At 36.1% G+C, this 144,179-nt stretch overlaps 3 protein-coding genes across 5 annotated transcripts in view; all 3 read left to right on the top strand.

Annotated features, from left to right (window-relative positions):
- lins1 (lines homolog 1) overlaps nt 1–11,424 on the top strand; it is an 11,809-nt gene extending 385 nt beyond the window's left edge. The window contains exons 2-7 of the mRNA XM_052561434.1: nt 408–695; nt 1,613–1,702; nt 1,810–1,954; nt 3,201–3,779; nt 5,379–5,565; nt 10,707–11,424. Coding sequence (XP_052417394.1) covers nt 417–695; nt 1,613–1,702; nt 1,810–1,954; nt 3,201–3,779; nt 5,379–5,565; nt 10,707–11,313 — 1,887 coding nt within the window. The 5' untranslated portion in view covers nt 408–416 and the 3' untranslated portion in view covers nt 11,314–11,424. The remainder of the gene's footprint in view (nt 1–407; nt 696–1,612; nt 1,703–1,809; nt 1,955–3,200; nt 3,780–5,378; nt 5,566–10,706) is intronic.
- A 144-nt stretch (nt 11,425–11,568) lies between these two features.
- Nucleotides 11,569–25,447, top strand: LOC127962031 (ceramide synthase 2-like). Of its 2 annotated transcripts, XM_052561435.1 has the most exons (11): nt 11,569–12,700; nt 15,846–16,026; nt 16,395–16,512; nt 17,200–17,318; nt 18,435–18,492; nt 19,320–19,370; nt 19,912–20,004; nt 20,262–20,390; nt 21,061–21,167; nt 21,279–21,432; nt 24,017–25,447. In XM_052561435.1, exons 2-11 carry the CDS (start codon nt 15,854–15,856, stop codon nt 24,146–24,148), a joined length of 1,134 nt encoding a protein of 377 aa, XP_052417395.1. In that variant the 5' UTR covers nt 11,569–12,700; nt 15,846–15,853; the 3' UTR covers nt 24,149–25,447. The 2 variants fall into 2 exon arrangements, with proteins under 2 accessions (XP_052417395.1, XP_052417396.1); XM_052561436.1 differs by lacking the exon at nt 11,569–12,700 and having other exon boundaries at nt 14,452–16,026.
- Nucleotides 25,448–30,854: 5,407 nt separating this feature from the next.
- Nucleotides 30,855–131,991, top strand: adamts17 (ADAM metallopeptidase with thrombospondin type 1 motif, 17). 2 transcript variants are annotated; one of them, XM_052559998.1, is made up of 24 exons: nt 30,880–31,031; nt 32,979–33,325; nt 41,453–41,621; nt 51,347–51,519; nt 57,200–57,283; nt 58,326–58,480; nt 66,932–66,975; nt 78,546–78,651; nt 81,784–81,924; nt 83,497–83,647; nt 85,290–85,391; nt 86,443–86,588; nt 87,800–87,969; nt 90,206–90,333; nt 96,647–96,767; nt 97,062–97,136; nt 100,754–100,834; nt 103,727–103,884; nt 109,752–109,908; nt 115,529–115,664; nt 117,571–117,775; nt 119,768–119,920; nt 127,251–127,428; nt 129,081–131,991. In XM_052559998.1, exons 1-24 carry the CDS (start codon nt 30,959–30,961, stop codon nt 129,230–129,232), a joined length of 3,405 nt encoding a protein of 1,134 aa, XP_052415958.1. In that variant the 5' UTR covers nt 30,880–30,958; the 3' UTR covers nt 129,233–131,991. The 2 variants fall into 2 exon arrangements, with proteins under 2 accessions (XP_052415959.1, XP_052415958.1); XM_052559999.1 differs by lacking the exon at nt 97,062–97,136 and having other exon boundaries at nt 30,855–31,031.
- The last annotated feature ends 12,188 nt before the right edge of the window (nt 131,992–144,179 follow it).

The raw sequence follows: 144,179 nt of genomic DNA, 5'->3' as shown, positions 1-144,179 counted from the left end.
TATTTTAATAATAACTTGTTTTATTTCTGTGGAAAAGCTCGAAATGTCCTTAATAAGTACTTTATACCAGTAATTGTGTGTGTTTGGTGTTGTATTGTGATTTTATTCGTTCGTGTTTTTATTAAATATATAACCATAATAACAAACGGCTGCTTATTTAAAGTAAACACATTCAGGACAGATTACAGGGTATGTGTTTAAGACAAACTGAATTTGGCATGACTTACAGAAATACATAGTCAAAATTTTGAATAGCAGGCATATCATTTCTTTGGAGGCTCCTAAAAAAGAGAGTCAGGAAATCATCTTCCCTTGTTCAGCCAATCAGAAACAATCCCTGCCTGTCAATCATTGACCATAATCAGGTTTGCTGATGTTGAGTTGTGTCTGGCCTTTTATTTTCACAGAGTCTCATCATGGATGCCTCAGGATTGGATCTCCAAGCTGTTTTTGGGCTGTTACGTGCAGGATCTGCTCCCAGCGTGAGCAGTGAAGAGCTGGCCAGGAGAGTCTCATCATGTTTTATGAGTCAAGCGCCGTCTGTCACACACACAGACCTCATGTGCTTGTGTCTCACTCTTACTGAGAGCATCATTAGCAGACTGATGGCACAGAGTCTGCCACAAGATGCCACAAAGTACTATGAAGATGTGATGAGACGGCTGTTTGGAGAAATGCATCTGATGGGAAAACTGGTAGGTAAAATCCAATTATATTATATTTTGATCAATAAAATATTGAAAGCACATTTCTTCCACTAAATTCTCATTACATCAATGTTATATTTATTTAGAAATATACCCTCTTTTTCTTTAATTTGATATATTATTTATATCTATATTTTATTTATAAATCAGTATACAGATATATATCCATGCTACTTTAAATTTATGCTGATTTAAATATATATTTTTAATGTATTTATATAAAAGTTATTCATATCAATGCCAGCCAAAAGTTTTTGGAACAGTTTTTGGACAGCAAGATTTGAATATATTTTAAAACGTAATTTATTTTTGTGATCAAAGCTGAATTTTTTGCATCATTCAGATGTCTTCAGTCACACATGATCCTTCAGAAATCATTTTGATATACTGATTTGCTGCTCAAGAAACATTTATTATTATTATGTTGAAAACAGCAAAATATATTATTATTATTATTATTATTATTATTTGGGTGGTGGGGGGGGGGGTTCTTTGATGAATAGACATTTCAGAAGAACAGCTTTTATCTGAAATAGAAATATATTTTTTTAAATTATAAATGTCATCGTCATCATTTTTTGATCAAATTAATGCACCCTTGCTATCTAAAAAGTACTAATTTCATAATAAATATATAATTATTTAAATATACTGAGTCCAAGCTTTTGAATGGTAGTGTATAATGTTAAAATAAATGATTATCTTTGGATCTTTCTTCATCAAAGTATTAATTAAAAAGAAAAAAAATTGACATATATACATACACATTGCACAAAAAAGTAAAATATTTAAATGAAATTATTAAAAAATATTTAGCTAATGTAATGTTCATTTTTTGTTATTTGATTTATATATTCATATTTGTCAGTGGAATATGTTTTGACTGGTTTGATGTCTTGATGCAGGTCTCTCTCCTCAGATCTGGAGACAAGCTGGTGTCTCATTTATCTGGAAAGTGCATGTCAGTCTATATCATCAATGACATTTGCATCTCTGTGAGTAATTGGGCTTCATATTAAGATAACTTCCAGCATCGGCAGCCATATCACCCTGCAGTCCGAGACCGGTCGCCCACTGAAGCTAAGCTGATTGTTGATTTCAGGGAGGCAGCAGCTGGATGTGGAGACACGCGTGTGCTGAAGTGTTTGAGAAATCAGTGTCCAGCGGTGAACTGGACTCCTGTCTGTGGTCCTTGACCGCTGTGATTAAAGCAGTGCTGAGAGGAGACACGGGCCCCAATCAGAGAGGTACTGAAGAGTCTTCACACACAGACACTTGCTTTATTATGCTTATCTGGATTGGATTCAAGTAGAAATTTATGCAAGGTTTAATCTGAGGTGGAGAGAGAGGCAGGACCTCAGGAGAAAATGTTCATAATTGACTGAAAATGTAAAACTGGTGGAAAAGAGGTGGAGTAATAACAATGTAAACAACTCTTCACTTACATCTGAACCTAAATCAGCTTGGAATTACTTATAAAAATTAATTGTTGAAGTGACGTGACATTCAGCCAAGTATAGTGACCCATACTCAGAATTCGTGCTCTGCATTTAACTCATCCAAAATGCACACACACACAGCAGTGTACACACACACACACACACACTGTGAACACACACCCGGAGCAGTGGGCAGCCATTTATGCTGTGGCCTTGCTGAAGGGCACCTCAGTTGTGATATTGCTGGCCCGAGACTCAAACCCACAACCCTAGGGTTAGGAGTCAAACTCTCTAACCACTAGGCCACGACTTCCCAAAAACAAGAAATGGTGATTAGCTGCTAGGTTAAATCTGGTTATATCTGTGTATATAGTCAGAATAACGTGTTTACCAAACATTTGATGACTTATGATAATAATAAAATAATAACTTCCAACATAAAAATAGAATGGTTTGAGAAAAGCTGGGTCATTATTTTTTATTAAATCACCTTATTCTCAAATAATTAAGTTACCTTAAACCCATTTTTTTATGTTGGACATTATCATTTTTATAATAATAAAACTGTTCAACGTCCAAAAATAATGAGTTTAAATTATTATTATCATTATTATGTCACCTTAAACCCATGTTTTCCATGTAGGACATTATCAATTGAATAATGATGATAATAATAAAATGGTACTCTTCAACATGAAAGAATAATGGCAATAAGGTGACATTATTATTGTTATTGATAACAATGATTATATATTAAATCATTATTTTTCATAATGGAAGTTATTGTTTTATTATTGACAATATTTTTTTAAATAGTAATAATATCATTTTTTTTCTTATTAATATTAGAATGGCAGTTAAACAACAGTACCAAATGAATTACAAAATATTGTAGTTATTTTTGAAGCAATATAATACTCATTTAGAACTGATAACTCTGGGTTTAATATATACTGTGTTACTTTAGACACAAAACGATTTAAATCCAATCTTTGGCTTCTCATATCAGAGGACGTGATTTCTTTTATTCCCAGCTGCTCGTTTTTCTCCACAGATGTTTTGACCAAGCTTCTTTCTGGATTGGATTCCTCCATCGCTTGCTTGTACACACACCTTCTGACTCCAGACACACAGGAACTTCACAAAAGAGAACCGCTGAGTCTCTCTAGAAGCATGTGTGAGTTCTTTGACCTCCTGGAGGTGCTCAGCGCTGCCCGGCTCAGATACGGAGTCTGTTCTTCAGCTCAGAGAATCATGTTCGTTGAGTCGCGAGCGCTGCTTCATGTCGTGAGAGCTGACGTGGAGTATCTGGTGAAGAAACGAGCGCTGCTGCTTCTGAAGAGAAGTCTTCTGCGGAGAGCCGGGGAGGACTGGGCTTCAGCTGAAGCTCAGTGTGAATCACGTGAAGATCCCGGCCTGACAGAGGACACGCTGATCATGGCAGATAAAGTGCTACAGGAAGTCACTGCAGGCTGGCTGAAGGAAGTCCCTGTGAAGGCTCAAGCCAGTTTCTTTGGAGGGAACTGTGAAGTGAGTCTCGGCAGGACACAGACGGACGATGTGATTCTGAGAGCCGTGAGCCTGATTCTGCTGAAGTCACTGGAAATACACATTCAGTCCCCTCCGAGGAAAGGTGACTGTCATACTAGAGTTCACTGGTTTTCACAGTATCTTACTAACAGCTAGAACATGACCATTTACATGCTGGCTTCACAAAGTCTCTACTAAAAGGATGTCTGAAAGTTTGAAAAAGAGTTTTTTATATGCTATATGGTTGCTAAGGTAGTGACTGCTCAGTGAATGCCACAGTGTTGATAAATAGTTGCTAAGGTGTCCTAAATGGTTACTAGGTATTAAAACACCCTTACAGCTTTTATAGAAAGCAAGTTAAATTAAAGCAATACGCCCCAAGAAGATGTGATTTACAGGTGAATTTATAACAGCTATGGGGTTAAGCTGGTCTAAATTCACTTTAAACCACGGCTTCACGGGGCTTATTGCTTTTATAAAATGGTTATTCGATATACATACTGTAGTAAGGTTTCACAGAATAAAACAAATAAAGTGTAATGGTATAAATAAAAACAGTATTCATCCACCAAACAATGTAGTTCCTCAGAATCAGTTGTGGTTGGAACAAAGTGGTTGCCGAGCAACACACCGGAGTAAACAAAGGTGAATGTTTGTAGTGTCATTTACAGCAGCTTTGAATGTGGCTCAGCCAATCAGAATCAAGGACCGAAACTCTCCACTTTATAATTTTTAAGGAATAAAAAGCATGTGCTTTTTATTAAAAAAAAACAAGTCTAGATATAATACTGCCTAATATTTGTGTAATAAAAAAAAAAAACAATTACATTTGTGATATTTCTGGAATGAGCAGTGCCATTTTGTGTTGTATTGTTACATAAAAACAAACAAAAAACAGTAAAAAAAAAAAAAAAAAGGAAAGGAAAAAATGTTTTGTTATTTTTGAAAAAGCTGAAAATAAAATTTTAATTTTAGATAACAAACTTTAGGGAACTGAAATACGTGAACAATACTTATTAAATACAAAATTATAAAACTATTTTTTTTCTTTTAATAAAAGCTGAATAGAAATAAAAAAAGAAGAATGATGAAAACATAAAAAGGACAAAATTTAAAACTGAAAAGACAAAAAAAAGCTATAATATATGCTATCAAAGTATACAAATAATACTAAAAATGCTAAATAATACTAAAACACTGGTGCCACCATAACATAAATGAATTGCATTTTTTGAATGATTTTGGATAAACTGATTCACAAAGCATTTGGAAATCACTTGACTGAAAGAATCTTTGGCCATGTCCAAAATCGCATACTCTTGACTAGGAACTTCTTTTGGACAAGTAATTAATTAGCAACCACTAAATTGTAAGTAAGTTATATATAAGTTCTTTACTGCAATTCGTAAATCTTCTCCAATGGGCTCATGAGTCCATCAGATGCACACTTTTCAATTTCGCCAGAAACAGTAGGTCACCCAGGACTTTTCGTCCATTGCTTTCAGAAACACTACTCTGCTCATTTACTGTTTTTCACCTAAGGGAAGTATGCAATTTCAGATGCAGCCTTTTTAGTTTATAATTGCTAGTATATTCATATTCATAATCATTGTCATATTTAATAACACATGCCATTTAATGAAGTTCACCAGCAGAGGGTGACGTATCCCTGCATAATGCGTGTCTTTCCTGTGTTTTTCAGGCTCTCAGAGAGACATTGACGTCTGTGGGTATTTAACTGAGCTCATGTCCTTCCTCCAGCGTCACGGGACTCTGGTGTCTCCAGACGCTCACAGCTGCTCCTGGGTGTCTGTAGTATTTGCTGAACAGGATGACGACATGATGGAATCAGCCAAGACTTTGATTGGATTGTATTTATATCAGAAAAGGTTTGGAATTGTTTTTATACATCCCGTTATAATGGAACTGTACAAAATTATGTGTTTCTTCCAACGGAAATTAGTAATTCTGAGGCCAGTGCTAATATCTAGATATATCTAGCACTGCTGAAAGTAGACTCAAATGTCGGAAAAAAAAAGTTTTCTCTGCTCACCAAGGGTGCATTTATTTGATCAGAAATACACCAAAAACAGTAAACAATTTAAAATAACTGTTTTGTATTTTAATATATTTTAAAATGTAATTTTTTCCTGTGTTCAAAGCTCAATTTGCAGCATCATTACTCCAGTCCGTATTTTCATTAACATTAATAGAGATTAAGTGTAATTTATTGTTCATGTTAGTTTAGTTCATTAACCCTAACCCTAATAATGTATCTATCTATAGTTTAAGAACCAATTCTCACTCTTAACTAGTTGCTTATTAACATACATAATACTAGCGGTTTATTAGTACTTATAAAGCTCATATTAATGCCTTATTTTGTGTGACCATATTCTCAAATCACTTAATCATACCCCATATCCAAACTTAACAACTACCCAACTAACTATTAACAAGCAGAAAATTTGAGGTGAATTGAAGAAAAACTCTTAATAGTAAATAAATATGTCCCCGTCTTAACAAATAAAACAAATTATTATTAAAGGTTTATATATATTTATAGAAAGAGAGAGAGAGAGCATGCATGTTAATAAGCAACAATATATAGGTGCTTCTCAATAAATTAGAATGTCGTGGAAAAGTTAATTTATTTCAGTAATTCAACTCAAATTGTGAAACTCATATTAAATAAATTCAATGCACACAGACTGAAGTAGTTGAAGTCTTTGGTTCTTTTAATTGTGATGGTTTTGGCTCACATTTAACAAAAACTCACCAATTCACTATCCTCACTATCTCAACAAATTAGAATACTTCATAAGACCAATAATAAAATACAATTGTGAATTGTTGGCCTTCTAGAAAGTGTTCATTTACTGTACATGTTCTCAATACTAGGTAGGGGCTCTTTTTGTTTTAATTACTGCTTCAATTTGGCGTGGCATGGAGGTGATCAGTTTGTTGCACTGCTGAGGTGGACAGGAAGCCCAGGTTTCTTTGACCGTGGCCTTCAGCTCATCTGCATTGTTTAGTCTATTGTTTCTCATCTTCCTCTTGACAATAGCCCAAAGATTCCCTATGGTGTTCAGGTCTGGTGAGTTTGCTGGCCAGTCAAGCACACCAACACCATGGTCATTTAACCAACTTTTGGTGATTTTGGCAGTGTGGCCTGGTGCCAAATCCTGCTGGAAAATGAAATCAGCATCTTCAAAAAGCTGGTCAACAGAAGTAAGCATGAAGTGCTCCAAGATTTCTTGGTATACGGGTGCAGATGACATTGTACCCCAAATCGTCACAGACTGTGGAAACTTAACACTGGACTTCAAGCAACTTGGGCTATGAGCTTCTCTACCCTTTCTCCAGACTCTATGACCTTGGTTTCCAAATGAAATACAAATCTTGCTCTCATCTGAAAAAAGGACTTTGGACCAATGGCAACAGTCCTTTTCTTCTTCTCCTTAGCCCAGGTAAGAAGCCGCTTTGTCTCTGGTACAGGAGTGGCTTAACAAGAGGAATATGACAACTGTAGCCAAAATACTTGCCACGTCTGTGTGTGGTGACCTCTTGATACCTTGTCCCCAATCCTTGTGAAGTTCTCTAAAATTCTTGAATCGATTTTGCTCTCTCAATCATCAAAAGGATGCGTTTCTCTCTGTTTGTTGTGCATCTTTTTCCTTCCACTCAACTTTCTGTAAACATGCTTGGATACAGCACTCTGTGAACAGCCAGCTTATTTGCAATTAATGTTTGTGACTTACACCTCTTGTGAAGGGTGTCAATGATTGTCAGAGACCATTTTGAAGGCTCCAGAAATCTTGGCAGGTGTTTTGAGTTGATTAGCCGATTGCCATGTCATATTCTAATTTGTTGATTGAGAATTGGTGGATTTTTATTAAATGTGAGCCAAAATCATCACAATTAAAAGTAAAAAATACTTCGACTACTTCAGTCTGTGTGCACTGAATTTAATACATGAATTTCACAATTTGAGTTGAATTACTGAAATAAATGAACTTTTCCTTGACATTCTAACTGATTGATAATCACCTGTGTGTGTCTTTTATATATATATATATATATATATATATATATATATATATATATATATGACAGTGCACAGCATAAATGAGTACACCCCCTCTAAATTTTAACAAATTTAGCAATTACTTTTTACTCAGAAGACATACTAAATAAATAAAAGTGTATAGGTTTAAGGCTATTTTTGATCAACAGGTAAGTATATTGAACTAAAACTTTTAAAGGCAAGTCATTTCCTGACAATTAAATATGTTATATAGCCCACTGAATCTTACACAGACTTAATGCTGGCAGTGGTGGAAGTACTTGGGAGAGAACTTCATGGAGACTTATTTCTTAGCATAAAATAGGACAATGGTACAAGAGGAATACCAAATTATTGTTTTAAGTGTAAAAATATAGCAGACGTAGCACCGACATTCAAAAACAATGGACTTCTGATAAGGCTCCTGAAATACTCAGGTCTTCACTTTAAGTTTTCATTTAGTGATGAGTGAATTTTTGCTAGAAAAAGAGCAGAAGAAATAACATGCAAGTGTCTCAGAGCCAGCAAAAGCTGTGAAAAGAATGACACTCTATCTCAAAGAGCCTGTAGAAGTGACATACATTGTTGTTGTGCGTTACTGTAGCCAAAGGAAAATAAACTCATTTAACCTCTTCCAGGTCCCATATTTACAAAATATTGACTTCTGGGGATCCATACTCTGGTCTCAAGAGACCAAGTCAATCATTTCGGATCCAAAAGCATCCAAAATGTTCTGGTATTACTAGAGGGAGGAGTACAGTGAGAAGTGCTTGGTACCCACAATGACGTTCAGTGGTAATAAAGCTTTTATATAGAGATGAATGAGTGCTAAAGGTGTGAGTTAATCAATGCTGGCATGAATTCACACACCTCTGTGTGATGTAAAACAAAAACTTGAAACAGAAGATACCCTCCCCTCATTCCCTGCATTATTGGGCATTTTATCAGCATGACCATGAATATATTCATTTTCCCAAGGTGAAAATCCTTCAGTGGACACGTGTTTCACTCAATCTTAACGCTCTTGAGCAGCTGTGGGGGATTCTGTAAAACTCCTCATTAAAGACCAGAGCATTTAAGGTCATCTGAGTTAAACAGCACAGATGTGAAAATTTGTCATGAACTTGTACACACAGTGACAAGAAGGGTCAGAGCAGTATACTTTAAGTTTTGGGGGACATACTAATTACTAGAGTATTATAAATTTTCTGAATTAAATCTAGGGTTTACTCATTTCTGCAATCCTTCATTTAAACATAATTGGCAAATTATAGAAAATACTGGGATATATTTTGTTGTTTTTAATGTTTAAATTGTGCCATCTTTCCATTAATTATATTAGTGATATTTAAGAAAATACATCTTTTATATTTATTCAGAGGGGGTGGACTCATGTATGCTGTGCACTGTATATACAGTGCCTTGCGAAAGTATTCATACCCCTTTATTTATTTCACATTTTATGTTGCAGCCTTTTTTTTTTTTTTTTTTTTTTTACATCAATCTACAGTACATACACCATAATGACAAAGCAAAAACTGTCACAAGTAGTACAACTAAAATATGTACATTGCATAAGTATCCTTAACTCAGTTCTTAGCTGAAGCACTTTTACAGCCTCAAGTATTTTTGTGTATGATGAGTCAAGATTTGTGCATTTGGCAATTATCTGCCATCCTGCTCCTCATCTCTTCACCTCTCAAGCTCTGTCAGGTGTGATGGGGGCAGATGCATATTTCAGGTTTCTCCAGAAACATTTCTCTGGGTTCAAGCTTAGGTTCTGGCTGGGCCACTCAAGGACGTTCACAGAGTTGTCTATAAGTCACTCTTGATGTCTGCTTATGGTCATTGTCCTGATAGAAGGTAAAGATTCTGCCCAGTCTGAGCTTCTAAATGCCCGGGACTAGATTAAAAAAATATATATTTTGGTGCATTGAGCTTTTCTTCTACTCTAGTTCCTCAGTCCCTGCTGCTGAAAAACAGCCCCACAGCATGAGGCTGCTACCAGCACACTTTACTCTTGGGATGGTACTCTGCAGGTGATGAGCGGAGCTGGCTTCCTTCAAACATGATGCTTGGAACTGAGGTTCATCAGACCAGATAATCTTTTTTTCTCAGATTCTGCTTTTTTATGTAAATTCTAAGTGTGTTTTCATGTGTCTTTACTGAAGAGAGGATTGAGTCTTGCCACACCTCCATAAAGCCCAGATTGGTGGAGTGTTGCAGTGATATTTATTCTCCTAACTCCACTTATGATCATGGAGCTCAACTAGTGTTACCATCAGGTTCTTGGTCACCACACTAACCGAAGCCCTTCTCCATCACCAGCTCTAGGAAGAGTGCTGATTGTTCTAAACGTCTTTCATTAATGGTAACTGACACTACATGCTTCTGTGACCCTTCAATGAAGCAGAATTCTTTCTGAACTCTTCCCCCGATGCAATCCTGTCTCTGAGCTCTATAGGTAGTTATTTTGACCTCAGGGATTGGTTTTTGCTCTGATATGTGTTTTCAGCTGTTAAGACAGGTGTTCAAAATCATTCAATTGAATTTGCCACAGGTTAACTTCACTTGAAGTGTAGTAACATCTACAAGCAATATGAATGTTCCTGAGCTAAAGTTCAACTGTCCAAAATAATGTTTTGTTTATTTGTAATAAAGATATTAAAAACCTGTGTTTTTCTTTGCAATTAAGGTGTATGGAGTTTAGAATGTTGTGGGGAAAAAAGCAATTTAACATAGCATCATAACAAAACATGAAAAAATTAAGGGGTATGAATAATTTCAAAAGGCTCTATCTATATATTTGTGTGTGGGTGTGTGTGTATATATATATATATATATATATATATATATATATATATATATTAGTTATTATTAAATATATAAGTTAAGAATATGTCTTAACATGTCTTAACACATAAACGTAAGTAAATGACAAATATTCCTTTGTTCTCTTCACAGTTTGAGCTGCTCAGACTCTGGGGTTTGTGTCTGGGGTTGTAACCCTCACTGTCATTTCATACTTCTGCTCCGCTCCCTCTCCTTCGACCACAGCGTGCTGCTTGACTTCCTCATCTCCTCTGAGACGTGTTTCCTGGAGTACTGCGTCCGCTACCTGAAGCTTCTCCGTGAGGAACAGACGTCCTTCTCTAGCTCTTGTCGTCATATTGAAGATTGTGATTGTGCTGGAAGAAGAACCGATCCCGCTATTCAGGCTCCTTCTGCTGTTTCAGAAATGCTGGATGTTGTTCCCTGCACTAGATCGTCAGCAGGTAATGATGTCCAACGACTGGTTGATTATGGGAGCTCAGACGAATCCGAGGAGGCAGAAGAGCGTGTTCCTGGCAGGAAGTCTGGGAATACTGAGGCAGATTCTGGTAGGACTCAATCTGGAATGGTGCAGACTGAACATGAATCTGATTCTCTGCTGGGTAAAGTGTTTGCGTGTCTTGTGGACTTGAGGACCGCTGTAACCAGACTACATAACAGGGGTCTCTTCCCCTACAACCCTAAATCACTTCTAAAACTGCTAAACAGCATTGAACCCCAGAGAGACATGCTTAGTTAGCTTTGACTTAAAGCTAATGAACAAGAACAGATTAAAACTGATAAGAAATGTCAACCTGTTATGACCTCCTCAATTAAAGCACTGAATAAACACGTCACTGAACCAAAAAAATCTTTTTTGCATCAAAATTATTGTAATGGAAGGATTTAATAGATTAATATTAAATAAATATATGATGGATAAAATAAAACATAGAATGTGCAATTTATATATATATATATATATATATATATATATATATATATATATATATATATATATATATATATAATACACACACACACACAATATGAAATATGGAATGTTCAAAAAATAAAATAATATTGAAATGTAAACATAAAGCATTAAATGCATTTATATTCTCATAAAATGGAAATGGAGCCTTATTTACGCTTACTGTACTTTTTAACTTTATTTGTCATGTTAAAAAAGGACATGAAATATGCTCTAAAATGTGTCAGCTCTCATGATGAAATATACTTTTCAGTTTTATTTATTGTCCTTTTATTTTTTTTTCCTCTGAAATAATTCCATGCCTCATTTATTTTTATTTATCATTGTATCTTTATTATTGCAACATTCCATGACATTTTAAATAATATCATATTTTTCCAATAATTAATTTAATATTCGACTTGGGTCCCTGATTCAGTTTTTGCTCAAAAGGTAAAACCTTTTTTGTTTTTTTACCTCAACTAAAAAAAAGTTTATGTCTGTAGTAAATAAACTGCAGGTTTATTCCACTGACTTGGAAACGGTATTTGGCTCATTAGCATTTAAATGACATCACCAGCTAATGAGAGCAAGTTAATTTCCATCAATTTATATTTAAATATCCAGAATCAACAACCATTCCTGTCGCCAACCGTTTTTTAGAAGGATAGGCATCAGTATAGTAGACCACACAGCTGTTGCCCATTTTAATGTCATGATCAGGCTTGTTCCATAATTAGACTCTCTTCACATTAAATGTTACTGAAGAACATTTAATTAGTTCAACTAATCAAGAATCCCAAAGGACAAACCTCTTGATGTTCAGTGTAAAATCTGTGTCCTGAAGTAACACTAGTTGAGATCAACTGTTATAAATAACTAAAGGTGTGTGAGTACAGTCGGCCTGTGCTTTGTCTTATCAGGCTGAGTGAACCGCTGATCTCGCAGCTCTTATCAGTTGCACAATGCAAATGAGGCGAGTCCTCAGGGTGCAGTTTTTGCCTGTTCACCTCAGGAAGGTGAGGAGGAGGGGAGGAAACAAGGCAGGGTGTGACCGCAAAGTATTTCAAACAGAGAGTGTTCCCATGGGCCTCCAGCGCAGCCGTGCTGTCATGTTACACACTTTCCCACCGTCAGCACCATTCACCTGCTCAACCGCTGACAGGAAGCAGAGGTAAGCGTGCCGCTTTACTTGACCTTGGGTGAAATAATGCAATGCCAGCGACTGACTTGGCCAATGCAATCTGAGTTTTAAACAAAACGGATGGAGAAAATAAGAAAGTTTCTCTACTGATAAGCAGAGCTTGTGGAAACCTGCTCTTTTGAGTTTTAAGAAAGGACAGTTCTATTAATTCAATGTTTTAGTTATTTTTTTAAATAGTTTTTTGGGCATTTTGGGAAACTGTCAGTATTAAATTGATTCTTCTTGTTAGTATGTTTGCAATGTGACTTGATACTCATTTTGCAGTCATTGTCTTGAGTTTTAAACAAGGCAAATGTAAAAAAAAAAAGAAAGATGTTTGGAAAGTTTCAATAATAAAAAAAGTAGAGCTTGTGGAAACTTGTCTTTTTTGAGTTTTATGACTCAATGGTGCTATTGATTCCAGATTTATGTTTTTGTGGGCGTTTTTAATTAACTTCATTCATTCATTCATTGATTTGAGTTTTAAAGAGGACTTTTATGTTCGGAAAGTGACTAATGAAAAATAAAGCAAGTGGAAACTTTTATTTTTCTAACTTTTGGATTGTCAGACGGGAACGTATATTACTTCTACAGGTTGTTTTTTTTTTTATAGGAAACTATAAGTATATTAACGTCTCTTTGCTTTGGTCTGTTGGTTTTTCTGATCTCTTAAACGGTTTCTTCTTGTTCAGTATGTTTGCAATGTGAATAACCTGTAGTAGTCATTTGTGAACCAGACGAATGGAGAAAATGAGGAGGACTTTTTATGCTTGGAAAGTAAAGCATGTTGGAAACTTTGAGATTTTGTTTGAGCTTTTGCATTTTAAGACTGGAAGATGCTGTCAATTTCAGGTTTTCATGTTGGTTTTTAGGCATTTGAGAAGCTTCAGGGTTTGTTTTGTCTTATAATTAATTAGTAGATAAACATCTCTTTACTTTAAACTCTATTGGTTATTCTAATCTTATTAAATGTTTAGGCTTGCAATGGACTACACCAATTCTGCAATCATTGTATTGAGTTTTAAACAAAACAATGGAGAAAGAAAATAGGACTTTTATAAAATATATATATTTTTTTTAGCATTTTTAGAGGCTTCAGGGTTCATTTTTCATATCATCGTTCATAAGTAGATTAATGCTTCTTTGCTTTGATCTTATAAATTTCTTTCTTCTTGCTGTTCCTGAAACTCAATCAAAATTTAATTACATTTTTTAAAATTTTTTGATAGTGTGAAAATGTAAGATATAGATTGCTTCTCAAAGTAGAAGAACTAGAGTAGCCACTGCCAAACATCATGTTCTCTCTGAGTCTTTAAGCGTTGAAATGAGCGTGTTGTATTTGTTGAAATGTGTCTTAGAAATTGCGACTTGTGTTGTAGTGCTAAGGTGAACATTTTTTTTATGTGCTAATGTTAATCAGTTCTTGAATTGGAACTATTGCGTTCAGCTATCCTATAGTTTCTTGTTATCAGAAATGGTTAAGAAAGAAGATAGTGTGGAGGTAATGAGGTTGAAGGGATGGGTGATGATAATTCTGTGTGATCTGTACACGTGGAGGCTTGTTCTTGTTCAAACAGACTATGAGCTCTTTGTAATGTTCAGTTGACATGGTGTTCTGGTGGTTCTCATTATGTGTGTGTGTGTTTGAGTTGAATTTACTGCCCTTTCATATTGCTATATATTTACGTTTATATATATATATGTGTGTGTGTGTGTGTGTGTGTGTGTATATATAATTTTTTTTTTGACATTAATGTTAATTTTAAATTTATTACAAAATTAAGTTGTTGGGGCAAAGAGATGCATCACACTACAAATCCTTGTATAACCTACTTGATTTCCTTTCAATTGGCCAAGTTCTGTGATGTCATTTGTCAGGTACATATGCAGATATTTTACTGCACAGTTTAATATCTCAAAACCTGCTTTGCAGGATAGATTAATAGCCCAGTTTAGACCGTGTGAAACTTGAACTAAGATAACCCAGGATTACGTTATTTTTCAGTCTGTGACATACCTTCGCTTGTGGTAATCTGACTAATAGTTCCATCTATAGAGAATTTGTTTCCTTGTATATGAAAGCTTATATTTGGATGGTACTTAACTTGGGTGTGGAGTGCTGTTAATGTGTAATTAACTAAATGGATCTGAAATCAACACAATAACATGTAGATTCACACCAGCTCTACTTGTATTCCCAGATCAGGTGTGTGCAGGTGCACAAGCTTGTGGTTTTGCCCCAGGTCAGCATCGCCCCTATCAAACACTGTTTTTAGTTACAGCAGAGCTGTTTAGTCATCAACACTCAACACATTTTGTGAATCATTTGTTAAGGCTCAGAAACGGATCATATAGCACAGCTACAGAATTAACTATTTACCTTATTTTTTTTATTTTTTATATCATTAAAATAGTACTTTCATTGAAGATTTGTTGAAGGTTTAAATGCAGGAGAATCCTTTAAAACATTAATGAAAGTTTTGGTTTTCAAATCCACAGCGCTGAGTAAGTCTTTTGTTTTATTTCACAAATGCTGACTCATTTAATTCTGCATTTAAATGACTTACAAATTCTCTGTTTAGTGCATAAATGTTTATCATACTTTTGCAATGAAAATATTGTATTTTATATTATGAGATTACAATAATTATACTACTATTACCCTCTTTGTTTGTTAGTGAAGTTGTTTTGTAAATCCATAATAAATATTTATAAGTTCCCTATAAACTTTAATACTGTTTAATGATGTATGCTACAGTGAAATGTTTAGTACTGTACATAACGGTATGTATAGGTTATCTATTATCTATTATTAAAAAAGATTAAGAAGACAAACAGATGCATCAATATACAACATTTTCTAATTCTCAGGCCATCCAAGATGAAGGTAGATGAGTTTATTTCTTCATCAGAACTGATTTGGAGAAATGTATCATTGCATTACTTCCACAGCAATGTAAAGTGAATGGGTGCCGTCACAATGAGAGTCCAAACAAGCTGATACAAACATCACAATAATCCACACCACTCCAGTCCATCAGTTAATGAACTTGTTAAGCAGAAAGCTGCATGTTTGTAATGTTTTTATCAGTTGTTTAGGCTCTCATTCTGACGGCACTGTGCCTGTGTTCACCAGATCACGTCATGATTGGGACGTTTAGTGAGTGGCTGTGGTGGGACCGGCTGTGGCTGCCGGGGAACCTCACGTGGGACGATCTCAAAGACGAGGAAGGGCTCGTCTACGCCAGGGCATCCCACCTCTACATTACTGTGCCATTCGCTTTGGTCTTTCTTGTAGTCAGATACATGTTTGAAAGGTGAGTCAGTTGAGGAATTTCTGTGACTATGTTTCAAGAAATGGAAATTTCATCAATTAGGCCAGCGTGAGAATTTGTTAAAGATCTTTTTTTGCAATAAATGTGATCAGTGTTGGAGAACTTTTCAAGCTACAAAGCTTATTTAAAATAAAATTACCCTTTTGATATATTTATGACATTTTAAATAAACATTACTGGAGTATTTTTTCGGTAAGATCCTCACAAAACCGATATATGAAATAAAATTTTGCTTCACACGATGGAGGGTGTAAACATTCTTAAGGGATGATTTATACTTGGAACTCAATGTAGAGAATTGCATATAATCAAAAATGTTAACAATCTAAATCTACCATCTGTCTTTTTAGGTTGATAGCAACACCGCTCGCAGCTTTGCTTGGTGTTACAGAGAAAACCAGATACAAAGCGGAGCACAATTATGTTCTTGAACATTATTTCATTACAAAATCAAAACATCCAGGACAGGTAACATCTTTTACTCTCACTCAACAATATCACAGATCCACATCATATTCAAAGTCATCTTTGGCTTGGTCACCGTTTTAGACATTAAAGTTAAATTATGGTTAATGAAAGGTTCATATTTTGGTTTTAGGAGTCCCCAACAACAGGTTGACAAGCATTCAATGTCAAAAAACATGCATTTATTTTTACCTTACTTGCTCAATGTTGAACGATTAGTTCAAAGATTCATTTTTCCAAACCTCTTTTTTGTGTGATGCTAATCTGCTGTGATTGGTCCGATTGGTCTCATTTTAATGTAATTTTGCCGGTAAAACCTGATAAAGCATCACTTATATATATATATATATATATATATATATATATATATATATATATATATATATATATATATATATATATATATATATATATTTAGCCTAAATATATTTGTAGATAATGAATTTTATTACTTGAATATTTATTCAATTGTGTACCCCCTTTGTAAATTTGAGACACTTGAAAATGTTTCAGTAAATCTGGCAAATCTAGGAATTTATTTATTGATTTATTTTGGTAACATTTGGTAAAATAAAACCAGAATTATAAAGCATAAACTGTTATACTAAAATCAAAGTGCTTCTTTTCTAACAAAAGATCATCTACAATATATCTCAACCTACTCTCCTGCTCTCTTTCATCTCTTATCAGGCAGATATTGATGGCCTGTGCAAAAAATGCAGCTGGTCCAGTAGACAAGTGGAGCGCTGGTTCAGAAGGAGACGAAACCAGGACCGACCTGGGGTTCTGAAAAAATTCAGAGAGGCCAGGTATGAAATATGCATGTAATATGACTTATTACAAGTCTGTCTAGAATTCTGATTGCTCAAATACTGCATTCTGTAGTCAGATATTATCAAATAATGATGATAGTGTTCTGTTAACTCGGCACAAACAGCATAGCTTTAGCGATGGCAAGCTCATGGAGCTCTAGTCACATATCCTTTATTTAGGGTTCAGTTGAAGAGTGGATTAATTAGTACTCAGATTTGTCAACACCAACTATCATTTTATCGTTTGTATCTTGTTTGCAATGTCTTTATTTGACTCTTTTGTTTTTAAGAGACTACTGCATGATTTGGTAAAATTTTCTAGTATGTATTTTTAATTCAGTTTTCTTTTAGGGTGATTTGTAACATCTTGTCCAGGGACTACGGATGAAAAATAGCCTTTGGCTAATTCTGGTACATTTACAGGAATGCTTTATTAATGTAGAATCTCGCTGTCAACTTACTAACTAAATAATAATAATAATAATAAAAATGGGTTTGGTTCTTAGGGAATGCATAAGTTTGTAAAATGTAAATGGTGGATGCAACGTTTTTTAATTAAATTGTCCAGTGCTAAATGCATAAACATTAGAAAGCAAAACAAACACATAAGCAAATCATTCATTTTATTTTATAATATTTATTATTTATATATTACATGTTATTTTATTTGTATTTTGTGTTTATTTTATGAAGCTGTAAAACACATTCCTTTGAATGCATTAACCACTACCATTAACCAACAGTGAAGCAAAAACATGTCTACACCGTTTATTGACCTTTGTTAATATTAGTTAATAGCAATGTTCATATTATTTCACAGTGCATTAACTACAGTTTATGATCTTACTAATGCAGTAGTAAATGTTAAGATTGACATTTAACCAAGATTATTCAGTTCTGCATAAATATTGTTCACTTTTTCATGTAATTAACAAATGTTTCATGTTTGCTATAAAACACTGTTATACATACTCACAACGCACTGCAGCAGTCATAATACCCAAGTGGTTTCTAACTTGTTGCTGTCTGCTTGTGCTGTGAAGACTAGTGTTGACTAGTTGTTTTGATCTGAATGTAATCCCTGATCACATCTCTGTTGGATTGTCTCTGTAGCTGGCGAATGGTGTTTTATCTGGCAGCGTTCATTGGTGGAATCATAGCCCTGTATGATGTGAGTTTATCCTCTTCTTTAACATATCCTTCTGCATGGCTGAAGTAAGACATATTTGAAAACGATGCCTGTTTTCCTGTTCTGATGATTGACATGATTTTGGCCACTGAAGCTGGTCTGTGATCGAAATCTGATGTATTTGTAACCTCTGACAGATGAGCACTGTGTGAAATACAGAGTGTTCTCAGTCTTTATGACTCTATTATCCATAATATCTGAAGGCCCCCTCGACCTAGTTTTAAAATGTACTCATTGTTTCTGTAAATCTAAAAAAAGTTATTTCAATTTTAATAATTAAAATAATTAAATGTCATAACTAAGCTCTTAAAACACTCTTAATTATCTCTTTAAGCTATGAATTTACATGACTTTTCCAGCCAATTTGATTTAAAGATAAGGGTATAAAACATATTTGTTCTTTCTATTTTTGTGTGTGTGTTTGACTTTGGACTTTTCCAGGTCTAAAAAAAATCACACTTTTAAAATGAGGTCTCCTCGGATATCCATTTTCAAAGACCGTAGGAACCCCGGTTCTTGTATATAAAAAATATAATATTTTTTATTTTAATTTAAGTTATCTTGAGGCCCCCTTGGAAATCTGCAGAGGCCCCTTTTTTGAGAACCACTGCATTATGGGATTTCCACAAGTGTTTAGAAGTCTTCGTGTTTGGATTGTGCCTGTGATGCCTTAAAACGACGCCGAAGTAGGCAGCATAGTAGGTTTTAGAACACAGCCACCTTGCAGATCCAAAAACTGTCATAAATAAGTAAAAAGCCAATGTTCTGTGTTCCATAAAGTTGAATATTGATTTGTCTGTTTATGACAGAAACCCTGGTTTTATAATTTGCGGGAGGTGTGGAATGGCTATCCCAGACAGGTATGTTCCAGTCTTCAGATCTTTCATTTGCTTGTATTTGTTCCAAGGGATATTTTATCGTTCCTATCATTTGCACTAATAAGAGCAGGCGAGATATTGTTCACTTTGACCCGGCGCCGATAAAGGGTTCACGCAACACTCAAATTTATGGCACGGCTAATAAATAAGGCCAATAATAAGGCTCACGCTATAGTTCCAAATCAAACATGGCCATATTTAGAAGAAAGATGTCTTTTTTTGGCCCAGCTGAAGGTTTATTTTGGAACCGTTCACACTCGTTATGTGCGTTCCAGGTTGCAATCAAAAGAACAGTGATGTCATTCAGATTGGCAGTCAAAACCTAAAATAATCACTCCAAAAAAAAGAGCCGTCTTCAAACTCCTGCCGCGTCAAAGAACAATGAATTGCATCAAATTCACATTGGGTTATAGCTCGGATCAATCAGAGTCTTTTACTTTTTCCATCATAAAAATGTAACGTGGTCATCTCTTGTTAATGTGCATGTCTCTGAGATCTTATTGCTGTGTTTTTGCTCCTGCAGTCCATGCTGGAGTCTCAGTACTGGTATTATATTTTGGAGATGGGCTTCTATTTGTCGCTAGTGTTCAGAATAACCTTCGACATCAAACGAAAGGTAAGGATCATGTGACATCACACCATCTTTTAACTACATGAAATCTTTTAAATTATATTTCAAACCGTTTCGTCTGAGCTTAACCATTTATCACAAGACCTGAAATAAACATCTGCTCATTATTTACACAATGAAAGCTATCGTTATCGATCATTTAAAACCAGATTTTTTAGTTTTTATCTCATCTACATTTTCTCTGTCACTGAGAATGAATGTGAAGACTTTCCGTGAATGTTTCTGGTATATATTTATTTCAGGACTTTAAAGAGCAGATCATCCATCATTGGGCCACACTGACACTGTTGGCTTTCTCCTGGTGCGGGAACTACATCCGGGTCGGGACCCTAGTCATGCTCATTCACGATTCCTCAGACATTCTTTTAGAGGTTAATTATACATTAAATATTTTATTTGTTACATTAAATATCATTCTTTATTATGTTTTTAACCATTTACACTTTTAAAAATAAAGGGGCTTCTAATGCTCCATCACATCAGTGCCACAGAAGAACCATTTTTGGTTCCACAAAAAAACTATTCAGTCTAAGGGTCTTTAAAGAACCATCTCTTTCTTACCTTTTTATATTTTGAAGAACCTTCTTTCGCCACAAAGAACCCTTTGTGAAATGTCAAAAACAGTGATGTCTCACCTTGCTCTCAGGCAAAATACAACTTTAGTATAAACATATGCTCTAGATGGAGAAATTATGAGAATGAGCTGCTGGTTATTTAAAAAGAGACAAATCTTCCAATATGTCACTCAAAAGAATTCAGTTTTCATTCAAAAATTTGGTTGAAATTATTTTATACTAGTTTTTGTTTGTTTTAAATATGGCTATATATTTATATTATTTCAATAGTATAAACATTTTAGGTTTAGTTTTAGTTATCGTAGTACATAGTTAAACTAAATCAAATGAGCTAAGATACAAAAAAAAAAGTTTATTTTATTTCTAATAATAAAAGATTATATATTTTTAGTTAACTGTAAAAACCCTGGTTGACACTGTATGAACTCCACCTGTTTTTTATTTTTTTTGTGTTATTTCTCCTCAGTCTGCTAAGATCTTCAACTACGCCAAATGGGAAAGCACATGCAATGGCATCTTTGTGGTATTTGCCGCTGTCTTCATAGTCACACGACTCATAATCTTTCCATTCTGGTGAGAATAATGTGTGTGACTATTATTTCCAAGCTCTGATAAAGAGTTTTACATAACGTGCATGCATTATTTGTTTAAAAACTGTGTCGGTCTCATGCATATTTATTCCAGGATCATTCACTGCACGTGGGTTTATCCTCCTGACTATTACCCGCCATTCTTTGGATATTACTTTTTTAACTTCATGCTTGTCATCCTGTTGATGCTGCACATATTCTGGGCATATCTTATTCTACGCATGGTGAAGATGTTCCTTTTTGGAAGTGTAAGTTCTTCTTTTATATTTGGGAATTACTTCATTTTTCTTTTTCAAATTGTCTTGTTCGAATGGTCTCACGTTACATTGGGTTAGCAAATAATTTTGGGTAGATTTCTCACTGTACATTTGTAAACCCTGGGTTAACTTTCTTTTTGCATATTTATGTTTAATAACATCGATTGGAGAAATAGGTGACTTGTGTTTTTGTTTGCCCGTTCATTTGCACATTTGAATGTGCAAATCTCATGAATATTTAATGAAGAAAGCAGTGAAGCAGTTGATGATCTCTTGTCTGTTTCTAAACTACTCACTGTAACATTCTCTATAATTGTATTTTTTTGGCAACACAGATCGTTGGAGTAGATCTTCATAACTGAGGGTTAAAAGCATTGCTAACAACTTATCAAATTATAAGTGTGAAACACTGCTTTACCCGAGGTTAAAAAGACATTAACCCAGGGTTATGCAATGTGTGAAAGGCCCTGAATACATTATGCAATCATTTATAAGATGGTTGCATTCGTAGTGAATCTGAATGACTCAAAAATAAGTGTAATGAAGTGCATTTATTCAGCCCGTAGGTCATATGTTACTAACAAATACCATTAATGCTGTTACCTTACCACCTCGGGCTAGTAATCAATCATATAAACAGACACAACCCACATTGTATGCTTTTAACAAGTCATAAAACTCTGGCAGTTGTGCAGTCGGAAAGTCCTGGATGAACTGAACTATTTCATTTTATGAATTTCTGACTAAAGCTGTTTTAAAGAAGCATAGTCTATTTGTTTACACTGTCTTGTGAGCCAGAAGAGTTTCAGTTATGGCACAGTTTTCATTTATTGTCACCCTTATATGCCCTACTTTTATTGGTCTAGTTAACCATCCCGTAATGCTGGTTATGCCAGTGTGGGTTGGTTGGTAAAGCACATGAACACATTTGTATTTAGGCTATAAATGCCTTGTATCTTGAACAAAAACTCATTTGCTTAAAAATAATATGATATAATATAAAGCTTAATCACCTTACAAATGGTTATCTAAAGCAAAAACAATTCATTTGAAACAATAAATGAGTTCTTGAGTCACATTTTCTTATTTCAGGAAGAAATTCCTGCATTCTGGTGTCATGAAATTTCATGGCTTTGACATGAAACATTAATGCAGTGATTCCTGAATCACAATTCAAGTGCATCATTAGGAAAATATATAGAATATATTTATTTTGATTAACAATTGTTATTGCTCAGTTAAAAGATATTTCAAAATATATACCTATATATATATATATATATATATATATATATATATATATATATATATATATATATATATATATATATATATATATATATATATATAAAATATATTTGAGATTCTTTCTTGAATAGAAAGTTCAGAGGAAGCATTCATATGAAATATGATTCTTTTTAAACATTATAAATATGTTTACTGTCACTTTCGATCAATTTAATACATACTTGTTGTATAAAAGTGTTAATGTTTTTGGTATGTGACAAATAGTGTTGTTATGGTTCAGATCAGAGCTCCCTATGGCAACAGCAGCAGACTCCTGTAGGAAACACTGGCTTGATTCATACAAAACACACTCAAACAAAGATGCATATAATATCAGTTATAGACAAAGCCACCCTGCGTGAATTATACTCTAAACTGAAACGACATCACAAGCTTGTAGCGGTGACCGAGTGATCCAGGTCTGTGCCGTTGTTCTGTTATTTCCAATTACACTGGCATTCTGATTAAAATAAGCCCTGCCAGCCTGTAGTTAGTGCTCTATTGTTTTCACTCCAGCTCGGTCTATTGAAATAGGTGAGTCATAATTTGAGAGTGATTGCACTGGCAGCGTACATGATCTCTCACAAATGCGCAGCGGATGAGGGATGCCAGATTCAATCGCTTCCCTGCTCCACGTACCTGCAGCCTGTTGCTCAAAGGGACCTAATTAGTCGTGATTTAGTGCACATCAGACTGTTCGGATTCATTTGCTATGCTATGATGGATTGTGTATCTGCGTGTCTGGTTTCTACAAATGGCTCGTTAGGTTAATGTTTCAAGGCCGGCCATATTTTCAGATGTCTTCGATTTTGGCTTTCTGAAGTACATCAGGTTCAAAGATTGGCGTGTTTATTGTTTGATTATTAAATGTTGTCTAAGCTAAGGGCCAGTAAACCTGCTGCTTGTATATGGATCATACTTTGGATTAGTGATATTAAACAAACTTGCTTTTGAAAACCACTCATCCATTTAGCAACCACACAGAAGCATAGTTTTGCATGGATAAACACCACTCAAATTCTTTCTTGAATTGTTTTAGCTGTTGTGCTGAATATGAATGGTTATTATTTTTTAACTCTGCCCTTTTATGAACTTAAATCGTCTGCTTGAATATTCACATCTGTAAGCAACTAATTTGGCGCATGTTTTAGGCTTCTCCAAAGGGATGATTTGCTTGGGTAAACACAATTTTTCATTCTCAGGTTTGTTTTAAAAATAAAAGAGCCTGTTTTAGCTATTGTGTTGTCTAAATACATTTTGAACTCTCTTTCCTAATTTTTTTTGATAGTTAACTAAAGATGAGAGAAGTGACAATGAGGAAGAGGACGGGGACGGGGAAACCAGTGTAACTGAGGACAATGACGGACATGGGAAAGTGACCAATGGCTGTGGAGGAGGAGGCGGGGCTAATCATCACTGACACCTCTTCTCTCAAACTGTAAAGGACTTTGAATCGCCCTCAGGGATGTGAGAAGCCAAAAACATATATTTGATTTATTGTCAGGCGGAGAATGTGCCAGAAACCTGTCAAAACAAATTGCATCTTTTAATAATGCTGAAAAAAAAAACCCTCGTTTTATTTCCCCACTCGGCTTCACTGGAGACGACTTGCTGTGTGTCTTGGCTGCATCAAAACCTTTCCCCCCCTTTCAACTAAAACTTTTTTTCGTTATGGCACAAGATCACATGGGTAATTATGAAGGAACACAGTGCAGAGAAAAAGAAACTCCTCGTAAGTTTTAATAGACTCCTCATTGTTTTTGAAGCTCAAAGATCACGTCACACTGGCTGCTCTCGCTGTCTGGCATCACCCATCGAGGCTTCATCCGCCATGCTGTTGAGATTTACATCAACCTCTGCTGTCCAGCTTAGCCTCTAGTGAGAACTAATAAGATGAGATTTCAAGTTTGTTTCATGCAAGAAATTTTGAAGCAGAACATCAACTTTTATATCACTTTAACCTCTCGCAGGCATCGTTTTCTTTTCTTTTTATGCCGTCTCTACACTGAACTTTGTTTCTTGAAAGAGTTCACACTGCATTTTCAGAAACTTTTGATGGCTGGAAGTCACTGAGTCTCTGTACTGCTGGTTTCTAGTATGCATTTCTATGCTTTCTTGGCATCTGCACCCAAAGAATGTTATTTCAAATCACCAGCTGTCATTGAAAATGAAGGACTTCCGGTCTATAGTCAGTGTTATTGTATCACATCCATGCATCTTGGCCTCAATTCAAATTGAATACAAGAATAGATATTTATTTTTTTTCAGCTGATGTTCAGAATAGTGCACAACCCTTTTTCAGCTGTTGCTCTATTAAGACAGAAGTTGAAGTAGAATGGTTTTGATACATCGCTCACATCCAGTGTAGACATGGTTTTATAGGATATTACAGTATGGATGTGACTTAAAACTACCTAAGTATATCTCAAGAACGGTGTTAAATAAGAGATTCTTTTGAATATGTCTTTAATATGTTTTAGGCTATTTAATTAGTATGAAATGAAATGTGTATGAGAGAATGATGAATGGATGAAAGCCAGGCCTTTGCAAATACATTTTTTATGACAAGTAATTTTTTTCTTGTCTGGGGTTATGCACAGACCCAGAGATCATCAGAGATAATTTTGAGAATGTTGTATGCACTGAAAATGTAAAGGAATTATTATTTTTTTTTAATGTTTCATTCTAATTTTATTGTAATAAAGATTTATATCCAATATTTCAGTATGCCAGTTTTCTAATGCTCTTCAGATCTTTAGTTAATGTTCATCTAAATAGTTAGGAATGTCATTTATTGTCATGTTTTACATGTTTCTACAGACTCCCAGGTTGAAAACTCAGAATCTGCGCAAATAGGTACTATCAACATATTACAATATTCTAGAGGTTTTTATTTTTCATCACATGTGATAATTGTTTGTGTGGATGTAATTTGCAAGTTGCTGTTGAATATTCAGTTCAGTGAAACTGTACTGAATATTGATATTGATATCAATTGGTATTCATAAAAGCAGCTCAAAAAGCAGTTGTTTACATCTTTCCACTTCTGTTCTAAACCTCATTAAACCTCATTTATAAGTTTTAAGCAACATGGCGGTGAGTAAACAACAACAGAAATGCGTATTTAATTTGTGGGTGAACAGTCTCTGTAAAATCAGTTTGTGTAAATGGCACTCAAGCATCTTAATGTCATAATGAAACAACAGACTGGCTCTTTAAACTCACTGGCACTGAGCAAGAGTTTTGTACTTCCTCTGTTGACTACTAGGGGGAGCAGTTGACCACACTCCTGTCTTGTGTAGGAAGCACAGAACTTGTTCTGCTCTACAGTGTCAAATCAAAATGAAACCTTCTAAATGGGCATCATTTTTGGTGTCACATTACGTTTTATGCTTGCTTTCATTATGGTGCTTCCAGTGTGGATCCAGGCCTCCTGGTGTTTTCATGCATTTAATATTTTATCGTGCTTTTACTGATGACCACCAGAACAAAGCCTCACCTCCTAAACACGATTAGGCTACCATTAGTGGTCTTTGCTGAAGTATACGCATCACCAATACTGTAGCTCATCCTCAGCTGTGTATCGACATAAATCTAATATTTTTGAGGCATGCAATTAACTTTCTAAACAATTATTTTTTCATGTTTTTTGAAAGGTAAAATTCGCACGCTTAAACTGAAAGAAGGACCGTGATATCAGAGACACCTGATGGTGGTCTCTTAAGACTTCTGCCCAGTTGTGGCTCATCTGAAAGGACAGATGGGGTAGGCCCAAACATAGATCTATAGAAACTGAATTAATAACTTTTTTTCATAAACAACAATTTTATATGATAAAGTGAGCAGGATATATTAAAATTTAAGGTATGGCTTCGGCAGGCATGTATTATAATCCTAAACAGGACAGACATAGCCTGATCCTTCCTGAGCTCTACAGCGCCCCTCGTTTTTCCATTGTAAACCTGTGGTGAGAAATGGAACTGCAGCGAGCTCTGATTTAGAACCATGGTTCAGATTTGAGACTCTCGCTTGTTTTCACTGTACGTTACGTAAACCTCGCTCTAGATCAAGACAATATCAGTCAGTTTAAACTGTGTTTATATTAGTCCGCATCAGGTCAGCAACTATAGTTTGCATGTCACGTCTTCCTATGTATAAAAGTGTATCAAATTAATAAAGAATAAATGGGTCATTCTACAGAAACGTCCACTTTTGGTATTTGGTATTTTTCTAAAATTTAAACTTAGGCCACATTATTAGATTACCTTTTGACTTTATGCATTAATGTAAATGACAGCTTAAATATTTTTCTGTTTAGCTTTTTTGTGCAATTATTTCAAGACCACGTGAACCATTTTTTTGTCACTGGTGTTACCTTTATCAATATAAAATAAAGATTTTTTCTTGATATTTTTTTCAGCACATGTAGTCAGAGTTACAGAAAAATAATGAAAATGCAAGAAATAAGGAGATTATGTTTTATTTATTTCATTCGAAAGGAATAAACACCAGTGACACAATGAATCACAAGTGACCTGATATACTGATCTTCACTGGTGTTACCCATAAGGAAGGTAACACCAGTGACAATTTTCATGAAAAAAGCATTTTACAAAATGTCTGCTGTAAGGTATCAAACCATATGCTGTCAATCATTGCATACGCACTAAATTAAGTAGTTTAATCCATTTTTATTATAGTTTTTTTTTTTTTTTTTTTTTTTTTTTTTACAATTCCCTAAGAATAAATAGGTCATAACAGTGACGTCAACTAAAAGCTTCATATGAAATCGTGAGTTAAATGAGAAAATTTATTATAATTGAAAAGAAGTCAAGTGATGTCATCAGTGTGATTTTTATTACACAATGACAGTTTTTTCCCAAACGGTAACACCAGTGACACAAATCCTGGGGACCACTGTTTTCACTAAATATTTTATAATATTTATTGAGCATTTTATTTTATTATTCCATTTATATCATATATTCGATAGTTATGAATACATTTTTGTAATTTAATTGGTAGAAAACCTTGATTTTGACTGCAAAATAAAGCACTTTCCCTGTGTACATGGCTGTGGGGACAAGCAGTTTTGTGGTTCTTGGGATTCTTTTTTAATTAATTAAAAACAAATATTGCCACATTTATGGTGCAAGAATGTTTAATTGCTTAAATAACACATTGTTTTGTTTTAAAATATCAAAAAATTGTAACCCTAATGTGTTTTTCAATTTTAATATTCCTGTAAAGGCTAGGGACAGAAAAATAGACGTTTCAGTATGACCCAAATCCTTTATGGTACCCTTTATATAGTTAGGCTGTGTTGTGTTCTATGTTTGTTCTGAGAATAGACATGACATTTGGAATTTCTCCACAACTTGTAGCAATCTTAATTAAAATTTCTGAGGCAATAAATACTAATTCTAAGATACATTCTGTGTATTCCATATGTTGTGTGTACTAATAGACTGTCAATCAACATTTTGTCAACAGCCTTTGCCAAAAGTTTTCTACGTGTCTTTATTAATTAGAATATAATGCCTACAAAATGTTTATCATAAACTAGTGACAAGACCCTAAATTTATGGTCAGGATCTGCTACTACTTGGGCCAGTAGGCAATTTTTGTAATTGTTATCATCCAGAAGAAACTGCTTTGCAGCATCCCAAAATACCCAAAACACCTAGGCAATCATTTAGACACAGACATATTTTTAATGCATTGCTATAGTGTAGCTAGAGAATAGAGTGTTTCGGGGTGATTCAGTGATTAGAAATCTCTGTGCAGTATTACTGCTAATAGTACACCCCCTTCAAATGAACCAGAGACTTATTTTGCTGTAATCTCTGTGCTCAGATATCATCATAGCGCCGCTATATCCAGCCTAGATAATTCTGCTATGGCCGTCACTCAATACGGGCCACTTGGCTATGCCTGCGGCCCCGCTATCCACGGGAAGCAGCAGTAACTCTTCTGTGGTGCTTTGGCAAAGAGGAATGAGAAATCAAAGCACTTGAAATAGGATTAAAGCCTCTGCTGACCTACTCTAATGAACTGTATCCACTCGCAAGAGCTCCGTTCTCAGGGTATGGACTGCTAATATATGAGTTCTGGTTGAAAGAGAATTCACAGAATTAATGCAATGTAGATTGTTCTTACACCAAAACATTGTTTAGCATAAAGTGCAATCCAGGACTCAACACCTGAGCAACTGCATGGCATAACTTTTAAAAAGTATCACAGAAAACATTATGCAATGCATTTTTGTTTTGTTTTTCTTATTGCATATTGCCACTTGGCTTATTGTGACAAATGCAAACGCCTATTTGTGTTAGACTGCATGAATTGCACCGAACTCACATAGTTTTTGGTCTTTTAATCACTGTATATTGGCTATTTATGGAAAATATTGGTCCTACTCTACAATATCACTGCTTTGTGTGCATTGACCAATATATATCTAACATTCAAAATGACCATTTATAGCTCAGTATTTTATAATAATCCAGTACTAAAAGCGATACTCAAACATAACGTTATCCAGGTCTACACATGCTCTACATTAGTAATAATGCATCACATCTGTTGTTTCTAAAACTGATGAGGCACAATTAAAGCAACCAGGCATTGCCAGCATACGCCATGGAGAAGGTATCCTGTCATATAAGAATTCACAATAAGTCTTCGCTTACGATAAAGCGATGGAAAATTGTCTTTGTCAGGTCTATGTTATTTGAATTTCTAGATCTAATTGATTTTGATTATTCAGATTCATGCTCAGTGAAGTCTTTAATATACAATAGCAAATAACATTAATGTCATTATTTTGACTGCAGGAGGTTTTAAATTACAGGTTAACCTTAAATTACATTAAGGTTTGGTGTGACTGTGTTTAAGTGATTTAAACATACTGGTTATAAAATTTATTAGACGTTTTATTAAAAAGGAACTGCACAGTCTATGAAAACACAAATTGCTTTGCTGGAGCTGTTATTACTATTCATAACAAAACTGAATATTATTTTTTAAGAATAATTTCATATTAAATGAAGGGGGGGGGGGTTGTTAGCTAACTTGTTAGCTGGTCTTGCGTGATGACGTCATTATGTAATCACGACGCAAAATGGTGTATGATATATATATATATATATATATATATATATATATATATATTTTATGCATGTTATTTTAGATTTTAGATTTGTTTGTCAAATAATATAAATGCATAATATAATATTAAAATATAAATAGCTATTTTTAAATACAACATTGGATTATTGAGTACTTACCCTAAATATTTTTTACTATTACAATTTAAGTTTATTATTATTATCATTAGCTTATAAACTAGTAAAACTATACATTCTAAACAATTACAGTTTTAAGCGGTGAATTTGTATTTAGTTAGTATGCTACAATCTAAAATTCTGTAAAAAAAAAATAAAAAATAAAAAATAGGGCACAGTCTACTATGTTAATACTCAATCTGAAAGCAATGTTAATGGAGAGGATTGATTCTGAATTGATTATTTACAGGTGTTTTCCTTGCAATTTAAATGTAGTGTTTTCAGGTTACATCAAATGATGTATAATGTCCTGGAAAATTACTAACTTTTCCATTTTTCTATATATTTTTTTACAGTGTACCAACAATCACAGGTACAATCTACTAACAAGGTGTCATAATGAAACATCATTTATTCAGTTGTTGTTTTTATTATTATTAAATTGAACAATTGCAAATAGCAATAACTTAATTCATGTGATATGTGTACTGCTAGTCATCTTTGTTTTCTCTTTTTGTGTAATTTAGATAAAAATAAAAAAGTGCCTTTTTATTGTTTAAGTCACTTATTAAAAATAGCTACATTTGTTGCTTGTTGCTTTTGGTAGAAAAGGTTGCATGGGTAGTATGAAAAGCAACAAAATTGCGAAGTTGGCAAAAGATCTGGGACCACGTGCACTGTTCCAGCCCTTTTACCAGACTGGCAGAATCAGTAACCAATGACGCTGCGAGGATCTATTTACTTAGATCTCATGGACCAATCCGAACGCGGATGGGGCGGGACGTCACTGTCAGGGGGCGGAGCTTCTGCCTGAATTTGAGTTCCCTGTCTGCTGTAATTAAACTTTCTGAAACTTCGCGTCAGTCCGCTGTTGCAGCTCCGCCAGCGCGCACTGCCTGTCCTCTTCACACAGACTGTTGCTCTACGATATATAACTCTTAATAATGCACGGCCATGACTCTCTACTGCTTTTCTTCTCTTTTATGCTCTTTCGCATCGGACTGAATGCAATATCAGGTAAGACTGCAGCACCTGCGATATTCCTGACAGAAATTCACCATGGTAAACAGTTTCAGGCAAATATACCAATATTGCTACAGTTATTGCTTCTGGGGTAAAAGAAAATAAATAAAATGACAGAAATAATATGAAAGCTTCTACACTGTTCCCGTGTTAAGGTATCATTGTTTTGCAGTAGTCTCGATATCTGCGGAAACTGTGGTTACCATGGTAATTTTTTTCGTCTGGACCATTTACTAACGGCGACTTTGTTCTCGACTTGATTATAGTATTTTAAAATGCATATTTTTTCCTGCTGCTTACAAAATAATTTTTAGCCATGTTGTTTCAATTAAGAATAAATTGTTTATGTAAGAGCCATATAGGGCTTACCACCCAGGTTAGGTTTCAAGATGTTGGCCATGTCTCAAAACCTAGACAGTTGCCTACCTAGACAGCTTTTGTCGGGCTTCATAGGCGGAAAGAAATGCTGTGACGTCACGTGCGCTCTCTTGGCAGAGTGCATGTTACATCACAGTGCTGAGAGAGCATGTGAGCTCATGCAACTGTATGATGCCCAAAACTGCTGTCTACTAGATAGGCATCTTACAAGAGTACAGGAGTAACATTCTCTTTGTAGTGAGCTTCCTAACTAGACAGCATTTAGGGCTTTTTAGACAACCTCGTGGCTGAGACTGCACATGAGCTCTTACAGCTGTATGATGCCCAAAATGCTGTCTAGATAGTCAGCTTACTAGAGTACAAAAGTAACATGATCTATGTAGCAAACTGCCAAACTAGACAATGTTTATAATCTTATTCGTTCTCTTTGTTAATAAGCTCATGCAATGGATTATGCCTAAAAATGCTGTCTTCTAGATAGTCATCTTACAAGAATGCAGAAGTCAAATTCTCTGTGTACTTGAGCTGCTTAACTAAACAGTTTTGGGAGGAATTTTAGGCACAGCTGAGACATTTAAGTGCATTCACTTGGCTGAGATTACATGTGAGCTTATGCAACTATATGATGCCCAAAATGCTGTCTAGATAGTCAGCTTACTAGGGTACAAACATCACATTCTGGCTGCGCTCTTTTAAGGTAGTCTTTTAGACATTCTCTTGGCTGACAGTGAATCTGAGCTCATGGAACTGCATGATGCCCAAATTTGCGGTCTAGTCAGCTTTTATTAGGGTACAGAAATCGCATTCTCTGCATAGTGAGCTGCCTAACAAGACAGACTTTTTTTGTGCATTTTTGATATAATTTGGTGATAGATATTATCTGTTGCCCAAGAGTGCATGTGAGTTCATGTAACTGTATTATGCCCAAAATACTGTCTTATTATGCAGCCAGATAGTGTGTCCCCTGTACTCTGGTGAGCTGCTTTCCTAGACAGCATTTTTAGGCATTATGGGTACAAAAGCACTCTTTTGGCAAAGAGCATATGTTACGTCACATTGAGCTAGAGAGCATGTGAGCTCATGCAACTGTGTGATGCACAAAAATGTGTACTGATTATGTTTCTGTACAGTTGGCTACTTACCAAGTCCACTTACATTTTATGAACTCTTCTGTACCGTCTCTATTTCCACATCTAATGTCTTAACAAGTGTTTCTCCTTACGTATATCTTTCTTTAACTGCAAGCAGACTTGTAAACTCAACTCTGACTTATAAAACTAGGAGTTGGGCATTTTTTTCCCACAGAACTTGGAAATATCAGGGAATTTGTAGGTGTGGAAAAGTCATGGAAATTATAAAAAATTATTAAAATCTTAAAAATTTGAAATGCTTCTGGTTATGCTTAGAGCTGAAAAATTTTATTGCATGAAATGGTTTGGTAAATTCTTCTCCAGTAATTCTGAATGGCTGGAAAGGTCATGGAAGCTGTTTTTGGGAACCAAGACGTGACTAACATACACTTTGCACTGTTATTCTAATTACAATGTGTTGCATGTCTCCTAGCGGAATCGTCCATGTACGAGACAGATGTGGTCATTCCACAGGAGCTGCGGCCAGATGAGGTGCACCTGCTCCAGGGAGCCTACAGGTGGAGCAGAGGTCGCAGACGACGCTCGGACCATCAGCAGGAGGATCACCTGTTTCTACGGCTGCCAGCTTTCGGAAAGGAGCTTTACTTACAGCTCCAGAGAGATGACTCCTTCCTTGCCGAGGGGTTTGTTACGGAGGAGAGGGGCGAGGAGGGCAGAGTTCAGCACGAGCCAGTTCTAAGGGTCAGACGGTGTTTCTTTACCGGAGCCGTTCTAAATCACACGGACTCTATCGCCTCATTGGACACTTGTGGTGGACTGGTGAGTGGAGTTCAGGTTGTTGGGAGATTATCACTGCTGGAAAGACATGATTTGTATGTTTATAATTGAAACCTGTCAAGAACATTTCTGGGATGTATTTCACCCCAAAATCAAAAAGCAGAATTAAGAAGAAATAAGATCTTGCATAGAGAAAATAAATGTTATTTATGTATTTATTTATGTGACATTCTTATTACCATGCTACAAAAAAAACACATCCTTATTATTTATATATTATTATATATTATATTATTTAAATTACATTTATTATTGTGTTTTAAATTAATTCTATTTATAAAGTTTAAAATTAATATTTTAAAAAGTGTGAGGCTAGTAAGACTTAAAAAAAAAAAAAATTAATACTTTTATTCAGCTAAGACACATTAAATTGACCAAAAGTGTCAGTAAAGACATTCATAATGTTGCAAAATAAGTATTTTTTTTTAATCTAAAATAAACTTTATATTCATCATTAATCCTGTAAAAAATGGTCATGGTCTCCACAAAAATATGAAGCAGCACAATTGGTTTCGATATTGCCAGCAATAAGAAATGTTTCTTGAGCAGTAAATCAGCATATTAGAATGGTTTATGAAGGATCATGTGACACTGAAGACTGAAGTAATGATGCTGAAAATTCAGCTTTGATCACAGATATAAATTACATTTAAAAAATATTAAATTAAGATTAAGATTAAATTGTAATAATATTGTTACAATATTACTGTTTTTACCGTAATTTTTGATATAATCAATCAAATAAATTTAGCCCTGGTGAGCAGAACAGACTTCTTTTAACAACCTCAAACTTTTGAATGGCAGTATATGCTGTCCTAAATAATCGGGTTAATTGCATTTTATTATTTGCATTGTTTTTTTTTTTTGTGACCCTTTTTTGTCACAACCGATAAGTTGAGAATCACCAATATAAGCAGTTTTTTTTTGTTAAGTTATTATGCTTTATTTTAGTAGTCATTTGAGTTCCTTTTATTTAAAGGGATACTCCACCCCAAAATGAAAATGTTGTCATTAATCACTTACCCCTATGTCGTTCCAAACCCGTAAAGGTAAACATATTATTCAAAGTATTCTTGTTGCTTCATAACATTACGGAGCTTTTGCGGGTTTGGAACGACATGGGGGTAAGTAATTAATGATACAAATTTCATTCTGGGGTGTAGTATCCCTTTAAGCTAATTTGAATAAACGGGTAACAGTATTTAAGGCCATGAGAACTTGCTTAAATGCCATTAAAATAATTAATCTTTTGATTTTGAGCTGAAATTTGACATTGACGTGTTCGTGAGATTCACCCGACCGCACTTTGAGTGTGTGCTGGTTATTTGACTTTGTGGTTGTGAGCATTCCAGGCCCACCCACGGGAGAGAGGCTGTGTTTGTTTGAGAAAGAGTTTCCCTGACTTTGGTCCCATTACGATCATTCCATCCTTCAAACTTTCTTTGAATGGCTGTGTTTAATGCCATCAATCAAACGGCTGATAGACAAATGGCCCTCCATTACCACAGGCGGTCAATTGCCTAATGCAGGTTTTATACGTCATCTGATTGGCCTTAGCCAAGGTTCGTGATCTTCGTTATGTTCTGCCCAACCTTATTGATAAACTCTACTAATTGGTTCTTCGGTTAGTAGACAACTAGTTGACCACCCTTACTCGTTGCTCTTTAGGCTGACTCTCTGGAAAATGAGCTCATCGTTATTGTAATTGTTCTATCCACATGTGGCAAGGACGGTTTTGACACTTAAAGTGAGACTGACAGCTAGCAGATGTGAGGCTCTGGACAGCTGTGCAGATGAGCTGAAGATCAGCTGGGTGTTTAATGTCTGTTACACACATGGTTCTATCTCCATGGGTCATTTGTAGGCGAGGAAATACGATTTTGGATGGCGGTTAACAGTGTCTTTAGTTAAGCCACCTTTATATCCATAGCACTTTATACAATACGTATTCTGTCAAAGCAGCTTCACTGTGATAAAAAGGAAAACAACAGAATCAATTATGGGAACTTGACTATGGAGACAATTCAGATTCTGCCCTAGTTTTATTCTTTAGCACAAGTTGGTTTTAGTGTTGATCAGTTCAGATCAATTTTGAAACGATTTCAATTTAGCGATAAGCAGCTCTACAAGAGACAGCAATGATGTTCATTATTCAACTCGAATCAGTTCAGCGTTGATTCAAATCAGTTCAATAACAGTGTCAATGATGCATGATATGATTCAAGTGCACTCATTCCTGTTTGTGTCATCAATCTGGCAACCTACATGTGTGTCAAGCGAGCGGCAACCTCCCGCTCTCTCTCGTGAGGCCAATAAGGAAGTGACTAAAACTGCAATTCATCGACTGGCCACTTGAGGCTGGCTGCAGAAGAGAGTCAGTCCCATAGACTCCCCATGTTAAAATGCCCATCTTTACAGCAGAAAAAAACATGTTTACAGCCTAGTTCAAAAAAAGATTTTGGTCTATATTGTTAATTTTGCCCTTCATGACAACTGTGAGGGGGGTGATTTTTTTTATAACTCATCCGTTTAAATTATATTAAGCCTTAAAGTTCTGCATAATTAAGGGCGTGGCCACTTGAGTGACAGGTGGATTGGCGCTGCTGACAATGCCGTCTCGCTAGGTGGGCGTGGCTTCAGCAATCAGCTCCCGCCTTTTTGACCATTTTCGATTATCCGGGAGAGTCGCGCGGTGACGTGCTGCCAAGATGGCGACGGCACGCTCTGCACACTTTAGGCTTCAAAACCGCTATTGAGGAGTCTATGGATGACGTCACGGACACTACGTCCATATTTTTTTACAGTCTATGGTGTCAAGTCTGAGGAGGGGTGGCTGGATGAAAAAACCCCTCTCCCAGGGCCGGATTAACCATACAGGCAACTGGGCAATTGCCCAGGGGCCCAAGACCTCTAAAGGGCCCAGGGCAGCAAGGGCACGAGCAAAATACTGTATCTGGTAATCTCCCGCTTTATATTAAACAAACTGTCAACACGGGCTTTTGCGCTGCACAGAAGAGACGCTGCGCTGCCTATGACTTTGAACGTGAGTTGAGAGCGGCTGAGAGTCAGTCTCATGCGGACTGACCAATGAAGAGAGGGCCTCAAGTTAAGACCCTCTCCTCATTGGTCAGTCCGCATGAGATGGGTCAAATGTTACGCCGAGCGGGTTATGTCAGGCGTTGCTACAACAGAAAAAAAATCTGACATGGAGAAGCTAAGTGGGAGCGCGAAGCAGAAATTAAAAAAGGAAAGGACATCAGAAACGCAGAAAATGTAAAGTATATACCTAAAATAGGCAATTCCTTCACTCCTGTTAATGTTGCTGACAGTTCTGTTAAGTCAGCTTCCGTCAACGACGAGGACAACTCAGCTAGCCAGGACTTTTCTACACCGCCAGCTTACGTTTACAACCCGGAGAGCGAAGAGCATTTCAAATTCAAACATGCACTTCGTCATTATTTAGGACTTAAATTGTGTGTTTTGCCAGATTATGTAGCATTTATTTCTGTCTTGTCTTCTTCAGAGAAATTGACAGATTTCTAAATTTTTATGTAGCACTAAAATGTTTAACTGGTTAATTGTGCTGTGATATGTTGTTGTTCTATTTTAAAACAAGTTAAAATTAGCTTTTTCCTTGCGGTGCCAGCTTCATTAAAATGCTGTAAATTGTGGAGGGATAACTGGCAGATTTCAAATTGTTTGTGTTGGACTAATAACTTGATTGCCTTGTTGAATTCTGAGGAAACAGGGTCACCCTGTCAGGGTGATTTCTGCTTAAAATGAGCTAAGGACCAAATTGTTTCTTGATGTGTTGTCTGTGGTCTTCTGTTATGGCTCTATCAATTCAATACATTTCTATTGGTGATAAATGTTGTTAAATAAACAATGCAAGTGGTTGCTTATTTATTCATTTTTGTGAAAATGGAGAATATTTCCCTCCCTCTCAATGTAGTGGGTCAATTTTACCAGATTATACAGATGCTGATGTGTTTTGTTTTCATAGCATCATATGTGAGTGAATGTATTTGATAGGGGACATAGTAGTGCATTTGTAGTTCAATGAGCATTTAAATATTTGTAAATCAAAATACACCTGATGACAGTTAGAATTTGAAGTATTGAGTATATTTACTGTATATTACAGTAATATATTCTGTATATGACCATATTATGGTGATCCTGGGGTCGTGATGATGGGGCCCTTGAATATTGTTGCCCAGGGTACAACAAAGTGTTAATCTGGCCCTGCCTCTCCAATATTTAGAATTTGGACTGCAATACCTATTTCAGCCCCTCAGTGTCAATCCTACATACAGCACCTTTAATTGATAATATATATTTTGAATTGAATTTAAAGGGGGAGGGGGGGGGGGGGTTGGGGTGAAATGCTATTTCATGCATACTGAGTTTTTTTACACTGAGTTGGATTCCCATGCTAAACATGGACAAAGTTTCAAAAATTAAGTTGTACGTTTGAAGGAGTATTTTTGTTCCAAAAATACCTCTTCCGGTTTGTCACAAGTTTCTGAAAGGTTTTTCCGAGTATGGGTCTGTGTGACGTTAGATGGAACGGAATTTCCTTATATGGGTCCTAAGGGCACTTCTGCCGGAAGAGCGCGCGCACCCGTAGAGCAGAGCACAGACATTCACTGATCAGAGCGAGAGCGAAATGTCACAAACGAAGTGTGTTTTTGGTTGCCAGGGCGAGACAACCCTGCACAGATTACCAAAAAAAAAAAACAGCATTAAGGGACCAGTGGATGGAGTTTATTTTTACAGAGCATCAACGGAGTTGTGCAAGTGTTTTTGTTTGTTCCCTGCATTTCGAAGATGCTTGTTTTACAAACAAGGCCCAGTTTGACGCCGGATTTGAACATTGTTTATTTCTTAAGGATAATGCACTCCCAACCAAAAAGGGTCATGATCGTGTGTTCGAACCGCGTGTGGTGAGTAAAACTGCTTCAAATATCTCTGTGTTGTTAACTTAGCTATCGGCGCGTAAGCACATCAAGTAAACAACATGCGATGTTGGCATAAAACTGCACTTTCCGAATGTACACAAAAAAAAAAGAAAAAAAAAAGACGACATAAAGTGGAGCTTAGTCATTTTCCAAAACCGCTAAGCAAATATATACAGTTTCAATACATACTACATAGAGACGTCGTTGCTGCTGCTGCTCTTGTTAAATTTCAGCCTCTGGATCTGATTCTGGATCATAAATAAACGCTGAATCTGACTGTTAGCCATGGTTTGTTTTGGATGTTTTTTTCCTCACGGTAATGTCACAGCTTCCAAACGCTCTCAACGCAAAAGCCTACTCACGCTCGTGATTTTTTAGCTCCGCCCACACATCACGCCTCCAGGTGCTCGTGTTTTTCCTCATCTTTCTCTTATAAATATAATAAAATTAAAGACTTTTTGGAGTTATGAAGGATGCAGTACTACTCTATAGGTACTCAAGATTAACAGGATATTGAGTGAAAACGAGCATTTCACCTCCCCCTTTAAGTATTTTTAGGGCCTTATGAAAACTTATGAATGAATTTTTTTTGTTATTCTATTTTCAGTTTTATAAATGCAATTATTTATGATAAATAAAATGTTAGTAACTAAAAAAAGTGTAATCAATTGAAATTGATTAACATCAATTTATTAAATATTTAACAAAAATGAAACTAAATCCACTTATTTTTTCATTTTTCCCAGTTTTCATTTTTTTTTTTGATTGATTACATTTTAATAATCCAAAACTGTTGACTAATCAATTGATTTCATAAAACTTCAACAATCTATTAAAATAGGGCCCAATGAAATGCTTTGAAGTGAACTGAAGTGACTCCCAGTACATCTCTGAAAATGAAGTTCTTGTGGAGTTTCCTCATGTAGTCAGATGGCCGATGCTGTAAACACCACAAATGTCTTGTGTGTTTGAGTTTGCTCGTTCACACAGATACACACAGAACATACCCTTTCGGTACCATTCTTACTGTGCTTTAATATCTGCAGACACGAGTTCCTTTGATTGATTGTACAGTCCTGCTTCTGATTTATTCATCCAAAATTCGCCAAATGCGACATTTTGCGTCAAACTGTAAATTCCACACTTAATGACTGGATTACGTGATTCTGTCCACATTTTTTGCATCATGGAAATCATATTTATAGTTACAAGTTACCAATTTTTATGAGTTTGTTGCAGTGCATTCATAGGATTGCGTTCTCTATGAAGAACGCATCTGAAGCTAATGTTGATTTTGTCTAAATGTGTGAGCTCAGTAGGTTTTGGGACAGCGCCCTTCAGACCAGCGAGGAGTCTAATTCCACTAACTCCTATTTAGTAAGCTGGTTCAAACAATGCTGAAGTTAGAGAGGACCAAAACAAGATCTTCCTGCCTGTTAATGTCATTTCAGACGTTTTTTATGGCTTGATCGTTCCTCAGAGTGTAGCCATATGTAACTGTACTTTGTTTAACCTGGTTCATGTGGGGGTTTGCCTGTACATGTTGTGATGAAAGCGTGTGTTTTACAGCCTCTGTGGGCAACGTCCTGTCAGCACTCCCATGTTCTCCTCCTCCTTCTTCTCCTCCACCCGCCCGGGGCTCCCTCACCTCCATCCATGTGTATTTTCCACTCTTTTCTCCACTGAAAGCCTCTGATGTGCAGCGTGGATGCAGCGTCAATCTAGACTCTCCTGCTTGACTGATTGCTGTCTTCGGATTTGATGCTGACTTGGTCGTTTTTCAGGCCTTGGCAACAAGATACATTATTCTCACATTTCATATCTTTGTGCCCTTGAAGCCACGAGGGGCATCACAGTCAGATGGAGGGGAACCAAGTATTTGTGAGATCCTCAGAGGGGCTCATGATGAATGATCCTTGGTGTGCTGTCAGAGAAAACACATCAGCTTCCTCCTGGAGCACATCATCTGAGATTCTGTTTAAAATCTTGAAGGAATAGTTTCACCCAAAATGATGCTGCTATTTACTGTACAGCAGCAGTTCAAAGTAATTACAAAACACCACAAAATTGCTCCATATGACTTTAGTTTTAGTCTGTTCCTAACACAGAGCTATCATGTGGCTTCAGAAGACTTGAAATATAGATTTATATGGACTATTCTTTTTTTCAAATTTTATAGTGCATGAAGATTATTTATAAATTCTTTTCTTTTTCTTTTAGAAATGTGGCTTTTTTGTCACTACAGATTTGATTTAAAATCCAAATCAGATGCATATCAAATCTTTTGAACTAACTGTCCACACTGTCATTTAGCGAGGTAATAACAGCCCTGTTTAGAGACGCTGCTGCAGAACACTGTTGAGGGAGTCACAGAGGTAGCCTAATTCACACAAGCTCTCTCTCTCTCTCTCTCTCTCTCTCTCTCTCTCTCTCTCTCTCTCTTGCTCTCTTTCTAATAACTTAATTTATAACTGCATTAGAATGCTATCAATGGCTCAATCCTCCATTACCAGCTTTAAAATTACTTTTATATATATAAATATAAGGTAACACTTTAGAATAAGGTTCCATTAGTTAATGTCAGTTAATGTATTAATTAACATGAACAAACAATGAATAATACATTTATTACTGTATTTATTCATCTTCGTTAATGTTAGTTAATGAAAATACAGTTATTCATTGTTAGTTCATGGTAATTCACAGTGCATTAACTAATGTTAACAAGCACAACTTTTGATTTAAATAATGCATTAGTAAATGCTGAAATTAACATGAACTAAGACTTATAAATGCTGTAGAAGGATTGTTCTTGCTTAGTTCATGTTAACGAAAGTAGTTAACTAACATTAACTAATGGAACCTTATTCTAAAGTGTTACCAAATATAAATATTTTACATGATAAACTTAACATGAAAAAATTATAAAATAATGAAAATATAGTTTTATTCTCTTTATTTTTATTTGTTCATTGAAAAACAAGATTTAAAGAAACATGGCTTTCTTTTTAATATCTTACTGGACAGTTCTGAGCATTCAGAACATTATTTCACAGATTGCCTAGCTCCAAAAGTTACAAATGCTATCCAGATAAAGGCTTTTTTATGTGCCGTCATTGATTGTTCCACCTCATGTGTTTTCTTGCAGACTGGCCTGGTTCAGACTGAAGAGGAAAGACTGTTCATTGAGCCAGTGGGCCAGGCCGCGGATTCCTTCTCGGGCTGGAAACACAGAGTGATCCGGGAAAAGCATTCTTCATCAGACGGACCTGCTACTGCAGAAGACAGAGGCCCGGAATTTTGCCAAACCATCCAAGGTGAGAGGATCTCTGCACTGAAATGTGGTGGGCTTAACCGTGTCAAGTGTGGCAAGCCCATTGATTTAGAGGTTACTTTATTTTGGTTCAGAGCTCTTTGGGATTTAATTTAGTCAAATCACAAGTGCAAGTGGGAAAAGTGGTCAATTTATGCAGTCAGTTATATATGCTGTGGAATAACTGCCCTGTGCGACCTCTATTTAATCAAGGGATCTTTTTCTCTGCACCACAATAGTGGTTCTCAAATGGTTTAACAAGACAGACACATTGTACATATGCTACAATCATAAACAAAACCTGTCCATGTGGGCATCGACCAAATGTGGGTGGCTTCTTCCAAGTGACAGATAAAAAATGTGCCAAAAAACTGTTTATGTAGAGTTTATAGATTGGAGTCTGTTATCATAATCTCACGCTCAGATTCTCACGTGTCCCCCATCTTCCTCTTTCCTCCAGGACCGCTTAAGATTCAAGAGTTGTCAAGTCTGTAAATCAAGTGTTTCATAGCAGCATTTATGACTCTGTGTAACTCTTTGATGTCTTGAACCTCTTAACAGCGCTGAAAGATGGTGGGAGAGAGAAAGCTCAGCTGCTCAGTTTTGCTCTTTAATGCCTTTATCGCGCTGGTAAGTGACGGTAAAATCCTGTTGGAGCGTGCTGCTTTGCTGTTGAAATACTACTAGAAAGAAAGCAAGAATTCTGTTGGCCTGCTCACGTACATTAATAATGCCGTGCATATTTTCCAGTCCCTTGGGCCTTTCTTTGCCAGGATTATGGATTTTTCTTGCCGAAAGGAATTCGCTTATTTGAAAGCAGCCTCGGAGGATCTGAGCGCCTCAAGCGCCTGCAGGTTTTCATATTCCGGGGCAGGAAATTTTGTCTAAGCATATTGCATTATTGGATTTGTAGTTTACCCTTTGAAATGAAGATGCAATTATCCAAAAATCCTGGTTTGTGTATCCATGTGTGTAGATATATACAATCCTACAGGCCAACCAAAACAATTTATGGTATTTCCAGTTGTACGCTACCCTAGTTTGTGGCTGATTGCAGACTCTGAGTCCCCTTGATCCCTTTGCTCCTTGTTTGAGTTCACTTTTTTTTTCTTTTGACTTTGTGCACTATGAATATATTACATAACCCGAAGATGAGAAGACCACCGGCACGCTTGACAAGTAGATTTTTTCCATATGCCAATATCTGGGAATTTAAGTAACCCAAACCACTTCTCAAAGAGGGGGGGTGGGGAAACAGGAATTGAAAACAAAAGAAAGGTTGGTGGGTATAGAGCTTGTGTGTTTCAGGCATGCGGTCAAACTCCAGCGATCTTGTCTCTGCCGTAAAAAAGCTCCAGGTGCATTAGCGATTCTGTTTCCCCCAGCACCTGGTGTCTGCGAGTCAGTCAGTCAGGCGAAGGACCAATAGGCGAAAAAAGTGCCAGATTTGGGGGAAAAATTCTTTCCTCTGCACTCACGTCTGTCAGAGGCCTTTCAGCGGGCCTGCCAGAATCTTCTCTCTTATTTCCCACCAGTGTTAGGGAAGCTGCTTTGAAACCTAAGCTTGCCAAGCTACAAGCTGCTCATAATTTAAAGTAGTTCAAATACAGTCATGCTGCCCTTTTGATAAAGTAGTCTGTTCCACCGACGGTGTGATTTTCGGTGAAATGCACTCTTATAGTGGTCTGAATCAAGATGATTTCATTCTTATGTGAGCAGGATTGAGGTTTGGCATTGCAAAGTATTTTTTATCTTGTGTTTTTGTGAAAGTGATTGAAAAATGCCTGTCAATTTTATGAGTGTCTGAAAATATTGTGGATGACCATAAATGATAAGGATGCTAGTAATATGCATATTAATAAGCAACTACTTAAAGGGGTCATATGATGTTTTTTTTAAAGATCATTATTTTGTGTATTTGGTGTAACAGAATTTGTTGACATGCTTTAATGTTCAAAAAACACAATATTTTCCAAATACTGTAAATTATTGTACCGCCTCACAATGAGCGCAACTTTAGCGTTAGATTTAGCAACTTTCAGACGCTTCTAGCTGCTTTTTTCCCATAGATTATATGTACTGACAAACCAACAAACTTTTTTGGATAAAAAATGTGATTTGGTTAGAAGATGTAGCTAATGCTGCCCGCGAGCGCTAGATCTGACTCTCCCGGTGCAGTGTCGTCTTTCTCGGTGTCTGCTCTGTGCAGTAAGCAGCAGAGAAGCATCGCTTTAAGCTGCCCCTACTGCAGCCACATCGTCAGTGAATGAGTACAAAACACTGACTGACTGTTTGGAATTATAAATATGTTCATAGTTTGTCTGTCAATATTTTGTAAGTTTCTTTGTTACTCAGAAACCGGTAGTACGCTGCATGAGACAAAAAAGTAATAGCTATAGCCAAAACCTTCGCATAGCCATAGAAAATGTGGTTTACATCTGGTCATGCATGGATTATTTTTATAAATACCGTCATATACCGTGAAACCGGTATAATTATGAAAAATACTGTTATATAAATTTTTGGTCATACCGCCCACCACTAATCTATGCCCCACCTCTCTCATCGTTTTCTACAAAGCCTCTCCTTCTGACAAGGGCAGTCTGCTCTGATTGGCCAACTGACCCAGTACATTGTGATTGGCCGAACTGGCAGTGTGTTTGCAGTACACAAGCCACTGACGGTTAAGACAGCTGACTCCGCTGTGTGACCCTCTCTCTCTCTCACACACACACACACATACACACAAACGCGACGCGCAAAACTCCCAATTTTAACATTCAATAGCAAATACTTACACTAATAACAAAACATACTTACAGTAGCTGATTCAGAAGCGCCAGATTGTCTTAGCAAAATCAGAATGACCTCCTCTCCTAGGTTCACGAAATGGTCGTCAATAAAATGCATTGCTGTTCTGTTGTAAGTAATCTTAAAGATTCCTAAATGCATCTACTTTCGGAAGACCAAATAAAGTGCTTTAGCTTTTTTCTAGATACACACAGCATCTCCCTGACATAGCTGCTTTAACACTAACTGCAGTTACTGAAACCTTCTTTCTTTGCGTGATAATTTGGGCGGCATTACGCATATATTCCCACATAGTGATGTAGACAGTGAGCTGTTTTAGGGAGGCGTGGCAGAGACTTAACTTTGATAAAGAATATCTCTTTGGATTTGAGACTTAATGCATCTTTGCTGAATGAAAGTATTAACTTCTTTAAAAAATCTAAATATCTTACTGACAGAACTGTATAACTGTATTTTGAAAACAGAAGTGCTGTTATGCAACTGAAAATGTACTTAAGCTAGTCACATCCTGATAGTTAGTCTCTCCCCAGTATTATAGTCCTCCACAGTCTCTTCCTGTTGAAAAGCTCAAAAAAGTTGAGTGAGAAAAGTTGAGCATTGCTTCCCCCAATAACTCCACCCCAAAAACCAAGCCATCCCTAGAGGAAGATGCTCACCGAGACAGACTTTAAATCCATTAAACTCCAAGTGCCCCTCTCGGGCACACATACACACGCACGCACACACACACATACACACACATGCACACACACACACATACGGTGTCTGGATGCATAAAACAGATCAGGTTGCACGGTGGTGGCAGCAGAAGTGTGGAAAAGCTGCTGGTTTTCCTCAGTGCTTCCTGCTCCGTCCCACTGAAATATGATCCGACGAAATGCACTTAGCACTTCTAATCGGCCCGTGAAATCTGTGGAGCAGTGCGTCCCTTGATCCGTTCTACCCACGCCAGCATGCCAGGAAGCTCAGGTTCGGCACAAACAGACGCTTCACTTCATTCTTCATGTCGTGACGTTCCTGTTGTGAGTGAGCTTGAAGAGGATCAAGTATCCAGATTGAGAGGAGGGTATGCCGGTCTGGGAGCAGACACAAAGACCGATCTAAGCCAAGAGGAAACAACGTGTGAAATTCACAGGTCTGATCCAAGAAGAGCACTTGATTGATGCGTACGGCACATTCACACTGAACTCTGGGAGTGGGATGACCCGGGAGGGGCTGCTTAGTGACTAGTTTGGTGTCTGGAGAGAACCAAATCTGCCCAAAATGATAATGACTGATTGTTATTTAGGCGGTGCGTGTATGTATTTGTTACAGGGAGAAGAACACTCTTGGATCAGCTCTTGCCCTTTTACTTAGCCAGATTGGTGGTTTAATTGTAGACTGATACTAAAACTACTAAAAATCTACTGAAAAAGATAAAATTAATGTGCGAGACGCTGTAAAAGACGCAGCAGTCATACACATCTGTCTAGTGTGTTTACACAGAAAAGCAATGAAAAAAGTAGCACATTCCAATGGAAAAATGCATTCTGTGAGAATGGCCTCTAAGAAGGGCATGAGGGTATGTAAATGATGACAAAATAATAACAAAATCTGTTCCTCTAGCAGTCCAGTTTCATACAACATCAATTTTAGGGTATTTTTAATTCTTGACCCTACAACTCGGCCTAGTCAAGTTCTGCTCAAAACAACATTGAACCTGAATTGTTGGGGTCACGTTCAGGTCACAGATGACAAATTCAGACATTAATTATTTATTATTTTGAAAAATATGAATAGAGAAGAAGAGCTATAAAGATAGCCTAGGTAGCATGCGCTATAATCAAATTAGGTGCTAAGAGTAAATATACATAATAGTTAAATATATATTTGAAGTTTATATATATTAAGATTTATTTTCCTCTTATATTAGGTACACAGTAATTGTCTCCTCTGGAGTTTCTGAGGAAACCTTAATAAAGTCTCTATCTATTCTCAGATTTGCAAATATCAAAGTATGGAAAATGGTCAGAGATTTCAATATGAAATCAACATTTCTTATCAGATTTTTCCAAGACCAAATTATCTGAGCTTTCATGTGGACTTATTTGATAACTCTATACTCTTATTTAATGTAATCTATTGGTTAATTTGTGTCAATTTATTTCTATTATGAGACATTTTAGGAGAAATGCCTGAGTCATAGTGGATACTTAACTCCATGGAGAACGCTGTTACGTCTAATGAACTGAGGAAGAGCACCCGCTGAGCAAATTTTGTAATTATTTTTAAAGAACGTCATCTTTTAGCTGCTCCGGTATAAAGAAAAAATAAATTTTTCTTCTACCTACCTATTTGATTGCCCTTGCACAGCATGTAAGAATGAACACACACACACACTGAGCAGGTGTGGGAAGTGGGTATGTGGTTTATGTTTCCCCTTCAGCACAGGAGTATTATTTATAGCCAACCACATCGTTTTCACCATTACGGCCCCTCACAAGGCTTCAGGGGCCTGACTGAGAGATTTATCTGCAGTTCAACATCAATATTAATTGAATTTTGGAAGGGACACATCAGCGTCATGACCTGAAATCAGGTTAAATGTTGTGGCCAGTTGAAGTGAGCAATTATAAACCAAAGCCAAGAGTAGCAATGATTCGATAGAGTTTTATAAAGACTAATGAATAACAAGATGATGTTATTAACAAATGGGACTGTTGAAGGAATGGTTCAGCCAAAAATCATTTACTCATCCTCATTCTGTTCCAAACACATATAAAGCCCTTTTAGTGGAATACTGTATAATAAGTCTAGTGGAATTTTTTAATCTCCTTTACATTCATGTATATTCCTAATATTGTGCTTGAAATTTTGTATGTAAAAAGTATAATACTGTTTAAATGTTTAATTTCTGTAAGATTTTTGAAAGAAGTCTTTTATGCTCACCAAGACTGCATTTAGCCTATTTGAGCAACAATACAGTAAAAAAACTATATATTTACATCATACATATTTCAATATTTTGAAACATAATTACATTTTAAAAGTAATTGTTGTCTGTGTGATTAGATAGTTACATATTTAGCATGATTACTCCAGTATTCAGTGTCACATGATCCTTCAGAAATCATTCTAATATCTAATAAAATCATTATTAATTTGGAAAACAGCTGTGCTGCTTCATATATATATATATATATATATATATATATATATATATATATATATATATATATATATATAATATTATATAATATAATATAAAATCAGGTTCTTTAATGAATAGGAAAAAATTACTTTTAAATTGTTTAAAATCTGTTGTAACAACATTGTATCTTTAATGTCACTTTTGATTAGTTTTATTCATCCTTGCTCAATAATCCCATCAGTTTCTTTTCACAAAAGATTGACTTTTAAAAAATGGTGTATCATGAGTCAAATATACAAACAAGTCATTATCCTGGCAATTTCATTGTTTTTCATTTTAATGTTTACAGTTTTTCATCTCCCCCACTAGCATTTCAAAAAATGTAATAATTGTAATATCGTTATTTAGTGAACCCATGGTTGTATTAAATGATCTATGTGAATAAATAATCTTTAGCACATGTGCAATTATTGCAGTGCCCAAGGAGTTTAGGCTCCCCTAGCTGCGTCTGGTTCTTCTCAGGGCTTTTCTCCCTCGACATCTAAACATCTTATGGAGGTTTTTCCTTTGGCTGCTCACTGAGACCTGTAGGGCTTAATGCATGATAAAAAGTGACTTGATATGGCTATTATAGAGTCCACAAGTCATTTGGACTGCATTTATGGTGCTGCTTTGTCATTTTTGGGCACTTGACTATATATATATATATATATATAACTTTATATAATATTAACTCTTTTAAACTCTGTTGTAGGGTGAGTAAATAATGATTGAATTCATTTTTGTGTGTACTGTTTCTTTAAGACATTTCTACATGACAGTTTTGTGATCACTTCCTGACCATTTATGATGTCTTTTTGTTACTCATTACTTGTTTTATAATTGTCTCTGTCTGCAGGAATTATTGCTGGTATCAGCACATTGCTAGAAAATGTGTGATTTTCAGTGTCATTTGTGGTGAAGCCCAAGGCACCATTAGTTTCCATTGTCTCCAGTCAGATGTGCCTGAAAACAGCTGAGAATGGAAAAAATCCTTGCACTGCAAAAAAGAGCGTGTCACATTAGGACCATATGTTGTGTTAGTCATTTATAAATGTGCGCACACTCACACAAACACATTTCCTAAACACCTGTAAACATACAGCAGAGACCCCCATCAGAGCCCTACTGAATTATGGGTGCAAAAAATTAGTCCACTCTCACTCAACTAAACAAATACATTTGCTTTGTAAGTTTCTTGCCTTCTTGCCAAATTGCCTTTTACTTCAGTACTGGTACATATTAGTGTTGTTTTAGAATTATTCAGATAATATTATTGTATATATTAATGGTTTGAATTTGTATATATATATATATATATATTTTAAATAAATACCTAGAAGAAGTGCAAAGGATGACAACACAACATCCTGTACATCTTTTACGCCATCTTTGAACATTTGGGGATCTTTTAAGGACAAATTGGAGGGTTTGTGCAACCCAGCAAACAAACCAAAACTGGACTCCAGATGGTGGAAAACTACCATTTGAAACAACATCCTAAACTTGATACTTCAGAAAACTTTCGCTAATTGACTTTTTGACTTGTGTTGTGGTAAACATTATTTGGTTTTTCCCAAGGTAATGGATCATCAAATCTCTGGGCATGTTTACAGGTGTCTTCAGTAAACACACACACACACACACACACACACACACACTCATCTTTGTGAGGAAATACACATGAAATCAGACTACAAACTGCTCAGATCAAGAAAGACCAAGAAGTTACAAAAACAAACATTTTACACTGCATTTAATTAGTGTCTTGTTTTCCATTACAAATATAAATAAAATCAGACATTTAAAATGCATTTACTTGAAAAGGAATATGATTTAAGATACTGAGTCTTGTTTTCAGGGAGTTTATACTTAAAACAAGAAAAAAAAAATCTGATCTGAAGAAAATTATCTTGCCTTTCCTTTGAATTAAGTGTATTTTTCTTTCTGTACCTTTTTCTAGTTTTAAGCATAAGCTTTATTTGGGCAGAAATCAGAAAATGAGTAAAAATATCTTTATTTGTTTATTTAAAATGGATATATATATATATATGTATATGAGTATATTTAATAAGCACCTTTAAATCAATCATTCAAACATGCATTCAAAATTAAATAGTGTGAACTTTGAATTCATGTTGGCTTTAATACCATTTTGGTTTAATTTCTGTCTTTGTTCTTCTGGTCAGGTCTTGCGCCTGGTGGACATAAGCTCCGACAAAGGTTTGGACTTGGTTACAGTAAAGCTGTTGCCTTTGTTATGATCAGGTCTAATTGTGCACACATACAACATGTGTGGTATAATTCTGAGGATGAAAAGCGTTTATTTAAGAGCCAAGATGTGTCCCCTGCCTAGAGCTGACAGCAGATGCAGTCAAATATCGTGCTTTATAAGCGTAATGTTTGAAGAGTTTCTCTCTGTTTGTTGTTGATTTGTTTATCTGCTCCAGGAACCGCTTGTCCTGTGTATCAATCTCAATGTGTTTGTATACATATGTATGTCTCTCTGAGTAACAAAGACCACATTTCCTGACATAATTGCAGGTTTGACGATAAGATATGACACATAACCTGAACACAGGCAGTTCTTACTGCGCAAGATCTCACACTTGTAATGTGTGGTTCAAGCATTCATGTGTGCATAAAATACACTATTGCTCAAAAGTTCAAAAATAATAATTTTATCTTTAGCGTTAGATTGATCAGAAGTAAAGACAGTAAAGAATATATTAATAGAGTTACAAAAGATTTATCATTTAATAAATGCTGTACTTTTGAACTTTATTTTATCAGAGAAGTTGGAAAAAATGTAACATGGTGAAATATTAAACGGCACTGTTTTTTAATAACAATGAGAAACGTTTCTTGAGCAGCATTTAGAATATTAGACTGATTTCTGAAGGATTGTGTGACACTGAAGTCTGGAATAATGATGCTGAATATTCTGTCACCGTTTTCACTAGGAATAAATGACTAGAACTACAAACAAAATAAAGACAAGACCGCAACTTTGCTGAAAACTAGAAAGAAAATAAAAGGACCAAATCAAAAAGGTTCAAGAACTAAAATAAAGAACTAAACCACAAAGACTGGAACTAGACTATGGACTAAACACGGGAACGAAAAAACTAGAATTAACAAGAGGGAATCTAGACTGGATGCAATATACTGAATAGCAAGCTCTACCAAGACTGAAGACACAAGCAAGGAGAACGCACACACAAAACAAACCATCAAAACACAAATATAAAGGGAGCAGAGCTCATGAGGATCAGGTGTACACAATTGTTTGGCAATGGACTGAATCCTTCGCCAAACCGCAATGGATTGTGGACAGTTTTAGCCATTAAAATGTGCATGAATCCACACTTCAAAAATCGACCTGAAATATTAGACCATCCGGGGACTTTTGGCATACTCTTTTCAACATACTATGCTTTGGGAAACAATACTAATCTTACATACTATTTAGGATGGATAGTATTGAGACGCATTGAGACGCAGGGAGACTCATTAAACGAGGACAGGACAGATAAGACTGTCAGGGAATTCTTGCCATTTTAAATTGCAAGAATATTTTATAATATTACTGTTCTTACTGCATTTTTGGTGAAATAAATGCAGCCTTGCTAAACATGAGAAAAAAAATCTTACCAACCCAAACTTTTGAACATCAGTGTACAATATTTCTCAGGCCTAGCATTTCTTATATGTACATTTGTGTATCTGTGTGTGTGTATGTTTGTTAGACAAGAAGAAGGAGAAAAGGGCAAAAGGAGCAGAGGAGGTGCGCAGCAAGAGGAACGCCATCAGGCTGAGCAGAGAGTACACGGTGGAGACGGTCGTGGTGGCTGACGCTAACATGGTGCAGTATCATGGAGCTGAGGCCGCCCAGCGCTTCCTGCTCACCGTCATGAACATGGTGAGTCTCATACCGTGGTAAAACTACACAGTCAAATGCCCAATTAATTTTTTCTCCATAAAGTCATTGGTTTTAAACAATATGTATATCCTTTCAAGACAGGCCACACACACACACACACACACAATCTATTCAAATGGTCCTCTACTAAGACTCTAATGAGAAGGTCCAGATGTTACAGAGACATTTTCAATAGTGCACAATACAGGGCTCCATCTTTAGTAAAAGGATCTCAGTGATCCTTTGGAAGCGTGTCTGATTTTTTCAAGGTGGAAGTATTGCAATACTGTACCTCTCATATCTAATCCTCATGTGATGGGGGAGAGGCATGTTTCCATTTAAGGAGGATGGCACTCCTAGCTAACAAAGTGGTAAAGGCAATGACGCAGCACACTGTGGATGATACAACTGAAGCTGGGGGAAGGCCAAACAGGACAGTCAATAGGTTAGGGGCAATCGTGGTGTTAAGGGCATGTGAAAGTGTTCTAAAAATGTCTGATAGATAAGTTTTGATTATATTGGCAGGGCTCCAGACTCATTCTTCCCACTGGCCGCTCTTTTGCCACTAACTTTCTCCGTTGGTTGCACCAGCACGTGATTTAGTTGCAATGTTTATTTATTTATTTTGTGCTACAACATGGGATTAATCAGTGCATGCTGATGAACTTATATCATAGTTTATATGGAAACGAACGTGGTTAACATTCAACAGTTCACAATCTTGTTGTAACATTTAACAAGAAAAGATGTTTACATCTACCTTTCACTTTTTAAGACTAAAACAAAATATGTATTCATTGTTATTCTTAATTAAAAAGCACAACAAAACACAATGACAAACTAGCTTAAAAAATGTTTATTAACAAAAACGAACAAGTTGAGGCATGCCATGCACCACATGGTGTATTATATAGGTTACCCAGTAATATCTTACAGAACGTTAAGCAAACACTGAGGAATCAAATAAAAAATAAAAATAAATGAGCCTCCATTGTGTAATGTGAGGTAAACAGCAAAGATAACAAGCTTTTCAAAATGAAAACAAAATGGAAAATAAAAACTTGTTGTTGGTGACAGTGCTGCATGTGTTTTCCCACAACAGTACCAGCATGTTCACTTTCTCCAGTTTAAAAAGTGGTCTTTTACTTAACTTAAGCATGAAAACCATCCATTGTTTCCTCACTATTCATATATTTTTTTCTGCGCACACCTTCATGCTTCCATTTGGTCGCAGTCTGGAGCCCTGTTTTAGCCTTAGAAATGTGGCTCACAGTTTAGTTTGAGGGCCAATTCTCACTATTAACTAATTATTAATTACGACTTTTGCCTCAGTAAACTTCTAATTTGCTGCTTAAAGGGATGTTTACCCAAAAATGAAAATTTGATGTTAATCTGCTTACCTCCAGGTAGTGTTGTCACAGTACTAAAATTTCTGCATCCGGTACCAATACCAGTAAAAAAATCCACAGTTCTTGATACCAATTTTAGTACCAAAGCAAAACACAATCCAAACTGTGTACATATTTAATTTAAATGGGCTTTTGAATTTTAAAGCCAAGAATAACAACTAAGTTAGCTTAAAAAAAAAAGCCCAGAACTGCTTTTCTGACTGATGTGACACAATGTTAACCATTTGTACATTCTCTAGCACGCATATTTTAGATTTACAGTTCATTTAAATGCCTCTGGTGTGTAAAAATAGTAAATATCAACATGTTTTTTACCATAATAAAAGTTCTAGTTGCATTAAATTGTTAATAAAGAAACTTCATTCTAATGCTCATTATATTAGCGTTAGCAGTGCTTATGCTAATGATTAACTACTCTAATAACAGTGTTGATTTCAGTCTGAAATTTAAATTAAAATATTTAATAATATTCATAACAGAACAGACTCTCACTCTATTTGCGGCGGCATATATATTCAGCAGGAAGTGCTTGTAGAGCGCGAGAGAGAGGTTTCCCCGGTAACGGCTGTATCAGATCATCACAAACGCTGCTCAAGCATTACAAGCAAGATGAAATGAAAATGAGATCCATAATTTTCTTAAGACCGTCGGTTTTCTTCAGAAATACAGTGATATAAAAACACCCACACCGGGTTTCGACTTCGACACGTACAGTGCTCATGTTTATTCAACGAAGTCAAAGCCTTTTGGAAAATCTATTTGTGGCGGTCAGTTTTGATATTGTGGCAGACCACCACAAATAAATCAATGTATGGGAAAAACAATGAAACTTACATTCTTGAACTCTTTCATTTGATCTTAGTTTGATGTTTCCTTATTTTAATGTCGCAACATCTCAGTGTTTTTATGAAGAGAGCGCATTTGCGCAGTTTTCGGGTAGCCCATCAAGAACCGGGTTGACCGGGTTCTCGGTACCACCAGTACTTAAAAAAAATCTGTGGCCATAACATTTTACATTTTTTAGTACCAACTTGGTACAGAAGTACCGGGTCTTTTGACAAGACTACCCACAGAGCATCTGAGATGTAGGTGACTTTGTTTCTTCAGTAGAACACAAACAAAGATTTTTAACTCAAACCGTTGCAGTTTGTAAGCAGATAAACATCAAATTTTCATTTTTGGGTGAACTAGTGAAACTCTCTTTAATAATAGTTATTAAGGTGGTTGTTAAGTTGAGGTGTTTGGTAAGATCAAGGTATCTAAAATAAGGTAACGGAAGAGTAAGACATTAATCAGTGTTTTATAGGTACTAATAAACAGCAAATATGCTAGTATACATGCTAATAAGCAACTAGATTATAGTGAGAATTGATCCCTAAACTAAAGTTTTACAGAAATCTGCATATCAAATATGATACAGTGGTCTTTACAGGGTTAAAACTGCATACGCCCAACAATATGACACTGGCTGAATAGGAAAATTGACCCTTTTGGTTTCCAAATGAATTTCGATGGTGTCATGCTCTCGACAGCCAATAATAAATAAACACATTGTGGTCATTAAAAATGTTTATTCATGCTGCATGTGTGAACCAATATTTAATTCAGTCTGGGCCGTGTTTTCTTTTACTTTGCGTCCGTGACTTTTACAGATGAGGGCATGTCAGGCAACCTGTCCATGTCGCCATCTGCCTAATTTGGCTTTTACTTAGTAACAGATGAATTTGTTATAAAATACTGCTGAGTTTGAGGCACAGACATCAGACAGCAAAAGATATTGGCAGAGTTTTATCAGCATTTTATTTAGCTGAATTAACTATCAACAATTACATGGTTAGTTGTGTATTATTTGCTTTCTGCTGTTTTTCTCTGCTGACTGTCAGAACAGTCATTTGAGAAGCGCTGGCCTAAGCTAGTGTATTTGCCGTGCATTTTGTTTATACTGACAAATGGTTTAAATATATGCCTACACTGCATATTTTGCATGTTTTGCATGTAACAGAGCATTTGGACATTGTAGGTCCTGGCAAGAAGAGAATGTGCTCATAAAACAGGACAGAGAAATAGATAGTAGTTGGGAGTGAGTGTGTGAACATAACATTTGCTCTGCTGACCGCAGCTGTGCTGTGTGTGGACACACATTCATGAGTCGGCAGCTCACACACACACACACACACACACCTATGTTTTTTTATTTCTTATACAACCTTGGCAAAGACCTTATTTGAAACCCCTTTTATTCCATAATTTGACATGTTTCTGAGCAAAACAAGATATTGAATTAATAAAATGTTGGACGAGACTCGATTTGATCCATCTGGGATTGAATGGACTGCAAGTGTTTGTGTCAGAGTCAAGTTGCTGGAGAGGTTGGAACAATAAAAAAAAATAAAAAGAGATTTGTAATATTAGAGAAATTGTATATAAATCCACGTTTTTATGTGAGTTAAAAGTAAAAGTGTTAAAAAATGTCTTTGTTAGTTGAAATAAAGGTGATATATATTTCGATTTTACATTCTGTTGACTTTACCTAACAACTTTGGTGATTGTTCAGATTTATGAGATTGTTTGTGTAGGTTTGAAAGGAAGGAAGAAAGAAAATGAATCTTCAGTTGTGTATTTCAGTCGTGTCCCAGAGTGAATGACCTCACTCTTATAAGTTGCTCATTTAGAACAGGTTCGTAAACACAGTGTTTGCTGCGAGCATCTGGAAGCAGGTCTGGGTAATAAAGTACAAACAAACTGAAAATTGATCTGTAAAACAGTCCACACAATAACACCTCGCTGCATCTGCTCCGGCGATGCAAAGCTCATCAACTCAAGAATAGCCCTTTCTACTGTATCTCTAATGACAATGGTGAGTCATATGAAGATTTGTGTAAAAATGAATGAATTGCCCAGATGTGTGAGATTCGTTAAGAAAGTACACCTCCTTTTATCCTCCCTGAGGTCCTTAGATTTACATTCCCCAGAAGCGAGTTCGACAACACTTTGGAAAATTGTGCTGTTATTCAAATCAGTCTCTGCGATTCCCCTCCAGACGCCGGTTACTCATCAATATCTGAATCCTCCCATCAGTTCAGCTCTATACTTCTTCATTAACTTCATCCCGCATGGAATTGTCATTGGTTTTTATTCTATAATAGCCAGTCATTTATTTTATGTTATTGTGAATCACACAGCTTACATCTCTGAGGATGATGAAAGCTCGAATATCTTTTTCTTTATTCTTTTGTCTTCTTTTATGTAGAGATAAAAAAAAAGATAATGTTATGTTTCAAAAGTTATTGTTTAGCGAGTTGGCTTTGCCAGTGTTTTTTTTTTTTCATTAACCATTGGTTTTGCTTCTACAGAATATTTACTCAAAATCGTTTTTTATTCACACAAGGTGTAAGCAGATATTAGAAATGTCTCAAAGACAAGCTTTTTCTGCTGAAAATTGGAATAAATAAAGAAATGAATATTTGTAATAAATGTTAAAAAAGTTATTGCTAATGTCCTTTCTTGATATTTTCTGCACAAAAATATAAAATTGTGATTATTACAAAAAATATTATTCAATGTTGAATAAAATACTGTCAAATTCTTGTTAAAACAACCCAGGCATTACAGTTTTTCATTTAAAGAAAAAACTCAAATATCACTAATTGTAACATTAGCTGCACCAAGCAGAATTTAAAATAAATAAATATTTGTAACATTATTTGTTGATATTTTCTGAGGAAATAAAAATAGAATATCAAACATAAAAATATATAGAAAATAAAATTACTGCATAAAGATTAATAAAATACTGTAAAATTCTACTTAAAACAACCCAAGCATATATTTCCAGTTATTCATTAAAATAAACCAAATAAACCGCGTTTTTTTATGATTCAAATGAATAATTGAATCAGTGTTTTGAATCGATTTATTTAAATAGACATTAAATCAAACTTAGAAAACTGTAATATCATTTTTGCATTAACACTCCTCTATATTTTCAAGTCACAAGATAAGAGTTGTGAAGCACACAGAAGAGTTTTCAACGTTTATTTTTAAATGGTACTGAATAGCTCAATATAGCAGCTAGGCCAAAAGAATCAGCTGATATTTTGATATCAACATCAGCTGATAACATGTGCTTTTGGCAATTAACACATTTTTGGTTGCCTTTTTGTCTAAAAATCTACTGAGATCCACTGAAACCCACTACTGATACTTCACGATTTCCATCCTAAAATATGTTGAGTCAAAGTTAATTCTCTTGTCTCGTTCTCTCTCTACAGGTGTACAACATGTTTCAACACCAGAATTTGGGTGTGAGGATCCATATCCGGGTCACCAAGTTGGTTCTCCTGCACACCCGTCCAGTAAGTGTACAAACATCTAGATCTATGTACATCATGACTCAACCTGCCATTTATCCATAGCCTTGCTGTTTTATTCCTGTCCTCAGGACCTGTGATTTTATCCTCACTGAGTGTGTGTGTGTGTGTGTGTGTGTGTGTGTGCGCGCGCTTATTTATGCTACTTTATGGGGACCAAATGTCCTCAAAAGCATAGTAAAACCTAATTTTTTGACATTGTGGGGACTGCAGACCAGGAGAAGAATGATTCAAAATAGTAAATGATGTTTATCTGAAAGTGTAACAATGCAAGCAGGTTTTCTTTAAGGGGTAGGTTTAGGGTTAGGGGAAAGAAAATATAGTTGGGTCAATATAAAAGTAATAGAAGTCTATGGAAAGTCCCCACAATTCACGGAAACAAACGTGTGTGTGTGTTTAACTACTGGTTTTCCCCTTCATTTTATTGCTGGATTTCATTCTCTCCGAAGGCTCCGGAGAGTCTGCCAGAAGGTTTTTTTGAGTGCTCACCTCTGAAATGATGTATGTCCGGATGTCACTGAATAGCCATTAGTGTGAATATGTAGTGATGCTTCAGGGCAAAGCCTTTGGACTCACAGTCTCTGATGTCTCACAGTCTTCACGTACAACGGCACTCCTCAAAACCCTGTTGATTTCATTGTGTGAACGATGAATCAACAATTCCCACTTCATGTCAGCGGGAGTCAAAGTGTCACATGATCTTTCAGAAATCATTCTAAAATGCTGAAACAGCAATGTTTCTTGCTGCTCAAGAAACATTTACTATCAACAAATATTTGTACAGTAAAACACTCTCTCTAATGACTAGCAAGTAGCAAAGTGATTCATGTAAACACTATCATCTAAAGGCTCATAAAACCCAAATTTTGATTTGGAATTGACTGACGTTTAGTGCTTTGATTGTGTTCAAATGACCACAGAAGAACATGTAACTACAGACCTTTTTACAAAAACAGTGAGAAGTGTCTAATTTACAGTTTTGCTGAAGTCTGTAAACCAGATTCTAATTGTCTAGTGTGTTTCTTAGGAAAAGCTGAAGGTGGGCCACCATGGAGAAAAAGCCCTGGAGAGCTTCTGTCACTGGCAGAATGAGGAATACGGCGCACGATACCTGAGAAACAATCACGTTCCTGGGAGCAGAGATGATCCTCCTCCTGTGGACGTGGCTGTGCTAGTCACCAGGTACTTATGAATCATGCTTTGATGAGTAAATATGGAACTCAAGTTCACACTCAAGTGACATTTACTAAAACTAGGACTTTTTCTTTATTAACCCTCTTGTTGTCAACATGATGTAAATGTTAAACAAATCACTTTTTAAATATCTTTGCAGAAAAGATGCATGAATTACAACTACATCTTGTACTATTTGTTCAGAATTAATACAAGGAAAATACTTTAAAAAATTTCAAGTCAAGGTAATTCAAATTCAAAATATATAACACCAGTAGATTATTATTAATGTTCTGTTAAAACAATGCAAACATAAAATATCAGAAATATAGTAGTAGTTCTTAACAGGTTTTTTAATTTATTATTTTTATTTTTTTTATGTAAACAACTCTTGCATAAAACGGCATTCTAAAAACGCAGCGCTCAAGTTATATAATTGTTCCTATTCCACTGCCCTCATCACTTCAATACAAAACTTGTCACAACACTTGTCAATACAAAAGTGAATTCTGTGTGAATGACAACTAGCGATATATTGTACTTCTGGTCCTTCGCAGAGTGTGTCACCCGTGAGTGGTTCATCACGTGTGCCGGCATGCGGTTGGGTCAATCTTTTCTCCTCATTGTTATCATTGGCATATTGTCAAAGTGGCTATTTCTAACATTTGGTAATATTAAAAAAATTGCTAAAACCAAACCAAAACACCAGTTGATTAACAGACACTAACCAACAACAATAAAAAAAAAGTTAGTTAAGAGACAAGATTGTGCAGAATTTAAAAGATATAGACAAAAACAGACAATTTACTTCTGTTTCCAAATACTGTTTTGGCCCATCACATCTGCACAGATTTTATTGCTCTTTTACGTCTTGCCGTTTTGTCACACACGTTCTTTTGAAGTTTGGTTTCTTTCAGCTCTTGGCTGCTTAAGACAGATTTAACCTTTTTTCATCCCTTTTATTGGGATCCAACACAATTTGAACCCGCCAGTATCGGAGCTGTGATAGAGCCTAATAATCCTTCTGTCAGCGAGACAGATTTGCTTCCGATCTTCATCTTTTCACTACAACAGATTACTCAAGGCAGCCAAAACACGGCATTCCCGGCACGGGATTAGGGTTTATTAGCGTACTGTAATTTTCAGTGTCCAAAAAAGTAAAGAAAAAGAAAATCCTTTTGTTAAAACGACTCATGTGAGCCTGTCAGATACTATCTGTCATCCCGGGCCCGAGGAGCTTGCAGGGAGAGTCAGCGCACACAGAGACGGCCTTTGTTCCCCCTGAGCCGGGTTAAATATGAGCTCCGCCGGTGTACAAAAGCAGCTCTCTGTAAGGATGCAGCGTACAGGAGCAACATCTGTCTCAGCTTGCATGCCAAGATGGCTCGGGGCAGCGGGAATGCATCAAAGAAAATTAAGGTTTGACAAGGTGTGCCTTGGTTTCCCCTCTCACAGCTTTGTTGGAGCTGTCAGTGCCTCGTCCCAGGTTCCCCCGGCACTTGCTGACTGAAGAAAGATTATCTTCTTAATGCTTCTATGGCCGCATTCACACCACGCTTTTCACTACTCTTTTGAGAACTTAAACTCATTCAGGCCTTCGCTGAGATCCGTCATAAAATCATTACTTACCAATCTATGTTTTATAAGAGTTGTTCTGGGTAGATCCCCAGCACTAGGGCTGGCATCACTCTGCCTGTGTACTGTACGGTAACATGCTGTGTAACATGCATGGTTGTAGTTTACAGCTGCGAGAAGTCATAGTGATTTTGTGATTAGCATTATGTCAAACACTGCTGTCTGTACGCATACAGATCTGTAACTTACAGACATTCACTTATGAATTCAAATGCGATTGTTGTGCGTCATTTTGAATTCAATTTAGAATGCTTGAATTTGGATTCAATTTGAATTGGGTTGACAAACAAAATGTAGAATCGAATTTGATGTGAATCCACAGTAGCTTTCAAGTTCAGGTTAGTAAGATATATATTTTTAAGAAATTACATTTTATTGATTAAAAGGATCACTAAGACATTTATAATGTTTAAAAATCTGTCTATTTACAATAAATGCTCTTTTGAACTTTTTAAAAACTGATTTCTGAAGGATCATGCGACCCTGAAGACTGGAGTAATAATGCTGAAAATTCAGCTTTGCATCCCAGGAATAAATACAATTTTACAATATGTTGAATTAGTAAGTGGCTTTTTTAAATAGTAATAATATTTCACAGTTTTACAGATTTTTCTGTATTTTTATTCAAATAAATGCAGCCTTGGTGAGCAGAAGAGACTTCTTTCAAAAACATTAAAACATTTTACCGACCACTTTTGAACAGTGGTGTATGGAGAATTATTATGAATTAAAAATCAAAGAAGTTCATATTCATATAAGAAGAAATTTGTTCATATTCTTTTACTGGAAAGTTTTTGACAAACATTGAATGCTGCTTGACAAATCCACGTTTAAAAGTAAAAAAAAATAATAATAATAATAATAATTTATGGGCCTTACAGATAGATAGATAGACAGATAGATAGATATTAGCTGGATTTTATTTAAGTACGTCTATAAACCACCAAATTACAATGGTTAAATAATGCCATGAAATGTATGATAGTCAACAGAGATGATCATTTACCATGTTTTACACAGCAGTCTCTGTGAGCGTTTACTAAACAGGTCTGACTATTATGTAATGTTGGCACCTCTAGATTTCCGCACGAGTTTCCAAATTGGAAGTCTGACTTTCTGTTGCACCTTTCCAAGTAGGAAGTTGGAAATTCTGACTTTCCGAGTCGAATAGAATGCAGCATTAGCTCCTATTATGCAGAATGATGTCAGAAATGCTTTCATTTGGACGGTTTTGCGACAGTTGGGACAGTGTGGCCGGTCATATCCTCCACACACGTCAGTGCTAATGGAAATCAGCGCTCCTAACTGTATCCCTTCCCAGCCGTTTGTTGCTGAACAGGATCTGTCTTCAGCACCCAGCTGTGTGTCACATTCACTTAAGCTGTAAAAGAACAAGAAGGAAAGCCAGAAGCCCACATCAAAAACCCTTTGGAATAGAGGGACATCAGACAGCCAACATGACACGTCACACAGCACGTATGGTGAAATGTTTGATGACTGCAGATTCACAACAAGAGACATTAATCTTAGCTGTCTGACATCTAGTAAACAGCAACGTCTTTGTTAATTCAAAAAGCCTATTATTTGATTCCTTTTTTCTTTTTCTGTCGAACCACCTCAAAGGTCCTATGATGTTTTAGTTTGTCATTTGTTGACCACCAATGTTGGGGAAACTACTTTTGGGGATGTACTTTGGACTTGGAACTACTTTGAAAATGTAGCTTTCCAATCTGCAACCTGCTTATAGTTTAAAGTACTGGTTCAACTTTTTCACGGTTCGATTTGTTTCATGGTTTTAGAGAACAGGTTCGGTAAAGTTCGGTATGTGCTATGTTTATGGAAAATCTATAAAAAGAATATTCCATCTACAAGCAATTGCACAAATAAATACAATAGAGGAAAGATACACATACAATAAACAATGATTTTTTATTTTATTTTATTTTATTTTTTTGATTATTTTTTAGGTACAGAAATTGAATAAAGTAATCAAATGTAAAACAACATTGCATATTGGACTGTACAAATTAAAGATGATTTTTTATTAAAGTTACAAAAGCTTTTCAATTAATAGCAGTGAGTGATTTCTTTGTTGTTGCTGTTCAATTAATATAAAGACTGTCACTTTAAGAGAATGGACTGATCCAGTGCACTACTACTTCAGTTACTTGGTAACATAAATTGCTAATCAGCCAATCACATGGCAGCAACTCAATTCATTCAATTAAATGCATCTAGATGTGGTGAAGATGACTTGCTGAAGTTTAAACAGAGCATCAGAATGGGGAAGAAAGGGGATTTAAGTGACTTTGAACGTGGAATGGTTGTTGGTGCCAGACAGGTCTGGTCTGGTCTGAGTATTTCACAAACTGCTGATCTACTGGGGTTTTCACATGCAACCATCTCTAGGGTTTATAGAGTCTTGGTCTGAAAAAGAGAAAATATCCAGTGAGCGGCAGTTGTGTGGATGAAAATGTCTTGTCGATATCAGAGGTCAGAGTGGTTAGAGATTATGGAACGGCAACAGTTACTCAAATAACCACTTGTTACAACCAAGGTATGCAGAATACCATCTCTGAATGTACAAGACATTGAACCCTGAAGCAGATGGACTTCAGCAGCTGAAGACCACACCGGGTGCCGCTCCTGTCAGCTAAGAACAGGAAAACAGGAAACAGGAAACAGAGGCTAATTCACACATGCTCACCAAAATTGGACAATAAAAGATTGGAAAAATGTTGCCTGGTCTGATGAGTCTCGATATCTTCTGCGATATTCAGATGATAGGGTCAGAATTTGGTGTAAAGAACATGAAAGCATTGATCCATCCTGTCTTGTCTCAACGGTTCAGGCTGCTGGTGGTGGTGTAATGGTGTGGGGGATATTTTCTTGGCACATTTTGGGAGCCTTAGTACCAACTGAGCATTGTCAGCATTGTCAATGCCACAGCCCACCTGAGTATTGTTGCTGACCCTGTCCATCCCTTTATGACTACGGTGTACTCATCTTCAGATGACTACTTCCAGCAGGATAATGCACCATGTCACAAAGCTCACATCATGTCAGACTGGATGCTTGAACATGACAATGAGTTCACTTCACTCAGATGGCCTCCACAGTCACCAGATCTCAATCCAGTAGAGCAGCTTTGGGATGTGGTGGAACGGGAGATTTGCATCATGGATGTGCATCCCAAAAATCTGCAGCAACTGCGTCAATCATGTCAATATGGATCAAAATCTCTGAGGAATGTCTTCAACACCTTGTTGAATCTAGGTCACAAAGAATTAAGGCAGTTCTGAAGGAAAAAAGGTCCAACCAGGTACTAGCAAGGTGTACCTAATAAAGTGGCCAGTTAGTGTAATTGTATGTGAGTGTTTATGTATGTACTGTATGTATGGGGTGGAACGATACATGTATTCATACAGAACCGTCACAGCACGGGCATATCTCTTCAGCGCATGAGGCCTTACAATGAATACAGGCAGTTCACCCCCAATCTGGAAGGTGGTGTCCGCAGCAATGGAGCTTTGTGAAATGGCAAAAATCCAAATTTGGATTCTCATTCGGCACAAATCCAAATATTCTATAATATTTTCGTATTTGCGATGTAACACATCTGAATGCTAAACTACTGTATTAATTATTATATAAATTATGAGCTGTGTACTTCAGTTTCAACTGTGACACAGAGGCGGGTATGCTGATGTTTTGTTTAATGTATTTTATTTTTATAAACTACCACCTGCGCTGTCAAGTTAGAAATGCTGTAACTGATGTTTTTTGTGTGTCAGCGCTATCACTTCAGTTTCCTTATACCAGCAGAATCAACCTTAAACACGTATTGACTTATTAATAATGCATCGATTTATAAGCTCAGCATTTTAAGATATATTTATATATTTAAATTATATATATAGTTGAGTTGAGTAATTTAGTAAAGTCAGTGATGTCGCTGCTTTTACTGAATTACTCCCCAACACGGAGTACCACAATCCCTGCTTGTTATTTGGTAACAATTTGGTGTTTAAAAGCATAGCAGAAGTATCTGGTATTCTGGCTCTTCTCCTCACCTGTTAGTTAGTCATTTTTTAAGCTAAAAAATGGTTTTGGTAAAGTCAAATTACAGGCTCTGAGGCTGCGGCCACTACCTCCCCAGAGTTCAGCCCTGCCAAAGACAATTACAAGAGGAAGCACAGCAGACATCTTTAACTCTTTGTTAGCAGATTTGAAGGCATTGGACGTGGTTGCTTTAAACTCAGGAATGCTTTTCAGTCTGCAATGTTGACTGCTAATTGAGGGATTCAGAGGTGCCTTCAGCATGATCTGACACTGACCCTGTGTGACGGGTTGTTTAATTGTGTTTTAGGGAACTACTTGCCTAGTTTGCTTGTTAGAATTTGTTGCAATTCTTATCGTGCTGAGAGATTTAAAATACAAAGTCTCTTAGATCTTCTTGGATGTCAGATGGGTTTCCTTTGGTGGCGGGGAGGAGATGTGCTTTCTACTTGTAATGTGGGGAAGAATCTGTTTGAATTCAGGCCAGTCGGGAAGTTGGGGAGGGGTGGGGGGGTGGGGGGTGGGGGGGGTTGGGTGCATGCGAATGCAAGCGAGTCTGGACAATATCCAGACATCAAGTATTGTTTGGTGTTTGCATTAGTCTCTTTCTGTTTCTCGTCGTCTCTTCTGTCTGTCTGCACTTCTCTGCAGACACCCTGAGCCCTGATATATGTGTCGTATAACTTCACATTGATCGTTCCTAGATGCTGACGTGAAGCTGTCAGCATCTTGCTCAGTCGTCAGATGGGTGCGTGGGAAAATGTCCTCTTCTGAAGCATCTGTTTGCCATTTCACACCCAGCTCTGGCCTTTAGACGTTCCCTGTTTGTTCCATAGGGCTCTGACATAATTCTTAGCACGCTCATGTTAACCTTGCTGTTGTGGCCAAACTCTATCACCACTGACCTGCCTAACAAATTCCAGAAAAAAAACATCAAATATCTGAAAAAAAAAAACCACCCAGAAGGCCACTGGTGAGAATACAATGCTGTGTGGTTGTGTGTATATATTTGGATAAAAAAAAACTTCTTACATTTATTTATGCATATTACTTTTTGGGGGGGATTTTTGAAGATATATATACAGGTGCATCTCAATACATTAGAATGTCATGGAAAAGTTAATTTATTTCAGTAATTCAACTCAAATTGTGAAACTAGTGTATTAAATAAATTCAGTGCACACAGACTGAAGTAGTTTAAATCTTTTTTTTTTTTTTTTTTTTTGATGATTTTGGCTCACATTTAACAAAAACCCACCAATTCACGATCTCAACAAATTAGAATATGGTGACATGCCAATCAGCTAATCGACTCAAAACATCTGCAAAGGTTTCCTGAGCCTTCAAAGTGGTCTCTCAGTTTGGTTCACTAGGCTTCACAATCATGGGGAATACTGCTGATCTGACAGTTGTCCAGAAGACATTCATTGACACCCTTCACAAGAAGTGTAAGCCACAAACATTCATTGCCAAAGAAGCTGGCTGTTCACAGAGTGCTGTATCCAAGCATGTTAACAGAAAGTTGAGTGGAAGGAAAAAGATGCACAACAAACAGAGAGAACCGCAGCCTTATGAGGATTGTCAAGCAAAATCGATTCAAGAATTTGAGTGAACTTCACAATGAATGGACTGAGGCTGGGGTTAAGGCATCAAGAGCCACCACACACAGACGTGTCAAGGAATTTGCTGAACCACAGACAAAGTCAGAGGCGTCTTACCTGGTCTAAGGAGAAGAAGAACTGGGCTGTTGCCCAGTGGTCCAAAGTCCTCTTTTCAGATGAGAGCAAGTTTTGTATTTCATTTGAAAACCAAGGTCCTAGTCTGGAGGAAGGGTGGAGAAGCTCATAGCCCAAATTGCTTGAAGTCCAGTGTTAAGTTTCCACAGTCTGTGATGATTTGGGGTATGTCATCTGCTGGTGTCATCTTTGCTGCCACAAACTGATCACCTCCATGCCACGCCAAATTGAAGCAGTATTTAAATCAAAAGGAGCCCCTACCAAGTATTGAGTACATGTACTGTAAAATTTACAAAAGTAAAATGCTATTTTCTTGAAATTTTTAAAAAGCCACAAATGTCACGATGTGGTTTTCCCACAATGCACTATTTAACCATCAGAGGTCAGGTTTAGTCAACTGGCATCCAAACAAACCAAAACATTTTCAGAAGGACCCCTTTGTTTCACAGATATATTGAAGCTTCCCAAGATATTATATATCAGCTTTTCATTCCTTGTTTACTAAAGATTATTTGCTGTTTTGCCTTTAATGTTTGCTTTTGTTGTCTTGAATCTGGTTAGTTTATTTCTCTGATAAATAAATAATACACAAGTGAATGAATATTTAATGAACTTCTCAGTTATGTTTCATATATCTGCCAACCTTGTGTCTAGTCCCAAAAATGATCTGCCAACCTTGAGATCAAGTGCCTTAGTAGAAATAAAAGACACAAATGAGTCATTAATCAACTTGCAGAAAGTCTATAGTTTGTTCATGGAAGGAAATTATGAGAAATGTTTGTTCATAGTGAGATCTCTGACTTGTGACTGCAAAATTTGGTGTCTAAACATTGTTTGAGACATTTTTGAGGTCTCTAAATCTCTTAGATGAAACCCATGTGAGTTTAACAGGAGAAAAATTAAAAAACGAGTCTCCTGCTCTCTTTTTAATCTCTTTTCTGTGTTGGAGAAACAATATAAATCTCATTTGATACACTTTTGTTATCTAACATTTGTTTCTGTTTCTCTCTTGTCTGTTTTCGCTCCCCAGAACAGATTTTTGTGTCCATAAAGATGAGCCTTGTGACACAGTTGGTGAGTCTTTTTTTGGTAAATTCTTTTCATAGTTACTTCATGGGAATTTATAACCACACACAAATACCTCAAAAATAAAATGGAATATCTTATGCAGTCTGTAAAAACCCACAAAATTGTATGATAAATCCTTGAAATATTTAAGTCTTGTTAAGCCACAAGAAGACATCTGTTATCATGATTTTAGCACAGCATAGCATCACCCTAATAACCACCCAGAATGTGCTACCATCATGCCAACAAGCTTAAGTAATACTTACACATATTAAAATAACCAGTCTATTATATGGGTATTCTTTTTAGGAACATAATTTTAGGTTCTAAAAATACTTTATTAATGCAATATTTATTTATTTATTTATTTTTTTACATTTTTATTATTTATTTTTTTAATGCAAATTTATTTACATTTTCCAGGTAAAATATTACCCTGACATAAAACAGATACCTGGAAAAGATCTTGCAATCTGAAAAAAAAGTACTTTAGTATTTATAGCTTTATTTTACAAATATTATTATATATATATTTTAGGAGCATATATTTAGGTTTTAATACTTTCCAAAATGCAATTTTTTTTCTTTTGTGGGTGAAGTTTTTGTTCATTCATTTATTTTATTTTAACTTTTTTTAAAACCTATTTTTAGGTTCTACATTTTTATTCACAATTTCTTTTGATTTATGATTTTTTTTTTGCAGTTTCTTCTGAAAAGCCACAAAATTGTATTATGAATCCTGGAAATAACTAAAAGTTTTATTGAGCCACAAGAGAACATCAGCTACAGTGATATGTCACCTTTGACCACAAAACCAGTCATAAGGGTACATTTTTCTAAATTGACATTTATACATAATCTGAAGAAAAAAAAAAACTTTTCATTGACGTATGGTTTGTTAGGAATGGACAATATGTGGCCGAGATACAACTATTTGAAAATCTGAGGGTACCAAATCTAAATACTGAAAAATCACCTTTAAAGTTGTCCAAATGAAGTTCTTAGCAATGCATATTACTAATCCAAAATTAAGTTTTGATATATTTAGAAATGTACAAAATATCTTCATGAAACATGATTTTTACTTAATATCCTAATGGTTTTTGGCACACAATTTCTTCAGAAAATAAAGTAAAAATGTAGTTAATGTGTTCAATCTCTTCAGGTCATCCTTATGCAGCCAGTTTCTTCTTCATAAATCTGTTGAACTTTTAGATATGGACCATTAAGTATTCTGACATTATCCCATCAGTATTCAGTCAATGATGGAGAAACACGAAACAAGAGTTGAATGTTTGCTGAATAATATAAACACGCCTTTGGGTCTTGAGAACGTCAGTCCATGATCTTTTTAATCCAGAGCGTTCGTCATCGAAACCTCGATTTCTTCCAAACTCACAACAGATCTCAGATCCTCTGGCGATCCGTGAGTCCTGGCCACCTGCCGCTTGTACATTTCTCTGTGTGGGGCATTTGAAAATAGTCCTGTCACTTCCCCTCTCCTGACCCCCTGGATTCCTGCCATTCAAGAGCGGAGCCAGGTGACTCATATTCACTCGTATCCCAGCAGACCTCAGGGAATAAACACTGAACTGTGACCTGCTCTTGAGCTGTGTTCCAAAAACTAGTCAGCTTTGTTTTTCTGCTCTCTAGAGAGGCAGCAGTCTAATAAGACAGCAACCTATTAGAAATGAAATCTCATTCACTACTGTTCAAAAGTTTGTGGTTAGTATATGATCCTTCAGAAATCATTCTAATATGTTTATTTGCTGTTCAAGAAACATTTCTGCCTATTATTAATGTTTAAAAAAACAGTTGCCGCTTCATATTTTTTGTGGAAACTGTGATACATTTTATTTTTCAGGATTCTTTGATGAACAGAAAGTTCAAAAGAACCACATTTTTTTAATAGAAATAGTTTTATCATTGTAAATGTCTTAACTTTCACTTTCAATCAATTCTTTGCATCCTTGCTGAATGCATTTTTTTATTTAATTTCAAGAATACATTTTTTAATTTATTTTTTTTGTTGGTGAAGCTTTTGTTCATTCATTTTTTTACTTTTTAAAAACCTATTTTTAGGTTCTGCATTTTTACATTTACATTTTATTTTTCAGGGTTTTTTGATGAACATAAAGTTCAAAAGAACCACGTTTTTTTCGAAATAGAAATAGTTTTTATCACTTGTATCACAAATGATCACTTTCAATCAATTCATTGCATCCTTGCTGAATAAAAGTATTAATTTAATTTCAAGAAGAAGAAAAAAACTCTTTCTGACCCCAGACTTTTGAGCGATAGTATACATAAGTGATTTGGGATAAAAAAAATAAATAGAGAGAAAGTTTGCTAATAGATGAAAAGTATTTAGTAGATTAGACAATTTTTTTTACTAATATATTTTTTTTTACATTAAATAAATTATAAGTATTTTACGTTTAACTCCAATTTTGTCAGAATTAAATTTCGCAGCATTAGAAGTAGTCATTTTCTGATTACACTTATTTACTCACATTGTTATATTTTATTCTCTATTTGTCAAGCTGTGTTAAAACACAAAAATTGTGAATTTTATAGACAAATTCACTAAATTGAGCATTAAAAGAAATTAGTGTTAAACATATTTAATTTATTGCATGTGTTAACTTTTAACATTCTACAGTAGCAATATAGAATTCTAACTAAATAAATATTTTTTGCAAGAAACTGTAAATTGTAAATATTGCATTTCTTCAGAGAGCTTGCATTATGAGATGTGTTCTCTGTGAAGAATGCCTGCAATACTGCCTGAATTTGGCCCAAAAAGATGATAACATCAGCAACAGCAGTTGCATTGGGAGTCCACTGAAGAGTATGAAGACAGCGCACTAGGTTTTGGAACAGAGCCTTGGAGTGAAAGTCACATGACATATCTCAAAGTTTTGACACTCCATGCTGTTGAGTCTAAGGTTTTGTTAAACACTTAAAGGTGAAAATTCCTCCATTACAGAGTTTCCAAACACCCTCAGCAGGGTCATGCTTTTCTTTAGCGTCTAGTCCGCCATCGCATCCGGAACGGATTGCAAGCGCAGAAGCCACCTCAGGACAGTTTGTTCAGTTCTAGACAATCAGAGTGGGCCGTAATTGTTCCGGCATGATGGAAATCATTTGGTCACAGTGCTGCTATTATGCAGCAACTGGGAATGGCATCCCTAGAATGATGAGTTTGAGCGGACGTCTGTCTGTTTGGGTGGCCCAGTTCCTTCAGGGGAACATTTACATCAACCGTGAAAAACCTGCAGTCTGTGGAGGCAGCCAAGCGAAGGCCTCCGTGTCAAGACATGTAAGATAAGCAGACTTTTTATTTCTGTTCCACATCTTTGTTTCGGATTTAACGCTCACATGATGCAATTCTATAGTTATTTGACTGTATATGGTCTTCAGTAGATTGGTAGTAGGGTTGGAGTAACCAAGTAAAGTCTGGTGAGTGTCCGTCAAATGAGAGTGTTTGGGATAATGGCGCCAGTGATGAAAGCAATGACCTCACTGATATCAACTTGCCCCACTCGCACGAGGAACACAGGAAATATGTTTAAAGCTATGTTTACAATATCGCAATGTTTCACATTTGCATTTTAAATGGTTTAGAACAAGAGCCAAAATTAACTTTAACAACATTAAACTTTTATCCCTGAGCTTTTTGCAGACTTTTCAACCATATCATCTTATTTTGTTCAATAATCAACAATAAAAACGCACAAATTAACACTTGTCTTGGCAGATGTCGTTTAAAACTTTTTTTTTTTTGTTGAAAAAATGCGAATTAATGTTATTTCTACGGTGGCCGAGAGAGCTCAACACATGCAAACTGAAAAAACACCAGTAAATGAAGAAAACATCTTCATTAGTTTGACAACATAAGTGTTGCAAATCATCATATAACGAAATGCGCTGCAAATCATCACAACACATGCATATAACGAAACGCGCTGCAAATAATCACAACACATGCATATAACGAAACGCGGTGCAAATAATCACAACACATGCATATAACGAAACGCGGTGCAAATAATCACAACACATGCATATAACGAAACGCGGTGCAAATAATCACAACACATGCATATAACGAAACGTGCTGCAAATAATCACAACACATGCATATAACGAAACGCGGTGCAAATAATCACAACACATGCATATAACGAAACGCGCTGCAAATAATCACAACACATGCATATAACGAAACGTGCTGCAAATAATCACAACACATGCATATAACGAAACGCGGTGCAAATAATCACAACACATGCATATAACGAAACGCGCTGCAAATAATCACAACACATGCATATAACGAAATGCGCTGCAAATCATCACAACACATGCATATAACGAAACGCGCTGCAAATCATCACAACACATGCACATTAAGAAACAATTAATGAAGAATTGCACATTTATTTTCATTAACCTTGAAATTATATTTAGCTGAAAATATTAAAGTTAGCCATCTTAAGTAACGTTTTACATTTAATCATGTAATTATTCAGCTTATTTAGGCTAATAATATCCAAAAGATAAAGGAATCATGCAATCAGGGTGTTTAAAAAAAAACAAAAAAACTCACCTTTCAGTTCACCAACAACTCCACTGACCAGAAGCTACTGCACGATAAGCAAATCCCAGCTGGGTCCGACATTTTTTGGGGTCTCCTTGAAACATTTCCATTGTGGCCAGTGCTATTTGCAGCAGGATTTGCAGCGTTTCTTAATTTGCATGTCTTGTGATGGATTTGCAGCACGTTTCGTTATATGCATGGGTTGTGAGATTTTGCAACGCGTTTCATTACATGCATTTGTTGTGATGCTTTCCAACACTTGTGTTGTCAAATTGATGAAGATGGTTTTTTTTTATTTGCTGGTGTTTTCTTAAATTGCAGCACGTTGACCTCTCGACCACCATATTTCATTGGATGAAACCTACTAACTTAGCTAAAAATGTCTAATTTTCTTTTTGGAAGTGAATGGTCTTAATCTGAATAGATCTTTAGTTTATGCACCGCTGATTTTGAATGAATAATGCCAAAATTATCCACAAATATTTTACTCGTAAACTGAGGTGTATGAGCTCTATAATATAAATAATAAATAATATAAATCATTGAGGACTATAATAAGTTCCAAAAAGTTATACAAAACCTTTGCTTACTAAATGAAAACAAGTTGATTAAAAGATTGAATGTGAAATTTGGTAATAATTTCATAATGAGAGATTTACAAGCAATTTTTAATAGGCTGGATATTTTTGAACTGGAACACCACATTACTGTAGGTAAAGGATTTTCAGCACAGCACAAGGCTTAAATCAAATGGTTAAGAAAAAATAGGTAAACCTCAAAAAATTCCTCCTGCCAGATTATGCAATACTGCAAATAACCCATTGCAAACTGTGATTTATTTGTTTAAACGCCAAAAACTCTACTTCTGATGCCAAAACAGCTCTGTTTTTTCCCCCATTTTGAAGGTCATTTTGAATTATTTACCAGTGTAAATGGGCCAAATGTGCTCATGAGATTACAGCAAAAGAAATATTTGCCTAAAAAGATGTGGAATAGTTTAATGAAAACACATGTTGCATTTCCTCTCATCCCATTGAAATGCACACCTAACTGTCTGGAATCACCCTCTGAACTGAGTTAAAGGTTGTAATTATTAAACAAGAAGAATTTCCCCATTCATTCAGGTAGGAGGAGCGGAGACGCCTCGTCTTGGAGATCATTCAGAGCAGAAGTCTTTGTTTGAATGGTGCTCCTCTCTTTTCAGATAATGTACAAGGATCCCTTTGAGATAGGATTTGATTGAGAAGGGATAAGCTCGTACCTCAGGCTTAACGTCTCCCATCTCAGATTCACTTCCTGGCTTTTGAAGTCTCTGTTTCTTTGAGTTCTTTGCCCTGAGCAACAGTCCACGACTCAAGTGAGATCTGATACGAGGGGTTTCACTTTTACAGCTGCCCCATAAGACTGATAGATATTGTCACGTTAGTTTTTTTCTGCTTAATACAAATAAACTTTAGAGGAGTTTTTATTGCTTTTTGTGCTTCATGCATCGCTAGACTATTGACAATAGACATGTTTTGTCCATAAAATCTCGACAAAATTTAACTAATTGTCCCGCATCTCTTGGCTTAGTGGTTTGTTCAAATCACTAAAACTAAATATGAGGCTGTGAGCAAAAGTTGGTCATTAAAACACAACAGTCCTCTGAGCAGAGGTCTCATAGTTTTAATAGTTGACCTCTTTCTATTACAAACAGTAAAACATGCCTCGGTGTTTTGGGATTTCCATCGTGTCCTGACTCGGATGTGGGATGTTTATTCATAATAAGCAACTCCTATTTCAACCACTTCACTGTGTTTATTGATATTTGCTGAGCTGAACTTTAAATCAGGGTCTAGCGCTACCATTAAAACATACATTCAACTGAAGGCCACAAAAACACCATGAAGAATCGTGAACATAAAAACCTCACGTCTTTTCATGTCTGTTGTTGAAGTTTTTGTAGTGTGGAAACGATCCTGATGTTCAGTTCTGTGGATCGTCTCCATGGTTTTATAAGCCCTCCTGCACAGTAGGTTCAACATGTCATTTCCTGTTTTCTGTGGGCCGTTTGAGGGCTTGAGAGGGACAGTCCAGTGTGGGACTGTAAAATTTAAGCTTTAAATGAAACGTAGCATGGAAAACAGTTCATTAAACTCAAGAAAATCCTAGACATAGTTTTCCTGCTCAGGTGAATTACTATTTATAATTTAAAGTAATATATAAAAGAAAAATAATTTATTATATTAAAATAATAATTTATTTAATTTAATATAAAAAAATATTAAATATATCAGTTTAAAAACAGTAATATTTCATTTAATCCCATTACTGTTTAGAAGAAACAATTGAAATATAATAGAAAAAGTGTTCTTTGTCACTAAGCTTTTGAGAAAAAAAGATTGATTATTAAAATAAAGTAATAAAAACAGTAAATAAAAATATATTACATGAAACTAGTATTAGTGATAGTAATGGTGATAAATGAATAAATCATTTTACGTAATAAAATGTTTTGCGAGTGTCATTTCTGTTGATTTCAGGTTGACAACCAAACTTGGAGATATTAAAAATCTAAATTAAACAATTGAGATATTAAAAAGATCTGTTTATCTATAGATCTTTTTGTATGTTTGTTGTTTCACATTCTTGCGTTTTAAATTAAAGCAGCTGAATGTCTCTCTGCTTGCTGTTGGAAACAGGAAATGAGGACAAACACAGTGAAAATTGAAAAACACTGTGACATAATGACGCCCTACTGCAGTATATATACTGTATATAATATATATACATATATCTATACAGATAGTTAAAAGACTGATCCAGCATGTGATTTGACATTGTTTGACACTGTTGCCATTTAAAGCAGTTGACTGAAAGCGCTCCTCACATCTAATAACAAAGCATTTGTCCGTGTTCAGCCAGGCCGCCCAGGTTGCTGAGCTGGTAGATTCGCTGTTCTTCTCTCGTCACGAAAGGGCTCAACTTGTGAATGCAAAGCACTCTACATGTGCTAACGGCAAATTAACCCCAAATAAGTAATCGGCAAAATATCTCCCAGCGCCATGTGTATTTAGGCCTGTCTTTCTGAGTCTGCCTGGCTGGACATGAGCTGTGGGGCCCGTGGCGAGCGCTGTGTCAAATTCAGTTGCTGATATCAGCGGCTTGCTATCTATCTATCTGTCTGTCTGTCTATCTGTCTGTCTGTCTGTCCGTCCGTCTGTCCATCCGTCCGTCCATCCGTCCATCTTGTCCGTTGTCTTAACAATTACAGCAAATTTAATTAAATTAATTTCTGTTAAATTCTGTTCTACTTCAGAATTTCTGTTATTTTTACCCCCCCCCCTCGTAAATTCATACATTTCTCATCAAATTCAGCAATGAAATTCAGTTAACTGAATTTAAAATTCAGTTCAATTTCGACCTCAGTTCAGTTCACTTTTCAATCCTGTATCATCATTACTCTCCCTCGTGTCATTCCAAACCCGATTGCTCTCACTTTTTCCATGGAATACAAAAGGTACCTTAAATAATTTGCTGAGCTCTCCTTTCCATTCATTTGCAGTGAAGGTGTTATTAAGCCTACCTGTCTGTCATGTGTAGTTCACCCATCCCAACAGTCATTACACATTATAGATTACATTCCATCAACTCACAGCAAGCTATAAAAATATCTGCACAGAAGGATTGCAGAGACTTGCTTACAGAAACTTGAACTCATCTGACCTCAGACTGTAAATCAGCTTGTGACAGATGTAGCAGATATAATTGCAGCACTTGTCTAAGTATGCATGGCTGTAAAAAAAAAAATAATAAAGAAAGAAAGAAAGAAAAAAGAAATGGAGTTTTAGAGGGGAAGTGGAGGAATTTAGGACAACATCTGTTTTCCAATCAACCTTCTGTTCTTTTTATATGGCATTCAGGGAAAATAATGTTTCCATCATACAGTTCCAGTCAGTGTAAAAATGGCACAGCCCATTATTTTCCGACATGTGTTTTAGACCTCAGCTTCATGTGTAAAGATCATCACGTCATCTGTATCGCTAATATGATATTACATCTTTGATGCTGTGCTAGTCGAATGATTTTTTTTTAATTTCAGCTTAGTCTCCATACATGGATTGACTAAGATGTGTTTTGTTTTCAGAGTATTTCTACATCGTAGATTGAAGAGTGATAAAGCACAGTTCATTTGTTTTTACTGCATGTTACAGTACATTGCAATTGTTTCCAGGATCAGTCATCAAGCACTGTGAGCAAATAACATAGAAACGTTGATTTATGAGCTACAGTGGAACATCCAAATGTCTCTTTTATTTTGTAATTGCAGGGTTTCTGTTTTTATTGCTCTAGAACAATATTTATTGAACCAATCTGTGAAACATGTAAGACCAGAAATTATTTCTAGTCTAGTTTTTTAATAAGATGTGTGTTACATGGTTGCATTTTTCTTTTTCTCACGGGCCTTTTAAGTCACACTGTTGTTGTTCAGTATTTTCATTGCGTCTTCTTGATAGTAAACAGCTGTTACTGTGCATAGGCTTTTTAATGCTTATTTATGTTCAAATATTCAATTATTCAAGTTGGTTAAAGTAATCATATACTTGTTTCAAAACCTATGGTAATGAGATGCCCATGTAATCAACATTTTAAGGCATTGTATTTATGCTCCCAAACAGAAGTTGCATTAACTTTTTTTTTTTGGACATTTACTAATTGAAAATTCAGATAAATAATTTTTTATGCCTGCATATGTACATTTTTAAGGATGTTTTGACCAGATTTGACCAGTTGAAGCCTTCTAAATATCGTATATTTCAATTCATACTTCATATAGTATTCTTTAACAATGCAGTGCTATAATTGCATGAGATGCATTTTGGAAAAATCGCACAAATTGAAAAATGTGACCTGTCATATGCACATACAATCAGAGCTCATTTCCTGTTGTTATTCCATGTAAAAGTACCTCTGCTAGACCAAACTGCTCTCTTGTCGTCCTAAACACAGTTTTGTGCCGTCTTTCCTTTTTTAACACAAGCATCTGGGCTGAATTTCATTCTCTGGTTATTGATTTCACTTACAGTGGTCAGAGGCTAAGTGGGGCTGTCTGGGTTTCATCCAGTGTCAGACACAAACCAGGTGCTTTCACAAGAACACTAGAAAGGTGATAGTCTGTGATGTGATGTAGACTTTCTGATGTGCCATCACTCAGGGACAGAGATTCTGACTCATATAGGACATGAGTTTGCTGTCAGTTTGTACAAAAAGCATTTGTGCTAACGTATAGAGTTTTATATTTTCTGAAGACATTCAGACTGTTGATTGTCTGTGCAAACTCACTGTCATGAAGTTACAGTGTTGTGGGTGGTTGCCAGTAGTGGTCGACCGATATAGTTTTTTTGACAGCCGATGCCGATCCTGATATCTTGGAAAGCAGGGGGCACGATAGCTGATATAAAGCCGATACATTTTTTTGATTACTATTCATCAGAGTATGAGCGCAGAGTGGATTGTTGAGGTTTTCCCTCGCTGCTGCAAGAATCACTAGTGCAGTTCATGCCAGTGACCTGTAATATAACTGCGTATTTAGCAGGAATTCATGTGTTAAACATATTTAGTTTAGCTTGATAGAGAAGGATCACTCAAATCAGAAAAAAAGGTAAAAGTCATGACATTTGCCAGGTATGGTTACCCATACTCGGAACTAGTGCTCTGCATTTAACCCTTCCAAGTGTACACACACAGCAGTGAGAAGTGAACACACTGTGAACACACACCTGGAGCAGTGGGCAGCTATAGATCCAGTGCCCGTAGAGCAACTGGGGGTTCAGTGCCTTGCTCAAGGGCACTTCAGCCATGGGTATTGAGGGTGGAAGAGAGCGCTGTTCATTCACTCCCTCCCACCTACAACTCCTGCCAGCACCGAGACTCGAAACCTGCAACCTTCGGGTATAGTTCCCAAGGAGTTTGTTGGTTCCTTCTAGATATAGATATTTTCATCAGAAAGCATGATTTAAACAAGTTCTACGACACTTATTCACACGCAATTGCTCTCTCAATAATGCATTCAAACAAATGTTCAAATGAGTAGAAATCTGTAAGAAAAGCATCAATCCATAAGTAAAATAACTGTAAACACTGTAACCAACAGGGCAATCAGTTTTCTGGGAAGTTTGTGTGCATTGGGATTCATATTTTTCAAATAAAGCAAGGGTAACACTCATTTTACATACAGCACACAGTGGAAATGATATGACTGGCAATGCTGACAGCAAAAAAAAAAAAGATGAATGTGAGCTCTGTGTGCTCAGGCGCTGCCGCTCTCAGTGTCATTATAATAAAAGTCCCATCTTGAACATATCGGTCAAACAGAAAAAGTTATCAGCTGATTCTGATATCTGAAAAATGTCAAATGTCGGCCGATAATTTTTTGTTTTTGTAATTGTTTGGTACTTTATTTTATAGAATTGCTTTGAGGATTTATTTATTTGTTTGTTTTTAAACTAACCAGATAACAAAAAAAGTATGATTAGAATATTATTTATAAATTATAATAATAAAAATATATTACACATAACATATAAAATATTATATAATATAGTCTTTAATTATTTAGGTTTTATGTTTAATATATTTTTTTTATATTTTAATGTTTTTTTTTTATTAATATATGTAGAGAGGAAGATGTTGAATATGAAATGAATGGCATAACTGTGTCCTTTTTGGCACTGCTTTTTCCTTTTAGAAAAATTTCTTGAAAGAAATCTGTTGTTAATCCTCAGTACAGGCGGGCAAAACTGGCATAAAAACACAACCACAATTACAAACCTCTCAGTTACGAGGAGGCCAAAAGTAAGCTAAAACTGACAGCGATTAGCAGCAACGACCAGTCTCCAGTCAGTGTGAATGAGCTTCAGGCATTAAAGTGTCAGATTTTGTGGTTTCCTGTCTATCCTTTATCTTCTCACTCTGTGCTTTGCTCTCTCCACAGGAATCGCTTATCTGGGCGGCACCTGTAGCTCCAAGAGGAAGTGTGTGCTGGCGGAGGACAACGGACTCAACTTGGCCTTCACCATCGCTCATGAGCTTGGCCACAAGTGAGTCCAAACACTATAGAAATCTGGCCCTTGTGATTGACAGGTTTGCTCCATCATCAGCTGTAATTGGCAATTAAATATGCAACTAGTTCACATGGGACAGGACATGTTTAGGTTAAGGCCCACAGCATTTGCCAATTTGGTCAGACATGTAGATGTATGCAATCTCAGCTTAGCTCACCAAAACCACCCAGGCACCCAATCAGATCTCCATCCAATATCAGACTCAACTTCAGACTTGTAAATATCTAGTTTGTAATCTAAATTTATTTTTATATTTTATTTATTTAAACCATGCATTGCATTCTGTAGATTTTTTTCTAAATACCCACCTCTACTCTTTTAACAACAGGTTACTTGCATATGTCCCTCTATATCAGGTTTCTCTCGTTAAATGAGTGATCGAGACCCTGAACACACTTCCATCCCCACCGTGTGCTTTGGAAAACCTAGAAGTACTTGAAAGAGAGCATGCTGTAAATGAAAATTTTGTGTTCACACATGAGTTATAGGATTGAACCGAATGCCACAACGACATATTACCTGCTCTGCCCGAACAAAAATATGCTTCTCACAATAGCTCCCCTTCATCTCCTCACTAGCATAAAGCCCTCTTTGATAGAACAATGATGGGTAGCCAACACCAAAATTTGTCTGGAAAAACGGCCAAGCTACATTAGCATAAGCGCCAGTCTTCAGAGGAGTTATCGCCGTACCTGCTCCAGTATAATGTGCCGCCATGGGCCAAATTTGGCTTTAATGCCCGGCAGTAATGAGCTGGCACCGATCACGCCTGACTGGTGCCGATACCGCTATCCCAGTCATCACACGCACACAGGGCTCCATTGTCTCCAGTCTGTAAAAACTCTATTAAAGTGAGTGCGTTATGGGTTTATGTGCACGTTTAGGTCTTTACAATATAAGCTGTAGCAAGATATGTCAATATGATTATTTTATAGAGTTGCTAGCGTTGAATATTTCTGTCAGCATGGCATTTACAGGCTCTAATAAACGCATGCAACAGCATTACAGTTTCTGATGGATTGAGATTTCTCTGAGTAGAGAGCGAAGTTTCTCATCTTTCATCTGCTCACGACCTTTTGATTTGGCGCACGGGCGTAACGAAGCTTAATGACTGTCTGGGAGTCTTGTTTTAGCACCGCTCCATTCGTCTCGCTTTATCAAGTGTAGACGTTGATCATTTTCCAATAATAACAGCTGAAGGAGCATGATCACGGCACTTGAGGAACATTGGCGTAACGCTAATGTGGGGTTTGCAACATGGATCGATTCATTCGAAATGAAAATATCCTCTGAATGGGAGCTGCCGGTCACGTCATATTTTAGTCCACCCACAATACCTCATTAGTGTCATCATTGCTTATGCGCTCATTAGTCAAAACACCTTTCAGAATAAGGATAAATGAGTGTCTGTTTAATGAATTGATAGAGTAATTGGTGCTTGCAGGTGAGATTGGAAAATTACACGTGTGAATTTGAATGACACGGTTCAAAAGTTTGGAGCTGGTAAGATTTTAAAAGAAGTCTCTTGTGCTCATTAAGCCTGCATTTATTTGATAAAAAATGCAGTATAGGCAGTAGTATTGTGAAAATGTGTCTAAAATAACTGCTTTCTATGTGAATATATATTTTAAAATGTGATTAAACATCATGACTCCAGTCTTCAGTGTCACATGATCCTTCAGAAATGATTCTCATATGCAGATTTGCTGCTCAAGAATTTTTTTAAATAATTTTTTTTCATTTAATATTTTTTGTCGATACTTTTTTATTTTCAGCATTCTATGATAAATAGAATAAAGAAGAGCTTTTTTTTATATATATATTATATTCTTTTGTAAAAGAAAATATTGTCCTTTAGAGTTGCAGATAAATCACTTTTTTAAACTTTTTACTTTTTACATCCAGTGTGCGATTGTTTTTGTTTCCATCATAGTTTAATTAGCCACTTAGGGCATGACTTACTAAACAGGGAAAATTAGTGTTAATGCGCAATTCCATAAAAGCGCAGATGGGAGGGGAAAATTCTGCACGTAATTTACAAACAATACAGTTGTTAATGTGTGCAATTTGAAAAAGTTTGGGTGTTTTTTGCTGTTACTTTTGATCATATGTAGAGTTAGAGGCATGAAACAGGATATTGACATTTGGTGAGTAGCTTGTACAGTTTATAGACATCAGAGATCCCTTTATTGTAGCCTAAGCAATTACATTTTCTAAGCAAATTTTGACTACTTTTTGTCAGTGAGAAAGTTTGAAGTTCATAGCAATATGCTGACAACACCTTGTTGGACCTTTAGATTACCAGCCCATATCTGTAAGTCTCTGCTGGTCATGCATGATGCCTTCCCTTCCAAGTCTTTTATGTCCAGTGCACGCTTGATAGGGTATTTGGCGTGTGAAAGCACTTGACCGTTATTAGCTTGGCAGCAAAACGTCCTGTTTTAATAAGGCCAATCGTGTTTTTTCTCCCTTAAACAAATTTAACACAACAGACATTTGGCACCCTTAAAACCTCCCATGATTGTTTGAGTGTGAGAGAGATTCTCATCTCAATCCACTTATTAACCAACTCACCCCGCTGACATTAAAAGCCACTCATCTGTGTAAGAGCTGAAAAGAAAGCGACAATGAAGCTGCTGTAGCATTCACATTCTTCTCCTTGTTCCTTTAGTTCTCCGCAGCGACTCCTTGAATTCTATTGTGTTAGTTGTGAGTTTTTTTACTTTTATTGCTTTGGTGTTTAGCAGGAGTCGAGACACAGCCTAGAAATCCACACTGCTCTCTTTATTAGTTCCTGAGCTCTCTGTCGCTGCTTTCAGTTTTCGGTTGTTGTTTTTAATTTGAGAAATGTAGGTCAGGGCTAAGGAGAAAGCACTGTTGCGGCCCACTCTGACTCAGGTTGCTTTGGTTTTCATGAGAACACATGCTCTGTTTCAGAGTAATATTGTATAATGCATTCAAGGGAAGCTTATTAAACAGTGTGTTAATGATTATGTTTAACAAGCACAATAACAATTTTTTGTGTTTGCCTGGGTGAGACTTCTATTTTGTTAGATCACTGCTGTTTCTTGTTAGTGTTTGTTGTTTCTGATGTTCTTGTCTCTCTAGCATGGGCATGAGCCATGATGACGATCACGCCAGCTGCACGGGCCACTCTCACATCATGTCCGGGGAATGGGTCAAAGGTCGTAACCCCAGTGACCTCTCCTGGTCTAGCTGCAGTCATGACGACCTGGAGAAGTTCCTCAGGTGAGATTGTGTGCCATAAGATATACAATCTTTAAGCTAGCCTTTGTTTTTAGGTGTTATCGGTAGCTTAGGTGATAGTAGGTGCTATTGCCTGTTGGTTTTCTATAACCAATAATGAATAATAAAAAGAGGGTTGTTTTACACTACCATTGAGAAATTTTAACCAGAGAATTATAGTTATAGACTCTCCATTAAGACCCTAAAGCAATGGTTACCGAACGTTTTCTTGGAGGGCAAGTGTCCTGCAGGGTTTAGCTCCAACCCGAATCAAACTCTGCAGGACACCGGCCCTCCAGGATGCAGATATATATATATATATGCATTTGAATAGAAGAGAGTTCATTCTGGAAGCCCAGGCTTACTAGTGTCTGCTGTGGCTCTACAAACAAAGAACTGGCTGGAGTCATCGATCCTCACGGATGTACTGCAGCCGATGACAGAATAAAGCGGCAGGATTCACTGTCTGCTGTGCCTGCTGCGCTTCTGACCTCAATTCAGGCTACAGAGTGTCACCATATCCAAGCAGATACCAGCACTATCCAAACTCTGCTGTTCAGCTTCTGAAAGCATTTTCATGCCAGATACAATCAGGCAGATTAGTGTTTTTTCCTGTAGAGTAAAGCTCTGTGCTACGATAACACGACAGCATGGCTCTGCTCCAAAACCTGGTGAGCTGTCTATGTAGGCGTCATACTGTAGGTGCACACTGCATGAAGGCTTTTCCAAAAGGTAAGCAGCAAAATTATGCTGCCTTATTTTGATCACGTTTAGGAGCAGTATCACATGTATTCATCCTGCAGAAGGCAATCCCATAATTATTGTGAATTCACACAATTTGCCAGTTGTTACTTGTACATAAACATACATAGACGTTTAGTGTGTAGCATGATTTTATTTAATTATGTGTTAATTTCTTTCATTTTAGTTTACATTTGTTACATTTTATTTTATCATGTGACTGTATAAACCATATTATACAGGCATTGTCAGTGTTTTTATTTCATTTTATTAAATTCCCATTGATTAATTTCCCCCTGTTTATTTTATTTTATTCAATTCAAATCAACAATTTCCTTTTGAATATGTTTATTTATTTATTAATTCATTTGCATACCTTACACACCATAACACTTTTTTATTTTTTTCTTAAGCGCATTGTTTTAAGCACATGCCTGCCTGATTATTTTAGGATGAGCTAAAATATTAAATATTTACAGAGAGCAGGCATGCTTGAAAATCCAGAAGTGTATGTGCTCATTAGGCTTTAAGGCATCAACGTCAGCCTTTTCTAAATATTTTTCCTTTGCACTCCTTGAATAGGAATTTGGGAGCCACTCTTGGTTTTGCAGAAGTCTGTCCTGCTACAGCTGTCTGTGTTTGTCTAATCTTACACTTACATGTATAGAAAGATGAGAAAGGGGAATTTTACTTTGAGCAAATGTATCAGCAATGGAAAGCCAGTATTAGAAGCACAGCAATTCCTAATTTCTTTTATAGAAAAGTCTGCAATTCCTCCAGTTGTGTGTGAAGATGTTATTCACATCATTTCTGTAACATCCTACTGTCTCCCAGATCGAAAGCAAGTGCCTGTTTGCTGCATACTGACCCACGTAACCGCTACCTCATCCGTCTGCCGGCCAAACTTCCCGGGATGCACTACAGCGCTGATGAACAGTGCCAGATCCTCTTCGGCACCAACGCTACGTTCTGCACTGACATGGAGGTGTGTGTATCTTTCAGCTGGGAATGCAGTGATATCAGTCTGTGTTCATGCACTACATGCTTCTATACCGTAAACGGACACAATGCAGCATACATGCACACAAATAAACACTGGCAACATGCAAATCAAACTTTCTGACCTAAACAAGCTCATACATGTTGCAGAATCCTGTTGCAGTTTCTTTATTGTTGTCTTGGTCCTGGGATCATTCTTATATGTAACTAGTTGAAGTGAATAATATAAAGGGTTTCACGCTTATCTGTACAAAGCCTCCTCCTAAATATTGCATAAAAAATATGAAATAAATTAATTTCTTTATGAAATAAATGTAAATGTATACATTTTAATGAATATTATAATAATACATATTATATGCTTAATTTAAATGGTACCTAAATAAAAGTAAGAAATTAAGATATAAAATATATACTTTAAAAAACGTGATTATTTTGATTTGGTCTTTGTAATATTGTCATAATATTAAATTACTTTTTATTCACATATTCACACGGCATGATTAAATCCACATTTTTCTTTTAAATTTGTGTGTTTATAAATTTGTATTTGTTATAAAATATATCCATTAATGAAATTAAATTTGATTATTTGATTAATTTAACTTCGTTATTTGATTTGATTCACATAACATCGCAATTAAATTCACTTTTTGCTATTAAATTAGAAAAATGTATTTTGTCTTTATCAATTCATTTTTCAAAATTAGTTTTATTTTAGTTTATTTTAGTTCAGTTCAGTGTTGTCTTGGGCCTAAGATCATTCCCATATGTAGCTAGTGGAAGTGTAAAATTATCCAGGCTACATTTGTAGCAGGCGAATAACATAAAAGAGTATCTGCACGTAATCATAAATCATGTTTGTCGATGCAAAGCCTCAGATCTCTGGATATTTCCGTCTGGAAGTTTCAGTTCTGAAGTTGCCAGAGTGAAAACATCAGAGCGGATGGCAGGTGCTGGTGTATCAGGTTTGATCTGATCAGTTCACAGTCAGTTCATGCTTTCCGGAGCGTGTAATCATCAGCTGTATCTGCAAACATTTCCACTTGCTGCCCGTCCATCATAACTGTATACCATCTACACATTGTGCAGTGCAACAGCAGATACCTAGATTCACATGAAAGATGAATAGTCTGTTGCTGGCAGGCAGAGAGGAGCTGACATAAGAGACATCTAAAACAAAGTGTAAATAAGGCAATTTAATGGCCGTCCTGCCACCATTAAAATGTTTCTCTCTGTGAGATTGAAAAATGTGATTGAGCACGAGAAGTAAAGGAGCGTGTCTGGCTAAAGTAAAAATACGAACTTGTCAGACAGACACAGAAAATACAGTCCATCTCAAGGGCTGTCTCTTTGTTAGAGGAGAGGAAAGAAAAGGCTGCGGTTACATGAAATTTACAAGCTTTTAGTTTAATTTAATTAAATTTTATGCCATTGAGATATTAATGGGTTTATTTTGGGTATTTCCTTTACTGTGAGATACTTCTGTATAGTGTTTGTTTTTCACTCAGGTAATGCATTTTTGGGTGCTAAATACTCTTTTATAACTATAAAATCAAATAAGAATGAAAAAATAATGATAACATTTGTTTTTATACTTTCCAAATGTAAACCGTCTCCATTTTCAGCACCTGATGTGTGCTGGTCTCTGGTGTTTGGTGGAAGGAGACACATCATGCAAAACCAAACTAGATCCACCGCTGGACGGCACAGAATGTGGAGCCGACAAGGTAACCAATTATGATTATGAATGTCAGGGCATGTTAAAACATGGGCCCCAAAACACCCCCCGACCCCAAAGGGTTAATATTAAAGAAATTATACCTTTAATTTAAAAACGGACAATACTAAGGTTAAATTCATTTTGACAGATGGGGAATAAAGCAGCTGACTTGGCGGTGGAGCAGATCAAAATATCAGACTGAAAGTGCTACTGAAAGTTCCATTTACTATAATGACAGAAACCTGCTGATTTGTATGGGGGGGTTAAAATGCAAAAAAGACTTTACACTTATTATTTTAAATATTAATGATGTTCTCTACCGTTCAAAAGTTTTTTTTTTTTACATATACTTTTAAATTAATAAATTATTTAATACTTTCATTCAGCAAAGACCCATTAAATTGAACAAAACTGACAGAAAACACATTTATAATGCTACAAAAGTATAAATTTCCATATAAATGTTTTTTTTTTTCTTATTATTATTTCTTTAAAGAATCCTGAAAAATAAAATGTATCATGGTTTCCACAAAATATATGAAGCAGCACAACAGTTTTAAAAATGTATAATAGTTTATGTTTCTTGAGCAGCAAATCAGCATATTATAATGTTTTCTGAAGAATCATGTGACACTGAAGACTGGAGTAATGATGCTGAAAATTCGGCTTTGCAACACAGGAATAAATGGCATTTTAACGTACAGTATATCCAAATAGAAAACTGTTATTTTAACTAATAATATTTCACAATATAACTGTTTTACTGAAATTTTGTCCAAATTCAGACTTGGTGAACAGAAGAGACTTCTTTTTTAAAAGCATAAAATTTTTTGGTGTAAATCAATGGGGGATTATCAACTTGGATTTCCTAACACATAAAATTCATAATTACAGCAGTTTAATAAATGAGGCCAGTGGTTGGGAACAAACCCTATAACACAGTATTTGCAGTCTCAATACAGCAGCACTGCCTGTACTCAACTTCATATAAAAGCAAAATAAATCAGTGGTTTGTCTTCATTTAGCTGGATTAACACTTATGTGTGTGTTTTTCTTAGTGGTGCAGGGCGGGTGAGTGTGTCAGTAAGACGCCCATCCCGCAGCATGTGGACGGAGACTGGAGTCCATGGAGCACGTGGAGCATGTGCAGCCGAACATGTGGCACAGGAGCGCGCTTCAGACAGAGGAAATGTGACAACCCCCCGTAAGCCTTTACATCTCTCACTTTCTCCATCCATGTCTCCGTAGACAACTAGTCGTTCAGAAAAGTAGTCAGCAGGTCAGTGTCAGTGATATCAATAACTCATCATTCGCCATCCAGTCTTACTTTCACAGATATAAGTGTCTGTTACTAACTAGTAGTCCTGCACCTCCTATACTGAACAAACAGGCTGTAGTCCAGAGATGATCGAAACTCAATGCAAACACAGTCACCATCCAAACCCACAATGCACCACAATAATCCTGTTTGTGTTTTGGCAGGAACAAGCTTTCCTCTCATTCTCCTCCTTCGTCTAATGACGCCGTTTCTCTCCGAGTGTAATTTCTCAACTCCTGACAGCCCGCCAGAGAGCTTGTGTGTGTGTGTGTGTGTGTTTAAAACATGATGTAATAATTCAAAGTTCTCAAGTTATTTCCAACGCAGAACATCGCGCAATTTGTAAACGATGGTGTAAGGTGTGCATTTTGTTTTGGACACACGTAACATCTCGTGCCGCGTCCTGGAGCTAATCGCTCTTTTGCGCGCGGCTCCACTGTGGATAATAAAACACATGGAGCTGCATCAAGCGAACCCGGAGTGCGAAAAGGAAGAAAAACAGGGCTGACATACAAGTCACGTTCTGTTTTTAAGCACAATTGTGGAAAAAGGGGAATGAAAGAGTGTGAGGAAGAAACTAGATTTGCATTTGTTGAAAGAAGAAAAATAGCAGTGCTTGCAAAAATAATGTTTAGGTTGTAGGTTTTGCATTCTTTATGTGAGACCAGTTTTAATTCAGAATGCAAATAAATGTAAAAAAAGGGGGCCAATTACATTTGATATGCAAATCTCTAATGAGGTCATCTGTGTCGGTTACATTTAGTGATTTTAAGAACATGAAGTCCGGTGCAAACGGTGCATTTCAAAAACTCCTTCTGTAATCTTTCCTCAAAATATAGCTTTTCATCTGACATCATTTTGGGCGTGCTGGCCATTCGATTATTTTAATCAATAGCCAAATAGCCGTTTTGGCATCATTTTAGCACTGAAGTCTGGCTTCATTCTGGTATGTAACACCACTTTTTGTGATCTAATCAATTCCTGATGCATTAAACGAAGGGGATTTCAGCTAGGATAATGATCTTCATGCTTTGTCTTCAGGTTTAGGTCATAGAGCATTATGTTTAACTGTATTTCTTGTTGTTGTGGCTCTCCAGACCCGGTCCAGGAGGAAAGTACTGTCAGAAGACCAGCGTGGAGCACAAAGTGTGTGAAGGGCCGCCGTGTTCGAAGGGTCTGCCCACATTTAGAGACCAGCAGTGTCAGACTCATGATCGGCAGGCCAGTAAGAAGAAAAGCCAGATGTGGACAGCTGTGATCAATGATGGTGAGACTAAAAATACAACTCTGTTTGCTGAATAAAGGCCAGTGTTTGTTTCATACTAATTTTGTTATGATGATTTCAGAAATAGTGCCTGTTTTGCGTAAGCATGTTACACTTTCACACAAAATATGATGCATTTTGTAGCTTTTTTGCTTTTGACAACCATTTATAAAATGAAGAAGTCTTGTATAATAGCTTAATCAGCAGAAAAACTGCCACAAAGACATGATTGTTGTTTCCTCTGAGCCAGATTACAGCTATGTGGGTTTCACATGTATGAATGATTTCAGAGTCTGAGATGTTCATACGTGTTTTTTCACATTCGTCATATTTGCAACATCCAAACTATAACTGAAAATTACAGTGTGTGGAAAAAAAAATTAATACTTCAGATTGAATACTTCTTATTGTCATTTAAATGTCTATCTATCTATCTATCTATCTATCTATCTGTCTGTCTGTCTGTCTGTCTGTCTGTCTGTCTGTCTGTCTGTCTGTCTGTCTGTCTGTCTGTCTGTCTGTCTGTCTGTCAGTCAGTCTATCTGTCTGTCTGTCTGTCTGTCTGTCTGTCTTTCTCTCTGTCTACTTATTTTCTACATATTGATTGTCATACTGAAACACTTGCATAATATATATATATATATATATATATATATATATATATATATATATATATATATATATATATATATATATATATATATATATATATATATATATATATATCTGTGTGTGTGTGTGTGTGTGTGTGTGTGTATGTACAGTACAGACCAAAAGTTTGGAAACATTACTATTTTTTATGTTTTTGAAAGAAGTTTCTTCTGCTCATCAAGCCTGCATTTATTTGATCAAAAATACAGAATTTTTTTTAATATTGTGATATATTATTACATTTAAAATAATTGTTTTTAAATGTATTATACTTTAAATTATCATTTATTTCTGTGATGCAAAGCTGAATTTTTAGGATCATTATCACATGATCCTTTAGAAATCATTCTAATATGATGATTCATTATCAAAGTTGGAAACAGTTCTGCTGCCTAATATTTTTTGTGTGATATTTTTTTTTTTTTTATGTGATACTTTTTTAAGATACTACGATGAATAAAAAGAAAAGAAAAAAAAAGCTATGTTTTTAAAATAGAATTATTTTGTAATAACAATATACCCTACTGGTCAGGAATTTGGAGGTAGGGTATTATTGTTAGTACAAAATAATTCTATTTTAAAAACATAGCTTTTTTTTTCTTTTCTTTTTATTCATCGTAGTATCTTAAAAAAGTATCACATAAAAAAAAAAAAATATCACAAAAAATATTAGGACAGCAGAACTGTTTCCAACACTCATAATAAATCCGAATATTAGAATGATTTCTAAATGATCATGTGATAGACTGGATGTTACATGTGACACTGAAGGCTGGAGTAATGATGCTGAAAATTCAGCTTTGCATCACAGGAATAAATTGAATTATTTTTTTAAATTATTTTTTTTTAAAGTATATTCAAATAGAAAACTATTATTTTAAGTTGTAATAATATTTCACAATATTACATTTTTTTTTTCTGTATTTTTGATCAAATAAATGCAGGCTTGATGAGCAGAAGAAATTTCTTTTAAAAACATTAAAAACAGTAATGTTTCCACACTTTTGGTCTGTACTGTATATATATATATATATATATATATATATATATATATATATATATATATATATATATATATATATATTATATTATATTTGCTATGAAATCGACTTATTTTCAGCAATTAGATGAACTAACATCCTCCTATGCACCTGAATGGCCTCCTCTGACGAAAGCGATGAAACCGCATCACTCAGAAGCTCTCTCTGTATTTTACCTCATGATGGCAGAAACACAGGCTCTCTAATCTCTGATCGCTCGAGAGTCACTTACAGACATTCATCCTATAAGGGAACTTTCATCTTCCGCAGACTAAAGGGGCACAAAGCCGCTCTTAAATCTCACATGCCACTCACAAACAGGCTTGTGATCTTCTTAAGTAGACGTAATACCATGAGTGCACTTCATGTTTTCTAACTGGAAGTACAGAAACTTGTGCCTCTTTCAGCCTCAAAGCTCAATCTGTAGAGAGTGGATCCAATAAAACTGATTTGTGGCAGAAATTTGTGAACAAATGGCTACATTCAAAATGATGCATGTACATGCTAAATGTAGCATTTATGTATGTGTGTGTGCTTCTATTTCCCAGAAAAGCCATGCGCTCTGTATTGTTCACCGATTGGCCATGATGAGCCGGTACTAGTTGCAGAGCGTGTGCTGGACGGAACGCCATGTGGACCTTACGAGAGTGACCTGTGTGTCAGTGGAAAATGTCAGGTGTGTATTTTCATACTACTGTTCAAACGTTTGGGGTCAGTACATTTTTTTTTTTCACTAAAGCTGCATTTATTTGATATTTATTTGATCAAAAATACAGTAAAATATTATTATAACTTAAAGTAGCTGTTTTCTATTTGAATGTATTTTAAAATGTAATTTATTCCTGTGGTCAAAGCTGAATTTTCAGCATCATTACTCCAGTCTTCAGTGTCACATGTTCTTTCAGAAATGTTTGATGTGCTCATGTGGAATAAAAGTATTAGTTACTTTCGTATTTCGTAAAACAATTGTATTTATCCCAAACTTTTGAAACACAGGGTCATCATACAACAATCTTATTGATTGCAGTTGTCTCTGAAATAAAACTGCAATATGAGAAGACTGATGTAAGATATGAGAGATTTTCAATTAAAATGACACACTTATTGAATTCAATGAAGATTAAGGTTAATAATCCTCCTGAAGTGCAGAACTTAGAACAGTTGAAAAGATTTGTCTACTGATTAAAGGTGAGCGTGAGATCATATTGTCCCGGTTAATTTTCTTCACTGATTTACAGTAAAACATTGCAAAAGGGTATTTTATTAAATGAGCTACATTTTAACTGTAAAAGCATTTTGTCAGAAAGGAAGACTGATGAATGAGTGTTAGGAAAGCGAAGAGAAGTGACTGAAGTACAGAGAGTCATATTATAGTTCAACAAAGAAAGACACGTTGCACACTTAATTTTGGCCGCTGTTCCTACAGTCAACCACACTGTTGCTCACTGGCCACTAGTAAGAGTGCAAGACTGAAAGGAGGTCACAGTCTGCAAGCCGCCTCCGCTAATAGAAAGCAGGACTGAAAAAAAGCAGGTCAAAATGTCTGGAAGTGATTTTACTCTGTGCACTATAACAAACACACATACACATGTGTGGTTACTGTATGCGAGTGAAGGGATTCATCTGCCCCCGAACATTGACTACATCCCTTCACTCTGTAATATAAACATGCTGCACCTGGGCAGCCTCACAGGAAGTGAGCAGATTCAGGGTCAGATCCTGTCCTGGTTTGTCCTGACCACAATCCCAGCATCACTGTTTTGGAGTTAGCACTCATATTCATGGTCTGAATGCAGCTCTTGTGTCAGGAACATCCAGAGGGAGAGAACTGATGCTCAGCGCCAGGATACATCAGTGAAAATACGATTTCTGTGACCTTTTACTGTTTACCATTCTGCTTTTACTTTCAAGCCAGCCTATTAAGAAAGAAATCACTGACAGAGATGACCAGGATTTAATGAAGGTGACAATAGGGAAGACATTACACACAAGATGCAAACAAGAAAATTCTTTCAGCGTAATTAGCGTTATCCCTAATTTTCAGATTTGTTTAATGTCTTTTTGTGTTTCTCAAAAACACATATTCATTGTTTTTCTGGTGAAAAGTGATTTAATTTGCTGAAAATATGTGCACCCTCAGGCCATCAAAGATGTACATAATTTTGTTTCTTTATTAGATTTGAAGAAATGTAGAATTATATAATTTGCTCATAAATGGATGCTCTGCAGTGAATGGGTGCCGTCAGAATGAAAGTCCAAACAGCTGATAAAAACATCATAGTAATCCGCAAGTAATGCACACCACTCCAGTCCATCAGTTAACATCTAGTGAAGTGAAAAGCTGCATGTTTGTAAGAAAACCAATCTATCATAAAGACATTTTTAACTTCAAACTATTTAACTTTTAACTTCTTCCCAAAATATTAATCCTCTATAATGCTTTCTTCAGTGATAAAAATGTTTTGTCTAATCTGAATCCGGAGAGAAATATGCCCAAATCAAGTACCTTTTACAAGCCAAAACAGTACATTGTAGTTCTAAGCAAATATGTAGGTGGATTTTGATGTGAGAGGACAATGGTGGATGGATTTTTTCGCTGGAGGAAACATTTAATGGATTATGGTCTTTTATTTTGTCCGGAAGCAATGTTTTGAAGTTAAAACGTCTTAATGGTGGATTTGTTTCTTACGAACATGCAGCTTTTCACTTCACAGGATGTTAACTGATGGACTGGTGTGGTGTGGATTACTTGTGAATTATTGTGATGTTTTTATCAGCTGTTTGTATTTTTGGTTGAAATATTCCTTTAACCAGACAGGATTCCAATTTGTCTACACCAAATGTGAAAAATGGGGCCTGACGTGACTCATTCGATCATAAAGTACAACTAATCAGAATTATTCTGTTTCCACGCTCTTTCGCCCTTATAATGCACTGAAACTAATCATCTTTGAACATTCCTGAAATGAAATGAGGAATGACTTCCTGTTCATCCAGATAATTCATCAACTTAACCAGCGGCAATTTCAACAGAACATTTACTAATGCCATTTTACTTGAGGTTTTTTAAATCATTTGTAAAGATTTACTTGATAAGGCCTCACTTTCAGGAGTGATTTTGTTGCATTTGAAGTTATGCAACCATTTGATCCATTATACTTTATGTGACTTGATGTTTTGCCAAAGAAATCAGAATTATATTATGGCTCAACATGATGATTTGTTATCAACAGTGGGCAACAGCTTGCTTGGAGTGTTCTTGAATTATTTTTATTGAATGAAGAAATAAAGGAAATAAAGTGCTCCACTTCAGGAGCTTGAGTTTCGTTTAAACACTATGGGAACGCCTTCAGTGTGACCATGCTCTGAATCACGTGTGTAATCAGTCCAACGAATGGGTGAGATGTCATGGGCAGTGTGACCTAGAGACCAGGAAGCTTAAAAGCATGTGCAGTTGATAAAACGGCAGCTTACTGTCATTCAGCAAGCGCTTTGTGTGTCTCAGGCTTATTTATTGTTGTCTGTCCAAAGCGCTCATTATCATACCAAAAGCGAGTCAGAAAACCAAACATTTAGGGCAAGAGCAAATATACCGCTATAGATTGTGTGTTCTTCCCTGTCCTCGCTGTATCACGGATGGGGATACACATAGTTTATAGTTTGTTTGGGAGTGAAGCATGCTGAGTCAGCCCTTGTGGGGTCTGACTGTCTGCACTGCGAGAAATGTGGACACTTCGCTCCTGGAAGGCTCACTTTGAAGAGGGAGCCTTTGCCAGCATTCCCCAAAGCTCTGGTCCCACGTCTGTTGTGGCAGCACATCATTTGCAGTTGTGGGGTTAGCAGATGGATCTGGTGGAGGCAATGGAGATGGGCGAGTCCCTTTCTTCTTCCTCACCAACCAGATCCAGTGCCCCCTCTCAGGGATCTGAAGCCCACACAATGGTTTTCTCCCCCTGGGGATAGGGCTCAACACTCAGCCTCTCTTCCTCCGAGGTGGTCGATGTTGAGTCTGTGAATGAGGCAGGGGACTCACCCCTCTGGTTTCCCCAGTATGATGAGCTGTTGGAGGTAGTACCTTGTGCTATGGCTAAGTTAAACATTGATTGGCCCACTGAGAAACAGGTTGAACTGCAGAAAAGTAAGCTGGATGAATGCTTTTTGCATACTAAGCAGTTACCTCCACACGGAGGCTTGCGATTTTTTTCCCCAATCTCCACACTGAGGTGTGGAGATTGTGGTCTAAGCCTTACTTGGCCTGCATCTTTAGCCCTGTGTTCAGTAACTATGCAAACATGGGGCAGTTGAATGAGAGTGGTTACAGGGCGGTGCCTCGGGTTGAACAGACGGTTGCAAGCTATCTGTAGCCTGGTTCGGTATCATCCTTGGAAGACCAGACACTGCCCTCCAAGCCTGTGCATACTATATCTTGCTTAGTGGGCAAAGTATACACGGCAGCGTGTCAGGCTGTTGTGTGTTTGCACACTATGGCAGTGTGACAAGCGTACCAAGCCAACCTCCTGAAGTAGCTAGATGAGGGTGAGGAGATTAAGTCAGAGGATATCATCGATCTCCGCAGAACCACTGATTTGTCTCTCCTCAGTGCCTTCAAGAGATCCGTCTGCCAACCCTTCTACCCATGGTGCTTCAGGGCGCAGTGGTCTCACTTCTCTCAGTCTCCGCTCTGAAACGTAGTGGCTCTGGGAGGCTTGCTACCTCTTCGGAGGAATTTAGAAGCACCGAGATTGAACCCCTAAGGACACCAGTGGTCAGTCTCGAGTGACTGATTACCTTAGAAAACTATTTGGCAGCTTGGAAACTTCTGCCAAATGTGCCTCAATGGGTCCTGCACTATGTAGTAAGAGGTTACCGAATCCAGTTCAGCTCTCCATTACCTCGTTTCAACGGGGTCATTCCAACTTTTGTGCCAAGAGCAGTCTGGTAGCAGAACAACGTTCGGCCTTGCAGTTTCACCCTGCAACTTCACGAAGTGTGTGGATGCTTCTCTGGCTCCACTGGGACTCCACATACTGAATTATATCGACGATTGGTTGATATTAGCTCAGTTGGAGCAGATGGGGGTTCGGCATTGAGATATCATTCTCACTTACATGAAAGAGTTGGGGTTAAGACTAAACTCCAAGAAAAGTGTGCTTTCTCCACTACAGAGGACCTCTTATATGGGCCTTTAGTGGGATGCAGGCATGTCTGTCTCCTGCTCAGTTTGAGTCTATTCTCACTCCAGTCATGAGAGTGAAAGAAGGCTGGTCACTCACTGTCAAGCAGTTTTAAAAACTGCTGGGTTTGATGCCAGCTACGTTCAACATGATACCTTTGGCCTGCTGTACACGAGACCCCTGCAGTGGTGGCTCAAGACTAAGGGGTTTTCCCTGAGGGCATCTCAATATGGGTGTAAACATCCTGTCGAGGCAGGGGCCAATGCCTGGGGAATGAAGGCTTCACCTCTGAGTTGGTGAAGCAGATTTGGAGAGTTTTGGTCAGGCTCAGGTGGATCTGTTTGTGGCTCAGGAGACATCACACTGTCCCTTTTGGTTCTCTGTTGACTCATCCAGCTCCTCTCAGACTGGATGCTATGTTAGAAACGTGGCTGTCCACCGATCAGAGTTCTGGAGATAGTACGCCAGGACAGAGTCTGTCTACTGCTAATGGCCACGTTCTGGCCGGGCTAACTATGATTCACAGTGCTGGAGTTCCTGCAGGACCGATTCCCTGCAAGGTTGACCTACTCAATTTTGAAGGTTTACGTGGTGGCCATTGCGGCCTACCACGCCCCTCTTGGTGGTCAGTCAGTGGGCAGACACCCCCTAGTTTCACATTTCCTCCACGCTGTGCTGAGGTTGTGGCCTCCCGTACAATCTCATGTCCCTTAGCTGTGGTGGCAAAGGATCTCTGTAAACCTCCTTTTGAGCCTTTTGAGGAGATATCTGCTTGTCATCTCACTCTAAAGACTGCCTTTCTTCTGGCAATTTCTTCTCTCAAGAGAGTTGATGATCTGCAAGCGCTTTCAGTGGCCCCCTCTTATCTAGACTTATCAAAACCTGAGGAGCTGTCTCCGTCCACCGGGCGGCGGAGGAGTGTCGTACCGTCCGCCGAGGGGCGGTCAGTGCCACCGCCAGGCACCGTGGAGGAGATCACACAGTTGGTGGAGGGCCGAGCAGCAGTGCGTCTGGGAACCGGAATTTTTTTATCCCTCTCTCGTCTCTGTCGCTCCTCCTTCCATCTCCTTTTCTCTCGCCTCGTCTGTCCTACCCCCAGATTCCCGCAGGTCTCCGTGAGCGGTAGCTTTTATTTGTGCGCATCAGTCGTCCGTGAGGGGCTGATGCGCTGTTTTGTGTTTATTTTGTGATTATTAAAGTTTCGTTTTGATTGTCCGCCGGTTCCCGCCTCCTTCTTCTGGATGAATATGGAGATTTTATTATTATAGTATTACTCTCATATTACTTTTGTACAGTATAATGTACATTTTTAAATATAAAATTTTCTAGCAAATTTAAATAAAACTATTAAATGATAAAAGTAAATATTACAACCAGATTAATATCTTAATTGTAGAAAGATTAATAAAATTATTAGCCTATAAAAAATGTTTTAAAGGAATATTCACACAATTTTTAAACCATGTATTAATTTCAACAGCAAACCTCAGTCTGTTTGCCAAAAAAATAAAAGGGTTAATTTTCATTTTATTTAAAATAAATGTTTAATGCCTTCATTTGATTTTCAGAAAAATGAAAACAAGAATGTTCGGTAAAAAAAGAAAGGAAAAAAAATGTTGAAATTGAGACTTTTGGACTTATGTTTTCACTGAAATGAACGTTTTTTTTTTTTGTAATTACACAGAGAGTAAAGTACCTAAAAATGTCAAGTACCGATATCTGTACCGTATACCAGTTAAAATGTAAACGGTACCCAACCCTACTCATGACTCATGAAATCACAGTCTTTTTGTTTTCTTACTCTACCTCCTGCAGAAAATCGGCTGTGACGGCATCATTGGTTCTTCTGCAAAAGAAGACCGGTGCGGCGTCTGCAACGGTGATGGCAAATCCTGCAGGATCGTCAAAGGAGACTTCAACCACTCCAAAGGAATGGGTGAGTCAAGAGGAGAATCAGAGAATCATTTGTTTTCATCTGACATTAATACAAACTTTGAGTCTCACTGTAATGCGTCATCAGGCCTGCTGGTGTTCAACACAACATAGACTAAATTATACAAGAGCCTCAGCCTCAAACCTCCTGTGAAGGACCACCACTACAGTTTCTGTGTGGCTGTCTTTAGTTTGGAGTGGTGTGGGCTTGTTGAAGTTAACAAAGAGAGAGAAAGTTTGAAGGAGAATCACAGCAAGTTTCCTCTTCCACTGACCATGTTGGTTTTGTGTCTCTCAGTCCCTCATAGCCTTTGTAAGAAGGTTTCTACGTGTGTGATGTCGAAACCCAGAGCTGTTCTCAAGTGTTTCTCATGTAAGATGCATGGTTTGACGAGTGTGTGTATGTGTGTGTTTTGATACAAACTATTCTATGGGATTAACACCCAACTGCTCTTGAATTTATTATTTTAAACACACCTTTACACTAGGAGAGTTGATGTCCTGATTCATTTCAACACAATAAACTGTACACTACTATTCAAATGTTTGGGATCAGTTAAAACTCTTTTTTGCATGTTTATGAAATAAGATTAATATCCCTGTTTTTTTTAACTAAAACTAAATCTATTCAAAGAGTTTCTGTAAACTACAGATAAATAGAAATGTTAAAAAATAAGAGAAGGAAATGACAAAACTAAATTGAATATAAAATTTTAATTTAAATTATAAAAATAAATTGTAATTCAAAATATGAATAAATAAAATAATAATACAGAACTTTTTCTTGTATCACCAAGGCAAAAATACAGCCAAAAATTGTTTTCTGTTTTAATATATTTAACAATTTTCTTTACTCTGCTATCACAGAAATCCTTCACAAATCATTGTAATATGCTGATTTGCTGGGATAAGAAACGTTTCTTATTTCAATGTTAAAAACAGTTGTGCTGCGTTTGTTTTAGTAGAAACCTTGATACATTTATATTTTCAAGATTTCTTTGATAATTAGAAGGTTCAAAAGAACAGAATTTATTTGAGATCGAAAATTTAACATTATAAATGCATTTACTGTCAGTTTCGATCAGTTTAATGCATCCTCCTTGTGGAATAAAAGTTTTAATTTCGAAACTGTAGTGATCACCGACATTTAAACGGTGGTTTGTTTAATTGTGTTGGCTTGTCAAAGTCAAGACATTTGGATGTTTTTTAGTTTTTGCCAAAATCAGTAATCACACAACAAAATCCAAATTTGTCTTGTTGAACTTCTCTTTTCTGCTTAATGTGGTGTTTTCATTTTACCGACATGTGGTCTGTTTCTGTGGATGAATTTAGAGGTTAAAACTTTTTTTTCTCTTACTTATCGGCTGAATAAGTACTCGTGCTCTTGGGTTATCTGTTATTCGCTGGATTCAGTCCGGATGACTCCAAGGTCACATTGTTTGTCTCCCGAAACAGAGCATCCCAATGGTCTCCAGCTGTAGCTCCAGGCCATCATCATCCTGTCCACTGCTGAATGTGGGAATAAGTATCTATGCCCAGACGTGTGGGGAATACGTTAGGACAAAATGAAGGACTTCAGACTTTGGGAGGAGTTGTTGCTGAGCCAAAGCTGCATGCATACTGTTGGAGACAATCAGAATTCGTATTTTTTAGCATTGCTATCATGTTATGATATTATCGAAGTTCACAGTTTTTTTCTTGGCTTTGTGCATGTCAATGAGGAATTTGGCATAGATCGGTGGAGTAAAACTGAACATCGGTGCTGTCAATCTTGTATCGTTCAGTCTGACATGATGTTGTACAGTCTGTTTTGACTTTTACTGAAGATCTAATGCAATCTGACAAGCAACAGCTGCAAAGGTCAGAAAGCACTTGTACAGTTTTCAGCATTCATTGAGGCAAATTTATTTTGTTTGCGAGGCGACATAAAAACAATTAAGCTTTTTTTTTCCTTTTAAATAAATCTCTGAATGAGTCTTTGGGGAAACCAGTCTTCACTGTGTAAAGGTGTGTTTTAGTGGTTCTTCAAGAGCAGTCATGAGAGGATTTCACTCCAATAGAAAGATCAGATGCTCACTCTTTCACATTTAACCACATTCTCAGTCGCTTTGCCATTGATCAAAATAGATCTGTTGTCTTCTGTTGCAAACAAAAGTGGAACATGATTTATACTTTAAAGCTCCTTAAATGACAGAAATGCCATAAAAGGAGCTCATATGAGTTTTTTTGTTCATGTAGTATTGCAATTTTACATTGTAGTATTAATCACCATCCACTTTCTTTGTAAGAACAGAGGCTCAAACATTCAGTAAAGCATCATCATTTTGTATTTCACAAAAGACCGAAAATTACACATCATTTTCATCTCTGGGTGAGCTGTTCCTTTTCAAAAGGTAGACATCACTGATACAATAAAGTTTTATGACAATTTCAGCCCGTCTTCCAGAAGAAGCTAACAAAGCTTTGGCAGAAAAGCTTTCCTAAATCTATATCCTCAACTTTCAATGTTTGAGATAAATTCCTCTCCATAACAAAATACAGAAAGCGAATCCCGAAGTACAGCGGTTAGTGCAGGTCCTCCAGATGTGGTGGCATGTGAACGAGTGTGTGTTTGTGATCTGGGCTCGGTGTGTTTTATGCTGTCGGGTGGCCGTCGTGAGGTTCCGGGTGTTTAACAGGGGTTTGTGGTGCTGTGTGGAATGATAATCTCATGTTCGCGATCACGCCAGGACAAACACGGTGAGTAGAAAGCGACGATGGTGCAAAGTGTGGGGCAGTAAAGGACACCAGCCTGTCATCCGAAGCGGAGGTCAGTTCATCTCAGTCAAGGTCACACTAATCTCGTACTTCGAATGAGAAAACATGTTTCAGAAAGCCACTAGAGTCTGAGGTCTCCTCTTTAAATGAGCTGAACCGATGGCAATTACTCTCATACATGGGGCCATCAGCGTTCCTTGCACTCAGTGCAGTGATGTATCGGAGTATCTGTTTCTGAATGTGGCCACTGTGTGTGTATAAACGGTACAGCAGACTGGTTTTATCATTACTGCCCAGACACTTTGTGTCACAATGGTGTTTGAAATGGGAGTTGTGTGTGTAGGTCTAAGTAAAATAACCTGCTTCTGATCAAGAGTCGACCACCAAAGAATTTGACACACTTAAAATAAACTAAAATACAAATTTATATAAAAACTGTACAAAACATACATATATATATATATATATATATATATATATATATATATATATATATATATATATATATATATATATATATATATATATATATAAACAAATAATTTCAAAAACACAAAAACTGTAATTAATATTACAATGGAAAATATAAAATATTAATTATAATTATATCTCCATGATCATAAAATAACACTGATTTTAAATAACAATATATGTATTTACTTAATTACTGTTATAAGGTAATTTGTATAAAACAGTAAATATTTAAAAAAAAAATCAAATAAATTATAAAATTTATTTTTTAATGTTTAAAAGAACAGCATTTATTTAACATTTTTGCTATAATAATAATAATAAAAGCAATTTAAAGGTTATTTATTTATTTACTTTATTTATTCAGCAATGATATGTTAAAAGAATCCTGAAAGTATCATAGGTTCCAAAACAATATTAGGCAGCACAACTGTTTTCAACATTTAAATTATATATATCATCATTATATAATATTATATCTGCTATACAAATTGTATAACATAATTTATAGGTTATATATATATATATATATATATATATATATATATATATATATATATATATATATATATGACTCTGACTGGCCAGGAAAACACACTGTTTGTAGTGACAGACACACAATAGTGTAGTGCTTTATCCACACAAATGCACACCTGCACCTGTGTCTGCCCACCTGTGCACCAGTATGAAATCTCGCTCGTCTCTTTTCATTTTCCACCCTTTTTTCACTCGTTTCTCCTCTTATTTTTCTCCTTCCCAAAGGTTACATCGAGGCAGCTGTCATTCCGGTGGGAGCTCGGCGAATCAAAGTTGTGGAAGACAAACCGTCCCATAGCTTTCTGGGTAATTACTCAACCTGTTGTCATAACAACAGTCTCTGAGTGAGACTGGAGCAGCTCTGTAATGGCTGTAGATAGGAATAACGCCAAGTGTCTTCTCTAATGCTGCGCTATGACAAATGACGCTTCTCTGCTGACAAGCTGCTTGTCAAATTAGGATGAAACTCACACTAAGGACATATGACACACATTTGCTTTATACAGCTCTTTTACTAATTAAGTAATTAATACTAATTTTGTAATGTTTTTTGTTTTTATTTTGGGTGTCAACACAAATATTCATTGTGAGTAAATGTCACTGAAACATGTCTGATAATTTTTCACCCCAAAATCTGAAAACAGGAAATATATCATACATTATGATACATTTAATAAATAAATGAAGCCATATTTATCAAATCTTATAAATGTAAATTATTTATTTAAATTCTTGCAATTAAGTACCGCTATCCCCCAAATTTTAAGTACTAATAATAATGATGATGATGATAATAATAATAATAATAATAATAATAATAATAATAATTATTATTATTATTATTATTATTATGTAGAATAATGGAAAATAATGTTAATTGCTAACAAGCTTAGTTTTCTTTAAACAAGATTTTATTTGATGAAAATGATTTGATTACTTTAATGAAATTTAAGCATATTTATCCCCCAAATTTTAATTGTAAATTTTAATACTTTTTATAGCATAAATTAAATTGCATAAATTCTAAATATTTTTTAATAAAATATTGAATAGTAGTGTCTAAGAATCTATCTTTTATAATTTGTTTTTGGAAATTTTTTTTGCAATTATAATAATGAGAATTAATGTCAATTTGTGTATATTAATAATAATGCACATTTAATAAAAATGTTTACACATTTTTACAACTTAATAAACATTGCGAGGAAATGTGCTCAATTGTGATTTTTCAAATTGATGATACATTTTTAACATAACATTCTTTTTATTTTGGGGTGAAATAGGCCAGACATGTTCTTGATTTTCATGAGATTCTCTCTTGTATTAAGCGAAACCCACTTGAGAGGATATTATAAAACTTGAGAAACTTATTTAAGACTTCATTTGTCCGGCTGGCCCACAATTGATGAGCATATTCATTGTAATTTAATTCATTTTAATGAGTCCGAGGTTTTTGAAAAGGCGCCTTCAACTTTCAGAATGAATGTGTCTCGCTGTCCAGCTCCACAGACATGATGCTGACAGATCATAATAACACTTCACTCTTCATATTCTTAAATAAACATCCCTTCTCCCAAAGGTCAGTATCACACGACTGCCTGGGTTGAAGTTATTAAAGTTTCAGATATTATACACTGAGCTATGTAAGACTGTGAAGTTTACAGGCTTTCTAATGCCTCATTTTGGACACATTTTATATCAGCAATGCATGATTGTTATTCTATAATGCCTTAATTTAACACTGAACTGGCAGGATGCAATCTGTGCTTCATACGCAGGGCGATGTAAACATATGTTTAGCTTGGGTCTGCTTTGCCATCTTTTGTAAGAGAACAGAAGAATATTTTTTTAATTCTAGCCAGAACGCTTGAATTGACATGAAAGTGAAACCCTCCCATTGAGCTCAGCGCAGATGCTCTCCAAAACAAACCGCTTCATGTTTTCATTGCAGCAGACTGTGGGCAATCACGTCTTCAGCCTCCACTGCTCACAAACTATCATGGAGTTAAATATATGTGTGTATAAAAATAGGATGACTGTGAGCTAATGATGGATGAATGATATGCAGTAGCTCATTCAACACAAGAAGTTCAAATAATTATAAATAGTGTTCCTGTAGCTCAAGTGGTAGAGCATTGCGTTGTCAAGATTGGGGGTTCGAATCCCATGAAGAACATGTTATGAAAAATTGTTAGCCTAAATGCAATGTAAGACGCTTCGGATAAAAGCGTCTACTAAATGCATAAATTTAAATACTTAATGGTAAGAATGTACGGAAGTTTTATTTTAAAACAAAAAGATTGCTTTCAATTCTAGACTGTGTGAAGGCAGAGACATATTAATAAAATAATAATAATAATTCCCACCATTAGCAGTCATAAAGTGTACAGTAAAATTTATGCTAAAAATATTTTTACAACAAACAAACAAAATAGATAAATAAAGCAGATAATTTGAGTATGTTTTACAAGAAAGTTAAATGCATTACTTGATTACTTGCGCAATTTACTTGCACTTTTTCCCTCAGTATAAAAGAGGTTTCGATCTGTTTACTATGAATGTTTAAAATAAAATGTAACCAATTTAACCATTTAACCAGGTTTAAAGTTAAGAAGCTTAAGTTCAGCTGAATATTTTATTGTGCATCCTATATTAAAATAAATTTGAAATGTAATGTATGTGACTCTGTTCCAGGGTTATCATAGTATATACACACACACACACACACACACACACACTATATATATATTTCATCATTTAACTTATTTATTTCAGCAAGATGGCAAGGAAGCTTTTCTCATTTTCCTTTAGTTTATCTCGATGTGAGTAATAACAATGACCAAAACACACAACAACATTTAAATGAAAACAGAAAATATAAAAATAAAAGCTAATTCGAATAATAAGAAATGTAATAGTGTCTCAATAATACTAATACATGTTTTTTCAATTGACTGCAATATAAGCTTCATAAAGTATGCTTGAATATGGTACTGCACATAATATGATTGGCATGCATTTTATGAAAATCTCCTTTTTAAAGTTAGCTACTGAATCAGGTCTGATAGATCAAGGAAGTTTGCAATGGAATAATCTCAAATAATTTTGTTATTTTTGATAACTGAATCACAAAGCGTTGCTGTAATGATGCTTGTATAACATGAATTAGATAAATGTGTTCTTGTTTGACTGGTGCAGCACTGAAGGACTCCAGCAAGCGATCCATAAACAATGACTGGAAAATCGAGCTGCCAGGGGAGTTTGAGCTTGCTGGCACTACAGTCCGCTACGTGAGGAGAGGATTGTGGGAAAAAATGTCGGCCAAGGGACCCACAAAGACTCCACTCCACCTTATGGTAAATTCTTTTAGTACTACAATGCACCCTTTTCTTTCTTAGATCTTTACTCTCTTTCACACATTTCTTATTGAACTTATTTTATCCACTTAATTCAGTGTAAAAAGCCATCCGCTGCACATTTTATTTCCGTAATCAGATAAGCAATGGGAAATACTGTAGGACAGGACATGGTTTTATCAGGGAAATTATTGAATCATAAATACTCAATGAAAATTCTGTCATTATTTATTCACCATTGCTGTATGTTCACTTGTGAAAAAGAAGTGCAGATAATATATTACAAATATATATATGAACAAATATAAAAAAATTGAATTATGTTAATATATATGATAGTTCATTTCAATTCATGTTTATTTGTATAGCGCTTTTCATGATACAAATCGTTGCAAAGCAGCTTCACAGAAATTTTTAAGTTTGTACATTAAAGGTATATTCCACCCCAAAAAGAAATTTTGTCATTAATCACTTACCCCCATGCCGTTCCAAACCCGTAACAGCTTTGTTGTCAAGCATCGTCAGAATTGTCCATCTCCCATAAGTTGTTCAATCATAATGTCATGAAGCAACAAGAATACTTTTTGTACACAAAGAAAACAAATCAGTTTGTCTCTTTATCTCTCCGTATTGCCATTTTGGAGAATATCCACTGAACGCAGCCAGCTTACACTCTTCTGTCAGCCATGCCATAAGGATGCACTGCTTTCTTTCAAATCAAAGTGTAAATTGTAAATAAACAAGTCTCTACATTTCTCACACACAACAATCTCCTTGACATCTGGCTTCCGAAGTGGACATACAACTGAGACGGCCTTGCTCTCAGTTGTTGAAACTCTAAGACTGGCAAGAGCAGAATCCAAATCTTCAATACTTATCCTGCTTGATCTGTCCGCTGCTTTTGACACGGTTAACCACCAGATCCTCCTATCAACCTTACTGGCAAATGGCATCTCAGGAACCACACTTCAATGGTTTGAGTCTTACCTGTCAGATAGGTCCTTCAAAGTGTCTTGGATAGGTGAGGTGTCCAAGTCTCAACATCTAACTACTGGGGTGCCTCAGGGCTCAGTTCTTGGACCACTTCTCTTCTGTGTCTACATGGCATCATTAGGTTCTGTCATTCAAAAACATGGCTTTTCATACCACTGCTATGCTGATGACACTCAACTCTACCTCTCATTCCATCCCGATGATCCGATGGTAGCGATTCGCATCTCAGCTTCTCTAACAGACATTTCTTCCTGGATGATGGACCATCACCTTCAACTCAACCTTGCCAAGACAGAACTGCTTGTGATTCCAGCAAACCCATCATTTCATCACAATTTCACCATCAAGTTAGGCACATCAACCATAACTCCTTTAAAAACAGCTAGAAGCATTGGAGTCATGATTGAAGATCAGCTGACTTTCTCAGACCATATTGCTAAAACTGTCCGATCATGCAGATTTGCTTTATTCAACATCAAGAAAATCGAGCCCTTTCTTTCAGAATATGCTGCACAACTCCTTGTTCAAGCTCTTGTTCTGTCCAGGCTGGACTATTGCATTGCCCTCTTGGCAGGTCTTCCAGCCAATTCTATCAAACCTTTACAATTAATTCAGAATGCGGCAGCAAGATAAATTTTTAATGAGCAAAAAAGAATACCATCACACCTCTGTTTATCAATTTGCACTGGCTTCATTTACTCACCCTCATTTTGTTCCAAACCTGTACACGTTTCTTTCTTTTGCTAAACACAAAAAGGGGACATTAAAAAAAAAACTGTTTATGGTAGCCATTGACCTCCACAGTATTTTTTCCCCGATTCTGTCGTGGTTTCCAATGTTCTTCAGAATCTTCTTATTTTTGCATTCTTTACTTTTTTCATTGTATTGAATGCACATTTCATTATGCTTGTATTGTACTTCAAATCTGAAATATTTATTTGTATATTTTTAAAACTATACTTGCAGTTAAGTTTCTAACTTAATCTCTGTAATCTATCAGTGTGGAAGATTTTCTGTGAATAATAGATTCAGTATGTGATGATTTCGGAAGACTTGGAATATGGCATGCAACTCAACTACCTTTATGGAATTATTATTATTTATTTATTTTTTAGAACTTTTGGGTCATTATAAGCTCTGTATGGAAAGCTGCATAAAGTCTCTTTGGAAAAAATAACAGCATATGGGTTTGGAACAACATGTGAGTGAGTAAATAATTTCATTTTTGGGCAAATTGTGACTTTAAGAAAGTAAATGGGGGTGATTTTGATTTCATGCTGACTGTAACTGTCATGTTCTCCTGGTTACTAGTTGATTTAGTGTATAATTACGGCATATTTTGTCTTCATCATGAACAACTTTAGGATTAACAAAACATGCTATTTTATATTAGGAAAACATGGCAGTCTGCTAATCCAAAGCAAACACATAAACTGAATGGAAAACAGATCTTGCTAAATGTTTTGAAAGCAGTAACGCAGATGTTTTTGGGACAGAGCTGCTGCTGAACCTGATGTCTTCACCTTCATGCATGTCTAGTGCTGCTATTCCATCCGTGTGTCGACACAGACATCCACTGCAATGATTTCATCATAATGTCATGTGGCGTTAGGGCCCGTTTACAAAGCAAAAATAGCTCAATGCAACGTCTCGAAACACACGTCAACAAAAGTAGAAGTTTGCCTACAGTTTTACTGATTTCTCCAAGCCAAGATCCATGCTTTCAAAACAGTCAATACAATACAATTTTTTGGCTTTTGATTTACTACAACTGTTCACTGCATCATTACTTTTGCATTATTATGATGTAACACTTTATTTACACTGCAAAAATCAGTCTCTTAAATCAAGACACTTCTTACTTTACTTGAGAAGCAATATGACACATTAATGACAAGATATTGAAGTTTTCTGAAAAAGTATTAAAATTATGTGAGTGGCTGTTTACTTTTTTTTTATTTATTAATCATTTCATGTTGAATTCAGCAATCTTTTTTTTTAACTGTGCACATTTACATTTGTGCATTAAGCAGATGCTCTTTTTCTCAACTTGCATTGCATTCAGGGTATGCATTTAATCAGTTCATGCACTCTTGGGAATAAACCCCTTGCTGTTGGTGCCATGTTGTACTCTCTTAACTTTAACTTGCTTCGATGGCTCTCTCCTCCTCCTACATTCCCTTTTATATCTCATCCTACATTTTTCGCCCATTTCCTGTCCTCCTCCTCCTCCATCCACTCCACTTCTTCCTCTTTCTCTTTTGCTCTTTCTCCAGAGTCCTCATTATTTCTTTGCTCTGAGTCACAGGTTGCTCCTTCCATACATAGATAAGTCAAGATAGTTGTGCAAACATTTTAATATACATACAATTTACCTGCGGTGTGCTTCTAACCTGAAGATGTCGATATGATGGACTATTTGACTGTGTAGCTTTACTTCAGTCGTCTGTTGATGTTTTGAGCATTAAAATCTACTATTATTTATACTATTGTATTTTTGAACAATTTTTGAATTAGCTTTTTTATATTTTCAGCTCTTATTTTTTTAAATTTTGTTTGTTTTAGTAATTTTGTGTTTATTAATTTTATTGTTTATATAAGATTATATATATATATATGTATATATGTATATATATACATATATACATATATATATATATATATATATGTATATATATATATATATATATACATATATATATATATATATATATATATATATATATATATATATATATATATATATATATATATATATATTTATATTTATTTATTTATTTATTTATTTATTTATTTATTTCACATGTAATCCATTGTGTTCCTTGCCATTTCTATGTAAATGTTTGTGAAATTTACTAGCAATTTCTGAGTGAATTTTGTTTTATTTTTATTTAATTTTAAATAAAAATAAAATATAATTTTATTTATTTTTTGTAAAAAATCTGTAGGTTTTTTTTTTTCTTTCATTTATTTGTGTTTGTTTTAAATTTGAGTAATTTTAGTACTTAACTTTTCATTTTTAATTTTCAGTTTTTATTTATTTATTTATTTATTTTTACATTTTATTTAAATTATAAAATTATAAACACTGGAATGGAGAAATGTCCCAAGTAAAAAAAAAAAATTCATATTCATTAATTCATCGATTCATACTAAGTATAGTTCAGATTTGTTAACATATTTACTGACATAATACTCAAGACTTACTGATATGACATTTTTAATTAAACTTCTTTTGGAGTACTGCTTGCATAATTTTTTTATTTTTTTTTATATTTTCTACCTAAAATGTGTTTTAATGTCACTGAACTAGTTGTTCAAATTTAGTAGACTTTAAGTATACCAGTTTAGTATACCAAAAATGTACAATTGTAGGGTATTAATATGTAATATTTGTAATATCATGAAATAAACCAATTTCAAATAAATATTAGTATGTTTATTTCTCACTATAGGGGTATGTAGTAAAAAAAAGAAGAGCAGTTAATTAAGTTAAGCAATAACAAAAGACATCGATCTAATGCATGATAAGATTAACAATTTAGAAAATAATGCAGAAACGCACTTTACTGCTCACTATGGAATGAAAGCCAGTTCTCTAATCCTCTAATCCATGCGCGTTGTTTCAGTTAATATCTCCTCAAAGCTCTTTATGATGAAGAGAATAGACCTGTAATCTCCACTCCCCCACAGTCACTGAGAGTTTGAAGCAAAAAGGTTTGTTTATTCCAGAGAGCCAGAAGGTGTCTTGAGAGAGATCTCTAATTAGTGTAATTAACCAGTGAAGCAGGCTTTAGATGAAGCTTTCCTCTCAGATGTCCCCTGGGGCACAGATACTCCACTTCAAACGGTCAGAGTCTTCTCAGACCCATTTAGAATATTTAAGCTAAATTTCTAATGTGTCTCTGATCGTCTTTCGGCAAGAAATGTAGTGTTTTTCTGACCTTGAATAACTAAATAGATGCAAAATACAACAAATTAATGTCTCAATGCAAAAAAAAAAAATCATTTTTTAAATCATTTTACTAGTTATTTCAGAGTGAAAAGTAAGTAGGACATGTTTTCTTGAGATTCAATCACTGTATATTCTATTCATCTGCTGTTGGTGGGCTTTTTGAGTATTTTGAATGTGTGGTTGTGTTCTCTTGTGTGTAGTTTCATTCATGTCATAGCCACTGGCTGACAGTGAGACGGCTCTTTTTGAGGGGTCTTAGGGGCTGTTAACCTCCACCTTCTGTGAGGAATGGCTCTCACGAGATGGATCATGTGATAAAGGGGTGTGCTGGAGGCTGGAGTCTCATCCTGTCCCTGGAAATGATTATGGGAATGAATGGAAGTGATCCTTTTTTTCCCTTATGGCATTTTGGTAGCCTCTTGAAATCAGACCTGTGTGTGTAGTTGGGCTCATCTCTGAGCATTGCACAGGCCAGTGGAGGTCAGTCCATTTACTGTAGCTTTCAGCACAGGAACAATTCTGAAATAAAATCAAAATGATATCTAAAATGAACATTATAACACAAATTCCTGGTCCTGTATGGAATTATTCATTAGACCATATTATTTTAAGAGGCAAAAATTGTTTGTGTAACTTTGGAAATGTACAAACTTGCCTCTTAATCAACTTTTGGGGGGCTGACTTTTTTGCATCATTACTCCACTCTTCAGTGGCACACAAAGCTTCAGAAATCATTCTGATATATTGATTGATTTTTATTAATAGAAATTTGAAAAGAACAACATTTTGTAAAATTATAAATGTCTTCGCTGCCACCTTCATGCTGAATTAAAGAATGATCTTGCACATGCAAGCTAATAAACAGAGGCTAGTGTTCCTGAATGCTCTTCATCTCACGTTTATCCCATTGTTCTCTCAGGTTCTCCTGTTCCACGACCAGACATACGGGATCCATTATGAGTACACGGTTGCCCTGAACCAGTCGCAGGAGATCAGCGGTCCGGTGAAGGAACCAGAGCACATGTACCTGTGGACTCACAGCAGCTGGGAGGACTGCAGTGTCCACTGTGGAGGAGGTCAGTGCCGGTCATCCCCCACAATCCCTCTGGTGTTAATTTTCTTAATACTATCTGCTATTACATGTACATTCTTAAAACATAAGGCATCAATGGTTCCCTGAAGAATCTTTCCATTCTGCAAAATGAGTAGTTTGGTACAGCTAAAAATAGCTGGAAGTGAATGAGACCGGAAGCCACACCCATAAAATGAACAAATGGCCACACCCATTTTTACAGGATAAATATGGTCTATAGAGTGCAAAACGTAAGTGAAAACTCCATTCATTTTCTCCATAGGGAAAGTGATCTTTTACAATAAATTGACAACAGAACTGTTGTGAGCTCCGAGGTTGTTAATTTTGGCATTTGTAAATCACTTTGTTGAAGCCATCGTTTTGTGATATTTCAAGTGATTTTTTCTTAATTATCTTGTTCAATAGCGAAATTCTTAGTAGACAAAAAAAAAAAAAACCTACGTTATCCATGATGCTGTACAGAAAATTCCACCAATCAGACAACAGAGGCCCCAAATGAGCTCTTTAGCTCCACCCACTCCCATGAAGCATATGAACAACAGAAATACTGTGCTTGTGTACATATATGCATATTTAACAATTTAAAATTTAAATGTATAGTTTCTTTAGATTCAAGAAACAACTTTAAATGAATAGTTTTACATTTTTGCCATAGATTTTTAATTTATGTGATTTTAAATGCTTCATGGGATTGTAGTTATTTCCCACACCAAAGTTCTTAGGAACACAGTCTTCTGCATTTTCTCAAATTGTTTTGCTTTTAATCAACATTTACTATGTGATTCTCCTTGTAGCTGGTTGGTTTGGCTAATGGTTTATGGCGATTTTTTTTAAAAACATCACAAAATGAATGGGGAAAAATACTTCTGGAACCAGTGCTTCTGCAAAGGTGGATGGGCACTAATGTACTCTGTAGTGGGGAATTTTTTTTTTATAAAAATGTAGCTTATTAAAATGATCTTCACACTAAGAAATTATTTTTTATTTTAGAACTTATCACTGAAAGGTTCTTTGTGGAACCAAAAACCGTTCTTCCTTTCAGAAACTTTATTTTGAAGAGTGTATCAGGAGCTGATCATGAATGTTTGCAGTTCTCCTAATGGTTTCATTAAATTCCCTTTCAGTCTTAACAGTTGAAGCTGTTAACGTGCGTCAGCTGTCCAGCTGTGTTTCTGTGACGGCGTGTGACTGTTATGGTCAGAACAGCTGTGTGATTATATCTAGCAGGTTAAAGCCCCAAAAATAATAATTACGGCTACAAAAAGAGAATCTCTGACAAATGATATCAGAATAAACTGACTCGCAAAGGAACTAAACTTTCAAAATTAAACGCTGTCAGAGAACGCTGTCACATGTAGTCGAAGCGTTATTCACTTGAGAATGAGACAGGCATAAAATAACCCAAAAGGCGACGTTGAGGCCTGTCTCATTTTCTAAGCCCATCTGAGCGTGACAGTTTAGCTGGTTATATTCACCAATCTGATAGGAGATGGACATTTATCTGCTACAGTGTTTCCTCAAATAGCTTCCGTTTTAACACTGATCTGCTTGTTTCTTTTATGTGTTTATTGCTTCCTGATGGTGCGTCATTGTCTGCGAGAGGTGATGCGTCAGCATGTGTATTTACGCACTATAACACGAGTTAAATCTACGACTACATGAGTTTCTAAAGCAATTGTTAAGTGCTGTTGCTTAAATTATGTGCTGCATTTGGGTTTTTTAAGGGCATTTGTTCTCTGTGTCGAATAGAACAGCTTTATGTTTTCGACATGAGCTGCAAATCATGTTCTGTCCTGAAAAAGCTGACGCAAGATTTGCAGTGTCTGTTTTTGGAAACTTCTAGACACATCTATATAATAGAGGTTGTTTTGTGGTCAGCGTCGTTCCTTCAAGCCAGTTATGAACTGAAGAATATAATGATGTGTTTAATGACACCAGCACATGTGTGTCATACGTTAATACAGCTGGGGTTGATGAAGCAGGATCTGTATCTAATACTCACCTCGAGCGCTCACAAGGACGGACTGGAAGTAAAAAATAACGGCCCTGGATTTTCTCCCAAACAGGCCCACCACAGCTACAAACAGTCACTAGTATCTCTAAATATTACAGCAATCCAAATGAATTTATGGCAGATAACATCACAAAACCCATGGTGACCCTGCTGACAAAAACAATAGAAACCATCACAGAAATCTGAATGATTTCCACTACAAATACCATTTGCAAACATTACAAACCACCAAGTTTTAACCATTCAAACCATTAAATAATGGTTACCTTTAGTGTGTTTTGGGACATATTACATTAGGATTTAGTAACATTATTAAAAGCCATGAACAAAAGGTGACCTATTACCAGTAGAGACCAACAGGCGCCATTTACAGTTTCCATTAAAACAATACAATTTTCATTATAACCAGTAAAACCATTGCAAATAATCTGATGCTTTCTATTTTCAACTGAGGATTGAAATACATGTATTATTGTATGTACTAAAATACTTGAAATCTACTTAAAAATGACAATTATAAACCTAGAATCTAGAAACCTGAAACAACAGAATTCTTTAATTTGAGTATTCATATGTCTTTGTGTGTGTGTGTGTGTACCTACTTAACCATATTTTGGGGGAAAATTGTTCCCCAAAATTGAGCTAAACTTTACAATATCTGCATAAACCTCCCTTTGGGGACATCCTCATTTGTAAAACTAGTATATATTTTTTAAATTATAAAAATGCAGAAAGTTTTCTGTAAGGGGTAGGTTTAGGTGTAGAGAGATAGAAAATACAGTTTGTACAGTATAAAAACCATTAAGACAATGGAATGTCCCCATTAAGATAGCCAAGTAAACGTGTGTGTGTGTGTGTGTCATGTTAATCAGACTAATCACCTTATAGGCTACTTGATTTACTCGAAAACTAGCCCAAAACTAGCGAAATCGTTTCTTAAAATTGTATTTAAAAATAACTTCCGGGGATAAAATACATGTTTTTTGGCGGGGTTCCCCTGGTAAAATCAGCATTTTCAGGGTCTAAATATCAGGTTATTGAAGTTGTTTTTTGCATTTGGGTAGTTTACAAACGGATATGAACACTGTCTTGACTTAACCATTTAAGCACCAAGATATTTGGAGTAATGGCTTGTCAACAATCAAATAAAAGTAATGTATTAAAATAAAAAGTAATAAATTAAAAGTACTAAAACATAAAAACAGATAAGAAATATTTTGAGTTTTGCCTTGTAAACTAACGGAAACAAAAAAAATAAAATAAAAGTACAAACAGTAATAAGCAATGCGTGTTAAAGGTTTTATCTGAGAGGGTTCGGTGAGCATTCCTTTCAGATAGGAGACAGTAAGGACACTCTACTGTACTCTACTGTTCTGGGGTAAGAGTGTGTTGCCCTGGAAACCACGGTTAAGGAGCTGTATATAGTAATGAGATCAGATGTGTCAAACGCATTCAAACTAATGGGCCCCTTCTGATTTTTGGAGGGATTTTAAATGCAACTTCTAAAAAAAAAAAAAAACCTAACAGCTGATAGGTAAGTTGCTTAAATTTACATTCACAACTTTTTTTTTCAAAGACTCCTCAGGAAATACACCTTAGTTTGCGTGTTGCAAAGTCAGTGGTACAATAAATGCATAGCACACATATAATAAAAAAAGAACTAATTTTACATAATATATTTAAACATTTTATCAGGATTTTTCAGGATTTAATGAAATGTCTATTTCATTTGTCTATTTGGCAAATTTCCTATTGTGCAAAGTTACATTGTCAGCACCAATACTCCAGTCTTCCGTGTCACATGATCCTTCAGAAATCAGTCTAATATGCTGATTTGCTGCTCAAGAATCATTTCTGATTATTATCAATGTTGAAAACAGTTGTGCTGCTTCATGTTTTTGTGCTTTCTGTTATAGTTTTTTAATGATTTTTTTGATGAATAGCAAGTTCAAAAGAACAGAATATTTTTTTAATATAATCTTTTGTAACGTTATCTTCACAATCTCTTTTGATCATTTTCAATTTGTTTAAGAAAAATCTTACTCAACCCAAGATGTACCACAGTGATTTATTTTGTTGAATTTAGTTTATTGTAGTGCTTTGTCCATAAATTGTACTGTACATGACGTGATGCTACTTTACACAAAAAAAAGAAAAAATTATCTAAAAGGCAGCATAATTTTGGAACAAGCTTTGCATCTGGTACACAAATATAATGCCTCAGATGCTGACTAAGTAGGCAGTGCACTATGCTTTGGAGTGGAGCTTCTGTCTCTGTGCCTCTGAGGCTGCCCTTCACCACTCGCCGCTCGCAGGAATTAATCTCTGTCTCCGACTGCTCGCGGTTTTTCTTGGCAAACGTAGAACAACACAAAATTAATGACATAGCTAATCCTACAGTCTGGCGTGCCGCCACCTACTGAAGCTACAACAACATTAAGAACTGACAGCAAATTAAAGGTCCCAGGCAAATTCAGTGACTGTTACACGGGTCACTGCTTCCCCCCGCTGCTAATTTGGTCATGACCACTAAAGGACCCCCGACTCTATAGATGACCACTAGAAATAACCTCATATTGTTACCTAATTAGAAATGTTTTGTTCTGCAATTACCTGAAATGGGACATGGCTGGTTGGGAGGTGAAAGTGGAGTGGACTGCATCAAATCGTGTGTAAACCCTCACACGTGCCAGAAAAAACACAGATTGTCCTGTTGTGGTTAAACACCCCCAGCACAGAGTCACTGCAGCGATTGCCAAAGCCCTCGACTCAATCCAAACTTTAACATCCTCCGTGGATTGTTAGTAAACTCAGATGGCTCAAAATTGCCAGAAAGATGACTATTATTATTATTATGATTATTATTATGAAATGATTATCATTAATGAAATATCTGAGTTATTTCTCCAAACAAGTAACACAAGTAACACAATATTGTAAATTACACAGTATTGTAAATTTACTTTTATTGTACATTACTTTTAAAAGTGAATTTCCCAAACATAGTAAATAATATATAAATAGATAATATTTATGTAGCTCAAACAGTAGTATGGGTTCATTTTTTTTTAGAGAATATGCACTCAATTTCAATGTAAGTCACTTTGGATAAAATTTCAAGTTTACAGAAGATGACCGACTTGCCAACCTGTACGCTTTTGTGTAGCAGCTACGCATTTTGACCTCATTGTACCTCACTGGTACAATTTGTAACCCTAAACTACGTAAAAATCGAGTGATTATGATACATAATTCATATTATTAAATATTATTTCTTATAAATTATTAAACATTTGTGTTAAGTTGTGACAGATATCATCTGTAGATACATGACATGATTCAGTTCACATTGAGAGTTATTATTTAAAAATATATATATTTAAAACAAGGAAGTTGTTACAGCCATATTTTACTGAGATTACGACATGACACATTTCCTCTCATATACAGTCTGTATGTTTACAAAACACACATAAAAAATAAGCTTTCAAATTGATTTATGTAAGTATATGCAAGACACGTACTGTAACCTTGAGTGACATTTTATGAAAGTATAGTAATGCCAATACATTTTTTTGCTGTGTTTTAGGGGAGAGAAAGACTGTGGTCTCATGCATGAGAATCGTTAACAAGAGCATGACTCAAGTCAACGACAGCTACTGTCAGGTGGAGAACAGACCCGTGCCTCAGGTCCGCCACTGCAATATCCACCCCTGCCAATACAGGTAACAGAAGCACCAGAGCTGCTCAGAACGGACTGGTTTACTTGCATCTATGTGTTTTTATGTCATCAGCTGGCACAAAACTCAATAAAGAATCAGGCAAGATTGGGATTCCTCTCTTTTTAGAATTAACAGATTCATGGTGGATATTGTTCCCAACAAATCCAGGACAAAAGATTTCTTAACAAAATACGTAAACTGGTCTGTTGTGGTCATCTCCATACAGGTGAAATATGGATGCATGTTCTTCCTCAAGGAACATGCATTAGAGAGATACTTAAAATGTTTTTAAATTCACATAGTCATTTTGCAGATGCTTTTATCCAAAGCGACTTACAATTGGGAGATACATAAAGCAATTATTCTTAAAGAATGTCTTAGTCCAAGTTTTAGACATTGTTTAAATAAGTAAAAGCTACAAAAAGAAGGAATACATAAAGATAAATTACTTTTTTTTTAACGATGAAGCCAAGAAGTTTTGAAGAGATGTGTTTTCAGCTGTCGCTTGAAGATTGTCAGGGATTCAGCAGTCCAGATAGGGGTGGGAAGATCATTCCACCAGACAGGAATGGTGAACGAGAATGTTCTGGAAAGTGATTTTGACCCTCTCTGTGATGGTACCGTGAGGCGTCACTCACTAGCGGTTCTCAGATATCTGGAGGGGATGTAGATTCGTAATAGTGAGTGGAAGTAGGTGGATGCTGAACCTGTGGCTGTTCTATATGCAAGCATCAGGTAGCCAGTGCAGGGAGATAAAGAGAGGTGTAACATGGGCTCTTTTGGGCTTGTTGAAGACCAGCTGTGCCGCTACATTCTGAATCATTTGTAGAGGTTTGATTGTGCTTGATGGAAGTTTTGATGGAAATTTACAGTAAATCTAAACTGAAAATATCAAAATAAAAGTTTAATCAAAACATCAGTAAATACTAAATTAGTGTATAAATAGCGCTGAAATAACACTGCTAGGTTGTTTCTAGGTTGTTCTGGGTGTTTTACAGGGTATTTTTCAGTCAAATAAGCCAATTCCAAGTGGATATTCTGATCTGTAGATAAGGCTCAAGTGCCTCTATCAATGTACTTCTCAGAGACATTTTCACCCCTTTTTTATTGTGTATGATGTAAGCCCGATCACTTAGAAAAGTAATTGCACACCTCTATTTCTGTCTTTAACTGCAAAATCGATTTTGGTACTTGTAAGAGTGAGATATGAGTGCGGGACAGAAGAGCTTTCTGTAGGTTTCCACATGGTTCTCTTTCATATTTCATTGTGTCATTTAAGCAGTTCATAAAGACGGCTCTATTTTTATTCTCTGTTTCATCGGATTTTCTGCATGTAAATCACAAGTGCATTTCATGACCGCCTATAAAGATAATCATCTGCTATTTTCAGTCAGACTGTAAACTGACAATTAACATATCCAGATTTTATGATGTTTCCTGACTTGTAACATATGATCATCACATTACAGGTTGCAAATGCTTGACTTGAAGGACTTGTTTCAGTGTACACGTGTTCATTTTCAGACTTTAGATCCCTTTCACTACAGTTTAATGCTTTGGGACTTTAAAGGGTTAGTTCACCCCAAAATGTTTTACTCTCCCTCAAAGCATCCTAGGTTTATATGACTTTCTGCTTGCAGACAAATCCAATCAGAGTTATATTAACATTTGTCATTGCTCTTCCAAGCATTAGAATGAGAGTAAGTGGGTGTTTTTGTTCATCAGTCCAAAAGTAGTCAAATAAAGTGCATACATCCATATTAAAACATTCCTCATATGGCTCCGGGGGGTTGATAAAGGCCTGCTGTATTGAATCCATGCTTTTTTGTAAGAAAAATATCCATATTTAAAAAGGTTAAAAACTTAACAGTTATATTAATGTCTTCTCTGTGATTTCTGCTTCTCTTAGGTGGGTGACAGGCGATTGGGCGCAGTGTTCAGTAACCTGTGGGAAAGGCTTGCAGCAGAGGGAAGTTGGCTGCGTGTACCAGCTGCAAAATGGCACGTACATCCCCACCAGAGACCTGTACTGTCTGAGCTCCAAACCAGCCAGCATACAGCACTGTGAGGGACGCCTCTGCCTCACCATCTGGGAGGCCTCCGAATGGTCCAAGGTTTGAGATTAAGTTAGCCTGAATTATTTAAAGATACCATATCATGGACACCAGATTGTACATTGCACATTAGTTTGGTCTAATTTTAAAACATACTTTAAGCATTCTTGTAGAACAGCATAATGTAGCACAGAATAACTGAACAGAAGACACTCAAAATACTTATCCAGAATTCATCTGGTTGACCTGCTTACTTTTTTGACCAACTTTAACCTGACTTACTTTTTAAAAAGATTACTGAATGTAGGTGCTTTAATAAATTATAAGCTTTACATTTCTGTTTGAACCCTGCAAATTTTTATTTCCTGACTGCAACTTACTCAATAGTACAGGCATGAGACTTAAACAACATGACATGGTTTCTGCGTGGAAAAATCTCTTACTAACCTTTTCTGTGTAAAATTATATATGCAACTTTATATGTGACCCCTGGAGCAGAAAACCAGTCTTAATTCACAGCAATAGCCAAAAATACATTGTATGGGTCAAAATGATTGATTTTATTTTTATACAAAACTCATTAGGATAAACTCATAGGTTAAGTAAATAAATAAGTAAAAATGTTCCATGAATATGATATTTTGTAAATTTCCTACTGTAAATATATTAAAGCTTCATTTTTGTTTAGTATTATGAATTGCTAAGAACTTCATTTGGACAGCTTTATAAGGTGATTTTCTCAATATTTCGATTTTTTTGCACCCTCAGGTTCCAGATTTTCAATTAACTGTATCTCAACCAAATATTGTCTTATCCCAACAAACAATACATCAATGAAAACTTTATTTACTCAGTTTTCAGATGGTGTATAAATCTCAATTTTGAAAAATTTACCCTTATGACTGATTTATGATTTTTTTTTTACCATTTTAACATAAGCCTTTAACCATAAAACCCTATTAAAAATAAGGATTTTAACCGCTTTAAAGATAAAATAATACTAGTAATAATACTATTGTGTACTACTGTTTAATGTTTATTTTGTAAATTATAAATGTCACATTTCTGCTTTTAAATTATTTTAAATCCTCCAAAAACTCTCCAGATTCACTATCACTGTAGATGCCTCATGATTTTAAGAAAAGGAAAAGAAAAGGAGAGACAAGTTTAAGTTATTTTCTGTTAATCAATATTATACAACAAGTGCTGTCCCAACATTTTTGAATGAAAAGGATAGACCAGTTGAAATAATTTTTTGTGATAATCAGCAGTATGAATAAAATAAATACAAATAAAAATGGTTGCAATGGTTAAATATATCCATCTAGTAGGGCTGCGAAACGGTTAATCATGATTTATTGCATTCAAAATAAAAGTTTATGTTTACATACTATTTGTATGTGTACAGTGTATATTTATTATCTATATATAAATGCACACGTATATATATATAAAAACATATTACGGTTTATTTGTGTGTGTGTGTGTGTATATATATATATATATATATATATATATATATATATATATATATATATATATATATATATATATATATATATATACACACACTTGTATATAATCTATATTATATATAAATATAAATATTATTATATAACATATTTTTATATATATACATGCATGTGTGTGTATTTATATATACATAATAAATTGATTAATATAAAATGATGACTTGTCTTAAAAAGTATAATCTGAAATGTTTTTATGAGAAACATCCTGTACTGTTGAATATGTGAGGGTCTCTAAGAAAAGATACATGCGCTTGTGTCTGTGGGGTTTGTCCTGGCCTATGGAGGACACCATGGTTGTTTTTGAGTGTCTGGGTCTCGTTTCAGATCTTGATGTTGATGTTGTAAGCACTTCATTAGAGTGGATTTAGTCAGCAGCTAAGTGAGAATCCACAGGAAGCCACTTTTAATGACCAGTGCTCTTGCTTGTGTCTTTATTTATCTCCATCCTTCTTTGCACCCAATTGCTCACTGATTTTCCTGGTGTTATCCTCTGAGATCTCGTTGTCTTTGTCTGTCCCAGTGCTCCTCTGAATGTGGTCGTGGCAGCAGGAAGAGGACAGTGACCTGCACCAATCCTCAGGGTCTCTGTGATCCCATGTCTCGTCCTGCAGATGTGGAGATGTGCGAGGATCACTCCAAATGTTACGAGTGGAAGACCGGAGAATGGTCTAAGGTAGGATGACCAATTTTTTTTCTTTTTTTATGTATTTCAAATAAATGCTGAAATTTCTATTCATCAAAGAATCCTGAAAAAAAATGTATTGTGGTTTCCACAAAAAAATGAAGCAACTGTTTTCAACATCAATAATAATAATAAATGTTTCCTAAGCAGCAAATTAGCATATTAGAATTATTTTTGAAGGATCATGTGACACTGAAGCTAAGATATAATGATGCGGAAAATTCAGCTTTGCATCAAAGGAATTAATTAAAATATATTCAAACAAAGAACATTAATTATAAATAGCAAAGTTATTTTATAATATTATTGTATTTTTGTTTAAAGAAATGTAGCATTGCTGAGAATAAGAAACAGACTCCATTACCATTTTATATGGTAATGTACGCATAGTCGACAGAATTTATGACAAAGTTCATTGCCACAAAAAATAATTTCCCTATGTTCATACTTTTCTTTAAAATGCAACACTTACGATGGGTGTGGATTTGGCTGATTTTTAAAAATACTCTGACATAAAACAATATATGTTAACATGGTTTTAGTATAAAAAGTCACTTAGTAACCATTTCTGTGTAAAGTTGTAAATGAAGCTAACCCCAAAACCTTTTTGTAAATATTAAAATAAGCAAATTTATATGCTTCACTATTCTAATCCTCCACAAGCTAGCCTCATTCACTTCTCATTATAACCTTAAATTAAGATTATAATTTTGTTTAAGATTAGATTATAAAGTGAATGGAAATTGTTTTTGCTAATACTGTCAATTGAGAGCGTAGTTTGTCCAGAACCCATAATGTTTCTTTATAGAGCATACCTGTGAAGCATCAGACTCTATCCTGAGTTAAATGAAAGCCGACAGGCGAACATTAGCTCAGTGAGAGAGCGCTCTGCACACGTTCGCAGATCTTCAGCTGAATCAGAGTTTGTCGCACTGTCGCATGTGATGCATGTGGGCTGTCAACGGTTACCTTGCTGCCCCCCCGTTGGAGCTGACTGCCGCGGCCCAGGGTCGCATCATGCCTGTAAACCACCATCTGTCTGTTCCTCTCGTTCTCCTGAGCTTTGTGTTGCTCAGTAATGACCTCTTGGCACCTCAGTGCGGACACGCCATTACCATAGTGCTGCTTCTCACGGTTTAAAGTCTCAGGTGCACAGGCTAGGAGTCAACTTCTACAGTAGTTGTAGGTATTTGGGAATATGGGTTTTTCATTAGTTGATGTTGATATCTCAAGTACAGGGTCGTTGTTAGTCAATATTGCATGGCTTACGCTACAAAATGTAGTGTAAAGGTCTGATTTTTTTAAGCATTGCTATATAAGTGTGTTTACATCAAACGTGAAGCGTATATGCCCATCACGTCCCTTGCGCTAGATTACTCGCTGGATGTTTTTCACGTCACTCACGCTGTTTTTATGTGCTAACAGCATCTAACAGCATAAAAATATACATTTCTTATAAAAAAATCCTCAGACTTTGTAATAGTAGTGTATGTGAGGCTGCGCCACAGCCAATCACATTCAGCTTTTCTGCCTTTCATACAGTTTGTAATGCTCTCTTTTCACAATCAAATTAACAACTGATTGTTAAAATCAAGTCCTGCCGTCATTTATTCATTAAACTTGGAAACACATTACAATAAGGTAGTAAAAGTCAGTTACAACATTCGTTTTGTGTCATTTTGCAGAGATACATGCTCGGTGTACATTTTTATATCTGTATCTCATGCACCTTTACGGATGACCTTCAAGACTCCACGATAAATCAGAGCATCAGGATGTGTTGTAAGTTTGAGGTTCATGTTTCAATCTTACTGAGGCTCCTCAACAGTGGTGTTTGAAGGTTGTGGATTGTGTTTCTGTGGTCATTGATATTTGGTGAAGGTGCGCTTGTCTGATCTCAACTTCATGTCTGAGATTAGTTTTGCATTAAATGTGTCTTTTGTGTTTTATCAAGGGCTAGAAAAATACGGTATCATCATTGCATGGCCTGATTTTCCATGCATCAGAGCTCTCAGTATTCACTATATGAGCCTCTGTGACATTTGTTTCTGAAGTTGGCCGTATCATTTCGGGGCCGAAATGAGAGGAGAAAAGAGTCTGCCATTAGTGAGAAGCTGGTGCAGAAAGCATCAGATATTTCTGCATGTGTCATGTATTTCTGCAAAGAGCAGATGTTCCGTCTGTAGACCTGCTGCTTTTCATTTCAATGATCTGGAGAAAAGACAAGCTTCTATCACATTAGGAATGGGAAACCATTCAGTATTTTATTTTATTTATATATTTTCCTTTATTATTTTAGTTTAAGTCATTTTGTTATGTGCTTTTGTTTTCTTTTAGCGGAGTAAGGTCATAAACGGCATAAGCAAAAACCGGTCGTAGAAGGTAGTTTTTTGCCTCTTACTCTGATTTCACATGGCAAGTAAATGCAATAGCCCGCTTTTTTTGGCTTATTGAAGTGTGCATGTGTGATACATGACAGGAACACATCCTTAGTGCAGATTTAAGCGCATCTAGACCAAGCAAACGTCTCGTCAGTAAAGACGTTAATTTAACATCACAACTGACAAATGTGTGGAATACCCTGAGTCGCAAATTATTATATTTTGACGTCACTATAGATAAATAACCTGATTTATTAATGAAGTCATGTAAACGCAGCTTACTTGCGTTGACAGGTTACTGATGTGCATGTAAACGTGCTCAATTCTATTTTTATTAAAAGAATTTCATTAAGGTTCTTTGTGTGATATTTATATTTTATTTCAGCTGTATTTCAAAGAAAATATTTTTTTTATTTTTTTATATTAATATAAATTATGCAAATGCATATTTGTTTACTATTTACTGGTTTATTAACTTTTTATATTGTATAAAGAAGTTCACAATAGCACGTCATAGTATTGCTCTCACCATTTTAATTTCAGATCAGTGTTACTTAAATCATTTTACAAATGTATTTACATTTATCATGGGAGACTTGAAGTCATTCACTACACTTTTAACTAAATCTTAAACTAATTACCATAATGGAGACTTCAGATTATTTAAACTCAAGGGTTTAGTTATGTTTGTAATTTGTTGACCTAGTTTGCGTTGATTTCACAAAACAGTTCAGTCTGAACACAGTATTTTACTGTGACAAATCTTGTGAAATCCATCCTGGCATTTTTTGACAGTAATGAACACTAGTAATGAAGAATATTGCAGCCAGTGGATTAACACTGATTAACACATGAGTATGAACATCCATTCATATGACTGACGTGGTTTGACTGAAATGCCTCCGCTGAATAGAAATAGCCTATTTAGCTGAGGAGAGGGAATCAGGCTCTTTTCTGTGTTTTGGCTGCTGTTCTCTTATCCAGGCTGAGAATGTCATCGCTTTTCAATTATGTGGAACACATTGTGTGTTTTGGCACAAAATAACACAATTCCATATTTTATTAGTGAATGGGATGAGACATTGTAACAGGCTAGGGTCTGTCTGTGTATGGAGTGCTCTTCACTTGAGTTAATATCGGTGCATTTTCTGTCTCCATCATGTCAGCTACTAATGGGCATCCAGATAATAGAATTCAGGGCACATGAAATCCTGAAAATGTTATTTCAAAGGTGGAAAAATATTTCCATGATCTTTTACGATTATTTTCCTAAATGTAAGAACCTCTGAAATGACTTCTCTACGCCATGAAAGCTGTGGTAAGAATTGCTCACCCTCATAACATTACAGTATGAATTTCTCTTCTACAAAATACAAAACACATTGTGTACACTGTGAAAAATTTGTTTGTGCAGGGGCATTTTTGTCAAATTTGGTGGCATTTTTGCCACTTTTTTTTAACTTTATTTACTTTTATGTTATTTACAGTTTTTGTATTATTTTTAGTTTTAATTAAATTAACTTAACCATTTTTAATTGTTTGATTTAGTGTTAGTTAACAAAATTAATACAATAACAATGTTTTTCAAATTAATTAATTTTTTAAAGCTTTATTTAATAGTTTTAGTTAACAGCAACAACACAGATTTCATACAGGTTTGGAATGTGAGTGAATAAACGATGACCTTTTTTGGGCTAAAATATCCGATCAGTACTAACCAACACACACTTTTATTTTGACCAAAATCCAAACAGCTATTTAATCATTGTTCTAGGCTACTGTTGTGGTAATGTAGCATTTCTAAACTCATTGTAATGGTTATGGTAATGTAAAGAAGATCTCAGGACTTTCTGTGTTGCTCTTCGTCTGTAAGTGTGCTCTCCTTTCACACGACAGACGTTAAAGTGCTTTGTCATATTTATTAGCTCAAATCAGCCATGGTCTTATCTTGAGGGAGCCGTAGACTGTGATTGAGAGCAGCCTTTGATCAGCAGATGAGATGTTTTTGGGACGTCTCTTCTCATTCATAGCACGTGGTGTTGTTGTGAGCTCACTCCACTCACACTTTCCCAGACTGCAGTTATTTACTAGACTCTGGCGACAGGCAGCGCTGAGATCAATGCTAACCTGCCACACTGATTTCATTTTCAATAGCCCGTCGTCCCTTGTAAACGTGAAGTACTGTGCATCGCTGAAAGGAGCTTGGCTTCCTTGGAGGCAGGGAAGTATATTGCTTTCATGCACTTTTAGCCACTTGGCAAAACAATTTTCGTTTGTTTCGTCTGCAGTCATGGCAGCCGACAGCTCAGTTTTTCCAGCCTGGGGGTCTGCGACAATTACTGTTTGATCTCACACTAATTTCTGAGAAGAAATGAAACTTCTAGAAAAGTGAACCAAATGGCAAAATAAACTGCTGTTCAAAAGTTTGCACTCTGGAAGATTTGCAGGTTACACTTACTAAGGTTCCATTTGTTAACATTAGTCAACTAAATGTAATAAATGATCATTCTGTTTATTATTCTTAGTTAGTATTCATTTTAAAACTCAATTCAAAATTATTCAAATCATCAGTTTACAACTTATTGTTATAAACTTTAATGGTTTAATGGTCGTGAGCTAATATAAATTAAAATTGAAAAACAAAATGTATTTATAGAAATAAATTAATAATTTTATTTTAAATGGTTTAAAAATAACAGTATATACTTTTGTAATGTTAGGAAAGAATCTATTTCAAATAAATGCTGTTCTTTTTAACTTTCTATCTATCAAAGAATCCTGAAAAATAAATATATCACAATTTTCACAGAAGTATGAAGCAGCACAAGTGTTTTCAACATTGCTTATAATCAGGAATGTTTCTTAAGCAGCAAATCAGCACATTAGAATGATTTCTGAAGGATCATGTGACATTGAAGACTGGAGTAATGATGTTGAAAATCCAGCTTTGCATCACAGGAAAAAAATGACATTTTAAAATATATTAAAATTAAAAATAGTTATTTGAAATTGTAATAATATTTCACCAATTTGCTCTTTTTACTGTATTTTTGATCAAATAAATGCAGCCCCGGTGAGTAGAAGAGTCTTTCAAAAGCATTAAAAATCACACCGACCTCAAACTTTTGAACACAAGTGTATACAATTATATAAATGCATTACTATGAAACTTTAAGCATGTTACATGCATGTTAAAAGGCAACACTCAGTGTATAATATTGAATGTATTTGGTCTCCTGATCTAGACTGTATTTTGACGACATTGTACTGAGGACTATTGATGTCCTCTGTCATAATCAGGTCAACGTATTTTGTGTTTATCATTTCATCGTGCTGTCTGCTCCCAGCTCTCCTCATCCAGTGATGGAATAACTGAATTAGTTCCTGCCCTGTCGAAGTATAATTCTATTAAAATATTTTGCCAGAGTGTTATTGGTTAAATAAAGCTTCCTTAGGGTCTTAAATTCATGAGCGTGACGATGGCGGCTGATTGGCTGATATAATGACTCCTGCTCGTCACACAGGAAGCAGAGCGCTACATTATTCAAGAACCGTTTCCTCCTGTTGTCTTCCTCTGAAATCTAATTCAATCTGTTTGCTGTGAGCAGATTCACTCAGAAACTTGTATGTGTTTGCATGTGACATCTTTGGCCGATTTGAATATGCGTTCATCAATTCATATGTTGTAGGGTCACAGTTCTATGTTTATAGACTATTTCATAACTTTAGTTGTTGTTTTGTAATGTGCCCATTTATAATCTTTACTAAACAATGTCATTCTAAACTCCTCGTGAGCAGAAATGTCAAATGAAAGCCGAAGACGTTTGAGAGTTGTTGAGCTCTTACAGATCACTATGTAAATTGGGCCAGGCTTATGAATCATTATTGTTTCTGAACAGAAGAGAGAAAACTGTGGCTTTGCCCAGAGACAGCGTTGCACATTAGGGGACCGTGAAAGTTAACTGTCTGTCATACAAAGACTAGCGCTGGTTCAAAGACGGAGACTCAGCTGGCCCTTTCACCGGTGTATAAAAATACTTATTTATTTTCCTTCGTGTTATCATTGTTTAGTTAATGTTTGATTTTGTATGGCTGCATTTTTGCTGGTTTATTTAACTTTTCCTGTTGGCATATTTAGTTACTTTTTTGTAGTGTTGAAAGTTTTTTCTATTTTTTTTTAATTTTATTTTTTATTATTAGAATAAAAAAAAAGTAATCTAAAATTGTTTTTCATCAGTTGTTGAGTTTTGTCAAGTTGTAAGCACAGGAAATGACCCACTTTTGTGTTAATAGTACATTAATAGTACAGTTTTTTTTATAGTTAAATTGCTCTGTTTGCTATTTTATATTATATTCGTACATATACATTAGCTTGCACATCCTAAAAAATATGATTTTTGTGGCATGATTTGAGCTTAAGAATAAACAAATGTAAAGTCCAGTTTTGTTCTGCTTGTCTGTAGGGCTGCACAATTATATAATTATTATATAATTATAATGATAATAATAATAATATCATCAAAAATAAAAATAAATAAATAATACAAATATTGCTTTTGTGACATTTCACTAAAAAATAAATGTAAATAATAAAATAATACTTTAAAATTACAATAGAAATTGTTTAAGGTTAAAAATCATCTCATTTTGAACACAACTTCATAAAGCTTCTTATTTTGATAAATGCTTCTTACAACAAGTTTGTGCTGGTGGTTGGATGTGAAAGTGACTATCAGGTGATAGATATGATACCACTGCTATCAGATTTTATTCCTGATTTGAAATCTTTCATTTAAATATGACAAAGTAAGAATAGAAAGAAGCTTTATTGAAATATTGAGTAGATGCTATATTTTCTGAGTAAAATGATGTCTGTCAGAGCATGTTATGATGTGGAAAATGTTTTAATCTGTTGTGATCTCCTCATTGGCTCAATGCAGTGCTCATCATCATGTGGGCGGGGCCTGCAGTCCAGAGTGGTCCAGTGCATGCACAAAGTGACCGGTCGCCATGGCAGCGACTGCCCTGCCGTCCTGAAGCCCACCGCTTACAGGCAGTGTCATCTTGGGACTTGTAATGTGAAAGTCAATGTGAACACCATCACCTCCCCGAGACTGGGTAAGACTTCAGCAGTCTGCTGTCCTATTGTCTGTACTTCTTATAATCCAGTCAAATCCTGATGTAGACAGTCGTGTCTTGGTCTTCTTTACATGTCCCTGAATGTTCAGTTTCAACCAAAAATATAACACAATCCATTTCCATTAAATTTTTTGGATGAACTACTGAAGTTACGTCAGATTATTGAATATTACTTGAAGATGAGCTTTATGATATAACGATATACAGTATAGACATATATATATATAGTGTTAAAAACTATTATATTATAAACATTAACTGATAATAATCCTGTTTTAATTTTAACAAGTTTATACTAGTTTAGTGTAGTTTAAGTTGAAGGACTACTAAATTAATTATATATAAAAAAACTAACAAAAACACACAAGAAATCATTAATGTCATGAAATTATTTTTATTTTACAGCTATATTATATAGATATATTGAAATTATGTCTCAATAAGTTCATATATTTTATTTTGATTTAATTGAGTTTCATATAATCTCTATCTATATTTGAAATGATATTGACATTTAATTCCAGTGTAGCTATACTTATAATTATACATATATACTTATACATATAACTAATGTCTTCATTATAATTAAATAGGACTTTTTAACTCATATATAGTGTTAATAGCTGTGTTCCAAATAATAGTGTGCATCATATGCACCTCAGATGGAGGAAGAATTAAAAAAATTCCAAGACAAATTGAAGTATATTGAAATGAATTGAATAGATTCCTCATTTTATTTCAGATTAATTAGATCCTGCCTATGTCAAGTGATCCAAATCAGTCCGTTTCCATTTCAGTTTGAATGCCTTTCATTGCTTTAAGCATTTGTACCTCATAAACAGTATTTCATTGCCAAGACATCTGTTAAAGTAAGCATCATCTGGAGAGCATTACATTCTTTTTTGTACAAATAAAATGAGAATCATCTAAACAAGTGCAGAATCTATCAGTGATCATCTGCAGGATGTCTAGGATTTACTTTGAAACCATTTTTACTCAGAAATTGCTAGAAAATCTCACAAATGTTACCCTGGAGCACAAAACCAGTATACAAAACCACAAAACCAGAGGTATATTTTTAGCAGTAGCCAAAAATACATTGTTTGGGTCAAAATTATAGATTTTTCTTTTATGCCAAAAATAATTTGGACATTAAATAAAGATCATGTTCCATGAAGATATTTTGTACATTTTCTACTGTAAATATATCAAAACTTAATTTTTGATTAGTAATATGCATTGCTAAGAACTTCATTTGGACAACTTTAAAGTGATTTTCTCAGTATTTAGATTTTTTTGCACCTTTGGATTCCAGATTTTCAAATACGGTAGTTGTATCTCGGCCAAATGTTGTCCTGTCCTAACAAACCATACATCAATGGAAAACTTTAATTCTATTATTTTTATTGATTCAGCTTAATTGTAAAATGCACTCCAATTATTAATAATAACCTTTGAAAAAACAGTTTTTAAAAGTGTAACAGCAACATTGAACATTGCTGGCAGTTGCAAAAATGGCATCTTCTAGATGAGTCTGCGTGTGTGGATTGATGTATGCATGTTGTCAGGGATGGTGTCATATAATTGAATCTATGAAACACTGTGTCCTGTCCTTCTGTCATTCCTGGCAGCTGCATTGACGTACAAGTGCACGGGGGATCAGTGGGCGGTTTACTGCAGGGTGATCCGGGAGAAGAACCTGTGCCAGGACATGCGCTGGTACCAACGCTGCTGCCAGACCTGCAGAGACTTTTACATCAGCAAAATACCCCTTAAGAGTTAATGACCCCGGCACTTCCACACATAGGTTTATTTTTGCCTTCTCCATTTGTAATGTCAAAAACAATATTTTTTATTCTTATTAAAAAATTTCTTACGTGGAAAAAAAAAAGGAAAGCAGTGGAACAGATATTTCCAGCAAAACACACTCTATGCAAGTACGTAAACGTAAGCATTTCCATGCATTACTTTATCACCCCCTGCACTGAGTATGTACTTGCAGTGTGTTTGCCAAGCGTTTGCGTACTTGCATTACGTTTGTTTCTTGTTTACGGACTTGAAGGTTTCTTGTTTTGTCATATTTTGCTGTGATCCACATTTTGGCCCTGGAAGTGTCTTCTTCAGCATACTGGCCTGCCTGTTGCACTGTGGATAAAGCTCATTTCACCAAAAATTGATTTCTTAAGGCCACTGGTTGGCCAATAACTGATGGACTTTGTAACAACACATCCGTATCAACAATCTTTTGTTTTGTTTTTGAGGTTATTATTATATATACCCGTCTTGTCTCATTTTGGCTCTGTAACCAAAACCTAGTGAGCTTCCTTGCTCCTTCAATCACAATTGATTTCAGTAGAGTCTAGAAATGACCTGTTTCTAAGCTAACAATGCAGTACTCTAGGAACACACGGATATTGAATAGCATTGTACTTTTTTATTAAACTGAACAATTTTATTTGTAAACGCTTTTAGGTACTGAAAGTTTTTTTTTTTTTTTTACAGTATATAATCATTTTTTTTTTAAGTTCAATTTAACTTCAATTTAGAAGTTTTCTGAGCTTGTTGCAGTGCATTTATACTTATGCTTTTGCATCTTACATTGCATTCATGCAATTTACATTTTTGACGTCAGTTCCGAATCGAACCCATGATCTGGCTGTTGCTAGCAGCAGGCTTGATTGCATAATCTGTTTATGCAAAATCAGATAATAAAACCTTGATCATGCATATAATAATCTAGCATAATCTATTATTGCATGCATTGAATAATAACATAATCTATTCTTGCATGCATGCATGGAATAATAGATTAGGCAGTGCATTATGGTAGTTCTCATTCTCTGCATCTTTACCAAAAGAAGTCATCTTACAAGGTGGCACAATCATGCTGCCTACATTTTTGAACAGCTGAGAGCCTTAAAATACTGCCTTCATAGGCAGCTCACTAGGTTTTGGAAAAGAGCTGAATTAGCTTGTGTTATTTAATTCATCAAGAGCCATCTCGATGCAGTCGAACAGCCAAGCTGATAATAGATGACCTGTTCCAATAGTTAGGTTTATGTATTTTATATCAAACTGAGGCTAATTAGTGACTCTCTCAGAGAGGACACCGAATGTCTCACCTTTTCTCTTGAGTAATTATATTATTTACCACACTCTCTGTGTTTTAGGAACTTGTTGTGTTGTTTCATATATTTTAACAGAGCAAGGCACGTGATCTCCACTGCATCGTCAAAGGACTGGTGCCTGTGGTGCATCATTAGTTCACCCCAAAATGAAAAATGTCTCATTTACTCAACCTCATGTCATTCTGAACCTGTAGGCTGATCTTTTCTTTTGAACACTAGAATTTTTCAATAATGCTGAATTTTGCAAAGAGGTATCCTTTTAGAAATATAGTGTGATATAAACAGACACTTTTTATGGTGCTTTAGGTCTTTTTTGGAGTCTGATATCCTCAACTAACTGTGCTTTCAACATTCTGGAAAAGATTGCATTAACATTCTTCAAATATTCTCTTTTTTTATTCTTCAGAATAAAGAAAGTAATGCAGGTTTTGAAGGACATAAGGATAAATAAGTGCATTTTTAATTTTGGATGCACTGTTCCTTTAAGATGCAGTGAAATCAGGTTAATGACCGTTTATGTGTCTAATGTCAGAATCATTCATTAGTCTGCTGGTGCTGCAGTGCCATAACTAATGCACTCAAACACACTAAGAGCTACTCTTGAGTCTTTATGCTTGTATATACAGTGTGATTCATTTCTCATCGGTATGGGACAATAATGCCTTCATTTAAATGTAGTTCTCACATTGTGCAATTTTAATTTTAGCACAAATATTACAAAAATAAATTTGCAAGGTACGTTACAGTCAGGATGTGGTGAGAAAATGTGAAATTTTAGGTTTGTATTTCATAAAAGCCCCCCTGGCCAAGGGTGACACCGCATATGTGTGCATGAGAGACGGTTTTAAGGCCTACTGAGCTACATAGGGAGCATCCTTACTGACATGAAACCTCACTAGTGACCAAACTGGTGTGCACTTCAAAGCCAGCTGATTGAGTTTTATGCTGCTTCAGTAAAGCGTGAAATGCATAGCGTACACACACCATCGATGCCTTTAAATGCTCACTAGGTTTTGGAACAGAGCATGTATATGTGTGTGTGTTCGAGACCTTGGCTCTCATCTACCAGGTTGCACAAGGTCACAACAGGTGCTAGACAAATTTCACTACTGTGAAATTCAGCAGTTTCTCCACGTTTTGTTCTTGTACTTCTGTATGTATTTAATGAAACGTGTTTTTAAATGTTTGTTAGGATTATTTAATACATATTGTATCTACCTGCTTCTGTCAGAATGATTCATTTTGCAACAGCTTCATGTTCCAGGTACAGTGAATATTGCTTCTGTATTCCAGTACTGTATGTCAGTAGGTGCACATGTGATCGGTACTGCCACTTTTGATGGTGCTAATTTGAACTTTTCAGACTGTTTGTACAAAAAATATAATAATAATAAATGTATATCCTGTATTATGAGGATTTTGTGTCTGCATCTATGTTAAAAATGTATGCTTAAAATAAGTATTTTGAATTAAACTAACATTTCTGATTCTATTACATTTAAGATCTTAATATGTATGGATTTTTTTTTTTTGATTTTCATTTTGTTTTATATATTTCATTTAATGAGCTAGCTGGCTTATGTAATGGTATAACACTGTTTTAAATGTCTATTGAAAAAGTGAATGGAAAAACTATTTGCGTGTTTTTTATGTTTTATGATACTGTAGAGTTTCCTACGAGATGTTTTGCCTCTCGGTCTCAGCATCATGGTCACATCACAACCTTGTTCTCTGGCTCGTCTTCTCTTTAGCCGTTGTTTACATTTTGCTGATTCTGTTTGTCAGCCGTAGCACTGTGAATATATTACGTTCAGAGGATCCGTGAGCAGATGCATGATGGACTCACCCGTAAATCTGCCGATGTCAGTGTAATAGCACTTGTGCGGTTGTGAAGGACGTGAGGGGAAGGTCATGTAATCCTCGTCTGGTTTCTGTTAGGTGAGTCTTCTTTACTCTAATACAGTCGATATCCAATCAAAATAGATTGTTTACTTTATTAATAGACCTACCTGCCCTTATTGTGAATGTCAACTCATTGGTGCATGGTAGGCTATTAAAAAAAATTAGTATTCATAATCTTTATGATTTATTATTATTATTTATTTCAGATGATGTCACAAACTCCACCAAATCTGACTCCGTTTTGGTATGTAATTTCACTTTCAAATTTTGACAAGAACAAGATCCCCTAAGCATTTCTTAAAGGTCCCGTTTTACGCGCTTTTTTGAAGCTTTGATTGTGTTTACAATGTGCAATATAACATGTGTTCATGTTTCGCGTGTAAAAAAACACAGTATTTTTCACACAGTTCACCTATCTGTATACTGCTGTTTTCACTGTCACAAAAACGGGCTGATGACTTCCTTGTTCCTTGGGCTAGAACGCACGTGCTGGAGATGTATTTATAGTCACAGGAGGAGCGTTTTTACTGACGAGATGCGCATGAAAATCGCATTCGTTTTTTTTTGCACAGCCCTAACATCTAGTTAACAAAGCAAAACAGCGTTGCCCTTTGTGTAATAAGTTACAGAAACTGTTAAACGCACCAACTTAAATAATAAAATGCACTTACCAGTTGAGGTCCATAAACAACGCCTTCTCCTGACAAAGAGGGAACTGCTCCATCTTTTAAGAATAATCTTTGTGCAAATCCAGCATTAAACTGATTGAGATTGAGAAAGTTGTCCTCAGCCAGCTGTCCGCAGCAAAATGAGCTGCACATAGTTTTACATGTGCATTATAATTTTCGGAGACCGAGTTAAACATAAATTGTAACCATTAATATCAAAGTACAGCATTCCTGGGAAGCCCAAACAAAGGTGATTGGACTCAGAGATGGAAAAAACAGTGTTTCAACGACATGGCGACAAAAACAAACAGCTCTTCCCTCTTCTCCGTCGGAGCGCAACAGGGCCACGCCCCCCTGTTTGTGAATTCATGTGGGCGGTGGTTAGTCAAAAAAACTGTTTTAGTGACGTCATTACTGAAGGAACTAGAGGGCTGTAGTCCAAACGGGTCGTTTTTTGTAGGCGAATTCTGTTAAATCAAATATCTCGCTTGGCATTGAACTTTGAGCTTTAGAACTTTACAGATATTATTTATACTCTAACAACAACATTACACACTAACTAAAGTTTAAAACATGGAATCATGAAGAAGGGGACCTTTAAGCAAATCCTCATATAAGGAGTAGGACTGTCAAAAAAAAAAGTTGAGTTTAGAATATTCGTCAAATGTTGAAAAAAAAAATGTAACGTAGATTTTTCGTATACATTTTTTTAATTTTAGGTCTGTGTCAGACGTCAGGCAGCCTTTTTAGTGGCACGTGAAATTTGACGACTATGTAAGCTCTTGAACGTTGTTTATTCAATATATTACGGAAAAGGAGAGCATTAGTGTAGAGAAGATGTCGTTTACATCAAAACTGAAACAAAGATAGTCGTGTTATTTTATTTACATTTACATTTACATTACATTTATTCATTTAGCAGACGCTTTTATCCAAAGCGACTTACAGATGAAGACTGCAATACCAGGCAATCAAAAACAACAAAAAGAGCAATGATATATAAGTGCTATAACAAGTCTCAGTTAGGGTTAACACAGTACACGTAGCATGGGATTTTAACTAATATAAAAAATAAAAAGAAAACAGATAGAATAAAAAAATAAAAGAATAGAGCAAGCTAGTTAGAGGTCTTTACACATACACACACACATACATATACAATTGCATAATAAATGAAAAGAAAATAGAATACAAAAAGATTAGAAAGGTAGTTAGATTTTTTAAAGAATATAATTAGAATAGTGAGTGTTAAAGTTAGAGGGTCAAATAAGGATGGAAGAGATGTGTTTTAAGCCGATTCTTGAAGATGGCTAAGGACTCAGCTGCTCGGATTGAGTTGGGGAGTTCATTCCACCAGAAGGGAACATTTATTTTAAAAGTCCGTAAAAGTGACATTGTGCTTCTTTGGGATGGCACAATCAAGCGACGTTCACTTGCAGAACGCAAGCTTCTAGAGGGCACATAACTCTGAAGAGAGTCTTTTATTACGCTATAAAATGTTTTTCAGTCACTTTGACAGCCCTAACAAGGAGCAATCATACAAAAACTTGCTTCTCATCTTCTATCACAGATATATTTGATGTTAACTTACATTAACTATAGATTCTCTCTAAATTACTCCATTTGCCTGTTTCTATATTGAGATGATGACTTGAACATCTAAAATGGAACAATGTTTTGGAACAATATTCCTCATATGCATTCTTTTATGTTCATATTTAGATTTGTCCAGTTTTTGTTGTTTTGTCTTTTCAATGCACCCTGAAGATGCACCAGAAAAGCCCCATAAATTTGACCATACTTTACAGAAATATAAGGCAATGTTAAACAATTTACGACTGTGCTTACCATTTACTTACAGTTTACTGTTTAACAGGTTTTACAGTAGTAATTTTAGTAATTTCTGTAAAAATCTGCAGTGTGCAAAAAAGTGGAGGCAACACCATCTCTAGAAAAGATCAATAGCTTGTCAAAATTCTTGAAGTCTTAGATCTCATCCTGAAGTTCAGATGCAGTATGTCAGGGTTTTGGTAAGGGAGGAACTCAGGTGCAGACAGGGATTCTCAAACAAAGGGTTTATTACAAAAAGGGGAAAACAAAACCCACGAGGGGGAAAACAACAGCTAGGGCAGAAACTAAACAACTTAACAGGGCAGGATTGATAAGACAAACAAACTCTTGACACTAACTACAAACACTCACGGTAATACAAGGACTTCAGAGGGTACAGCACAATCTCACACACGATCACATAAGTAGAACACATCTGAGAAACACAATGAACCGACGCAGGACAGAGCACACTAGGAGATCTAAATAGGGGGAACAATTAAGACACGACAGGTGTTACAGATAGGACAATCACGACACGACTAGGATAACAAGGGGGGCGGGGCAAGGGAACGAGACAACACAAGCACATGGCCCAAAGACAAGGCCATGCGCTTGTACACAAAACACGGGTCTGTCATGATCCTGCCTCAAGACTAGGAAAAATCAAGGACACGAGGGCAGAATCATGACAGAACCCCTCCCTTAAGGAGCGGCTTCCAGACGCTCCTCAAGGGAACATCAAACACGGGACACGACTGACATGACAGACTGGGACACAGACACAAACCAACAGGACATGACAAATAACAACAAAGGCAAACATGAGTACACAACGGCAGGGTTGGGGTGACAAATCAAAAAAAACAAACAGGGAAGGGGAGGGGGCGGGACCACAAAGTTCATGGGGGACAGACCAGGGCGGGTGGGTGGGGTAGGAATCCTAGGAGGACAGGACGAAGGCTGACGACGGGGGGTACGGGCAGGTCTGGGTGGTGAGGGGCGGGGAGGGTTCTCGGGATAACTGACAGGAGCAGACACAGGACGCGGGGCAACACTTACGGGACGCGGGGCAACATCAACAGGACGAGGGGCGACTACATCAACAGGACGAGGGGCGACTACATCAACAGGACGAGGGGCGACTACATCAACAGGACGAGGGGCGACTACATCAACAGGACGAGGGGCGACTACATCTACAGGACGAGGGGCGACTACATCTACAGGGCACGGGGAGACAACATCTACAGGGCACGGGGAGACAACATCTACTGGGCACGGGGAGACGACAGGACACGGGGATACAACATCTACTGGACACGGGGGCACATCAACGGGACACGGGGCCACATCAACAGGACACGGGGCCACATCAACAGGACACGGGGCCACATCAACAGGACACGGGGAGACAACGGCTGGACACTTAGGACTTCTGGGGACAGGGTCAGGGGACAAAACAGGACTGACGGGGACTTCTAAAATTTGGACAAGACGGGACAAATAATAAGAAAAAGCTTTAGCAGCTAGGATAATAGGCAGCTCCTTATGGGATGAGACCGACTGTACAAGAGTCTTTGCTGCAGAGTCGGCCGCGGCTCTCTCCTCCGCTCTCACGACTGCAGCTCTCTTCTTTGCCGGCTCGGGCACGCTCACTGTTGCTGGCTCGGGCACGCTCACCGCTGCTGGCTCGGGCACGCTCACCGCTGCTGGCTCGGGCACGCTCACCGCTGCTGGCTCGGGCACGCCCACCGCTGCTGGCTCGGGCACGCTCACCGCTGCTGGCTCGGGCACGCCAGCTCTCTCCGCTGCTGGCACGGGCACGCCAGCGCTCACCGCTGCTGGCACGGGCACGCCAGCTCGCTCCGCTGCTGGCACAGGCACGCCAGCGCTCACCGGTGATGGCACGGGCACGCCAGCGCTCACCGCTGCTGGCTCAGGCACGCTCACCGCTGCTGACTCGGGAGGAGACAGGGTCACAGGACCGGCAGGCCCCTTCTTCTTCCTCTTCCTCCTCGGGCGCGGTGCAGAGGCTACAGCTGGGTCAGAGGCGGGTTGGGGGAGTTTGGTCTCGGACAGGGCAGACTCGGACGCCGAAGACTCTGAAGCCGACTCCCATGAAAACCGTCTCCCTCGTTTCATGGGGAGACTGCTGGCTGAGGAGGGCACCTCAGGACTCTGGGAGGGGCTTGCCTGACCCCCCAGGGTTGCCACGGCCAGGACACGACCCTCCGGGATCGCCGGCAGCTGGGTAGGTGGGGACCTCTGGGGCTCCTCCTCTCGCCCGCTCGCTCCGGAACGACCTCCCCTGGTCCCCCGGAACACCACAAGGCGAGAGCCCTCAAAACAATCTCGCTGGCTGGCTGATGCCATCCAGCATTGCCTCCTGTCTGCTGAGTTCCTTGGTGGTCGGTTCATTCTGTCAGGGTTTTGGTAAGGGAGGAACTCAGGTGCAGACAGGGATTCTCAAACAAAGGGTTTATTACAAAAAGGGGAAAACAAAACCCACGAGGGGGAAAACAACAGCTAGGGCAGGAACTAAACAACTTAACAGGGCAGGATTGATAAGACAAACAAACTCTTGACACTAACTACAAACACTCACGGTAATACAAGGACTTCAGAGGGTACAGCACAATCTCACACACGATCACATAAGTAGAACACATCTGAGAAACACAATGAACCGACGCAGGACAGAGCACACTAGGAGATCTAAATAGGGGGAACAATTAAGACACGACAGGTGTTACAGATAGGACAATCACGACACGACTAGGATAACAAGGGGGGCGGGGCAAGGGAACGAGACAACACAAGCACATGGCCCAAAGACAAGGCCATGCGCTTGTACACAAAACACGGGTCTGTCATGATCCTGCCTCAAGACTAGGAAAAATCAAGGACACGAGGGCAGAATCATGACACAGTAAGCCTTGGTCTTTTTTTAGCCAGGAAAATGTTGATACCATCGCAGCAGCCAACAAACCTCTCCAGAATATGTGGCATCTGTCGGTGCGTGAGAGCAGATTGTTTGAAGGTTTTCAGCACATAGCCATGAGCTCATGAAGATCTCAATCTGACATTTCAGCATAGATTTTTTTCTTGGTATTATGCAGTAGTTTCATGAGCAACTTTTTCCTCAATTAACTCAACGGTTCTCTCAAATCTCTAGTGGAGACAACACTTATTACAGAAGATGCCATTTTCTATTCCATTTTTTTGCTGTCATCCTGCTGGCTACAGCTTTGACATGGATTTAATAACTCATATTTTTTTTTATTATTGTGCTTATTCATGGAAAGACCAGCATTGTTTGATAAAGGACATTTTGAGGGTTTATTGGTAACATTTTACAATACTTTCATTTGTTAAGATCACTTAAGACCACGTTAGTTAATGTGAATTAACAATAAAAATTTTGTTATACTGGTTGAAAGTCTCTTCACATCCATTAGTTTTCTGATAACTTCTCTTTGTCGGTGAAATGATGAAGTTGCATGACATTGTTCTGAGAGGCGTGTAAAGGGCGTGTTTTAGTGACGCGCAGCGGAGCTTCAGGCTCCACTGTGGAAACCCTGCGCTACTCTGGCCTCGGTGCTACTGGCCCGAGGCTATGAGCCCCGCCCAGCCCGCTTTAAGCCCTGGCTCGCACTGGCCCGACAGTGGAAATGCGGCTATTGCGTTCAGTGCTATCAGGCTAATTTAAGCATTTTCTAAGATCTCCTATTGCACCTTTAATGCATTAACAAATGTTATGGACCTTACTGTAAAGTGTTACAATTTAATGAAGTTAAGGACGTAATTTACTGAATTTCATGTCATTCCAACCCGCTATTTATTTATTTTTTTTACATCTGAGAAACACAAAATGAGATGTTAAACACACAAAATAAATTGTAAAGAAAAAAAAAAGCAAAGCTTTATGGAAAAAAAAAAACTGGTCTATTCATCACACAGGGTTACTGTAATATTCAATAAAACTTTGAATCATTATCCAAAATTGTCATGCATGCCATGGCAGGTGAATTGACCTTTTTTTTCTATCATTTAAATTTTATTGGAAAATACAGTCATATTGTAATTTTTCAATACAAATTGTTTAATTATTTGAATATTTTGTTTAATAATACATTACATTTTTTAAGTGCATGATTTGTATGGGCAACTTTTTTTTTTGTGGTGGATTTATGTCAAATGTAAAATATTTACTTTAAATAACCCCTGCTATTAAGTTAATATTTAAATAATCAACTCTCAAACCATTTGCAGATCCTTAATGAACCCTAGTTTTGCGGTCGCTGTTCTAGCTAAAAACAGAGTAAATAACTGCATCATTTCCGTTTATTTTGGGTGAACTTGACATCCTTGTTAGCCACTTTTGCTGTTTCTCTGTATTACACTACATTGTTCAGAAGCTGTTCCTCAGAGCTTGAAGCTTCTAGAACATCTCTGAAGTGTGTTCTCAGCATGTTGTTCTGATTCATTACACCTTCAGATCAAACACCAAATCAGGGGTTTCGCGCTTCGGCGACATCTTCATTGACAGGAAATCCACATGAGCTACTCAAAAATCCCAATGAAATGACACCAGTCAGGAAGTGCCTCTATCTCTGTCATATTCTCAGCAGGACTCTGTAATGCATTCACAGGCTCAATTATGCTCTCGTCCTCGATTAATAACAGCATGGAAGGAGTTTGCTGGCTGCTGGTCTTTGTTCCTCTGTTAATCTTGTCCTGTTTCTAGACCTCCCATCGAGTCACGACGCTCACGTCACTGCACATCTCGCCGGCTTCTGTCCGTTTCAGACTGATGTTATGCTGGATATTACACATTTGTGAGATTAAGAGCCTCGTTATTCAATTGTGATGCGTTTTCATGTCAAAACCAGCAGATCTTACATTAAAAGTCACTGTCATGTTTTTGTGAATCATGTTTCTCACTGCTTTTTATTTACAGCACTGTTAAAAAGTGGTCAGTGAGATTTTTATTTCAGTTATTAATGTTTTATTTAAGTTTTTTAATAATTCCTGAGCAGCAAATCAGTAGACAAGAATGATTTATGAAGGATCATGTGACACTGAAGACTGGAGTAATGATGCTGAAAATTCAGCTTTACATCACAGAAATAAATTATATTTTAATATCTGTTCAAAATAGAAAACAGTTATTTGAAATTGTAATAATATTGCACAATTTTACAGTTCTAACAGTTTTTTTTTAAATAAAATAAATGCAGCCTAATGTTCAAAAACATTAAAAACTTCCTGACCACAAACATTTGAGATATATACAAGCACATTACATTTTTTATAATTATAGCATCTTCTTTTTATTTTCTTGTTTTTGTTTCTTTTTTCTCCTCATTATGATACACATGGGGAGGATTACGGGCAATTGACACCTGCAAGGGATTGTGGGAGCTGCTCTCCAGCAGGGCAGAGATCAATGCGGCGATCTGTAGGACTGCAGTCGGTGTGAATGTCTCTCTCTGGATTCCTTGGGTTCTCTCAGTCCACACGCAGCCAGAATAAGCAAGCAGCATGCCACACGCCTCTGAATGTAGATCGCTGTGATAATGGCCTTCACACAGAGGTGATGTGACATTTACTCCACACTGAATGACCCTGAAGAAGATGCCATGATTGTCCTCAAAGCTCAGATGAGGGAAGCCATGGAAGTTTTGTAGGTAACAGCGTCAGGTTGTCAGATGATTTAAAGCAGAAATAAATGTGGTTTATTTTTGAATCAGGATCTAATGATATACTCAAAACTATGAAATATGAGGAGATCATAAAATTAAAACACAAGTTTTGTTAAAACACAACAAATGTTAATTGTTGAATTTAATTAAATGCAACAATTTGTGTTGGCTAATTTTAGGATCATAAATGGAAATATTCATTGCCAAATTCATACCTTTTGCAAAATTCAAACAATCAGTAGTACTTTTTTTTTAATGAAGACAATGTGACAGTAAAGACATTTATGCTGTTACAAAAGAAATAGAAAACAATTACTTTAAATTATAATAATATTTCACAATATTACTGGTTTTACTAAATTTGAAGACTGCATAAAATATTTTTTTAAAGAACTAAACATTTTTAAAGACCCCAAACTTTTGAATGCTCTACACACACACACACACACACACACACACATATATATATATATATATGTATATATATATGTGTGTGTGTAAAAGAAAAAAGGGATGATTTAAATTGGACCAAGCTCAAGTTTAGGCCAAAATCTAATAAATAACAAATAAAAAATATATAGAATAATTTCATACATGATATAGCTAAAATCTAAAACAATGTTCATATTAATAAGTTGCTTTTACATGGTTTAGACTTTTTTTGAGGGAAGGCTTTTAGTCAAAACCTTTGATTAATTGTTTTTTTTATAGAGAAGTATTTTACACTTTAGGTATTTTAGCTCAGTTCTTGAGATAATTGAGGGCAGCACATTTATTCTCATCAATAATGGTCTGTTCTGTGGAATCTGTTATTGATGGTCTGACACTGGTGGCTACTGTGTTTCAAAACCTGGCCTTTCACGTAAATGTAAGACGGGCTCACGATAACTGTTCCTCATGACACTAGAGGATTATGAAGATGCAATTCCTGGTATTTTGCTTCGATGTGTTCCAGAAGAGATTGTTTATGGGAGTTTTATGGAGCAGTTAGGTGGAACTTCCCATCACAAGTTCCTCAGAAACTTTTGAGTGATAAATGGCCGATATAACCGACTTTATGTCGCATTCACATTTAGTTTTATCTCCATTCGTCCTCCAGGGAGTTTGTCACAGACAGTGTGACCTTTTGGAGGAGACGTAACTATAACTCAAACCTTAGTGCCCATTCAGTCCGAGTCACTGGACATATATGAGCGATAACACACGACCAAGAATGACAAAGAATCACCTTTCTATTAGAGGCTCGTTCAGTGAGAATAAATTGCACCCAATGATGTTCAAGAAACAATTGTGAGTCTCAAATGGTTTCGTGAATTCAGTAATATTGTAAAATTACAATTACAATTTAAAAGAACTACTTTCTATTTTAATATACATTTATGTTTAATTTATTCCTGTGATTCAAAAGCTGACTTTTCAGCATCATTCCTCCAGTCTTCAGTGTCACATGACCCTTCAGAAATCAGTCTAATACGCTGATTTACTGATCATGAAACATTTCTCATTATTATCAATGTTGAAAACAGTTATGCTGTTTCTTAATTTGTGGAAACTAGGATGATTTCAGGATTCTTCAATGGAACATTCAAAAGAACACTATTTATACTAATTATATATTTTTTTCAACATTATAAATGTCTTTACTGTCATATTTGGTCATTTTACTGACTCGTGACTTAAAGTCAGTAAAATAAATAAAGTCGATCAAAAAACACAATTTCTCAACACTCATTAATCATTCATGGTTTGTAGAAAAAAATACTATTTTCCAAATAGTTCTTCAGTCATTAGAATATATATGTTCTCTCAAGTGGATACTTTTATTTGAGATTATGTTGAATGAAAATGCACAGTTGATCTAAAATAAAAGCTCCAGAACTGGTTATTTATGTTCACAAAATGTATAAAGCTTCAAAACTGTTGTAGACATTTGATACTTTCCCCATTAAAGTAGACAGTAAGTGTACTTGAACAAAAATAATTGGCTAAGGGTGAGACTGTAGGGGTCACTGACATGACAGTCCTCATGTAGGACAGTCCTCTGAAGTGTCTTTGCTTGAACCTTGTGCTCAGTTTTTGAATCTTATTCCTCATAACCTGATGACTTACAGCCGTAATGATTCCTGTCCGCCAGCTGCTCTTCGTGATGTTTATTCTCAAAGCATGGATGCATTTAGCTGGATTGCAGCCAGTCCACTTTAATTTCCAATGAGCGGCTGATAAATACAGCGACACTGTTGCTATGGTAAATACGCTGCTGTGGATGCTTGCGTTGATGTGATGCTCTGATAATAGATGGCCTCTGCCGGCTGGTGATTTGAACCTTTCCTGTGTTGTACTCCTGCAATAATAACACCTCTCCAGAGAGAAAGTTATGTTTTGCTTTCAGCTCTGAAGAGGTGCGCTGCATTGCACAATAATACACGTCAATAACCGCAGATCAGAACGATGCTAACAGACAGCCACAATAGAGTTTAATGACAAATTACACCGATTCTGTGGTTCTCTCTTGGTTTGCCTAAACAGCTGTTATGTGATTGTTATGTTGCCTTGTTATTATTCACAACACAACAGCAACCAGAAGTCACTTATTTACATTAACATTAATATTTTAACTTTATTTTATGCATGAAACTGTCTGGATGGGAATGATTGTGAATAAATCAGATTATAAATAGCCTATTATTCCTGCACATCCCAAATATTCTAATAACGATATCAGCACTGGGTACTGTAAGTTACTCAAGTTATTGATTATAAGCTACTAATAACATCTTTAACAGTATAATTAGATTACCTGTTCTAATTACTCTCTCTAAAAAGCATTATATTGTTATTGCTTATTATCAGCCTTGACCAGTTTAAAGAATACATGGATAGACATTAAACTCCTCTTTTAATCCTTTCAAATAAATCATCTAAAAATGCAGAAATGATTCTTTAACTTGATTAGAGTGTTTAAACATACATCTTGACATTACGTTGTTACATGTTACATTCTGATCTTGCTTTATTTGCAAATACAGTATTTAATGTATTACATCAGAAGTAATTGTAATTAAATCACAGAGAAAATTAGGAGTAATCCCTTTCTTTTTCAAGTAAATGCTTCATAGTAATGCATTACACCCAACCTTGAATGATATTAATATTTACATAATCACAACAAGAAATCAGTATATATATATATATATATATATATATAGAGAGAGAGAGAGAGAGAGAGAGAGAGAGAGAGAGAGAGAGGTAGTCTACATTTATTGGATCAAAATACAGTAAAATTAGTTAAATATTATTACTATTTTCTATGATGATATATTTTGTGAACTGTAATTTATTCCTGTGATGCAAAGCTGAATTTTCAACAAGTCACATGATTCTTCAGAAATCATTCTGATATGCTGATCTGCTGCTAATGAAAGATTTATTATTATTATCAATGTTGAATACAGTTGTGCTGTTTGTAAAGCTTTAGCATCCCAAGGAAATGCTAA

Source organism: Carassius gibelio, chromosome B7, assembly GCF_023724105.1.
Source record: "Carassius gibelio isolate Cgi1373 ecotype wild population from Czech Republic chromosome B7, carGib1.2-hapl.c, whole genome shotgun sequence".
Lineage (NCBI taxonomy): Eukaryota > Metazoa > Chordata > Actinopteri > Cypriniformes > Cyprinidae > Carassius > Carassius gibelio.
The sequence above is the reverse complement of the archived record's forward strand: the minus strand, read 5'-3'. Positions and strand labels throughout refer to the sequence as shown.

Excerpts from the sequence above, each read along its gene's own strand:
- LOC127962031 (XM_052561435.1), top strand. The coding sequence starts at position 15,854 with ATGATTGGGACGTTTAGTGAGTGGCTGTGGTGGGACCGGCTGTGGCTG. Across the intron at positions 17,319-18,434 it reads AAAAAATTCAGAGAGGCCAG|CTGGCGAATGGTGTTTTATC; the intron begins GTATGAAATATG and ends TTGTCTCTGTAG. Across the intron at positions 21,433-24,016 it reads AGATGTTCCTTTTTGGAAGT|TTAACTAAAGATGAGAGAAG; the intron begins GTAAGTTCTTCT and ends TTTTTTTGATAG.
- adamts17 (XM_052559998.1), top strand. The coding sequence starts at position 30,959 with ATGCACGGCCATGACTCTCTACTGCTTTTCTTCTCTTTTATGCTCTTT. Across the intron at positions 66,976-78,545 it reads TGAGCCTTGTGACACAGTTG|GAATCGCTTATCTGGGCGGC; the intron begins GTGAGTCTTTTT and ends CTCTCTCCACAG. Across the intron at positions 115,665-117,570 it reads ATCCACCCCTGCCAATACAG|GTGGGTGACAGGCGATTGGG; the intron begins GTAACAGAAGCA and ends TGCTTCTCTTAG.